This window comes from Panonychus citri, unplaced genomic scaffold, assembly GCF_014898815.1.
Source record: "Panonychus citri isolate SS breed McGregor unplaced genomic scaffold, ASM1489881v1 Contig00134, whole genome shotgun sequence".
In the NCBI taxonomy this organism is placed as follows: Eukaryota; Metazoa; Arthropoda; class Arachnida; order Trombidiformes; family Tetranychidae; genus Panonychus; species Panonychus citri.
The window spans coordinates 258,775-394,185 of record NW_026515539.1 but is presented as its reverse complement, the minus strand read 5'-3'; the positions used below and the strand labels follow the sequence as shown (position 1 = coordinate 394,185).

General features: G+C 31.5%; 16 protein-coding genes and 2 long non-coding RNA genes across 26 annotated transcripts; 9 read left to right on the top strand and 9 right to left on the bottom strand.

Annotated features, from left to right (window-relative positions):
* Nucleotides 1-6,754: 6,754 nt before the first annotated feature.
* Nucleotides 6,755-15,846, top strand: LOC128391598 (microtubule-actin cross-linking factor 1, isoforms 6/7-like). The gene is given in 10 exon segments (XM_053351512.1): nt 6,755-7,290; nt 7,364-8,089; nt 8,092-8,303; nt 8,306-8,900; nt 8,903-13,599; nt 13,792-13,909; nt 14,339-14,469; nt 14,544-14,664; nt 14,748-15,600; nt 15,725-15,846. Coding segments are annotated over 8 exon segments (6,654 nt in total). The 5' UTR covers nt 6,755-7,290; nt 7,364-7,431; the 3' UTR covers nt 14,870-15,600; nt 15,725-15,846.
* An 8-nt stretch (nt 15,847-15,854) lies between these two features.
* LOC128391121 (islet cell autoantigen 1-like) lies at nt 15,855-17,792 on the top strand. The gene is made up of 3 exons (XM_053350969.1): nt 15,855-16,070; nt 16,438-17,571; nt 17,652-17,792. The coding sequence occupies exons 1-3, from the start codon at nt 15,855-15,857 to the stop codon at nt 17,790-17,792; spliced, it is 1,491 nt and encodes a 496-aa protein (XP_053206944.1).
* A 488-nt stretch (nt 17,793-18,280) lies between these two features.
* Nucleotides 18,281-19,796, bottom strand: LOC128391600 (ferritin heavy chain-like). 2 transcript variants are annotated; one of them, XM_053351514.1, is made up of 5 exons: nt 19,515-19,796; nt 19,142-19,254; nt 18,930-19,076; nt 18,706-18,834; nt 18,281-18,594 (listed from the first exon to the last, which is right to left on the bottom strand). In XM_053351514.1, exons 1-5 carry the CDS (start codon nt 19,573-19,575, stop codon nt 18,433-18,435), a joined length of 612 nt encoding a protein of 203 aa, XP_053207489.1. In that variant the 5' UTR covers nt 19,576-19,796; the 3' UTR covers nt 18,281-18,432. The 2 variants fall into 2 exon arrangements, with proteins under 2 accessions (XP_053207489.1, XP_053207490.1); XM_053351515.1 differs by having other exon boundaries at nt 19,142-19,251; nt 19,515-19,792.
* Nucleotides 19,797-20,035: 239 nt separating this feature from the next.
* LOC128391599 (uncharacterized) lies at nt 20,036-34,663 on the bottom strand. Its single transcript, XM_053351513.1, has 4 exons — nt 34,143-34,663; nt 33,098-33,340; nt 26,858-27,220; nt 20,036-21,071 (listed from the first exon to the last, which is right to left on the bottom strand). Exons 1-4 carry the CDS (start codon nt 34,191-34,193, stop codon nt 20,823-20,825), a joined length of 906 nt encoding a protein of 301 aa, XP_053207488.1. The 5' UTR covers nt 34,194-34,663; the 3' UTR covers nt 20,036-20,822.
* An 11,835-nt stretch (nt 34,664-46,498) lies between these two features.
* Nucleotides 46,499-50,014, top strand: LOC128391041 (probable phospholipase A1 magnifin). 2 transcript variants are annotated; one of them, XM_053350869.1, is made up of 5 exons: nt 46,511-47,118; nt 48,542-48,679; nt 48,902-48,973; nt 49,109-49,279; nt 49,438-50,014. In XM_053350869.1, exons 1-5 carry the CDS (start codon nt 46,677-46,679, stop codon nt 49,473-49,475), a joined length of 861 nt encoding a protein of 286 aa, XP_053206844.1. In that variant the 5' UTR covers nt 46,511-46,676; the 3' UTR covers nt 49,476-50,014. The 2 variants fall into 2 exon arrangements, with proteins under 2 accessions (XP_053206845.1, XP_053206844.1); XM_053350870.1 differs by having other exon boundaries at nt 46,499-47,118; nt 49,220-50,014.
* A 708-nt stretch (nt 50,015-50,722) lies between these two features.
* On the top strand, nt 50,723-55,000 carry LOC128391231 (uncharacterized). 3 transcript variants are annotated; one of them, XM_053351083.1, is made up of 4 exons: nt 50,723-51,052; nt 51,911-52,429; nt 52,576-52,665; nt 53,233-55,000. In XM_053351083.1, the coding sequence occupies exon 4, from the start codon at nt 53,347-53,349 to the stop codon at nt 54,796-54,798; it is 1,452 nt and encodes a 483-aa protein (XP_053207058.1). In that variant the 5' UTR covers nt 50,723-51,052; nt 51,911-52,429; nt 52,576-52,665; nt 53,233-53,346; the 3' UTR covers nt 54,799-55,000. The 3 variants fall into 3 exon arrangements, with proteins under 3 accessions (XP_053207058.1, XP_053207057.1, XP_053207059.1); XM_053351082.1 differs by having other exon boundaries at nt 50,723-51,664; XM_053351084.1 differs by having other exon boundaries at nt 50,723-51,664; nt 51,911-52,665.
* Nucleotides 55,001-55,827: 827 nt separating this feature from the next.
* Nucleotides 55,828-58,192, bottom strand: LOC128391045 (uncharacterized). Its single transcript, XM_053350875.1, has one exon. The coding sequence runs from the start codon at nt 57,925-57,927 to the stop codon at nt 56,986-56,988; it is 942 nt and encodes a 313-aa protein (XP_053206850.1). The 5' UTR covers nt 57,928-58,192; the 3' UTR covers nt 55,828-56,985.
* A 107-nt stretch (nt 58,193-58,299) lies between these two features.
* LOC128391044 (frizzled-8-like) lies at nt 58,300-70,069 on the top strand. Its single transcript, XM_053350873.1, has 3 exons — nt 58,300-59,189; nt 62,334-63,555; nt 68,067-70,069. The coding sequence occupies exons 1-3, from the start codon at nt 58,451-58,453 to the stop codon at nt 68,134-68,136; spliced, it is 2,031 nt and encodes a 676-aa protein (XP_053206848.1). The 5' UTR covers nt 58,300-58,450; the 3' UTR covers nt 68,137-70,069.
* Nucleotides 70,070-71,438: 1,369 nt separating this feature from the next.
* Nucleotides 71,439-88,190, bottom strand: LOC128391452 (muscle-specific protein 300 kDa-like). The gene is given in 7 exon segments (XM_053351342.1): nt 71,439-74,590; nt 74,593-74,952; nt 76,634-77,914; nt 77,974-82,954; nt 83,694-83,777; nt 83,981-84,132; nt 87,177-88,190. Coding segments are annotated over 7 exon segments (9,921 nt in total). The 5' UTR covers nt 87,286-88,190; the 3' UTR covers nt 71,439-71,636.
* A 148-nt stretch (nt 88,191-88,338) lies between these two features.
* Nucleotides 88,339-90,225, bottom strand: LOC128391455 (uncharacterized). Its single transcript, XM_053351348.1, has 3 exons — nt 89,888-90,225; nt 89,714-89,771; nt 88,339-89,615 (listed from the first exon to the last, which is right to left on the bottom strand). The coding sequence occupies exons 1-3, from the start codon at nt 90,044-90,046 to the stop codon at nt 88,621-88,623; spliced, it is 1,212 nt and encodes a 403-aa protein (XP_053207323.1). The 5' UTR covers nt 90,047-90,225; the 3' UTR covers nt 88,339-88,620.
* A 458-nt stretch (nt 90,226-90,683) lies between these two features.
* LOC128391457 (uncharacterized) lies at nt 90,684-93,599 on the top strand. Its single transcript, XR_008325806.1, has 3 exons — nt 90,684-91,484; nt 91,696-92,526; nt 92,651-93,599. It is a non-coding gene; the product is annotated as an uncharacterized LOC128391457 (long non-coding RNA).
* A 15-nt stretch (nt 93,600-93,614) lies between these two features.
* LOC128391454 (Bardet-Biedl syndrome 7 protein-like) lies at nt 93,615-98,859 on the bottom strand. Of its 2 annotated transcripts, XM_053351346.1 has the most exons (6): nt 97,238-98,859; nt 96,493-97,143; nt 95,907-96,268; nt 95,461-95,830; nt 95,183-95,386; nt 93,615-95,108 (listed from the first exon to the last, which is right to left on the bottom strand). In XM_053351346.1, the coding sequence occupies exons 2-6, from the start codon at nt 97,046-97,048 to the stop codon at nt 94,294-94,296; spliced, it is 2,307 nt and encodes a 768-aa protein (XP_053207321.1). In that variant the 5' UTR covers nt 97,049-97,143; nt 97,238-98,859; the 3' UTR covers nt 93,615-94,293. The 2 variants fall into 2 exon arrangements, with proteins under 2 accessions (XP_053207321.1, XP_053207322.1); XM_053351347.1 differs by lacking the exon at nt 97,238-98,859 and having other exon boundaries at nt 96,493-97,203.
* A 173-nt stretch (nt 98,860-99,032) lies between these two features.
* Nucleotides 99,033-99,587, top strand: LOC128391456 (uncharacterized). Its single transcript, XR_008325805.1, has 2 exons — nt 99,033-99,171; nt 99,247-99,587. It is a non-coding gene; the product is annotated as an uncharacterized LOC128391456 (long non-coding RNA).
* A 247-nt stretch (nt 99,588-99,834) lies between these two features.
* Nucleotides 99,835-103,554, top strand: LOC128391453 (GATOR complex protein WDR24-like). 2 transcript variants are annotated; one of them, XM_053351344.1, is made up of 4 exons: nt 99,835-101,106; nt 101,176-102,546; nt 102,634-102,829; nt 102,912-103,554. In XM_053351344.1, exons 1-4 carry the CDS (start codon nt 99,921-99,923, stop codon nt 103,045-103,047), a joined length of 2,889 nt encoding a protein of 962 aa, XP_053207319.1. In that variant the 5' UTR covers nt 99,835-99,920; the 3' UTR covers nt 103,048-103,554. The 2 variants fall into 2 exon arrangements, with proteins under 2 accessions (XP_053207319.1, XP_053207318.1); XM_053351343.1 differs by having other exon boundaries at nt 99,835-102,546.
* A 1,217-nt stretch (nt 103,555-104,771) lies between these two features.
* LOC128391048 (mitochondrial sodium/calcium exchanger protein-like) lies at nt 104,772-112,010 on the top strand. 3 transcript variants are annotated; one of them, XM_053350879.1, is made up of 14 exons: nt 104,772-104,927; nt 107,046-107,181; nt 107,319-107,474; nt 107,667-107,719; nt 108,580-108,740; nt 108,842-109,012; nt 109,100-109,189; nt 109,547-109,843; nt 110,085-110,299; nt 110,371-110,500; nt 110,568-110,770; nt 110,856-111,012; nt 111,156-111,223; nt 111,297-112,010. In XM_053350879.1, the coding sequence occupies exons 2-14, from the start codon at nt 107,110-107,112 to the stop codon at nt 111,492-111,494; spliced, it is 1,971 nt and encodes a 656-aa protein (XP_053206854.1). In that variant the 5' UTR covers nt 104,772-104,927; nt 107,046-107,109; the 3' UTR covers nt 111,495-112,010. The 3 variants fall into 3 exon arrangements, with proteins under 3 accessions (XP_053206854.1, XP_053206855.1, XP_053206853.1); XM_053350880.1 differs by lacking the exon at nt 104,772-104,927 and adding an exon at nt 106,439-106,457; XM_053350878.1 differs by lacking the exon at nt 104,772-104,927 and having other exon boundaries at nt 106,621-107,181.
* Nucleotides 112,011-112,222: 212 nt separating this feature from the next.
* Nucleotides 112,223-113,149, bottom strand: LOC128391120 (vitamin K-dependent protein C-like; the record flags this gene model as incomplete). The annotated part of the gene is made up of 1 exon (XM_053350968.1): nt 112,223-113,149. A coding segment is annotated over exon 1 (861 nt), but the record flags the coding sequence as incomplete, so codon positions are not given.
* A 148-nt stretch (nt 113,150-113,297) lies between these two features.
* On the bottom strand, nt 113,298-114,908 carry LOC128391049 (RNA-binding protein 28-like). Its single transcript, XM_053350881.1, has 3 exons — nt 114,274-114,908; nt 114,042-114,197; nt 113,298-113,964 (listed from the first exon to the last, which is right to left on the bottom strand). Exons 1-3 carry the CDS (start codon nt 114,745-114,747, stop codon nt 113,434-113,436), a joined length of 1,161 nt encoding a protein of 386 aa, XP_053206856.1. The 5' UTR covers nt 114,748-114,908; the 3' UTR covers nt 113,298-113,433.
* A 145-nt stretch (nt 114,909-115,053) lies between these two features.
* Nucleotides 115,054-116,588, bottom strand: LOC128391050 (uncharacterized). Its single transcript, XM_053350882.1, has 3 exons — nt 115,697-116,588; nt 115,354-115,586; nt 115,054-115,241 (listed from the first exon to the last, which is right to left on the bottom strand). Exons 1-3 carry the CDS (start codon nt 115,982-115,984, stop codon nt 115,112-115,114), a joined length of 651 nt encoding a protein of 216 aa, XP_053206857.1. The 5' UTR covers nt 115,985-116,588; the 3' UTR covers nt 115,054-115,111.
* Between the last annotated feature and the right edge of the window lie 18,823 nt (nt 116,589-135,411).

Here is a 135,411-nt window from a genome sequence, read left to right as displayed (position 1 = left end):
TAATTGGGCTTAATTGTGGTTAATTGTGACTTATCAGCACTTAATTGTAGTTAATTGTAGTTAATTGGGCTTAATTGTGACTTATCAGCACTTAATTGTAGTTAGTTGGGCTTAATTGTGGTTAATTGGGCTTGATTGTGGTTAATTGTGACTTATCAGCACTTAATTGTAGTTAATTGGGCTTGATTGTGGTTAATTGTGACTTATCAGCACTTTATTGTAGTTAATTGTGGTTAATTGTGACTTATCAGCACTTAATTGTAGTTAATTGGGCTTGATTGTGGTTAATTGTGACTTATCAGCACTTAATTGTAGTTAATTGGGCTTAATTGTGGTTAATTGTGACTTAATTGTGACTTAATTGTGGTTAATTGTGACTTATCAGCACTTAATTGTAGTTAATTGTGACTTATCAGCACTTAATTGTAGTTAATTGTAAGTCTAATAGACATATCTAACGTTAAGAACCTTTACCTTATTCAAATATACCGCATCCAGTATATTAGTCTATTCAGTATTACATAGATGGCGACACATTTGTGTTGTCAAATTGTTCTACAGAGAACATTTGTTTCATCATTACATTGTTTACGTTAACTAGTAATTTGTTTAATCGTTAATTATTACATAATTTGTTTTAATACAATATTATATATTTCCAATTATGATTTCTGGTGATTCTCCTCCTCCACCTCCACCACCACCTTCTCCATCCGCTGCCCTGAACCTATTTATGAAGGAGATTTTGGTGAAATGTTAAGGTAGGTTATATTACAAGAAATACTTAGAATCTCAGTTAATATTTACTAATGCTTTTCGTTATTATGTTAGACGTTTTTTGAGCCAACGCGGACCGATGGCTTATAAGGTTGATTTAATTTTCATGGCTATGGCCGAATACCATTTTTACATGGAATAAATCAAGACGAGGCTAAGGTGATAATTAAAGAACAGTTGGCTGATCTGACATCAGCCAAGGCTATTCTAATTGCCAAAAACAGCAATAAAACAATTAGTGATTTAGTGCAACAAATATCAGCAATGGACAAACTGTTCAATGAAGAAGCTCACAAAAATGAAGCCCTCCACAGGGAAAACATGGAGATGAGAGAAATGCTAAAAATAAAAGAAGGCCAGGAAGGACAAGAAGAAATTTCATTCCTTACCTGGGTTATGAAAAAAATGAAAAAGGAATTCTCTATGAATACTGAAAAATTCAAAGAAAACCTACGAGGGTTGTAACCTCTATGTAATCAAAATTCCATTCATTAATTGTCAGAAAAGCTCATTAAATTTCGTCCTTATCCATTTATTAAACTTTCTCTTTTTTTAAATTTCGCGCCAAAAATTGATTCAGAAACCCTGATTCAGAAACCCCCTGGTTCAGAAACCCCCTGATCCAAAACCCTCAACATGATCCAAAACCCTCAACATGATCCAGAGTCATCTTTTTATTAACTACTTACTGGGTGGCGCAGCGGGTACTGACGGTTTTTGAATTTACCGCGTTTCTTAGTGTTTCCTAGCAACTTGACGGAAATGGATGTATATACTTACTATATCCTTAAGTTTTGTTTAGTGAAGTTTGAATTTATAAACAACGAGTTTTAGCCATGTTGAAATACCCAATTAAAGAGAGAATTTTCATTTATGATTCTTATGTTAAATCAAACTTTAGTGTTACCCAAACTCAACGTGACTATCGTACCCACTTTGGGAAAGCCGAAGCACCTGCTCCTAACACCATAAAAAGGTAAGTTTTATAATCGAATTTTGAGCTTTTTTTGGGGATTGTTTTAAAGCGGTTTTCAAATGTTTTTTTCACTCTTTTTCAGCCTTTATGCTAAGGTACAGAGCAGTGGAACATTTCATGATGACAAAGAAGCCATGAAAACTGCTGTGAAAACCGTGAGAACTCCTGATGCTGTCAAGATAGTGGAAGTGCATTTTGAGGTTAACCCAACTGAATCTGTTCGTCGAGCTGCACAAAAGCTAGGAATAGATAGAAGAAGTCTTCAAAGAATTTTGAAGGAGCTCAAGCTATTCCCTTACAAGTTTCAGATAACACAGCCTGTCAATGATGACCATAAAGAAAGACGAATGGAATTCGCTGTTGAAATCTTAGAAAGGATCAGCAATAACACTTTTGATTCTAATAAATGTTGGTTTAGTGATGAAGCCTACTTTAGCTTGGACGGTCACCTCAATAAGCAAAATGTTAGACATTGGGGTAGGAGCAAGCCGGAAGTGACTGTGACCCGATCACTACATCCACAGAAGGTTCTTGTTTGGGCTGCTATAAGTGCTGATGGTGTTTTTGGGCCAGTGTTCATTGATGGAACACAAACTGCTGCAAGTTATAACGAGTTATTGCAAAATGAGTTTTTCCCATTTTTACAACAAAGAGGGTTGGATGGTTCAGAATGGTTCATGCAGGATGGAGCACGTCCACACCGAACAGCCGAGGTCTTTTCTACACTTGAAACCATTTTTGGTGCGCATGTCATTGGTTTAGACTTCCCAGCGCATGCGCAAGGAGGAATAGAATGGCCACCCTATTCACCAGATCTCAACCCTTGTGATTACTTTTTGTGGGGTTTTCTTAAAGACCAAGTCTGGAAAAACTCAATCACAACATTACCTGAGCTCAAAAACGCCATAATCTCAGCTTTTAATTCTGTCAAAAAAGAGACTTGTAATTCAGTAATTCAAAACTTTGAAAAACGGCTTACTGCAGTTATCGGTCGCGATGGAGATATTTTCGAACCATGGTTAAAATAACTTAAGCATACTAGCAAAATGCTCAATTAAAAATTTTTGAAATATATCTATTGTTTCTAAAGTTATTAAGCAACAAAAACCGTCAGTACCCGCTGCGCCACCCAGTATCACCAATAAACTAGGAAATCACAAAACCGAAAGTAAGTTGAAAGAAAATCTCAATCATTCCGCTCATATGATGGGTATTGAAGATGATTTTGTCTTCCAGCAAGATAACGATGCTAAGCATACATGTAAATTCGCAACTAATTATTTCGAATCAAATAAGATTCTTGTTCTTCCTTAGCCTCTACAATCACCCGATCTCAACCCTATTGAGCATCTATGGGATCATTTAGATCGTAAAGTTCCAATCTCAATGAGAAAAAACAAGCAAATGTTCAAATCGGCGCTCGAAGCCGAATGGATGAAAATTCCCTCAAGTGTCCTTCAAAGGCTAGTCGAAAGTATTCCTAAGCGTTTAAACCAAGTAATCAAAGCTCGTGGTGGTCATACATCATATTAATTAATTGCCCTGTCATCTCAAATTGCAATCTCAACAATTAACCAAAAATTCAACTTACTTTCGGTTTCAACAAATTACCAAAAAATTGTGCTAATCAAAAATATCAAAGTCAACTAAATTCAATCTTGTTAAATTTAAATATCCAAGAATGTAGATTCTCATTCCTTTCAAGAAAATATTGTAAGGAAAATCGGGTTTTATATTGGAAACAGCAATAGTTTGTCTTTACTGTGAATTTATCTCCATGAACCACTGTAAGATTGAGTAACAAACTAAGTATCTGACCAGGACTCGTACCGGGGTCAGATACTTTAAAAGATATTTTCGACTTACCCTGTCCTTTGATTGTATGGCAAATGTGAATCAGTGATGATCATCAGTAAAGTTGATAATTAATGTAGATATATAAACTTTGTTAACTAGTTTATTTGTTATTTAATTCACGACACCAATACAGATAAAATTAAGGTAACACATTATAATTCTTATATGATAGATACACTAATGTTATCAGGAGTAAGCATTAGATTATACAGCGTTTGATGTTCATTCTATCTCGATACTCTTCATACTAACCCTCAGCCCCTATCACTCCCTTCCTATTTTAGTTATCGTATCCTTTTTATACCCCTTTCTCCCTGAAGTTTAATACAGAATTATTTTAATCGGAAGTATTTCGATTAACACTTCCGAAGCCTTAAATGAATTTAATTAACTTGTAGCAAATTGATTAGAAATTGACACTCAAGAAGTCTTATGAATTCTGATTATAATTAATTGTGAACTTTTGAGTTTTTGATTAACTAATCGGTTGATGCTTCCCTGTTGCGTTGCTTGATTGCCCTTACAATATTAATCAAAATTAACAATGTGATCATCTTCTTATTAATTAATTATTAATTGTTCCAAATTCTAATTTCAACTTACTTACGGTGCTGAAACCATTAGCTTCTGAGTGTAGCAATGAGTTGATTGCGAGAAAACCAATGGGCTATAATTAACAATCAAATCAATATTAATAGTTTCCTGAGTGTTAATCTTATTATTTTTATTAATATTAAGGTTAAATGAAACAATCAGTTGGAATTGAGATTCATTAATTGAACTTACATGTATCGGGTGGGCAGAAAAGGATGTAAACTCAGTATAAATCATAGGGCTATAACATGAAAGTAACTTTTTTAGAAAGAGAAAGGTTGAAAATGGTAGAATCCCAATTTTTATGTTATAATTGCTTAAATTGTCGCCGCAATTTAGTTAATTGTTAATTTGTCTATGGGATTTTAACATGGGGATTTTTTGGTTCACCTTTTTTAGCATCCAAAACGACTATGGCAAATTTTGAAAAAAATGGCATAACTTTTAGGTCTTTTAATTTATTTGAACCAAACCAAGTCTATCCTAATGCTTTTTACTCAAGCTTTGGATTGACATTTTTTTCATCTCTGTAAAGTGACCAGAAGCCGATTTATAGGAGGAAAAGGCCAATTTTCGACGGAAAATTAACCTTAATTTTGGATTATAATATCCCAGAGGTCAGAACTTTTTAAATCGTAAGAATTTGGTCAACATCATTTTCAACCTTCTACTTTCTGAAAAAGTTACTTTCATGATAATCGTGCTAAGTTTTATACTGAGTTTACATCCTTTTCTGCCCACCCGATATTATGTGAATTTAATTAACACTGATTTTTTAGTTTGGTTTGCTTTTTTTATGAAAATTAATTGTTGCCATTGATTCATTTACTGTATTCAATTGCTGAGTTAATTGTTAACAAGGTTAATCTAAGCTGTATTTAAACAAAGGTAAATCATTCAATGTATTATTATGATGATTAACTATTTTGTTTGCTAATTAGCAGCAAAATCAATTACGATAATGTAATTTTGTAATTAATGTAATATTGTGATGAATTGAATACACGAATGGCATCACAACTAAGGAAGTTAACTAATTAATGAATTTCAGTGTTACCAATTAAAAATACATTTTCTTGTGTTTCCTTGATTGTTGTAGTTAACTAATTGTCGTCTAAATTTTTTACACTCAAGGTAAGACAATAATATTAATAAACTAATCAAAGGTCAAGTAGCTAACCAAATATTAGCAACAATTAACAAACAGAAACAACAACAACTAACTAATCAAAATATACGATAGCCCAAAAAAGTAATCATAAATTAAGATGTAGGTGTAAATTGTACAATTTGTTTAATCATTTTAATTTCTAGTGATTTCTGGTTAATTGATAACCTTGTTAATCAAAAATATGAATTAACAATTAAATAAACTTTGACAGTGAACAATTTGTGACATAAATAACAATTTAAATCAATAAATTGGTTATGATGATGAGCTAAAATTATTGAAGGTCTTGAATAAAATCAATACAACCATTTATGGATTAAACTTAATCATCACAATCAATTGTACAACAATTAAGGTTTTGACATGCATATGATTGTTTCAATTTAAACTAAATTAAATTAAAAAACAAGGTAATCAAAATCTTTCCGGTTTGTTTTGATTCATCATCTTAATCACTATTTCTGTTTATATATGAAAACAAACGGAGACATTGAGTGATTAACTTAATTGTCTTTGTACAATTTAAATCACTGACTTATTATTAACTTAACCTACGCTCTAAATTGTTAAATTACCTTGAACAATCAAGGTAGATTGATCAAGATCAAGACGAAAGCTTGATAATCAAAATAGATTGAATTTAGAATCGGTAATCTTCAAATATGAATTAACTTAAATTAACAACAATCAAATAAATAACAATTAACGAACCAAATAAACAGCACAATTTAACCTTGATTTTAATTTTCCGTCCGTTAAATTAGTGAGTGAGTGTTTTTAATCATCGGTATTAAAAAAAATAGTAAAATACTGATCATCTAAATGCGTAGGAATTAAGAAGTTAGTTAGTTAATTGTTGACAATCAATTCCCTTAATCTTATAAACTTAAATCCAAAGGAAGTGACGAAAACAAAAAGTTCAAAAGTTACATTGACTTTCTCAATGATGGTTAACAATTTACAATTAGAAGTTACAATTAACTACGCTTCTATGTTAAATTGTTCACTTGTGTGTTAGTTAATCATGATTAGTCATGATTAGCCTGCTAACAATTTAAGTAATCATCTTAGACACATAACAAGTTGAATAAAATGTTTACCCACTTTAATTGTTGGATTTTTTTTTCTTGTTTTCTTCCGTTGGGAAAATCAAAGTTCCGATGATTAGTATTATACATTTAACTGTGATTCAGGGGAACTGAATTAACTAATCAACCCACACTAGAATTGGTTAATCATATAGAGAATTAAGAAGAAAAAAATCTCGAACCTTGGTTAAGTGTTTAATCAACATCCACTCATTTTATTTTCTCGAGGTTTGTATTATTATTTGTTTCGCTTTTTTTTGTTGCTTGTTGTTGACATGTAAACGATAATGAAGATGAAGATAAGGAGATGAGGATGAGGATGATGAGAGAGGGAGGGAAATCCATGGTGGAAGAGAGTTAAGGTGAGAATTATCATCATTCGGCTTCCTTGGATTCGTGGGCTTCCCATTGATGCCTTTGGTTTTCTCACGAATTCATCCCAACCCATATTCGAGCCTTTTTTAGAAATTTGTTGTTTATCCTACGAATTTTTTTTCTTCTCAATTATCTTCGTCTTCTTCTTGTTTATTGTTATTAATCATTAATTATAATTAGAAGTTTATAGAAGTTTCAAGTTTCTTCGAATTTCAAATTTCATTCATACAAAATCAAAGTTTTCTAACAAAAGTTTTCCTCTTCCTTTCAGTTTCATCCCAGTTCATCTCGGTAATACATCAGATCTTAATTATTGTGCGATTGTTTAATTATCTCATCATTAATTGTTTCATTCGGTTGTTTAAATTATTTGGGAACAATTTGATTGTGTTCAACTATTTGTTTATCCACAAGGATTTACTTTATTTTATTTTCTGCCTCGGATTTGAAAGGTGAGAGATTAACTTTTCTTGTGTTTAAATTTGATTAATTGTTGTTTAAGTTGTGATTTAATTTCACTTGTAGGGAATAATTTGATTTATTTGGTAAATTGTTCAAGTTAATTGTAATTGATTAACTTCCTCTTGTAGAGAATGGCACCTTCACCAGCTCGTATTACCACTACCCAAGGGCCGAGTCGCAACTCATTTGAAGCGACCCTTAGGTCAAGTGATCCACCGAAACGGACTGGTAACAATCGAGATAAATCTCCGGCCAAATCACCGACTCGATCTATAAATCGAGATGATTATCGACCAGGATCATGGAGACAATCTCGCCCTGAGTCGCAAAGTAGTAACGCTTCATCTAAAATAAGTGCCGCTCGATCAACGCCAATCGAATCGTTAGCATCTTCATCAAAGATAAGCCCAACAACACCCGAACCCAAATATGAAGCAAAAATTTGGGAAAAATGCGGTGAACGGGAATCATCTTGGCCTAAAATGATAAATGAATCAATTGTTTCATCGGAAGCTCCCATTACATCAGCCACAGCACCTTCTCTCTCTTCATCAATGACCAGTAGTCGATCACAACATCGATCACCAAGTCGAGAAAGCGAGAAAAAAGTTCGAATAAATTTAGAACCATTAGGCCAACAATCATCTTATTCTCGTTCATATCAAACCGAGACAAAAACCTCTTCATCAACCAGCAAATACGATGACAAGTCATCACCTTCATCGGGTGAGGTGAACCAGATAACAACCACATCAACCTCTTCAAAAGAGGTCATCGAATGTTCAGTTGAAGTCCCGAAGACGGTTGGTCACTTAAAGACGCGATCAAGAAGAAGCTTCTCAACCCTCGATCGGGTATGTTCAACCTTCCAACTTCACGTGAAATTGAAATCACTTTTCGAGAAGCATTGAAATGTAAAATAATCAATCCCATTTCAGCGGATGTAGTTGACCCTGCTCGTCTTTCACCTCCCCCAACAACGACTTCCGGTTCAAATTCATCTTCCCGCTCAACACTCGACCAGTTTCATTGTATCGAGCACTTGAGAAAGGTTTACTTGATGAACATGGAGGTTATTCAGTTGATGCCGCTCGAAGTAAAATCTCATTGGAGGAAGCCATTGATCGTAGATTTGTGACCTTTGATGATCGTGTTAAAACAAGTGACTCATTGGTAACCCGAGTGATTAAAATTGTACGAACTGAAGGATTGTCACCAAGAGATGAAGTAACTTTGGAACCAAGTTCAATTTCCTCACGATCATCTCCAGTGCGATCATCAATCAGACAAAATCGATCCGTTAGTCCAACTACACGAGCATCGTCATCAGCATCAACATCATCTTCAACTACCGAATCCAAACGGTACCAATCAACATCTTCGACCTCGAAAACAAGAACATCTTCATCTTCCCCACATCTTCAAGCCGCATCTTCATCTACTGGTACCACAACTGCGGATTCATCGATGACCAAATATGAAGAATTTGTTGAAATAGGAACCAACATTTTCTACTGTCCCTCAAGCGACACTGTTTTTGACGAGGTCACCGGCAAACGAACAACTTTGGCTGACTCATTGGCATCTCGACAAATTGATTGGGCAAATTTTCCGTTATCGATACACTGACTGGAAAACCAATAGGCTTGAGTGAGGCCATTTCACGGAAAATTTTAGATCCAGTTAAATACTTTGTTTTTGACGCTAAACGCGGTAAAACTTATTCCTTATCAGAGGCCGTTAAACGGGGACTTTTCATCTTAACATCATCACCATTACTTTTGATGGAATCAGCATCAGCCACATCACATGTAACACTTAATCCAGGTCCACACGAGGAATCAGGTCGATCGGGATCTGGAAGATTAGTACGAGAAACTGTCCAGGTTCTTAAATCTCGAGAGATTTTCATCAAAGATCCTTCAACAGGTCAAGAGGTTCCGTTAGAAGAAGCCGTAAGAAAAGGTCTAGTTGATAGGGAAACTGCTGATCGTTTAAAAGCCCAAGAATCTGCGACAAGTGGATTTTCAGTTAAACGATCGGTTGACCTTACTGTTCATGATCCTCGAACCGGTCAAGAAATTCCCATTGACTTAGCTGTTCGAAAAGGTATCATCGACATGGCCACAGCTGATCGGATTCGACGAGGTGAAGTAATCGAAAACGTCATCTCAACAAACGTTACACTTGTCGACGATGAACAAGAAAACTGGGCTGACATTGTATCGGAAATCAACGAACGACTTGACCTAATAACTGAATTTAAAGCCTTCCAACAGAGTTACACTGCGGCCAAAAAATGGCTCGATGGTATTGACCGACGTTTAAGATCACTGGCAGCCGATTATGATGATGAAAATGATCTGGTTAACATTGAATCTAAACGGACAAAAGTGACCTCATTGAAGCATGAGCTAACATCTCAAGTGAACATTTTGTCAACCGTTGATGAAGCCGCTGAATCATGTAAGGCCAGAATGGAACGGGGTTCAATTGAATACAGTCGGATAGAGCGATTAACCCGATCACTTCATGATCAATATAAATCGTGTTTATCAACAGCAAATGATTTAACCAAACGACTAAATGATTTAGACCAAGCCCGATCTAAATATTACCAAAAATTGACCACAATTGACCAAGAGTTGGAAACAATTTCTCAAGATTTGGATAAATTAATTTCGTCAACAATCAACGTTAATGAGAAAGAGTTTAAATTGAATACATTGGAATCGAAATTGACCTCACATCGATCGACAATCAGTGAATGTGAGGTTATCTGTGATAATCTTTGTCGCCTTTTAACTTCATCAAATGAACAATTAAAGGCTCGAAATGGACTCAATGAAATTGAACGTAAATATCGTGAACTTCATAACGATATTAAAGAGATAACAGTTAATTACAAAGATTTCCAATCATTTGTCACTTTAACCAATGAATTTACCAAATGGCAATCGACAATTGAAACATCATTATCATCAAAATCATCGACAACAATTAACACCAGTCAACAATTGAACATTTTACAAGACGAATTTGAAAGGATTGAAGAGATAATCAAGACTATTCAATCTCGAGAAGTTGATTATGAAGATCTAATTGAATCAGGAAATGATTTAATCTGTCGACTTGAATCACATGCACCCGAGTCCAATATAATCCGATCCAAATTGGCGACAATCAATTCTACCTGGGAATCAATAAGATCATCAGCTGATAAACAAATTAATCAATTGGAAACATGTTTAAGAGAATCAACTAAAGCAAAGGAAACATTGAGAAAATTTAATTCCTTCTTGGATATTGTTGAAACTGATTATTCCAATTTACCTGATGTCACAAGTAATCAATTAACTAACGAGAAAACTTTGTCCTTTGTTGAGAAATTAAAATCATCATTGGATTCTCATCATTCGGATTATTTAATTGTTTCCAAATTACGAGTTACTGGAATCGATTCTTCAGTTAATTTGATTGAGAAGGAGGTTAAAGAGAGTTGCTCTCGATATGAGAAGATCCATCAATCAACAGTCAAGAAAAGTGAACAATTAAGGGAAATGGTTGCTAAATTGTCTTCAATTGGTTCAACTATTAAGCAAATTGCTTCGGATGTTGAAAAATTTGAAAGTAAAATTCATTCAAGTAAAGTAATGACATCGACTACATTTGATTCCCGATTGATTGAGATTACGAAAAGTTTGATTAATCAATCTCATAATTTAATGGATAAAATTGATTCATCAAAGGTTAAGGTCAATGAGATGTCAACGGGTTCAACTGGATTCACCTCATTTACCAATGAGATTAACCATTACAGTGAGCGAGTTAAATCACTTTCATCACAATTAACTTCTCGCTTGGAATCAATTCAATCAGCATCAACCATTGTTGATAAAATTCAGCGTAAATTGGATAAAGTTGAAAGTCAATTAAAACAAGAAGAGATTCATATTAATCGATTATCATCATCGATCTCAACTGATTCAGTTGTCACCCTTGAGAAGCAGAAACAAGAGGTTAAAGAGATTTGCATGGAAAGTGAACAATTAACCAACAATTTAAGTGAATTGTCTCGAATTTTGTCCCAAGAAGAAATGGTCAGTTTAGGTCGAGAATGGGAAACGACTCATCGACATTTCGTTCATCTTATTCGCTCAATGGAATCACGACATTCAACCAATTTGGCGACTTTGGACAAGCGACAGGCGGCGATTGAATTAGCGCTTAACGAAGCTCGATCATTTGAGAAAAAATTGACCGAATTTGAATCCTGGTTGAACGAGACGGAATCTACTCTTGAAAAGATGGAGGAAGCGTCTTATTTAACAGAAACATTGGAAACTCAAATGACCGAGAATCAAAGGTTAGAGGAATCGATTCGTTCCAAGTGTCAACTATTAGATGATCTTGAGAAACGCGGAACCAGCTCAAAACAACGGGAACTTCTTGTCGCCATACGACATCGAGTTAATCGTTTAACTTCAAGGTGCATTGATCGAGGTCAAACTCTTGACAGAAATTTAAAATTAGCCCGAGAATTTGTTGACAAATGGACTTCATTGATTGATTGGTTGACCGAAACTGAAGTTGCTCTTGAAAATCGATCTGTATCATCAGCTAAATCACTTTCTTCTCGATTGGTTGAGACACGAAACAATTACAAGAATTTACTCCGTTCATTTGAGGCCAAACAATCGGTTTATGAATCTACAATGCGTTTGGGTTCATCTTTGAAAGATAAAAGTCCCAAAGGCGATTCTCCAGTTTTCCAACGAATGCTGAATGAATTATCATCTAAATGGGAATCAACTTTATCCACAATTAGTGAAACTTTATCTTCTCTTGAAACTGATCTTAATTGCTCGGATAAATATTCATCTCTTGTTAAAGAACTGGCATCATGGTTACAATCAAATCAAATTACAATTGATAATCTTCATGGTGATGTTTCAATTGTTACCAAATTGATCAAAGAGCATTCATCTTGGTCCAAATCATTATCTTCTCAGGAAGAGAAACTGGTAACAATTAAACGACTTGGTGAACAATTGATCAACAATATCGTTGGATCGGATGAAACGATGAGCATTAAACATCAAATCAGTGATTTAACCCGAACAATGAATGAATTAAAGGAAAGGTCGATTCTAAAGGAGAAAAGGTTGAAAGAATCATTAAGAAAAGCGGAACAATTAGAGGCTGATATCAATAAATTAGTTAACTGGTTAACTGGAATTGAAACTTCTGTCACTAAAATGGACTCGACAATTAGTTTAACTGAAGAAAAAGAATTGACTAAATATAATGAGAAAATTGAAAGTTACCTTGGTGATCTTGAAAGGGAACAAGTTAATCGCGATCGATTGATTGCCGAATGTCAAAATATTTTACTTGATTGTCACCCGGATGGTGAATACACAATTCGTCATTATATAACTGTTATTGAATCTAAATGGGAATCAGTTTCCAATCTATTGAAAACTAAATCATCCAAATGTAGATCAGCTTACAATCAATTAATGGACAAGTTGAATTGTCTTGATCAATTGTTACAATGGATTAGTAGAGCTGAACAAGAGCTTGAAGACATGGAGTCAACACCAATTCCTGATGAAACTGCGGCCATTCAACAGATTATTGAACATTTCGAATCATTCAGATCAAAAGTAATGGTCAAAGAATCGGAATTTGATCAAGTGGCCACCGATTATTATAATGGTAACAATGTCCAACAGCAAAATCAGCGGTCATCAGCTACTCGAACCTCAAGCCGATCAATTTTACGAGTAAAATCACTTGAAGTTTCTTTGTCCTCATTGACCCATTCAAAGGCTATTGAATTGATCGGACGATGGCAGAAGCTGGTCAAGTCTCTAAATGATAGGTTAATCCGGTTACGAAGTAAACACAATTACTTCAGTGAATTGGAAAGATTAAGAGATTTTGATTTTGATACTTGGAGACGTCGATTCCTTGATTGGATGAATGAAAAAAAGGCTAAGATTATGGACTTTTTCCGTAAGATGGACGATGATCATGATGGTAAAGTGAATTATGAACAGTTTATCGAAGGTTTCATCAAATCCAAATTCCCAACCAGTCGAAGTGAAATGTCCAAAGTCGCGACCATTTTTGACCGAAACTCCGATGGTTACATTGATTCAAAGGAGTGGATGGATACACTTAGAGACAAAACCGAAGCGGAGATAATCAAAGATGAAGTTTTCCGCCAAGTGGCTCAATGTTCATGCCGAGATAAATACAAAGTCTTCCAAGTAGAAGAACGCAAATATCGGGTATGTAAATGAGAGAAAGAGAGAAATAATTCCCACTCAACTTATGTTCTTTTCTCCTATTGTAATTAGTATACTTTCCCTTAATTTCTTTTTCTTATTTTGGTCAATTCGAGTTTCGAACTTGTTTGTTTGATTTTTATTCGAATTTCGGTTTTAATTAGTGTTTGTATTTTTCTCTTTTCGTGTTTACAGTTTGGCGAATCTCAAAAATTACGACTTGTACGTATCTTACGAAGTGTGGTTATGGTTCGTGTCGGTGGAGGTTGGGTTAGTCTCAATGAATTCTTGGTTAAAAATGATCCATGTAGAGGTAAGAGTGATTTTTAATTCTACAATTAAATTAGTTTATTGCTTTTAATTTGTTGGCTAATTATAGTCATGGGAAAATGACGTTCATATTATATAACTTTTAGATCAACATCTAATTCAGATAAGCTCAAGAAAATGACTTATTATTGCTGCTCAAAATACTGTTACTTGTTTACTTTGTTTCTTTGCAACGATTTCAAGTTATCTTTTATGTTATCAACATTATTCACTTGTTATTCTTGTGTTTGTTTGTTTCTTATTTTTGTTTATCTTTGATTGTTTTACCATCATGATGATGATGATGTTTGTGTCATGGTTAACCTGTTGATCTTTGTCTTTGTCTTTTCCTTTTCAAGTTTTCTATTCTCCCTCTGATTCTCTATCAAGTTTAATTCTATTGTTTTTTTTTGTTCTTTTCCATCTGAAACAGCCAAGGGTCGCACTAACGTTGAATTAAGGGAACCTTTAGCCGATGGTGTGAGTCAAAGTATGGCCGCTTTCCAATCTAAGGTTACATCAACTTCAACTGAAGGGAATGTCATTTATGGTCCGATTACCAAGGTAGATTATTTTACTTTTTGTTCCAAATTGATGGTTTACTAATTAATTGTCTTCTAATTGTTACTTGCGTTTAGATTCGAGAGAAAACCGACCGAAGTGTCCCGATGTGTACCAGTGTCGATGATAACAGTTTAGAAGATTCTGATGACATTGGTGAATTACGATCTCGTTCCCGATCACAGCCCAGAACTGGAGGTAATAACAATAACATGGGAGCAAAAAAATATTATCAATTGAATTCTAATCACAATTAAATTTATATTCTTCTCAATATTTAGCCTCAAGTCGAGCCAGTGATCAATTATCGGAAGATGTTAGTCTTGATGGATCAAACTGCCAACACTCAACCCAACAACAACAACGATTTTCAAGAATTGACAATAAACCCCGATGGCGATAATGATCAAGTTAATCAGGAAACGAAATTATCACTTTTTTCAAAACAGTATTTCCAATGACGATCACTAATCCAATTATTATTAATTTCTCATTCAAATTGATCCATTTAACTTTATTATTATTATTTTGTCACAATTTCTCATTTTTTATATCCAATATTTAACTAATTATTTTGTTGTATTTTCATTATTAACATTTTACAATCAATTGATTCTCGTTTTCACAAGAATAAAGTTTTTACATTAGTAATCAATTAAATCATCTTAATAACAATCAAAATCTTATCAAGCTAAACAAGAAGAGTCAAAGAAATTAACTAATCACCAGACAGAATTGAATTATCAACAATTGTTCAATCACCACTGAATTAAAAGTAACCATATGGTTCATCAAAATAGAATAGAAAAGTAGAAAGGGAAAGTAAATTCTCTTTCTTTTCCACTGTCGCTTTTTCTTTCTTTTTCTTTCTTTTTTTCGATTTATTTTATCTTCGCTTTTATTTTGTTTATTTCTCTCTAATTGTAACGTGTCTTGATTAAAATCTTTTTTAATTAATTACATTTTTCTTTTAATCATCATTTTCTAATCAACTAGTGCAATGATCTACAACAATCAATTTTATTACGATCATTGGAAACTAATATTTACGAGTTGATCTTGAATAAGATTTTCTCATTTGTTTTGTTTTTCTATTGCAAATCTAATCATCACCATTATTGTTATTTTCTTCTGGTAAGATTTAATTATTCTTTTATTTTTGTTCTATTCTAATTTAGAATTTCTATTTTCATCTAGAGATATTAAATTCTATTCCTAATTTCATATATTTCAACTCTCTCTCTCTCTTTCTTGACAGGTTCCCATTTGCTGGTCTCATCTTCCAGAATTCTCTGTGTGAATTGTACGTGTTACATTTTGGATCAATATTCTTTCCACTTATATTTACCATATTAACCATCAAGAGAATACATTTAACACCATTGGAAATGTCGGCCAATGTCGCCCACAGTTCTAAGCCAGGAATATCTGGTCAAGAATTTGATAAATGCGTTGAAAGAGAGGACAGAAGGGAAGATGATTCAACCTTCTTAAAGATGCAACAAAGCTATTGGGAAGCAAAACAAGCGTTTATTAGTAAATTAAGACGCAAAGAAGATGATTGTGTTGTCGCTTCTGATGCACCTTTAGATGCCAAATTAGAGGTAAGATCAACCTAATTCCAGGTAGAAACAGTTTCAGGCGTGTAGGCGATTTAGTAACAGTTCAATCAATTGGTTCTCTGGTGGATTTGATCATTTGTTTTGCTTTTTTTTGACAAAAATTAAGCTCAGTGTTTGTTCATCTTGTTTCTTACAATTAGTGACGTCTTTTGATTAATTTATTATGTTTTTGTCGTTTTATATGTTTACCTTACCTATTTTCTGAAACCAGATCTTTCTGATTTTTACTCAGTTCTCATGAAGGGGAAATGAAGATTCTTTTATTGCAGATTATTGATTGATTAATTTCAATGTGATTCTTTTTTTTTTATTTCTCTTCTCCATTTTGTATTCTTTGTCTTTCTTTCAGCTTTTCCGCTCTATCGAGGAAACATCTTGCTCTCTATTATGTATATTGGAAGGATATCAAGATCGTCTCTGTACTTTAGCTCATGATGAAAATACGACCGGAAGGTTTCTCAAAGAATGTGGTAAAATTGATAAAACTCGAGCTGGTAAAATGATGACAGCCTCAGGAAAGACTTTATGTTACACGGCTCAGCAAAGGATTCAACTGAGAAATCCTTTGGTTAGACTGTACCAAGAAGTGGAAACCTTTCAGTATCGAGCTATTGCTGACACCATGATGACCATTGAGAAAATGGAGAAGGCTCGTATTGCCTACAGAGCTGCTCTTCTCTGGATGAAAGATTTGTCCCAGCAACTTGATCCTGATACATACAAACAGTTAGAAAAATTTCGCAAAGTTCAGGGTAAAGTTAGACGAACCAAGGCTCGTTTTGATAAGCTCAAATTGGACACCATTCAAAAGATTGATATGTTAAGTGCTTCTCGGTGTAATATGTTCAGCCACGCTCTAGTCTTGTATCAGACAAATTTTTCCACTTTCTGGGAAAAAACTGCCAAAGCAATGAAAGCGATTTCGGATAATTTTAAAGGTTATCAACACTACGAGTTTAATTTTCTTAAGGATCTAACAGAGACTAGTAAAAAATTGGCCCAAGAGGACAACAGTAGCTTCACTTTGGGTAAAATACTTACCGAAGGACAAGCGGATAAAGATTCACTTATTTTCTTTGGTTCGGAGTATCATGATGAAGATGGTGCGAGCGGTGAACCTGATGGTGGTAAATCAGCTCATTCCAATCACCATAAGATAATTGATCCAATTGGAAATACCGATGACGATGATGATGTTAAGCTAATAGATATGGATCTCTTCCAATTGCCAAGTGAACCGGGTAGAAAGCAACGATTTCAAGACCTTCTCGATTCCCAACCTCGATCAGATGATGAGAATATACTGAATGATATTTTCTCAATCCAGTCTATCAAAGAACAAGCAATCCCACAACCATCTTCCTCATCATCGATTGACAGTTTTTTCCCGAGTCATCTCATGGAATTAAGTAAACAAGTATCATCCAATTTAATGGCTTCTGGATCAACCTCAGCTCCTGATAGTAGCTCATCTGAAGGAAAGGTGAGCATTTTCCTATCTTTTTACTAATTGATGATATAATTTAAACAATTTCTCTATTATTTTGTTTTCTCTTCTATCAGAACAAATCCAAAAATTCTGGGTCAAATCAAACGAAGGACAATAAGAGAGCCGATTGGTTCAATCTCTTTGCTGAACTTGACCCACTGGCCAATCCGGACGCCTTAGGTTCCAAAGGAAAGGATGACGAAAGAAACTGCTGAGAAAATATTGTTGAAAATAGGATCGAAAATTTAAGAAAAAAAGTAATTTCTATGGTAAAACTAAGTGAAAACGCATCAACCTAAATCTTAATCAAATTAAATCAAATCACATCCCAATTTGCATTCCATGGAAACGTATACATCAATCATAATCATTAGAAATTATTTTCTACCTTTTAATCCGAGTGTAACGTTTAGAAATGATAATAATAATTATTTGGACATTCTGGTGTTTACACCCAAAAGAAATAAGTTACAAAGATAATCTCTGATAATATACAATTGCTAATTAATCACCATTCGTAATTAATTGTGACAAAAATAAACGAAATGTGAATTCTGTTCATCATGAAATGAATTCCCAACTATCCTTATATTTGTGAATATATTTTCAATTCCACTGTTCTAATAGATAATCATGTTAATCTAAATTCACTTGTTAATTATATCACAAAATGCGAGTTGCAATCAAAAAGTGACACTTGGAGTAACGTTTGAATTGGTGTGTTTTTTTATTGGAAAGGATAAAGTGATTCATTATTTCATGTGGAAATATATATTAGTCTAACTATTATAATCATCATCATCTGTGACAAAATCATCATCAAGAGTAATCTCATCAATTCCGTTTCCGAGATGTTTAAAGTTCATCTTTACCAACGGAACCAGCTAAAAGTTGACGATCCAATAGATATTCACCCATCCCTGAGTCCATTTTGGAGATGATGGCAACCAAACGTTTAAGTTGGTTAATTGAATCAATTTGTTCCTCCATGAATTCAGTTTCAAGAAAATCCATCAACTAATCAATCGATGAAAATCCAAAAAAACGCAGAGAAATTGATGAAAAAAACTTTTTTCTGCAACTTTTTCTGTTCGCCTCTTGAAACAATCAATCTAACATGATACTTACATGGGGATCTTTACATTCGTGTTCAGCTTTGTAATGAACTTTATGAATTTCGTTGTTGATTCGAGTCTCGAGGATCAAAGCATCTTCAAGTGCGGTTTTACCATCAGGCCAAGTATCTTTGGTTGGCATCTAATTGAATTAGTTAATTTCCCAATCATATTAACAAATGGATCAAATTATTTTCCCTCTTGAATGGATACTTCAAATTCAATTGCGATAATTACCTGAACATCAAATGTTGATACTTTGGCTCCTCTTCTGCTCATGTAATCAATTAGCTTACGTGCATGATCATTTTCCTCCTTTGAGGATTCATGGAAAAATTTGGAAAAACCTTTTCTAGCCACAGAATTAGAACCAAAATACGATCCCTAATTGACATCGAAAACAATCAATCAACAATTAAAATTGATCAGGAAAAGATGCTGATAATTACCATGTTAAGATAGACAAGACTGGCTTGTAGCTCCTTGTTAATTTGATTTTGTAAGTAAGTGATACAATTATCAGCAATCAGATAGCGATCCAAATTAGGACGGAGCATCTCTGCTTGAAAAAAGGAAAGACAATCAATTTAATACAACAGTTAAATTGTTCCAATTAAACATTTCTGGACCCACAATCAAAGGCTTAACCACAATCATCCAAATGGAAGGAATCAATTCACTTATCAATAATTATCATGGAAACAATCATTTGATGGTTAATTTAACGCAAGGATAATCCGAAGTGGTTTAATTGTGATGATGGTTTGATCACTCAACTAATCAGTTGATTCAGTTTGTAAATGAACAAAAAAATTTACTCACCATCATTGTGAACACATTCAACAAAGATCAGAAACAAAGCCAATTTAAAAATATTGTACATTTTGTTTTATGTCACGTTGATTAATCAATTCCACAACTTAATCAAGTTAATTAACTAACTTACTGGTGTTTAAAGTAACAAGTGAATAGCGAATAGTTGATCTAATTAAAAGAGCGATGTAAAAGTTGTTGATTAGTTAACTACAGTAGAAATTGATTGTAAAGATCAATGAATCAGCACAATCAATGTTCAACAATCAAAATCCAAGAGGAATTAAGATGTTAATTGACTTCTTCAATTTAATAAACTGGATAGAGAGCAAAAAAAAGATGATTAAAATGATGAGATTATGATTAATCAATTGTGAAGTGGTTAATAAGTCAATGAAATTAACCTTCAATCACTGTAACAATCAATAATAACCAAGGATCCAACCAATGAAGACGAGAAAACTAATTGTTAACAATTTACACACACTCACACACGGACAATTAAGTGAACTATTAAATAGTTATTAAAGTTTTGATTGATACATTTAGCATTTATTAAAATCTAAATATTTAATTACCTCACAAAAAGCACTTGATTACAAGTTGACTTTTGATTACTATGATCAATTTTCCCGAGCAACTAATTGTAATCAAATCTCGGTGGATGACATGAGATTGTAATTAATACAAAGAAAGATAATCTTTGCTTAATCACTTAAACTCAAGACAATTTGTTTGTTATCCAATTTAATCATTGTCATCAGCAAGAGTACTCAGTTGTCGCAATTACTTTATTTGAAAAACAACAACCTAAATCAATTTAAGTTATTTAATTAATTGATTACACTAATTAATCACGTACTCATTTTCTTGTAATTAAAAAACACAAAACAAAGTCTTTTTTAGGATTTCAGTGAATTTATATCAATGGTAATTTAAATAAAAAAAGTTTATGATGACAATTGATGAAGACAAGATGATGATCATGATGATGGTGATGGTGATGCGGATGCTGATGGTGATGATGATGATGATGATAATTGAATGAATGATGATCCAGATGAAGTAGCAATGGCAATGGGGATGAAGATGGAGATGAAGATGAAGATGAAGATGGAGAATGAGTCATGGATGATGATGAGATTTCAATCAGTTGAATTTAATATATTGAAAGTTTGATGGATGGACGACAATTTGATTGGATACGAATTAGAATCAGATTGGTTCGTTATTTTATCAATTAAAGTTGAGGTTTTAATGGTGATGATAAATTTGATGATAATTAAACTTTGTTCTTGTTAAACTTTCATTTTCCTGTTATGTTTCATTGGATTCAGCGGCGGCCGCTATTGACGGCGCGGTCGCCGGTTTCTCGGTGAAATCGCCCTCAGAATCTGTCTCATATTTTTTACCACAATGTTTACATACACAAGCTACACAAACGATACATATAAGTAATACGATTAAACTGATTAAGGCGATAATCCCCATGATCGTTGGATCAGAAATTGCAGATAATAGATTCTTACAATCAACCAAAGCCTCCAGTGACTCGATTCGTACATCCTATTCAATGAAATAGTAAAAGAATTCAAAAAAACAACAACAATTAGTAAATGAGAAACAATTAACAAGTTAAATGATTTAGAGAGAAACAAATTGTTCATCTTTATTGATGCTCTTCCATAAAGTTTAATTATTAAGATGACCGATGGATGATTATTATTATCATTATGATTTATGATTAAGACAATTAACTGTAATCATAGTAACAGAAAATTAATAAACAATTAATGATTTCTAATTGTGATTAATAAAAAAAAGCCTTGAAATTAAATGACAGGAAATTAAATCTAATCAACATTTCATATTTTATCATAACAAACAAAATAAACATCCTCAAGCTTGTTAATTGTTGTTGATTAAACATTATCATCATTAATATTAATAATAATCAACTAAGCAATCAGTTAATTTTTCACTAATTGTTCACATTGATATAAATCTGATTGGAAAGGACTAATCAACCAGAGGTTTAACATTTGATTTATAATTAGATTTAATCATAAATATGGTAACTCAATTAACCCACAATTTGTTAAGGTAACATTTCAATTATCATTTAATATCTGATTTAATATTATAAATATTATGTATTAATAGTTATTGATTAAAGCAATTAAGAGGTGACTAGATAACCAGTTTTAAATCAAATAAACAATCAAATCAACAAAATGTTAACTTTATCAACAGGTAAAAGTGTAAGCAACAGGTAATGATAACAAACAGGTAACCTGTTTCAATAGGCATTTTATCATCTTCATCATCATAAAAAGATGATGATGAACCAGTCTTACATCATGGAAGATGATAAAAGATAAGCAAAGGATGAGAAAGAGAGAGAGAGAGAGAGAAAAGACAACTTTCCATCGTATTTATCATCCTCATCTTCCCAGTCAGGTACTGGTCTTGGTTTCTCTTCACTGACTCTCTCTCAGCATCATCATCATATTCATTAACTTTCTCTTTCACCATCAAACTTCATCATCTTCTTTTTTTATCATCATCATCCCAACCATCATATAAGAAGAAAAGAAAAAAAAAACTCAAAATCTTTTTTTCTCTTATCATCCCAATGGAAACATTTCATCTTACAGAATCTCAGCTCTTGTTCATCATCATTTTGAAGTATCAACAATCTGAAGTATCATCAGTCTCATCTTCTTTCAATCAAAATGAAGAAGAGAAGAAGAAAAAATCTAAAACCGACATCTTCCTTTTCTTCTTCATCTCCTCTTGATTTTCCATGTGTAGGCTGTATATTTACTCTTCAACTTAACCAAGTATTTCTCTCTCTTTCTCTCTCAACCTTTTCTCTCATCTTCCACCACAACAATCACCTTCTCCATCACCAACATTCCCTCATCCTCTCCTCCTCTTTTAGACCCAAAATCAGTGTGAAAATTGGCCAGGTAACAAAAAGAATAGAAAAAAAACAACAGGTAAAAGAGAGAAAGTAAAAAAAGACCAATGATAATCGTTGGAAAAATGAATGTGGTAAAGAAGCGAAAACCAATTATTCACTATAATCCGGTTTTCTTTTAAATTCTTAAAACAATGTCCAGAAATGCGAAGAAGAAAGGAAAAGATGATCATCTTCATCATCATCTTGATCCATTTCACCAACAACAACAACAACCAAACCGGTTTAATGTTTCGCCACACTAATCCTAAATACTCATCACCAGTGTTAAAAAGCCTTAAGGACATTCAATCGGACTTGAGACTATTTTTTCATCATCTTTGTCTTTCACTTTATCTTTAAGGTGAATTTCCAATGAAAAATATATATCATGAAGATTCATTGAACCAAAGCACAAGAACAAAACAAGAAACAATCATCTAAGATCAACAGGAGATTCTCAATAAAAAATTCAATCAACCTGAATACAAAACCGATCAGAACTTTTCTCCCTCATGATTGTCCAAACACTTACTCTTCTTCATGATAATAATGATGCAAGAATATTATTATTTTCATCATCATCATCATGCTGAGTATCTTTATTATCATTATTGTGTAGGAGGTTTTTTTCATTCATTTGGGTGGGAATAGGATCATATTTAGAACCGGGAAGAGAAACAATTAAACCAACAATTAATATCAATATACAAATGATATTGTTAACAATCAACAGGTAAATATGTATACGATTTTTTGGTAATTTTCATGTATGTTAGTATATAATTGTAACCTTAACAATTAGTAAATTGTTTGGGAAAACTCATCCACTATTTTCTGTTGTTGGGTGTGATCATTACACCCAATAGATTCATAGTGTGTTAACATTGCCCAGAGAGGTTATCACTTCATTGATGATTACATGATGATGATGATGATTGTTAACAGGTATGTTAACTAATTGTCATGTTTAAATGCTTTCAACCTGATCAATTGAGCACTTTTAATCACCAGTAAACGGATATTCAACAATTAAGCAAAGTTTTTGCTGATTGTTGTTAGGTAACAAACATTAGGGAAAAAAAATCAAAGTTAATCAAATTGAATATTGGACTGATTAAAGTATTGTAACAATTGATTGTTACTGTAAATGAGTGGACAAAAAATGGTTTCAATTGTAAATCAAGTGTAAATTTTTTTTCCATTTATTGTTAGTAACTAACAACAATTAACAATCAACCCATCAGTTAATCACCAAACATTAACCAGATTCAATTGAAATTAAAAATAAACTGTTAATTGTCAAGTAGCGTTTTTTTTTTACTTATATGTATTAATATATTGTACTCAACAATTAATTTAAACTTCCTTAATTGTTGTTAAACTGATGATCATTCATGATAATTGGATAATATGAAAAATTAAATTGCTGCAGTTAACTTGATTAGGACAATTTCTAGTGTAACAATCAACAAACTTTGACACAACGAGTTTGCTAACTGTCAAAAGTTAAATAAGTAACAATTTAAGTACAACAATCAAAATGATTATTTTATATAATTGTAATTGTTGACCATTCGTTGGACTTTATAATATTAAATTAAAGTTAATCAACTTGCAACAATCAAGTGAAAGTTAAATTCAATTTAAAAGAGCGAGACTAAGATTAACTTTAAATCAAGAGACAACGGGGTAACACATACAGAGAATTGAATCAACAATTAAATTAACTATTTAATTTGTCAACAGAATTACATTAATCATAATTATAATTCTCGTTACAATTAACTAATCATTATGAACAATTTAAACAACAAGAAACAAAGGGAAAACAAAAAGTCATCTAAATGAAAGGTAAAAGAAAAACAAATCTCCAATCAACTAATCACAATTATAACTGAATTAACTTTTAATCGAATACAATGAAACAATTGGTTAGTTAATTAGTGGTCATTTGAACGTCAACTTATCACATTAAGTAATCAATTTTCAATAGAAAAAAAAGATAAAAGAGTAAAATTGTAAAATCGGATTAGTGATTTTCTATCAAGGAGGATAATCTAGAAGCGAGATAATCACAAATTTCGTTATGAAGTTAATCCATCATCAGGTAGATCAGAATATAAGGGAGTTAACTGTTTAGAATACAAGTTGAAAATGAAGATAAAGTTCTGATAATCATGATAATAATTTTCTTCTTCAAAAAATCAGTGAAGAAAAAAAATTTTTATTCGCATGACCAAAGATGCGTAAACTTTTTTTTTCTGTCACAAGAAATGATAACTTACCTGTTGACCTGTATTCTAAATGCATATATATGAATACCCGTTTTCTGGGTAAAAAATTATGTTGACTGACGTTCAGAAATGATGATGATGATGATGATTACATGATGATGACAATAATCATCCAACAAGGAAGCGATGCTTCTGTAAACATGGTCGACTTTACCTGTTGATTATTACTACCTTATGGTTTTACAGGTAAGTAGAAAACGTGAAAAGTTAATAGTTAATCAGAGTAACCTGAAAGTTTTTAATCATCATAATTATAATCATCTTAATGTGTGTTCATTATCATCATGACCTTAAATCAATGATGATGGTGATGGTGATAATCAATGTTTTAACAATAATATTGACCAATTTGATAAATCAATTATTTTTTGCTTTCTACCAAACTCCTTTTTTTTTACTATCAATCAAAGTTACTACTCATTACAATTAAGTTAATTTCTTTAAGCTCTAATAAACTTGATAATTATCAGAGAGAAAAATATTATCGACAAAATCATTTAGTTGGTTGGTTAATTCAATTTCTTAACCATCAAAGGTAATGAGTTTGTCGCTCTCACATGGTGATCATTATCATGACATTGAATCATATGAATTAATTAACTCTTCATTCAAGTTTATCATCATTATTATCAAGAATACATTATATTAACTATGATAATGATGTAAGTTCAGTTTTAACGTTGTTTGAATATTTAGATACAAAGAGAGAGAGAGAGTCAAGGTGGGGTGGAAGGTAGTTGAATGGTGGTAGTGATGGTGGAAGGCCTGAAAAAAGGTATAACCTGGTTGATTAAAGGCAAGAAATTAAATTGCTCTTAAAGTAATGGGATTTTTTAGAGAAAGAAACACCATTCACATACAGAGAAGAGGTTACAATGAGCTTTCACTGGCTACAGAGTGGTCAGTGAAATATAAAGAGAAAGAGAGAGAGAACATAAATTACTATGAAAATGACTTGTAACCGGTTTCGGGGGTTGGTTAGAACTTTTTTTGTTCTCTAACATTTTCTTTACTTTCAATTTCCACCAACTAATGTACTTCATGTAAAACAAAGGTAAGACCTACAGAGAGAGAGAGAGAGAGAGAGAGAGAGAGAGCTAAAGGTAATTCCACAATAAGCATAATGTTATTTCTTACACTGTAATTGTAATTACTTCACTACTACTTCATCATCATTAACATCATTGCACTTTCAGTTAAATGATGTAGACTTAGAAAGGATCCAAAGGTTGATTGGTCGGCATTCCAATGGTCAGTATATTTGAGAAAAGATTAACTGAAAATCTATTTATCTGTCTGAGCTTCTGTAGTTCGCAACGGTTGGGTCATTTTTCTTGTTGATATATTAGTGTTTTGTGAAGATCTGACCATGAAATTTACCTGAGAAAAGGCATCTACATGGGGAATTTTTTTCTTTTCCTATCTGATTGATCAATTTTACAAAAATTCCAAAATTCATTTTACGTGTTTGTAGTTGATATCAAGTCTAAACATTTCTCTCTCTCTCTCTTCTCTCTCTCTCTCTCTTGGACGATGATAAAGATGAGAGAGCACACAAAATGGAGGGAATTAACAGATAAGTAGATTAACTGTACTTTCTCATGTCATTGGATAAACTGGAAGCTTGTCAATTGATTCAGTTGTTATTGATGATGATTCTGTTTTCATCAAGCATCACTTTTCAAAAAACAGTTACAATTATCATCAGATTAATGGTTATACACACAACAAAAAAGGACATTGAATAAGATGAAGATGAAGAAGAGGCAAAAAAAAGCAGACAGATGAAATTCAGAGCATAACCAAACTTCATCCTGATTAGTGGATTAGTTAAAATTTAGATTAATAGGGACACAAATTATTACAAGATAAACAATGTTACTTGACAGAGAATCCATTCTAACCCATGAGCATCTTCATCATCTTCAATTTAAATGAAAACGATGAATTAATGGTAAATTATCTGAGTAAAAAAAAACCACCGATTCTTATTGATATTAGAGAAGCATCAATAAAGTGAACCATCATTTTTTATTAACTTGAATTTCATGAGATCCTGAGAGGATTAATTGTAAGAGATTAAGAGTAATTACCATTTTCATGCCAATTGCGACTTTTTCACTTCCAAAATAAATGTAATCCCGACCCGTTGGGTTGAAATTTGTGGCCAAAGCCTTACAATAACCGGCCTTCTTGTAGGCTACCTTGAAATTGTCATCGGTACCTTCGGTTTTGAATGTACATTCGCGTTCAACGAAACGAGTACCATCAAATGAAGCTTTACACGCTCTAGAACCAAGGGAATTACGTCCAATAGTCGTAAATCCAATAAAATCATTATCTAAAACATCACAAGTAAAACAATCGGGCTCCCTTGGAACGGCCTCACTGAATAATTTAAGAAGTGTATCAGTTGATCTTAGTTCGTAATTCCTGTATAACCAATAGTGATCACCCTGTAAGATAGAAAGACAATTAGTTAATCAATATTTAAAACGATTTGAAAACACACCAATGGAAACATCACCATCCGAACGATAAACTAAACTTATTGATTGTTATTAACTTTTCACCGTTGGAATCACAATCAACTGAGCTAATCCTTTTTCTCAGTTAATTGTTTCTCGTCCCAAACTTTCACCTTGTTTTTCTGATTCTAATTTAATTCTAATTCCTTTTGATTATCGTTTAATATATATGAAAATTCTGATTGTTAGTTACTGTTTTCTATTGTTTTCTCCATTCAGATAATATATACACTCGATTGTTATTCATTGTGATTTGGACTATTCATTTTTTTTTCTTTTCTTTTTGATTTTTTCTTATTCTTTTCAAAGTTTCAAGGACAATTTAACATTAGTAATTAACGATGATCAAAAAGAGACAGAAATTCATTATCATTGAGAAGATGAACTATTCAGTTATCACCCATGTACCTGATTTAAATTGTCCTCTTTTCTTTATGATTAGTTGAACAGATAATCAATGATTAATTACTTTGATTGTCATTATAACAAATCGGGTATCACATTGATTATCTAATACTATTAAAGATTATCTTGATCAATCTTAGGCCAAGGTTGATTAGTTGTCCTTCTTGCTTTTGGCTCTATTCATTTGATATTATTATGAATACTAAATCATCCTCATCATCTTAATCACTTAATCACAATTTATCAATTGTATCATTTAAGCCTCTTGATTAACTTTTACTTGACCGTTAACATTGAAAACAAAACAAAAGTATGAACTAAATTAACCTTGATTAAGGTAATCAGATGTTAACGATTGTTGTTGTTGTTGTTGCTTTTTTTTGATTAATTTGATTTCACTTTTCAATTTAAAGTTAATTGAATAATTTTCAATTAACTTTAGTGCTCATTTAGCAACGATATTCAATATTCCTGTTTAACTAATCACCACAATTTAATTAATTCAGTAGCATAAGAGTTGAATTAGTTTTAAGGGATAACAAAAAAAAAGGTCAATAAGTAATTCAATATGAAAGCGGAAAACTTTTAATTTAAAGTTTATTTAACTTCGAGAAAAAGTTTTGATAACAATTAACTCTTAGATTATTGATTACTGAAATTGATTACTGGATTATTGACAATTATGGAAACAACAATCAACTGATTGTTGCTGTTGATTTGTTTACTTTTTTTCTGTCAAAATTGGTGATTACTTTTGTGTTGATTAATTTCTTAAGGTCTATTTGTTACTAAATTAACTTGAACAATCAGTTAATTATCTTGATAATACTAAAATGATGGTAATGATTGTTAATTGTTAATAGAATCACGTAAAAATTAAATCAGTAATTAAATGTCATCAGAATATTTAAAGAAACCAAATCTAAATCATTTAATCATCTTCATATTATCAAATCAATTAAGGTGTGTGAATGATTATGTTGATTGATTAACACCCGAAATCAATCAACAATCAAATTTAATTCTCAATATCTTTATAATCAAATGTACCAGTAAATTTATTCAATTGTTTTTACCATCTGATTGTAAACGATTATCATTTACAATTAACCAACAACAGCAACAATTAACTAACTAAACCTGTTCCCTTTTAATTTCACCTTCAAATCAGAATCTTCAATGTCCATTTAATATCATTAATCATTAGCAATTAACTTTCGCGATTATGATCAACATTTTTGATTAGGAAAAAAACAAAATTTTCTGGTTAAGTGAAAACCTAAATTCTGGTTTTCTGGTTTTCTTTTGGTTATTATCAAAAACTATAATCAATGTTGATTTTATTTCCCAGAACAATTAAATCATTGATTCTGTTAATTGTTAACCAAATCAAATTAACTTCATGCTCAATAATAATTGTAGGTAATTAAAGCGAATCAAATTAAATTATATATCTCTTAATAATTTTTAATTGATTGCATGTTAACGACAATTAAACAATAATAACAATTCAATCAACTTATTTTTTTTCGTGTTAACAATTAAAACAAAATTTTAAGAAAATCAATTAAATTGTCATCATGGAAATGGAAATTAATTTTAATTACAATCAATGTTAGACACTCACACAATTACCACTAACTAGTTAATTGTCAACAGTAACAATTGGGTAACATTGATTAATAAATTGTAATCAAAACTGAAAAAAAAACTGACAGTTAATTTAAATTGTTGTTGTTGTAAGTTAATTGTTAACAGTTAATCACTGTCGTGTCGTTTTTTTTAACCATATAACTTTCAATTATAATCTAATGATTGCCTGATTGTATCAATTCATTGATTATAATAATCACAATCAAGACAATTACCAACTATCAACGTAACACTATTAACTATTAATATATTAATTGTAAAATAAAAATTAACACACAACAATTTAGCAAAAGTTTTCAATTAGGATTTGAGGTCATATTTGTTTATTAATCATAATGATTAAATTCATAAACAATACAATATGATGATTGATAAATTGCTTATTATTATCATTATTGTTTAGCATGTAAATCAATATATTGATTGTTTAAATCAAAGACAATTAAACTTAATGATAAATGAAAAAAAAAACCAAAACAATAAAGTAATTAAGTTTCATCAATTACAATTAAAAGATCACATCGGAAATGATCAACTAATTATTAGCTTTTCTAAGTACATAATTTATAGTTAGTAAACTTCATAGTTAATCAAGATCAAATTTAATTAATCATAAATCATTAATTTCTTATAAATTCACATTAATATGAAGAAAAAAAATTCCAACAATTAAAGTTAATCATGATAATCATATTACTGTGGCGGGTTAAACTAACTCCGGAAGGATTTTTGATTAACCATTAATGAGCTCAATTGTTAATTGCGTTGATTTGATTCGGTCTAGTTAATCATATCTCAACACAAGGATTTTAAAATTTAAATCTTAATCTAAATTACCTTTTTTTTGTAAATTGTAACCTTGTTGAGTTAACCATGTTGATTATAATGATTAATAAAATTAGTTAATTTTGAGCTACAATTTGATTGTCATTGAAAACTAACAACAAACAAACAAAAGTTTGTTTTTTTTGGATCCATTTAAACCCAATGGTAAATATTAATACCAGACTCACATAGAGATAAATAACATAAATTCAAGGCTAACAACAATTAAGCCCAAATGATATTTTATATGTAACAATTAAGCTGATTGTTAATGATTAGAAATACACTTATTATTGATTCATGTTAACCACAAATGTAAATGTCATCAAGCAACAGGTTTTCATGATAAAACAACAACAACCTGAGTGACAAACAAAAAAAAACACCAACAAGAATCATCATCAACAATCAACATCATCAATAATTAGTTGATAGTTTTACACGGAGGGAAAATTTATCAACATCATCACTTGAAGGAAAAAGTTTTTTTTTTAATTGTTGATTAAATCAAAAGAATCAAAATGATGACCTGTTTCTATTAAATATTGATTGAAAACTATTATCTACCTGAATCACGGCCTGAATCAAGTCTTTCGCTATCATCATCAACATCATCATCTTCATCATCATCATCACAACAACAACAACAACAACAGGTTCTTAATCATCCTCATCACTTTTTAAATACTCGGGTGGCCTTGAAACCCGATCTCCAGTATATACAGAAAATGAATACTGTTTGATTGCTAAAAATACACATAAAAAATACGATCCCTTGATTATCATCAATTTACCAATTTACCAATAAATTTATTAATTGGAAAAAAATATAAGACGATGATGATGATGATGAGAAAAAGATTTAAGCTTAGATTAAGATGAAATCTTTTATTTTTTACTACTTTTCGTCGATCGATTTGAGTCCATTTATTATCATTATTGTTCATTTGTTTGTATTTCCAATGAAAATCTGATATCAGGTCAATTGTTTCTGCGGATATAATCAGATAGAAATCAATTTCCATCACAATTAAATAACATTATTAATAGAAAACGCGAAAATGTTGATGAGATTTTTGCATGATTCAATAATCATTATTATCCTCACAATCTTAATCCTCTCATCCTGATAATCTTCATGAATCAATTATTATCATCTAACTTTAACATTGTAAACAATAAAGTTACAGTTGATGATGATACAAGATTAACAATCGCTTTAATCAATAGCTAATCATTTGTCCGAATCAATTATGCAACTACAATATTACAATTAAATGTCTGGGATAAGTTAATTGAATCAAAAATTTAACCCAACAATTAACAGTAACAACAAGAACCAGCTAAGGTTGGATAGAAATCACTTTGTAATTGTAACTTTTTTTTTCTCGCTGGATGTTAGTCAATTACAATTAACATTGTTTCCAAGTGACTTATTATTTAACAACAACATGAAAATCTTGAACAATTTACCAACTAAAATTGAGATGTTACCGTTGATGATTATCCCCTTAATCTCATCAATGAGAATCCATTTTGATGATACACTTATGTGAATATGATTTGGTACGTTGATTAAATTGAAAAGCCTCTTTACTTCAATTGAGATAACATGTAAAGAGATCATTTCTTCAGGTAACATTGGGTGTTACCTTGAAAATCAACACAACAACAACAACAACAAAAGGTAACAAAAGTTATCACAATTATCTTGTACTCGTAATGATATTTATATGTTGATGATACATTTTGTTGTTGTTTATAATCTGGTTGATGCTTTTTTCATCATTGAATCACATTCGGATAATATTAACAAACTTGCTCATTTGTAGCAGTTTTTTTTTCAAATATCTGTTATTTTATCATCCAAATGATAAAATATCATCTTAAATCATGTTTAAAATTATAATATGATTACATGATATGAACAGATTAAGATTAGCTAAATAGTTTTATCCTTCAAGGTAAAAAAAAGTCATAAATATCAAGGTTTTAAAACTCATAGGGATGAGGATGAAGATGAAGATGAAGATGATGATGAGGATGATAAAGGTAAGGTTTGTATATGTGTGGGTCTGGGTTGAGACACAGGAATTGCAGTTGCAAGTTTTAATTGCTGTTGCAAATGAAATTGATTATATGGTCAAAGGTGATTTACAATTAACTGTGTTCTGGCTAATTGCAAATGGTTGCAATTGGATAGACAAGGTAATCAATTTGATAAATCAAACCTTTTGCACACTTAAATTGGTAAGTTTTTCTGTCTCATATTCCTGATTAAATCAATGATATTCTGATTGCAATTAAAGCTTTACACCAAATTGATTAGATATGATGATGATAATAATATAATAATTATCAACTGATTCTCCTCTATTCATTCAATAATATAACAAGGAAGGTAAAATTATATTTACAGTTATATGATTGTGATCAAGTAAAGATGAGATATAATAATCAATTTACAATAATAGTTTGACAACAATTAGTATTAGCTATCAATCTGCTATTTAAATTTACCAGATAAACACAACAGACAAACAATTAAGCAACAATTTGGTGGCTAAAATTAACATAACAGTTTTGTTACTCGTCATGAATTTCAAATCACTTTGATAATCAAACAAATATCAACAATAACGTTCACCAACACCAACACCAACACACACATACACACATACACAATAACAATTAACTAATTATCTGAATGAAGAAGACAAGAAAAAAATTAAAACAGTAATCAAACAATCACAATCAATAGGGGCTCTGGTAAAGCAAAAGGAAAACCAAAAAAGGTAAACATGAGCATCCTCATTACATGGGAAATGCTCATGATTAACACGATGAAATATCATATGTATGTTATATCCAATGGATGGTGATGTTTGAAAGGTGTAATCAGACAGGTAAATGGTGACTTACCTTGAGGAAAATGTGAAACAATGAGCTATGAAAGTAAAATGAACAAGCGGCATCAACGTTTGCAGGTAAATTGGTCCATGTCTCGTTGGTGGGATGCTTGGACTCTATGGTATTGTTTGATATATTCCAAACGTAGAAATTGGGTCCACTGAAAACGTTGACCATATTTGGTTTATTTAAATCGTGGGCCCAAAAAGCAGCGTCAATTGAGTTACCACATTCAATTTTAATCGACAAAGTTACCTGGTGAAATTTACGAGAAAAATTAATTTCATTCATTTAATGATCGTCTCAATTGTGATACGCTAATTGTTTTACTACTTTTTGTTGTTTTTTTCATCATCATTTCATTATACACTAATTAAACTAAATTAAGATGATAAATATTAATTGTTACTTAATTTCTGTTTTACTCTTAATCATATAATTGCTCTTTTTGTATATATAATATGTAATTAATATCTAAATGATGTTAATTAATGTCATTAGTTTGTATTAATAAATATTTTCTTGTTTGATATTGAAAATCCCGGAAGTTTAATTGCAGCTAATTTGATTAACTATTAATATATTTTTCTCTGGTTTAATTGTTGGTCATTTATTGTTTACAATTAAAAATCAATTACATTTACTATGAGTTGTTATTTTAATTGCTTAATGTTTGAATCTATGGTAAGTTAATCATCTGATTACTGTTAGCTAATTGAGTTGATTAAAAAAACAGGAAGTGTTGATTAGAGTCTAGTAATAATTAATTAACTGAACACTCCATGAGCATTATTATAAGAAAATGATTAATAATCCTAATTGTTTGTAATTAAATCAAATTAGTGATTTATTTTGCTCATATTTAGCCAATTTAAACTCATGTTAATCAAATTGAGACACTAATCATATCTAATCAATTAATTAATGAGGCAAACAAATAGATTACTTTTTGTTGATTTTCAAAGGTCTCAAACAATCAACTAATCATCAAAATAACATTAATCCATCAAAAGTTAATTTATTGATTGTCCAAAGGAAACAATTAACTGATACTCACAGTTGTCCCAATTGTCAGGACCATTAACAATGATATGATTAGTTGAGACATTGTGACAATTTATATTATATAAATTACTATATATAAATTTAATTGTAGTAAATTAAACAAAACTTTTTTTTTTGGTTCCACTTAATTGTTTGCTGAACCAATAACGTATATATATAAAGTTAATTGTCCAAGTTAAATTGTTGATAAGAATTTAAATTAAAACTAATAATCAAATTCATGGATTTAGTCCAATGGTTGACACTTGAAACACAAACACACCAATAAGTTGATTGTAACACATGAGCACATGGAGATGAAAACAATTAACTAATTACTCTAAAGTGATGATGATGATGATGATCAATAAAACGACAAAATTAACGATTGTGGTTAAAGGTAGTGATTAGATGATGACAATTAAAGAGAAACACAGAAAACAACACAATTAGTAAATTCGAGTAACAAAATTAGAGGAACAACAAACTAACTTGAAACACTAACACCCGAAGTTACATTAGAACTGGATACCAATAATATCTCTCTCTTTCTCTCTCATTTTTCTCCCTCTCTTTATCTTCTCTTCCTTTCTTTTTCTCTCTCTCTCTTTCTTACCCTCTGTCTATCATCATCATCTTCTCTTTCTTTTTTTTATCTTCTCTCAGACTAAGGAAACAAGTGGGAGGTGCGAGCACTTCATGTATGCGGGGTAGGGAAAAAAAAGAAAACGTTACCAAAAAGTTTCTCCTTCATGATTACCCACCACTTATACCAACGCCATCGAGTGTACATTCAATACCGGTTTTTTGGGTTCCCCTCAAATGAGCAAATACCAGGCCACACCTTTACCTGTTGAGCTGGTTTCTCATACTACTTGTGTGTTGAGTTACCTGTGTGTGTATGTGTTGATGGTGTGCTCACCTCCTCTCTCTATGTACTTGCCAATCTCCAGGTAAAGTCCGAAATCTACTAAACAAAACTTTTCTTTTCTCTTTGAAAACTTTTTCTCTCTCTCTCTCTCTCTCTCTCTCTCTCTCTCTCTCTCTCTCTCTCTCTCTCTCTCTCTGTTTCTTTCTTTCTCTGTGGACTTAATTACCTGTAGCAATTATTAACACACAGTTACTTAGTCTATGTAATAGTCTTCCCACCCCACCCTTAGTCTCCTTCTTTTATTACCTATGGAACAGGTTGATTGCAATTGAAATTTTCAAGTGAAAATTATAATTGTCTAATTATGTGTCTGTTGTATTATGTAAATTTGTTGCTCTGTTGTTGCAATTGTGAGATATTGTATTTGCTTATTTCTTTATTATTATCCTGTTCATCCAATTAACTACAATTAACTTTCAATCTTTTTCAATTATTGCATTTGGTTGACATTCACTGTTAGTTAATTGTTTTCTATGGTTTTTACTTATTACACCCAATCATCGTCGTCATTAACAAACACACACATACAACCGGATACACCCATTTACTTATAATAATAACAATTGATTTTGATCAACAGTTAATTTTGATTTTCATATCCTATCAGTTGTTAGCTGTTAATCTTAATCAAAATCTTAATCATCTTCTAATTGTGACCAAATAATTTGACTAATCAATCGATTCTCTTAACATTATCATCCATACACTCATAGAGAAAAATAAACCGGAAAAAGAAACTTTTTCATCCTCATCCTCATCTCTCTCATCATAGATTGAAATGGATGATAAACTTCAATTGTATTAACAAAAGTCAACAATTAACTTAGAAATCAAATCTTTAGCAAAGGAAATTGAATATTATTGTGATAACTTTACGAGAAGATTAAATTAGTTTATTCAAGAGGTTATCAACATTATTACCGTTATTATGATTACTATTTGTATAAATAGTGAGTTGATTATGATGATTAACGATAATCATAATAATAGTAGTGAATGGTGAACGTTTTGATAACAATCAACAAATTGTTAACTGTAACAAAAATTGTTTAAAGTTAAAAATCAACAATAAATTAGAAACAGTTAAATGATTTAAACATCAACAACAATCAACAAGTTTAGTTGAGTAATTAGTTTTCATTTAACATTTTTTAAGTGTATAAAACTGATTGGAACCGTTAATTGTAAACTGATAATCAATGATTATCATTGGTATTACAACAATATAATAATAATCTTAAATTTTTCTTCTGTTACTATTAATATTTATCTGGAATAATAATAACAAGAAAGTGTCAATTGAAGGTGATGGTTATGATTCAATCAGCTGATTGTAATTTATGGTAAATCATCACAATTAGTAAATCATTACAATTAGTAAATCATCTTGTTCTGAGTGTTTACTGTTGATTGAATTTCGAGGGAAAAAAATTCTTATCGTTTTCTCTCTCTCTCTGTATCACTATTTTCCTCTCATCATTTTCATCCAATCATCTTCCGGTTTTGTTTGATTGACGGATAAGGAAATAGGTCAATACATAAGTCACACCAAGATGATGATGAGGATGAGGATGATAAACAAAAGTACGAACAAAAAATGTCCCAAAGCAAACATTTCAAATCGTAAACAACAATAAACAAGTAACATAAAAAAAGACCAAGAATCAAATCTCAGGATTTTTGCCAACAAACCACAAAATTTTTTCTTAATTGTTTACTTTTTGATCAGTTTTGTTGACGATTAAGATGATTAATTATCTTCCTCTTTCTTATCATCATCACAATTAAGTGTCACTGAACAATCAATAAGAGGTGTCAAGTTATCATCTGATTGATACTTTTACCTTTAATCCTAATGGTGGACAATTTGATCAAACTTGTTGCTATTCAACCTTTCAGCTAATTGTTACCTTAATTGTTGTATAGTTTATCAATTAATACCAACAATTTATTTTCAGAATTAAATTTATATTCAATCCTGCTAATTGTGATACCATCTTTTTTATATATTAAATTACATATTTGGTAATTAGCTAATTACTTGAACACTTGAAGAGCAATTTTGAATTTCTAATTAACTTTTTTCTCAACCACTTTGATTAAAGTAATTAACTTGATTAAAAGTTTTTGATTAACCTCAATCGTTGTTTATTATTATGATCATGATGATCAGCTGATTGTTGTTTTACATTGATTGTATGTTATTTTGATTGTTACTTACCAGGTAATTAGAGTTAATTGTTATTAAGTTTGCGATTAATATTCAAAAGAGAAAGTTAATTGTGATTAGAAACAATTTATCCTTTGATTGTTATTATTATTACATCACCATCAACATTGTTATTAGTATTTAATGATTATCAATGATGTTGATTAAAGTTTTGTTAGTTAAATTATTAAGGAAAAACAATTTATGATGATAATGTTAATTGTGATTAAAAATACTGATGCTACTGGTTAATCATGATAAATTTACCTCAAGGGTATTAATTGTTATTGTCAAATACAAGATTTAATATTAGCAATTAGTAAATTATTAGGTGTGGTTGATGATCAAGATGATGATGATTATTAACAATTAACAATCAACCATAAATAATAATCATTCTGATAATGATTAAATCTCAATTCAATTGACTAATCAAAATGTTTGACTTGCAAATAATTAACCTTGAGATGATGAGATTGTTAAACTGAATTAGAATTAATCAGTGTCAATCTAATCATATGGACTTTGGTGTAAATCCTAAATGATTAGTTGATTAGTGACAAAGATAGTTAACTAACCATTTATTTCACCCACGAACTCAAAAAATTAGGCCCAACAATTAAAACTAATCTGCTTTTTAAATTGTTATATTTATTCAACAATTAACCTTGACCTTGTACTAATTGATTGAGATTTAAATTGTAACTCTCATCAGAGATTTAATTTAATCACAAGTTTAATGTTTGCAAAGCAAAATCTTTGAATTGTTTCAATGAATTTCAATTGATTTCAATTGATTACAATTCAATTCAATCACATGTATTGTCATTAATTGTTGTTACCTTTTAATTGTAACGATTTTCCTTAACTTTGGATAAACATAATTAACTTATCGGATTAATAAATGAATGACAATTAATTGAATCTTAAATTGTAAAGAGAAAACAAAACAAATTATTTAATTGTTGCTCTTACTATTAGAAAACAATTAATATTATTAACTGATTATCGTCTGTTAATTGTTACAATTGTGAATATAAACTTTTCATTCATCTAATTTATTCATGATAATTAACATTTAAATTGTTACTATTATTGTTTTTTTTTCTTGTATTTGATTGAGATAATTTAAAAAGTATGAACTAAATTAACTGAAGCAAATTATTATCATATTTAAGGTTTGATTGTTGATTGTTAGTGTGTATATTAGTTGGGAAATATTATTAATTGTTTTATATTATTATCAATTGCATCCTCATCATAATCAATTGTGACCTGATTTGCCTTGGTAACCTTTCAACAATTAAAAAAAACTATTTAATTCATCAATAAGTTTCTGTTGATTATGATTGGGAAAAACTTTTTCATCGTGATAATAATTAAACTTGACTCGATTTTCTTGGCTCCATCAACAATTAACCGTTAATTGTTGATCATCGTAAATGATTGATTGATTTTTTAAATGTTACTTTTGTTGTTTGCTACAATTAAATGAAAGTTTACAATTAATAAATTACAAATTTAAATCAATAGCTTTTAATATGATCTGTTTTTGAAAAGGTTTTAATACTTTATTTGATTGTGGTTTACCAGTGATTTATTGATTGCTATTAATAAATTGTTGATTCTTCACCTGATTTTTTGTTTATCAATTGATAATCATTGTTTTCTGTTTTCTTAATTGTTTTTAATTGTTTTCATGTTCATCAATGAGGCTATTTCACTATTATCGTATACAATTTTCAAGTGTAAGGAATTTAATTGTTACAATTAAATTTCCATGAGAAATTAAAAGTTTGATCAACTCTTCAGTATCGATAAAAAGTTTTTCATATTATTTTGATCTAATTATTTGATTATAATGAAACTTAATTGTTCTGAGATGATACAAAATCAGTTAATTGTTTCGATTGTTTCGATTTGGAGTCTAAATTGTTGAAAGATCTTTTCAACAACAATTAAACGCAAGTTGTTACAGGAATACAAAACAATAATTAGTACCGATTATACAATCAGAATGATTAGTTAACAATAATTAACGAAATGAAAAAAAAAACTTTAAACAGTAGCAATTAGCTGATTGTTTAAAATTGGATTTAACTTGATTAGATTCAATTGGACTTTTTTTTCAAACTTTTTTTCACCCAAAAAGTTATTCAATTGATCATTTGTAAGTGATTAGATTAACAATCAAGAGAACCAGGAAAACTTTGATAAAATGATTAAGAAGCTGATTAACTAATTGTATATGAAAAAAACCAAATGACCAATTGAATATAAAGAAATCAGATTAACTAATTAACTATTATCACAAATTGTTGATCATAAAAAAAGCTAATAAATTGATTGTAAGTGTTGGTTTCAAGTCTCAATTTTTTTGTTCTGTTTTTTTTGCCCTCAGGCTCTTGAAGTTTCATGATGAACAAGATGATGTTATGATCAGAATGATAATTCAGATGATTGGATATTCAAATGATTAAGTTAATTGTTATTACATTTCGATGATCATTGTTATTGATTTGAAGTTTTGTTTTCATTTGTAATGTTAATTGTTTTGATTGTTGATTGTTGTTTTTGTTGGAAGCTGATTTGTTTCATCATCATTAATGATGGGAATGATTAAATCTCAATTGGATTGACCTTAAATTGTTGTTTAATTGATTGAGTGTATTAATATAAACTTAGAGTGTGATTAAGGTTTGGTTTTTAATTCTTGTGTCCGATCAAATTAGTTTTTTTTTCATGATTTTGATTTTCAACTGATCTTTTTGATTGTTGATTGTTAATTTGCTAATTTGATTCGTCTTCATAACTGGATTAAGGTGATATAACCCAATTTATTTTAATAATTTTACTATTCTTAAATTATTATTTGTTTACTTTAATAATTAACTTAATCACGCAACTTGATTTTGAAGAAACAAAAATCAAACCAGACAATTAAAGTTGATATTTATTAGTTTTGATAGTTTTACCTTAATTGTTTCACTCATCAAACAATTAGCTAATTGTTGTTGCCTTTTTGTTTTATGATTAGCTTTAATTAGTAACTTATTTAATCATTTTTCATCATCTTTGATTGTTGGTGTTAATCTCGAGACAATCAATCGACTAATTTGATTCACTAATTGTCACTAAATTGTCACTAAATAGTTGGAGAAACTATTATTTAGTGAGAAAATCAACTGATACAAATTAGTTAATTACTACAATCAAGTTAATAGTTTTACATTTCTTCCTCAAATCAAATCAACTTATAGATAAATAAATTGATTTAGCAAAAAGTTTCAATTTACTGATCATTTAACAATTTAAATTACATTCGAATCCTTGATTTGGTTTTATTAATGATAAAAAAGTCAATCATCATTAAGAACTGATATTTAAATCATTTTAATTGTAAGATGATCACAATGAAAATGATATTTAAATGATAATCTAAATCATAAGTTTAAATCATGATCAAGGTTGATGATAATAGTGATTTAAATCCTGGTTTTAGTTAATCACAATTAAGTAAGTGAGCGATTGAGGATCGATAGATTAACGTTTATCAGAAATCACGATTAAATTACAATTGATAATTTCAATCATGTTGATCATCAGAATCATCAACAGCAATCAAGTAATAATATCAACAATTAGCTCTCGAGTCTAGATGAGCATAGACTTGAAAGTTTAGTGATCAACATGATGATTAAAACATTTCATCATTGGATACGAGGTTAATTGTTACCAATTTGCTTATTGTGAGACAATTAAAAACAAAGGATTAAGTGTTAATTGTCTAATGAATTAAATGTAGATTAAATTTCATTCCAAAAAATCATTGGTGCAAAATGATCACAGTTAAAACATGAGATTAGTTGATTGTTTTGATGATAACAATCACGACAACAATCAACAACAATGAGAGGAATAGGTAACAATCAAAAACGTTGGAAGTCAATTGACAAAAAAATTAACGTTTTAAGGATCAGTAATTAACGTGTAACCAATTTTTGGACCGTTTTTTACCTCTTGTAATCAGTTGATTGTTACTCTGATTAAAACAACACTTTGTGTCTATCTCAGTGTGTGTATTGTTTTATATGAAATTGTCATGATCTTGATGTTGATCATCACAACAATTAAGCTGATCAACAATCAATCAGACAAATAGTGGATCAGTAGCAACACTGAGGAAAAAAAAATTCACCAAATCAACAAAGTGTTAATTTTGGTTGACTAAACTTTTTGATTGAATCAAATCAAGAAACAATCAAGAGAAGGTTAAAAAAATACAAGAATTAATTGTAACAATCAACAGATTGCTTCTTCTTCTTCCTCACTGATTCGTCAGGAAATTAACGTTTTGTTAATTGTAACAATTAACCAATACAAACCAAAGAAATGATTTCCCAATTTGTGACTGATTAAACTTTTGTTTCTTCAATCAAAGATAATCAACAATCAACAAAAGTTAATCAATGAATAGTAATTCTTGATCAATCAATGACTAATCAATGGCTAATCATTATTTTGATTAATCTCAAGTTGTGTAATTAACGTGAGAGACAATTAAACACAATACCATAGCAATTAACAATCTCACTCATTTATATTAACCTGATTGTCACAATTGATAATTGTTGGCCATTCATTATCATTAATACAAATATGAGACAAAGACAATTAGTTAATTGTGTTACTTTTGTACATTTGTCTCGTTTTCCTACAATCAGATGTTTAATTGTTTCCCAATATCAACAACAATTAAAAGTTTGACAGTTTCAAAGTATTAATAACTAGTAGGTTTAATCATCATTAGTTTTAATTGAATGTACAATCAAGCAAATGATTAACTTGTTTACCTCGAGCAATCAAATTAAAGGCTTAATTTAAAAAGCTACTATTTTATTACACCAACGACCATCACTAACTGTTAATCATAAACACTAAATAATGAAAACAATTTAATGATAACGTTAATTATATTATCATTATCGCAATAGTTTAGTTCAAATATCAGTATAATTTATAAATTGTTGGAGAAATGAAAAAAGTTTATCCTTGATATTAAATGATTAACCTTCAAAGGTAAGAAATAGTTTTCATTTGATTAAGTTAATTGTTGTGAAAAAATAAATGGAAAGTTAAACATTGGGAATTAATTTGAATTTTACAATTTACAAATTGTCGGTGTAACAATTAAGGAGAGAGAGAAAAATTGTTGCAATTAGATGATGTAAATAGCGGAAGTGATGATTAACTGATGATGATGATGATGATTAAGGTGAGTAATCAAATAAATTGTCGACCACAATTAACTGGTTAATCATTGGACTGTAAAACCAATTGAAACAAAAAACTTTGCCAAAAGTTTGGATTAGTTTTCAAACTAAAGGATTTTTGTAAATTAATTAACAATCAACTTTAATTGTTAATTGTTGATACTAGGCCAAGTTAATTAAACTGCGTCTCCTTTAATTGTTACTATTTGCCAGTTAAATTGTAACTTTTTACCTGGTTAATGATAAGCAGTTTAATTTAATCATGAAAATCCTTTGATTGTTTATTTTCATATTGTACCAACAATTAATTGTCTCAATTAAAATAATAATTTAATCTTAACAATTAACTTTCTCTTTCAACGATTTACTTTAATAGCCTCACCTTTATTATTAATATTGTTGTCTAAATGAATTAATTAACTGAATCAACTAATTATGATTAAGACAAAAACAAATGGACAAGGACAAGTTCAAACAGTTAGTTGATTGTTTTGTTAATTGTTAACCATCAGATCAATTTGATTGTGTTAATCGTAGTCCTTAATTGTAACTGGGATTGGTTTTTAACTCTTGTAAGTTTAGCTGTTAATTAGTTTGATTTAATTGTGATTAACTTTTGACAGGAGTGTTCATATTATCAAAATCTTTAAATCTTAATCTCAAACAATTTAATTATTTGATAATTTTTATCTATTAACATGCAAATTAATTGTTTGTTTATCTTAATTGTTACTCATTAAACCTCAATGTTGATGAAAATTATTACCATGATTGATTAAAGTAATTAACATAACTATAACTAATCAACTGTCAATCTCAATGATCACCTGTCATTAATTGTTTGCCTAATTGTTGTCTACCTTTAATTACATCAATTGATTATTGTAACGGTTAAATTTATATAACTGGATTAATATAATTATCTCATGTTTCCTTTTAATTGTCTAATAATAACAAAACAAAATTAAGGATCAACAACAAGTAAATCAACTTATCAATTACCATTGAAAATTAATATCAATGAATAAACAAAAATGAATCAATTGTCATCTAAAAGTTAATTGTAAAACTACAAGATTGATGATGTAGATTAAACCAGAAACTTAATTGTTGTTATTTTCAAAATTATAGGCAAATTTATTGATATGGTTAGTTAATTGTTAGGGTGTAGAAAATTATTTCTACATGTATGATATTTATATTGTGTTAATTGTAATTTGATCAATTGTTGGTTGTTGTTATTGGCACAATCAGTTTGATATTTGATCCACTGGAAATGATATTTAATACACTTTGGGAATATAATTGAATGGATAGTTAATCGTACGAAATGAAAAAGTAAAATTAAATCACCTCGAAAATGAAAATTAAATTAAATCTCAAGGAGATTTCTGTTTAAATTGCTCGAAAAGGGAATCAGAGAAAAAGGTTCAATTGGTTAATTCAGTTGGAATCATATATATAAATTGTATCCATGGTAGTGGTTAATTTGAAGGTGAACATGATGATGAGGATGACGAGGATGAAAAGGACGAAGTGTGATGACAATTTGACAAATTGTTACAATTGGGTTGTAAGCAGAGCTTGAAAAGTTTTCCTTTAATCATCGTAATCAACAAATCATCACTCAACAGCCACATTAGGATCATTATGATTACACTAATTTCTATCCTCATCATATTGCAATTATATCATCATCATCATCATCATCATCATCATCATCAGTGTGTCATCATTAACAATTAATTGTAACCATTATGAGGCAACGTCCCATGCAAACTTGAAACTAATCAATAATAAATTACTAAATAACGATTTATGAATCCATGGTAAACAGGAATCAGTCTGATTTCTGGATAGATTGAGATTTAGTTGGTTAACTATTTCGTGATTGTAACGATTCAAATCATTTCGTTAAATGATTGAGAGAAATTAACTTTTCATCTCCAAGATGATTAATCATTGAAACTTTTGAAAAAGTATTAGTTACGTGCTACCATCTCTTGATCGATAATCAAACTAAACTTTTCTAAATTTCTGTCAACAATTAGTAATTGTAGAATCTTAATGTTGTTGTAATTAGAAATTAATTATCCGAAAATTATGGATATTAAAAGGATTATAATCTCAATTTTGAAGCATAAATTGTTCTGTGATTGGGTTTAATTAGATTTCAACTACTTATATTGACTTATTGGTGCTAATTTGAAATTCTGATCATGAACCTATTGATTACAAGTTGGATGATTATATTACTAAATTACTGTTCAACATACAAATTATCCTGTGATAATCAACAGCAATTAACTCAACAGTTAAATTTGTCATCACCATTGGAAATTGTTGATGGTAATCAGCAAATGGAATCAACTAAACAGGTAACAATCAATCAAGGACAAAATCCTGATCGTACATTTAAAGTGATTGGATCAACACTTGAATCAATCAAACAATTACAACGGATCACAGCCTCGAGTAGTATAATTAAAATTGAATTCAATGAAACCAGTGGTGAGGGATCATTAATTGCTCCAGACTGGTGGCATAGATTAATGGAAAATGATTTCATAATTTACGATTGATTATGATTAAAATTCATTTCTCTTAACTGTAACAATTTCAATGGTTTAATATGAGAAAATAAACAATAAATTTAAAAAAGATTCAGATAAATCACCGATCCTGTAAATTATTCGAATTTAATCATCATGAACATCATGAAATAATGAACAATTATAATTTAAATTTTTAGCAATCAAAAAATAGGTAAAAGCAATTGAGATGAAGATGAGGATGAAAAAGTGAGTGAAATGATTAATCCTGGAATCGACCTTGTATTTATTTACTTAATAAACCTCATTAAACGTAGTAAGGTGCAGTCAGGTTAATCACATCCTCACAATCAGCTATATCAATGTTGGTTAAGTCAAACATTTGCTATTAACTGCTCTTTCAATGGTAAATTTTACGTATTTGCTGAGAGGATGAATTTCGAATTGAATATTTCAGATTTTTCATCATGAAGCCTCAACATCTTCTTTATTTGTTGATAATCAACTGATTATTGTTGTTTAGATTTAGTTTAAAAAACAATCAAAATCTCTTGCCAATTAACTAATTGTTCAACCAAAGATCTTGACATTATTTTCACCAATTCTCATTGTTAATAAATCGTATTTGTCTTGGTTTAATTGTTTAACAATTACCTTTAGCAGTATTAATCACTGCACTTTCATCGATTTCATTGTGGTAACTTAATTTGACTTAATTTTCTTGGTTCCATTCGTTGACCTCAATGTCCATATCAATGTTCTGAACACACACATCAATCGACTTGAAAATCGAAAGAGTTTACTTTTGGATTAACAGATTTCGATTTTCAACTAATTGGTTACGAATAAGTAAACGATTACGGGGCCGAAAAATGTCAATTGTCATTAATAAATCACTGAAAATTGAATTTGCTTTGAAAAGATCAACAATTAACAATCATTGTTGATTAAATTAATCTCTTGATGATGAGGCAGAGAGTAAAACCTCTAATCTTTGGTGAGGGTAAATATAAATAATCTAAGCAAATTGATGATAAATGTTTATTCAATTGTCGATTTTACGTATCCATTATGCAGATGAGTTTCCAAGTGATATAAATATAATATTAGATTGTCGACACCTTCACCATGTGCATTGGAAATTGAGTCAGAATTTCTTAATTTGAACATTCATTTGTTACTATCGATGGTAAAAAAGAAAACTTTACGAATCTTGGATTGTACTAGAAATCAGATAAATAACATGCCCAAGAAAATTTAGAAGCTAAATTGATCAATCGTATTATTTAATCACAATTTGATTGGCTTTTAAATGGACCCAGGATTGTTAGAATGATCAGTCATTGTTGATTGAATGAGCGATTGAAGATAGAAAATCTTTATTTGACTTTAAGATAATAAGACAATATTTGTTCAATTGTCTATTCTACCCTCTAGAATGCTAAAGATTGGAAGATATAAAAAGGATAAGTTATCAACTGAATTTACATCAGTTTCATTCAACTTAAGTTACTTCTGTAACAATCATCAAAGTTTCATTTCTTTTTAGGTGAGCAGAAAAAAATCAATTATCTTAATCATCATGAATTTCAACCATGTGAAAGTACTCTTGCTTCTAGTTACTCTCTCTGGAACTATTACTTTAGCTGTTAACTACGAATCACATCAACATTCAAAACGAGATACCACTGGACAAGCGCCTATTATCAGTGATAAGGATGATGATAACGGTGACAAATTGACAATGAAAGGTACCAACAATATACTTCCATCATTTTTATCAAAACTGTTGCCAATAGCAGAAACTTCTCTCGGGGATTCTTATGAGAGTTTGTTGAAGAAAAACTCTACAGCTGATTTCAATCCAAATTCTGCTCTCTTTTCACTTGCAAGAATCATTGGTTTTTATCCCAATTATCGCAGTTATTATCAGAATGAAACAAAATTAGAGGCAAAGTTCGATCCAGATCTTGCTCCTATTGTTGGCGTTATTCACAGTGATGACCCAAACAATACTTTAGCTGGTAAGTCGAAATAAAACTTCGTCTTTAATCAAAACTCAAAAAATTTAATTTTTTATGACGAAAAAAGAGTATCTTGAGTGTTTCCATTTTGAGCTAACTGTTTCACTGTAATAATTACCGTTTATTATTGAATGAATATTTCATTTTATTGACTGTCATTCTTTTTAATAGCCTAACTTGATTTATTGTCTCTCTCTGACTAGACTTAGATTTAGAGCGTCCAGTTGATCTTGCGGACTCACTTCCGTATGGAGACTTCTTACAATCAGCCGAAAATTTGATCCAAATAGAGGATTTAAACAACTAATTTCTGATGAAAAACAACAATGATCCAACATTCTTAGCCAATTGGTTAAAGACAATTGATTGATTACGATTTCTTTTTTGCTATTTTTGATATCTAATCTATTGTCGATCAATTTTACTGTATAATATTAATGAAAAACACATCAAAGAATAAACCAAAATGAATCAATTTTCATCTGAAAGTTAATTGTAAAACTACAAGATTGATGATGACGATTAAACCAGAAACTTGATTGTTAGGTTAGTTATTATTTTCAAAATTATAGGCAAAAGTTTAGAGAAAACAATCAATTAATTGTAACTTGCGTTCTAATTGAAATAAATTAATAATTTTTTCTATCGATCAGAACTTATTTCAAGGTAGATGCTCAAAATTTGATTTAGTTCAACTTAAATCATTGTCCTTAAACTTTTGCCGAGGACTGTATATTCACCGGATTTTAACTTTACGCTTTGTCCTTAATGTCACGGAATCGATTTCTCCTTCCACCCTTCATGCCAAATGAGGAAACGATTTATTGATAGTTTAAAAAACAATCAAAATCTCTTGACAATTAACTAATTATTCAACCAAAGAGCTTAACATCATTTTCACCAATTCTCACTGTTAATTAATTATATTTGTCTCGGTTTAATTGTTTAACAATTACCTTTATTAGCTTTAATCACTATCCTTCCATTAATTTGCTTTTTCGCTTTTTGCTTTTTTTGCTTAATTTATTTAATTAGTTGATTTAAATAGTTTTACTTAATTTGTTTTAAATGTGGTTACTTAAATTGCTACAAGATGGCAATATCATATTTAAATTGTTTAATTAAAACGTTTCTTAATTCAAACAATAAACTTTTTCAATCAAGTTCAATGAACTTAAATTACACTACAATTAACAAATTGATCATTGCATTAATAGACAAATTGGTTAATTGTTATTACATATAAATGGTTGATTAATCTAATAATTGACCTTGATCTAACAATTAACAACCAAATTAAATGAACCGTTGAAATGATTAAAAATCATTAATAATAATAGTAATTCAAAAGTTTTTATTAATTAATTAATGATCGTGACTCTTTTTAACTGTGTAACTCAATTTATTGTTTCTCGTTTATTAGGAATAAGACTAAAGTATCCGGATATTGATCCCGCTGGTCAGAGTTTCGATATAAATGACAATAGAAATCGTCTAGATCCAACTGATGCTCTCTTCGTTGACGTAATTCACTCTGACGGTGGAGAATCTGTTATAGACGGTGAGTTGAAATAAAACCTAGTCTGAAACTCACAGAATTTAAAATTAACTTTTTATGACAAAAAAAGAGTATCCGGAATCACACAATAGTGTTTCCATTTTGAACTAACTTTTTCCTTGTAAAAATTACCTTATTTACTATTGAATGAAGATTTTATTTTATTGGTTGTGAGTCTTTGTATTAATAATTGTGTAATTGGATTCGTTGTTTCTCGTTTATTAGGATTAGGATTAGAGGAGCAGGTTGGTCGTATGGATTTCTACCCAAATGGAGGAGAGCGACAAGCAGAATCTGGTAAAACACAGAAATTATTCAATTTTCTTAACCATTAGATTAAAGGTAATCACTTAATTGATAGGCATTTCTTTTTTGTTGTTTTCATATCTAACGATAACGATGATTATAACGGTGGAAAATTGTCAACGAAAGGTGACAACAATGTACTTCCACCAAGACCATTATTACTCGGAAAAATACCTGGTATTGATCCCGTTGGTACGAGATTCTATATACGAATAAATGGCACTAAAGTTCGTCTAGATCTAAATGATACTCACTTCGTTGACGTAATTCACTCTAATGGAGACTTTATTAAAGACAGTAAGTTGAAATAAAACCTAGTCTATGGTCAAAATTCACAGAATTCGAGTTATTTTTACCACAAAGAAAAAAAAGAATCACCTTAGTCACCTTACTGTGTTTCCATTTTACACTAACTGTTTTTCTGTGAAAATTAACTTGTTTACTATTGAACGTAGCTATTAATACGTCCAATAGGACATTTGAACAATCATAATCTGATGATCCAAAGACATTTATCACTGGTAATTTTCACTGATATTTCTTAACCATTTGATTAGAGGCAATCAATCAATTGATTGATTATAATTTCTTTCTTGTTGTTTCTAATATCTATTGTCAGTCAGCATTCACTTGTATTACTGAATTAAAGTTACTTTTTATTAAGAGGAGAACTTTATTGGCACCAAGTTGTGATCATTTCACTTTTGTTCACCGCAGTTAACAGAAAATAATTAATAGCAATTAAAATGATGATAATAGGATGAGGATGAAAAAAAGATTTGAAATGTTTACAGAAAAAGTGAGTTTGTCCTGATGCTTTTTCGACATTCACTGGCCGTTCAACTTTCGCTTTGGCCTTAATGTCACGGAATCGATTTCTCCTTCCACCCTTCATGCCAAATGAGGAAACGATTCATTCATAGTTTAAAAAACAATCAAAATCTCTTGACAATTAACTAATTGTTCATCCAAAGAGCTTAACATCATTTTCACCAATTCTCACTGTTAATTAAACATATTTTCTCGGTTTAATTGTTTAACAATTACCTTTATTAGCTTTAATCACTATCCTTCCATTAATTTGCTTTTTCAGTTATTTTTATTTAATTAGTTAATTTAAATAGTTTTACTTAATTTGTTTTAAATGTGGTTACTTAAATTGCTACAAGATGGCAATGTCATATTTAAATTGTTCAATTAAAACGTTTCTTAATTCAAACAATAAACTTTTTCAATCAAGTTGAATGAACTTAAATTACACTACAATTAACAAATTGATCATTGCATTAATAGAAATACACAAATTGGTTAATTGTTATTACATATAAATGGTTGATTAATCTAATAATTGACCTTGATCTAACAATTAACAACCAAATTAAATGAACCGTTGAAATGATTAAAAATCATTAATAATAATAATAATTCAAAAGTTTTTATTACAATTAACTATCAATTATTAATAGTTAACCAATAAACATCGACAAACTAATTTATATATAAATAACAATTGAAATTGTAATTAAATTTGATAGTTAGCTGATTGCTAATTAAAACTAAATTTTACAATTAAAGGTAAAAATAAAATAATCAAAGATAAAGGTAAATCAACAATATGATAAAATTAAGTTAACCAAATCAAATTAACTTTTGTTTTCTGTTGGTAATTTAAAACCAATAATCAACAACCAAATCAACACAATTAAACATTAATCAACAACAACAAGTGAAAATGATTATTAAAATTGCAACGAAAAAAAAATCAACCACAATTATAAAGTAAAAGGAGAAATCTAATCACAATTAACAAAATTAACCTCTGGTTGATTATGGTGTTTACATAATAAGGGAAAAGACATTCAACCTTTATTATCAACAATTAAATTTAATTTCTACCCAACAACATCCTGATTAACCTCCACCTCCACCCCAACAGCAACCTGGAAACACACCCCATCACCAGTAACAACAAGACCAACAACAGGTAATCATAATTAATGTTAATCATCAACAATTTAATTTAAAACTCTTCAAACAATTAACTTGAAACTTCCCATTGACTTTTACACGGTAAGTAGACACACTCACAAGAAACACTCACGTTATAATCATTTAATAAACTATCGTGTTGAAGTGACTAGAGATACACGAAGATGAATCAGTTAATCACAGAACAGTTAATTCAACAATTTACTAATTACAATTCAGGACAATTAAAAAGATTGTGACCTTAACCTAAACCCAAACCCAAACCCGAAAAAAAAGTTAACCAAAAATCATTGTCTTTCTAATCCTCACCAAGTTAACATCAAATTTCATCATTAATTTTTTGTATTTCATTTATCAATTACAATCAATTTTCTTAATTGTCCATCAACTATTAACGAAACTCCCATTAACCATGTTACCTGAATCTATTCAGTCAACAATTTGGAATAATAATTTAAATTGTGATTACCTTTTGTGTCCATCAACAACAATAATCCCATAGATTTACATGTGTCCCTATTATGTGTTATGGTTGTAAATTGTTATCATTTTGTATCCTGTTTAGAGTTGATTGTTGATTACAACAATTTAACTGTTCACCATGAAGTGAAAGTATCACAACCCTGAATCGTAATAATCCTTAATTGTTATAATTTGTTAATTTCTATTCATAATAATTTTTAGTAAATACAAGTAAGTTCATCTCTTTCACTATTCCTCTAACTAAACTTTTCCAACGCGATTCTGGTTAATCATTTTCTCTCCCTAATTGTGATCTCAATGTTTCTCAACAATTCCAATTGTTACCATGATTAAAAGCGATCATCAGAAAAGTTTATTAATTGTGATAATAGTTAATAAACAATAACAATAACGATAATTGACCTTATTCTCAATAGAATGTGATTATTTATGCTTTTTATTTTCTTCTTTCTTTAGGTTGGGTTACATTTCTCTCTCTCTCTCTCTCTCTCTCTCTCGAATTCGTCATCATGTTGATGATTTTTTCATTCACAATTTCGTCTTAATTTTCATTTCTCTTCATCTAAAATTTTCTCCATCACCGGAAACCGAATTAATCTAATTTAATCATCCATGTAAATTCTGCATCTTCATCTTACTCATCATCATCATCATCTATTTCGTGTATTCTCTCCCTCTTATCATCTTCTTATTTTCTCTTCTCTCTTTTTATACTTTTTCTCATTTTCCATTTGCTACTCTACTTGTTGCTCATTCGTTTCATTCATATAAATAATATTTTCCTTTTCTACCTTAAGTTTTTTTTTTGCTTCTTCTCAATGAAAAATGAACTTCATCTTTAATTTTATCACCATTCATCTAATCATCAAGAGTATTAATCATCACAATCAACATTTCCATCTACAAGGTTTACCTGTGTAATTTTTTTTCCAGTTAATTGTTTTTCTCTGTTTACTCCCAACCATATATTCAAAGGTAAATAGTGATTGGCCTTAACTCTTGGCCCGAAGAGTTCAAGGAAATTTGTCTTTTCTCTCTGTGCTTTTTAAACAATTGATTAATTGTTTGTCTACAATTTAAATTGACAATTGTATCTCTTTCCCTCACTCTCTCTCTCCCAGTGCAATTATCATCATCATTATCATCATAATTGTCATCATATCTTGTCATCAACTTGATCGTCTCTGCATTTCCCTTGTTACTTGGTCAATGTAAGTTGATTTCTTGATTTGATTATTACAATTACTATATTGTTACAATTGTTTTCTTATGATTAATTAACATTGACATGATTTAGTGATTCTAATTGTGATTGATTTTCTTTATACTTTGTTTTCAAACATTTTAAATTGTTCAGTATTTTTGGTGATTAACTAATAACTTCTTAACCTGATAACTTGATTCTATTAGTGTAACAATCAAATTTTGATTTTTTTTTCTTACAACTAAATTTAAATTCAAATCAGTAGTTTGATTATTTCACCCACTTAATTGTGAATTGAAAATTTTCCGTTAAAATTAAATATTGATCATAACAATTAACGAAAGTGTTGTAACAACATTGAAACTTTTTTTTCACATTAACACACAAATCAATCAACTAAACATTCAACAATCAAATTGAATCGATTGATTATTATTAAATTAATACAAAATCTAAACATAATTAACCTACAATTTAACTGATTTTTTATGTCTCTTATATTACAATTAACTTAATTGTGTTCTCTATTAATTCCTCTATTAAATGAATAACATTACCAAATGGATATGAAAAGTGTTGGATAACCAAATCAACGGGAACAAATGAATTGAATGATAATTTGAATAATCATCTTCATCTGACCAACAATTAACCCAAAGAAATAAAAACAATCAACTAAATCATCACAATGGTTGCACCATCTCTATGGTTGTTAACCTCCGTTCTTATAATGACCTTTGGTCATTTCGGTCACAAATCTTGCCACCGATCGTGTTCACAGGTAACCTTTTACCTTCCAAAGTCAATTAATTCTCAGTGTTCATCAAGTAAATCAAATTGTCTAATGGAAGCAACAATTACCGTTGATCCAACCGAAGACTCATTCGAAAGGGTTAATATTACATTGACACAATTAATGGCCGGTGATTATTTACGAGATCACACCATGTATTTAACGTTAACATTTCCTGGTCATCATCGATTACCAACAACAACATCAACTAATTACAATTCAATTGGTACCACCAACGAGATAAACAACAACAACAACAACAACAACCCACTCAGTGCCAATGGTTACCCGAATAACGGTAACCCTTTAGTTTCCAATGGTTTCCCTCCATATGTAAGGGAAAACAACCGTTTCTACAATGGAGATTTATCTTCATCTTCATCCTCATCCTCTTCTAATTCATATTTAAATGGATTCTCATCTAATAGTAATAATAATAATAATAATCGATACCTTTATCCTGGTAGCTCATCTTCAACCTCTGGTCATCATGCTCACCTTGAAACAACCACCATAATCAGTTACTCTTGCCGTATACTGGCCTCAGGTAATGCGATCGCTGAGATTATCCAAGGCCATGGATTAAAGTACAGTTATGTTTCAAATTCATCGCGATCATGTTCATTCATCTTTAACAGGTACGATTACCTTTGGCCTACTCTTACCACCCACCAGAAAGTTGACCTTATAAACAATGGTGATTTTACCGTTACCCTGGGTTACGATGATGTGACCAAAGATTTGCGACCGGAATCAATTCCGTTACATAAAATGGCCTTTCTAAGATGCTGCCATAGGCATCATGGAGGGTCAAAGTATTTGGTCATCATTGAACCTTCAACAACACCGGTCAATCCTTATTTATCATCCTCATCTTATTATCCAAGCTCGACTCTATCAAATGGACTTCGTCGTCGACCATCACTTGACTTTTATCTTCAGGCCTATTCACCGATACCGAAAACTGTTGTCCTCGAGTTAACTGGACCTTCGGAACAATCGCTTCGAGTTAACGTTTCCAATTCTTATTTCAATGTTTCCATACTGACCGATGGTGAATGGATATCGGTTCTTAATAACTTGACCCTTCCAAAAATACCAAGACGATCTGATCCCTTTGACGATTTCCGTTTAAATTGGACACTTCCGGTTCTACTTGAAACTCCTCGAGGGTCAATAGTCATTGAGGAAGGTCAATATACACTGGACATTGAATCCGATGTATCTTATAGCCATCGGGAAAAAGTTTACATAACCGGAAAATCAAATCTAATTAACTCGCCATCAATTATTACTTCATTATTGTTGCCAATCATTTTTTGTACAATTTTTAATCAACACAATTAACTAATCATCAATGAGAATAATTTTCTTCCCATTCAATCAAATATCATTGTATTTGTGACAATTCATATAACTAATTGTGTAATTAACTCTAATTTTATTATTATTCTCATCATCTTAATCATCTAATCATCATCATCATCATCATTTTGTTTAATATTATTAAACACAATTAATTATTTGAATAAACAAAATTCAAGATTCAATTAAATTGTGATTAAGTGAATTACTCTTGATTATTTTTTCCTAGTGTGTGTAATAGGAAATGAGTCATCTAATTGTAATTAGATTACCAAGATATCATTTATTAGATTGTGATGTTTAATTGATTATTACATTTGATGAATTAAGTTTTTATCTTTCTCATCTAATGTGTAACAATTTGTATTAACAACAATTTATTGTTAATTTTTGCAATTGATTGATATAAGAAATCAAACAATTTAACTAATCATTCAGTTGCTGATTTAATTACAAGGTGAAAATTGAACAGCCAAGGTTATTGATTAATTCAAATCTTCAATTAATTGTTTACCTTGACACGCAAATTTAATTGTTCAATTTTGATTTTTTCTTAATCAATCATCATGATTAACTATTAATTGTTAATATTTATGGACTCATGACCAATCAATAATAATAATTAAACAATAGTTTCTAATTGTTAACCATCAGGAGTGGTTAGTTAATTGTAATTTTGATGGTCAAGTGTGTTGATCAAAATTGATTTGATTTATTTTTCTTTCTCTCTCCTTAAATAGGAAGTGATTAAATCGTAATTAACGGTAATGATTAAGGAAATTGCGGTTTTCGATTTATCTATTTTTAAATCTTATCACTAATTAGACAAATCGTTACTAACAATTAAGGTTAGAATTTTCAACAATCAGCTAATCAGCACCATGAAAATATATTTCAGATTATGAATTTTACCTGAAAATTTAAAAATGATTACTTAATGGTCAGTTGATTTGACCTAATTATTATTATTTAACAATAGTTAGTTAATTGTTGGTGGTTGATATAATAGTGTCAATAATGATAATTGTTAATTACAATTGTACAAATGATACAAACCAAATATTAAAAAATATTTGTGACATGATAACAAGTTTATTATAAATTGTTTTTTTTGTCAACTGATTGTTTGTTTATTATCACTTGATTACTGGTATTAAATTGTTTATCTCCTGCTGATTGTTTGTATCCAGTGATTTGTATTCCAACCATTAAGAAAACTTTTTAGTTGGACAATCAATTGGTTATGTAATATTTGTTAATTGTTTGTGAATATTGAAGTAATAGTGAGTAGGAAAAAAAATTATAAGTTGATTGTAACTTGGTCTTGGTGATATTAATTAATTAACCATCTTTGAGCATCAATGGTACATTTGATTTGATTTGTGTTGCTTAATTAATTTCCTGGTTTAATTTGTTCGATTTCAAATTGTTAGTGTGTATTAGTCTGCTACTAATTACAATTTAAACGGGCTGAAGATCACAATGTAAAGTTAATTGTAATTAACTTTTTCTTCATCTTCGTCGACATGGTTGGCATCTAATCGGGTTTACAACATTTGCTACGGTTTTATGGTCTCCCTTTTGATGTGACACTTTTTTTTGTCTTATATTAAGATGTAATTTGGTAAAGATATTAAATGGTATTAAATTAACTTGATAAAGTTATCTAACCATTAACCATTTTTCTTTTATCCTTTTGATTGAAAACGGATGATTTTCAATTCACTTTCCAACAATTGACTTGATTGATTCAATTGGAGAGGTTGAAAAGTTTTTTGTTGTTGCTTTTGAGTTGGTGAAACAGAATATGAATTATTATATTGTGACGATAATCAGATGTTCAGTTGATTTCAAATCGTTTTGAAGTAATTAAGGTAGGTTGAGGTAGAAATTTACCAATAGTAGAGACTTAATTGTTGTTGATTAGAGTATTAACCAGATTTGCCACAAGAAGGAAGTTGAGTGGGTGGAAATTTGTACATGGTCCATGGTAAATTGTTTAGGTGTATTTGGTTACACTCTGCGGTTAATTTGTTTGACTGAGTTGATATTTTTGAGCTATAAATCATGTTGAGTATGTCGTTTAAATTTAGTGTTTGTTTGTATTAGCCACTTGTTGTATTGCAATTGACCAAAATGGTTGTACGCTTACTGTATGTGAGTTTTATGTCATTTAGAGGACAGAGTAAATACTTCATAATCTTTAACACAGAAATGATAATCGCCCATGAGTATATAATTATTTGCATGTTCACCATCAAAAGAATGGGGTAAATTTGAGTAACTTTCCATATTGGAATTACATTTATCAGATATTGCAAGATCAGCTCCACCTCCGAATATTGGTCCGTATCTTTGATGATGAACGATTGCAAAACGTTTTTTAATCACATCAAATTTAATTGGATCCGTTGATTCTCTATTAATCAAACTGAATAGAAAAGATTTCTCTGAGGTAATGTAACGGCCTTTTGGATCGGCAGGTATTGACCAAGGGACATCAGTAAATCCGCCACAAATGTCACCATTATGACCCAGGATCAAGGTAAAAGTGGGAGAAATGTTATCACAGTGATGATGGAAAGAGTCAGCTGAAAATCCGTGGGTATGAGCACGATAAATACACCTCCAGGTTTGCTTAGATACTCCATACCATGAGTTTAATACCTTCTGGAAATGACTATTGGAACCAGTGAGAAGGTGAGACCCATGAAATAATTTACCATGATGATGGTGAGATGAATTGGAAGAAGTAATTTCAACAAGAGAAGGTGATAAATAATTATCATTAAGAAAACCATCAAGTGAATTAATTCCACCTCCACCAACAGTTAAATTATCACCTCCTGAAGTACCACCAGGACCAGGTTTATTTTCAATCTTTTTCTCTATCTCATCCAAACGTTTAAGAATCATATCTTCAGTCTCATGTTTACGTTGACCTTTTTCAATCAGGTTGACCAACCTATCAAAGTCAACCCTTAACTTCTCGTTGTACTTTTTCCTACCCGCTTGTGTAAGATTATTAAAAACAATTTCTTTTATCTCATTAACCAGTCCAACATAATCAGTATCACTTTCATTGTTGTTGTTGTTATTATGTTCACTCATAATACTAAAAAACAAACAAAAAACCCAAAAACAAATAACCAAAAAAAAAACACTGATCACCAAACCAACAATAGAAGAAGAAAACAAAGCGCAAAGAAACCAAATCCAGAGAATATTTTCCAATGAAATCCAATCCAATCCAAGTCCAGTCACAGGAACATTAAAATGGAAAATAAAACAATTAAATTCCAGTAGAAACAATTAGAATTAAACTAAAAGTTACCTTTTAATTACAAAGGAAAATTTTGTAAGAGAAGAAAAAAATTCTACAAAAAGAACAAATGTGAAAATAGATTAGAATTTATTCGAGAGATGGCGCAAGTGGGCGTCGAATTTCGGTTGAGGCGCAATCGCTTTTTCCATAGAGAGAGAATCAGTTGATTTTGTTTCGTCTTTGTTGATTGTGGATTTTAACTCAATTTTGATTGTGTTAATTTGTTTCTTTCTCTTCTCATCTTGTAGTTGAGAAAATTGTTTGTAATTTGGTGTTCACATGAGACTCAACGGATTAGATTAAAACCCCATGGATTTTATTTCTCATGGTTGTTTATCTATAATCTCATTGGTAACCAATATGAGTTCATCTTGTTCATCGGTTTTTTATTCTTACCTTATGTTTACCTTTATTTTTACAAGTTTACCTTGGTTTCGAATATCTAATTATAACCTGATTGTTTCAGCTGAATTATATTCAGAATCACGGCCAAAATGTGAAGAGATTAATGTTCCCATGTGTCGAGGGATTGGTTATAATATGACCTCAATGCCAAACCAATTTCACCATGAGAAGCAAGATGAAGCGGGATTAGAGGCTCATCAATTTTGGCCACTGGTTGAGATTAATTGTTCAGATGATTTAAGATTTTTCCTTTGTTCAATGTATACACCAATTTGTATGGAAGATTATCATGAAAGGTTACCCGCTTGTCGATCAGTTTGTGAACGAGCTCAGTCTGGATGTGCATCTATCATGTCACAATATGGTTTCCCTTGGCCCGAGTCAATGGATTGTAATAATTTCCCTCCTTATGGATCACCGAATCATCTTTGTATGGACCAAAAGGAAGGTGCATCACCTCCATCACCTCCACCACCACCACCACCACCTCCTCAACTAGTATCATCATCTTCATCACCACCTCAAACATTTTTCTCTTCATCACCTTCTCCTCCACCTTCATCATCAATCTACTCAACAACATCAACTTCATCTCCCAAACCTCCATCAATTATCACCTCTGGTTCCAATGTTTCTCATATTAGTAAGTACATTAACTAATTCTGGTTACTCTTTCAATCTTGATCTACCAACACACCTCGAAAATCTAATTTCCTTCTAAATCTTCACAATCAATATAATATTAATTTATCTTCGTCAACATCTTCCTAGTTACTTAACTTATCTTTATTTTCTCTCCCGCTTCATCTTCCAATCTTCAATCTCCATGATTTGATAGCAATTTAATTTAATTGACACAACAATTTCCATTTACTTTCATCTCTCTCCAAATAATATTAATATGTTTCTCTCCTTAAATAGATGAATAAGATTTTTTTTTTCTCCGCTTTTCTCTCTCCTTCTTATTTATTTTTATATTAGAGAAAAATCTATGAGATTTTCTTTCTCTAACAAGAGAATACTTTGTGATCAAATCTCAGAATATCTCTGAATTCAATTCACCTTTGAATTTCAATTGAAAAGAATTGAAACTTAATCCATTCGAATGAAAGATTTTATCTCTATGAGAGAGAAAGGGAAACTATAAACGACCTTAACACCTTAAAACCTTTGGATTAATGAGTAGAAAAATAATATCAAACTCTAGGTAAAAACTCACATATCCATTTATCCGATTTCCCAAGATATTTGTTTCCATAGAGGAAGAAAAACTCTTCTACTAGAAGAGATGAGCAAAAAAAAAATTCTCTTCCGAATTTTCAAACTTTTCTTCTATCGATTTTCTATTCTGTTTACATTATTTTCAATTCAGTAGTTTAATTGTTTTCTCTTGTTTACCTTTGTCTTTTTCTCTGTAATATATAAACAGTGAGAGCGAGTGAGATGATGAGATGGAAGCTTAATTTTGTTTAATCTGCCATTATATCAACAGAGGAAAACAAGAAGAAAAAAATATCAATATATTCTTAATATTATCATTTCCATAGTAATCTCATCTTCACCTGAGATAATTTTCTCTGTCATTTTCTTATATATATTTATATCCACAAACAAAATAGTATTAATATATTCCCTTGGAAGGTTATGAACATTTTGTTTATCTTGAAATAATTTTGATACAAATACGAAAATAGAGTAACAATTATTTTCTTTTATTCTTTTTGCGTGATTCAATCCCATAGATCTCCATTTCTCTCTCAATATTTACTTAGAATTGATGGACAAGAAAAATTCTGAATTAAATTGTGATAATTTTCCCTGACAATCATTGATTATATCATCGACTTCTCCTAGTTAATTATTATACAGTTGATAATGACTATCAACAATTAGATGATTTTTTTTCTTATCATCATCTTTGTGCCCCTGATAATTACTCAAGCATATATTTAATCCTAATCCTCCATAGTGATTATTATTTACTTTCATCCAATCAAATCCAATTATCATAATAATAACAAGGATAATATAATTATCCATGTTGATTCAATAAATGAAGGATCTTCTCTCTTCCGTATCAATTGTATTTAATGGAAAGGATAAACAATTGCAATTGCTTTTCAATAGTTAATCAGTATAAATCACTGACAAATCACACAATCATAATTTGCAATTATAAACCATCAATCATCATCAAATTGTTTCATTTCTCAATCAAATACTGCAACAATTAAATTGTATCCACAATGAAATTGTTATCAAGTCAATTATTTTCGTTTCCTTGCTTTTTCCTACTGTTTTTTAATTAAAACAATTGTATTTCTCTTAATTGTTACATTTTCAATAGCAGAGAATTAAATTTCCACACTCTTTCCAGATTTAATTAACAATATATTTTAATTAAATTGTATTTTAATCTACTCTGTCAGAACCCTTGATCCTTTGTTACCTAATTAAGATTATATTGAACAGTAATAGCTACTTAATAATAATTAATCAGCTCTCACAATCCCACTAATGAGTATTGATGTTGAATGAAAGACTTTTTTTATCACTTCCTTATCATCATCATCATCATCTGATGCTTTTGTAATTGAAACCTTTCATTATCTATCAAGTTCAGAAATTGAATGTCCATTTGATACCAAAACATAACAATAAGTGACATGTTGACTGACCATATATAGAATCTAATAATACTTAAGTCTTCTTCTTTTCTCTTGACCATCACTTAACATTGTTGTTTTTTTTCCACTGAATGTCCAGTAGTTTTTATTATTATTTTGATCCTCTTTTCTTTTATCTTTCTCCATCTTCTCTTTGGTATCTTTATACAAGATTTGATATTGGAAAAACACATTAAGGCTCATCCCTTTTTTCACCTTATCTTCATCTTCTTATACTCTTACCAAAGGTAAGGAAGGAGGAGATGAGGATGTGTAGGTGGAAGATAAAAAGAGAATAAATGTAAGAAGAGAAGGAGAAGAAAAAAAAATCCATTCGCTTTTTCTCCAATTGATAATACTAACTCTTTGCTAATATCGAAAATCTTTGGTTACATTCATTATAATCTTTACCTTTAATCTTATAAACCTTTAGTCTTTTTCCAATCAAATTAAACTAGCCTTTTCCTTTACACATCTTGACCATTTTCATTTCCCAATTGTCCTTTCCTTATCTTCATCAGTAATGACCTTTTCTTACCTTGATTATTTCTTTAATACTTGAACATATTACTTTATATCCACTCCTCCCACCCAACCTCTGCTAGTATCTCACCACCCTAACCAATACACTATTAGTACACTATAAGTAATCATCATCATCATCATCATTTCTTGAATAACCTTAAATTACCTAAAATCAGACAATCCATATGAAAAGGAAAAAGACAAATTTACTTTCTCTCTCTGTCTCTCTCTCTAATTTAGATTAACTGTATTTCATAGTCACGATAATCATCTAATATAATGTTGATCCAAAATTGTTACCGGAACAGGAAACAATAATGAATTACTTAGGCCAACATCTTAAAGATAGTGGATATATAATAACATATAAAACTATATCATGACAATTTTTATATCTTATCTTTAAATCAATAATCTTGTTTGTCTTTACCAGACTTATATCTATGGTGATCATGATAACATTTGACAGTTTTATTAATATATTAGTCCACAGAAATGAATTATGATGAAGATAATTATGATTAATTGTTATTAATTCTAATTGTTGATTTGCTCTTTTTTTCCTTCTCTTTTTTAATAATAAAATCACTTTTTAGGTACAACTAAATATCCTGATTTAATTCATGGTAAAACTCATGGTCACCCTCGAGCTGGATGCCACTGCCACTGTCGTCCTCCACTGGTCACTATTCATGAACCAAGTGATCATTACAGTAGGATTATTACTGGTGGAATTACTAATTGTGCTCAAGCTTGTCACTTGAATCCATTTTATACCAAACAAGAACAATCGAAGTCCCTTCTATTGGTCACTATAACAGCGTTTGCTTGTTTAATTTGCTCCCTTTTGGTTGTTTGTACCTATCTAACCGATCGAAGTAGATTCTGTTATCCTGAGCGGGCAATCATTTTCCTCTCTGGGTGTTACGTTATGGTTTCCATTGGATTTCTACTTCGCTATCAACTTGGTCACTCGTCTATAGCCTGTGAGGGAAGTCGACTACGATACTCTGGCATAGGAATTCAATCATTTAATTGTACTACAGTTTTTATATTCATCTACTTTTTTGGTATGGCTGCATCTCTTTGGTGGGTCAACTTGACCCTTGCCTGGTTTTTATCTGCAAGCCTTAAATGGTCAACAGAAGCCATTGACAATCATTCTTGGTATTTTCATGCTCTCGCTTGGGGGGTACCGGCAATAAAATCTTATTTAGCCGTTTCAACCTGGGCTGTAGATGCAGAACCATTGGCAGGTATCTGTTTAGTGGGTAATCTTAATCCTCACCACCTGATGCATTTCATCATTGCACCTTTATGTGCCTACTTAATTGTAGGGATTTTCCTCCTACTCTCAGGTCTTATTTCATTAATGCGTATACGCCGAGCTATACGTAAACATGCACGCCAAGTAACCGATAAAATTGGCCTGGTTAAATTGATGATAAGGATAATAATCTTTTCTGTTTTATATATTGTACCCACTCTTGTTGTCATCATTTGTAACCTTTACCAATACTCATATGGACCCATTTGGGAGGTCAATCATAACTGTCACTGTAGCACCAATCGTCTGGAAACTCCTTATGTTACCATTCATTTATTCAAATATGTAATGACCCTTGTGGTTGGTATTACCACTTGTTTCTGGATAATCTCTGGAAAAACGCTCGAATCATGGTGGCATTGTACAGCGGAAAGACTATGTTGCTGTTGGGGTATTAAAGCGCCCAATCCAAGAGGTCAGTTGATTGGGTCAACGGGAGGAGGAAGTAGCCAATATATTGTAAATAGTCAACGAAGTTACAAACAAATCAAGTGAGTAGCCCAAATCTCAATAATATTTGAACATTGGAATATGAAAAAAAAAGATATAAATTAAGCTGATGTTGTGCTGATTTCTTGCCTAAGAATCGAGAGAATTCAAGTAGAAAGAAATCAATCGATTGAATGTGAATAATTAATAAATTGCTTAGCTTTTCAATCCGCATTATTTAGTAGGTTAGTTCAGTTATTTGAGTGATTCTTATATAAATTAACTAATGACTAGTGAATATTAATCATCCTATAGATTCTTAAACTTTGCTTTTTTCCCCTCTGATGAATAAGCAATGATATTACAAGAAGATGTTTCCGAGAGAGAAATGAAATGTAATAAACTAATAGTAACATTGATTATCTGGTCAGTTCTCTGCGTGAAGACATTCAGAGATGATTTCCTATTGATTATCATTACAAAAAATCCCTCGGGCAATTTTTTTCCGATCATCAATTTTCACTTGCCTACCTGAAACAATTTAGTTACAACATTGAGTTCGATAATCTATATATACAATAATAATATCAAGTTGAATTGAAGCAACATGATAAACATAAAGAGTGAGTAATATTAAGTCAAAAATATTGAGAATGATAAAATAATAGCTTGGAGCAAAATCCTCAATAGGTGAGGATAGCACTTTAACCGTTATTTTTACTTTATAACACTCAAAATCTCATTACTTTTTCCCTCTCCCTTTTATTTGATCTTTTTTTCATCATCTCTCTCGCCTCTCCTCATCTTCATCTTTATCATCATCTCTTGAGCCTTTCATACTCTATGGAGTTTATTTATCATTTTCCAACAACAACAGTAATAATAATAATGACGATGATAACATTTCTTGACCACCAAGACTTAACCTAAACTGTCAATCAAAAGTAATTGTTATTATATTCAGTCCACTTTTTGTAAGCTGACAAAATTGTGAGCATTTACATAGAAACAGAGAGAGAGAGAGAGAGTTGAAGGGAGCTTGAAAGAAGCCTCTATGCTGTCCATTGTATTGATACTGTCAAAAACATGATGGCGATGAAGATGGAGATGATGAGGATGACAAATAGAATAAAATGATAAAAAGTAATAATTCGATAATAGAAGTGAATCAAAGAGATGATGAATTTTTCCCATGGATTATTTTCTATGGTTGCATTTTTCTCATATGCATTGAGAATACACTCCTATCAATTTGTTCTGATTCCATCTTAATTCATCCAAGTAAAATGATTAATTTAATTTACTCTAGATAAATATTATCATTAACTTTATTCTAGCTTCATGATTTCAATTATGATTCTTCATGAAACCAAAGTAAAATGAATCAATCCAAGAGTTTTTTTCTTTGTATGATTTAATTTACTATTGATTCTAACTTTCTAGCTTTCAATTGATTAACTAATTCATTTTATATTTATCATGTTATCTCTTTGGATTATGATTAGATTGATATGGAAATCAAACTCATAATCATCCATAACTAAAATTGTTCTTAAACCTCCTACTTTAATTGCTTGAATCGAAATTCAAATGCAATTTAAAACAGAAAACCTGGAAAGAAAAAATTACTATTCTAATTTATTCCAATCATCATCTATCATAATAACATGGATCTTTCATCTTCATCTCTATCATCATCAATATCATCACTCTTTCAATATGTATTATGAAAAAAAAACAACATGATGATGATGAGACATTGATGACTGATGTTATAATACACACACATAAGTTTATCCAACCCCAACAGCAAAAAGCAATTTCCCTTATAACTAAATCTCTCTATGTGTAATATTATTACTTGAGAATTGCTATCAACTGTGAAACTAAATTGCTCTCGAAGTGTTTTCCATGTTTACTCTCAATTTTACACCAGTTTCATCTCTAAGGATGAAAGAGGCAAAAGATGAGGATAAAAGTGAAGATACAAAATATGAGGATAGAAAAAGAAAGATGGAGAAGATTTGAGTTTGATGTAATACAGTCGCAGAGGAAGATGAAGCTGTGAAATGAAGAGAAAGAGAAAGAGAGAGAGATGGATGATAAGAGATAGAAAAGCACAAAAAAGCATATCAAACTTGCGAACGCATGTTTTTACACCCTGTAAGTTTCCCACCCACATTTTCACCTCATTTGCCTGTTGATTATATTGGTTTTTTCTCTGTGCAATATTTGCAAAAATAATCTTCATCAAATGTTTTCTGCTTATATTTCAATTCCTATGATAACTTTTTGTTCAGGTCAACACTTTTACTGACCAATTTAAATCTCCCTTTTTCTTGCAACATTACCCTAGAAAATAATAACATCTCTTTCCAGTCTATTATCTTGAAAATTTTTCCAAAACAAGATTCATTTCATGGTTACATTGATATTTCATCGTGCTTATCATCATCATCACCTTTATGATGAAAATTTTGGGTTAACTTTAATCATCAAACTTAGACTATATATCTTGAGTAGTACTGGTTAGATTTTTATTATTGTTAACCCAAATTGATGATGATGCTTTCAAGTTAACTGTTATATCATGGTGATGGTCTGATAATGATAATAGTACATATAAATGTACTAGATATTTATTACTATTACAACGTTAATTATAATAAATTGTTCATTCCTAGAAAAGGTCCCATTGAAAGCAAGAAAACAAATTTACAGAGAGAACGTTGTTTCCACAGGAATCGGATGTTAACTCTGTTTTGATTTACCATCAATCATAGAAATGATTTGATATGAAATCTGAGGAGATTTTTTCTTAATAATTATCTTATATTTCTCTATTTCTGTTGATAACATTATTACCAACGTTTCAGATGATCAATTATATTACTCCCAGTTACATTCATCCAATTTGATTGGAAAAGTAACAACATTTATATCTCTCAATTCCTAGTTGCTAGATCTAGTTACTCTCTGATTTTATTAATACGATTATTATATTAACTTTAAACGTTGATCTTGTTTCTCTCAACGATCAGAACTATTTTGAAAGATTAATTCAGATTCAGGATCGAATAGAATTCAAGAGATTGTTTCTGTTATCCCATGAGTTTCTTTTCTCCAATTGTATCCTGTAAACAGATCGACTGTCAGAACTTTGGATATATATACTTTTCTCCCTGTGTACTCTGATTATCCCATGAAAATTTCATTCAATAGACTGAATATATTAATATATAGTTGAAAAAATCCAAGGAAAAAAATCTATATTCACTTGGTAATCATTCTGTCACCATGATGGATGATGAACTGAACCAAAACTTGATTGTGTTTATCATCTTTGGAAACATTTTCATGCTCATATCAGATTGCACCATAATAAACAAGTTGTATTATTTTGTATTGTCATGATAATGATCATGATAATGGTGCTCAGAAAACTCAACTGAAATCATGTCACCAGAAACCTTTTTCAACGCATCTTCTTGTTGCCTTGATTATAATCAACTTTGATTATATATTATCATGATTATCATCATCATGTTCAATTGTTACCATAAAGTGTCACTTATTTTTTTTCCTTCTTAGTTCATTTAAATTGTAAATTGTGTTCATGGTTAATTGTCTCGTTAAATTGTCGTTATTATTGTTGTCTAGTTAGATCAAGTTTCCTGAATATTTTAAATTTTCATAATAATCTATTTTGATTATCATTGACATGATTATCTTAACCAATCAAATAGTTATATTGATTGATTATTTACAATTAAAATTGATTTTCTCTGTCAATTTATATTGTATATGCTTTTTTCATCTCAATCATTGACAGTTTAACATTACAATTCAATTAACAGGCCACTTTTATTAGCTGACGAAATGATTATCATCATTTAAATTGTTTCCAATCTAATTCATGAATACAATATTAATAATCAACATTAAATAGCAATAACTATTACCTTTTTTATTGTTATTAGCTGTTACTATCATTATCACTTGATGATTATCATCTCTATGTGTTTTTTTTATCATCATTATGAATATTATTATTGCTGTTTCCTTTCATAGAGATGATATTAACTCACCTAATATAAATAATAGGTGAATAAAGTTAACAATTGATAATATAAATGATGATGATTATGATAAAATTGTAAATGATAAAAATTACATATGATATGTTTGTATTATTGTAATTACAATTTTGTTGTATATGTTTTTATATAATTGATGAAATTTTGTTTTGTTTACCATGTAAAATGTTGAGGATAATGATGATTTAGATAATGATTGAGATGAATATTTAATAGCTAAAGCTTTATAATCAGGTTGAATCTCATTTCCAATTGCAGGTTAATCTGGATGAATTTATCTTGAACAAAATTCTGACTTGATTCATTAATCTATATAAATGAAACACCATGAACTTTAATATTGATTACCTACTTAAGCTTGAGAAATGATGACTGAATAATTTAAAGTTTGTACAATAAATGGATACATTGGAAAAAATTTACCATGAAAATGATTCAAATTTACTGAATTTCTGTTTCTCTTTTTTTTCTTACAGTCATATTGCTCATCTATCGGGAGGAGGTGGAGGACAACCTCATCGGAAGATTTCACTCTCTCATGTTTAATTAATGTCTATCTGGTCTCATCATCTTCATCTTCATTCTCACTGCCATCTCAGGATCTCATGGTGTATAAAAAAAAGCATTGAAACATTTTCTGTTCCAATGTGATTATATTACATTCTGAAAGAAATCAAATCTTGATGCTTCTCCATTGGATCGATTTATCTTCATTCGTCTTCATGATGTTTCTCAGTTCTATTACCATGAAAGATATAATAATATATAGACACACCAATATTTTCTGGAATACTCAGAGACAAGAATAATAATCTCATGTCAATCACTTTGGAATCACAAGATTTATAATATACCTTTTTGTTTGAAATAGACTTTGACTGTTCATCATCACAATTAATTCTGAACAATCTGATCAAATTATATTCATCGCCATCATGGAAGAACCTTTCATCTTATATCAAGTTGACAACTAATTTAAAGATAAATTAAGAATCGTTGCTTTATTTAGTAGATGATTGTTCATGATCATCATTACAATTCTGAACACATGGGACCAGTTTCTTCATCTTAATTGTTTACGATTTAATTTACGTCGATTATCAGTATCATCATCATTATTATACATTCCAGTTGAATTTAATCCGATTCCTTAATCCAAGATCATCATTGATTTTTAAGAAAAGTTTCGTTTCAAATTATTTCTGCCCAACAATTAATTAGTTTCTGTTGGACGATTTATCTTATTTTACAAATCTAATCATCATTTAATCATCTTCGCCATCATAATCAACTGATTCATTGAAGATTATTGATCATAGTCTCGAAACAATTAACGATAGAAGATCAAATTTCTACCAATCTCGATTAAATACTGGCCTATGGACAATTTGGTCACATCGATTATCATTTGATTACTTTATCTTAGTTTTAATTCATTTATCATCTTCGTCACTTATTAACTTAATTACAAGAGCAATTTGAATAATCATATAAATCCTCTGCAACTATTGTTGCATAATTATTATTATACCAGCCAATTAATTGGACAATCTCATTCAACATCAATGTAAGAGGAGCTTAAGACAAAATCAATCAATCGGATGAATGGACAACAATCAGAGGACCTCTCAAAAAGCCGAATTACAATTAATTATCAACAATTTATAATTAATTCAACATCTTTTGTGCCATCAATGTTTTTTTCCCTTTCGACAATTTGTAAAACTTCAAGTCAATTCAATGATCTGAATGTTATTCAACTTTTCACATCTCAGTATTATTAACTAATTACCTCTCAATTGTAATTAACAATTTACCTTTGCACAACATATACATTCCTATCAACAATCAACAATTAACTTGTTTATATGTAGTGATCAAAGGATAACAACAAACAATTTTATACAGACAAACAGGGTATCCCGATAATGGATAATATTAATTGTCCATTTGATTGTAATAACTTTTTAATCAATATTTCAATTGAAAATCATATAAATTTAACCCTCTAATTTCCCGCCAATGGTTAGTTGATTAATCTAAATTATGGTTAATCATCAATGGAAAACTGTTAATATAAAAACAAACCTTTTTATTGTTTTCAGTGATAATCAGGATAATGTTAATCATTTGTAATTATTACTAATCAAATCAATTGGAGAAAATCGATCAACAATTTCACTAACAATCAATTGATTGTATTAACCATTTTTATCAGTCATCTTTTGTTTACAATATTTTTAATCCAATTAACTTTCCCATATTTAAGTCAATTACTGTCATCAAATCACAATTAACAATTAACATTCAATCGTCCAATACCTTTTAATCACTACAATGGAAGCCAAAAACAGGGTATTTTTAGTTAATTTTCATTTGATTAATTGTTTTAATTGTGTTTCCCTCATAACAATTATCATTTTCCCAATGACCCTTTTAATTTAGTCTCATCAATGTGGTAAATTGTTTTGTAAAATTATCTAATTGTATCGATGTATTATTATTACTATTAATTAATTGGAAGCAAATAAAATTGCAAATATTGAAATTATCGCTCTCTGGTCAATCAATAATTACAACCGACACAACGATTACAGGAATGATTGATTTGATTGTGAAAGTTAATCGGTTGGTTTTATAATTTTCTTTCTTTTTCAAATTAAATCATTATTAGTAATTGATTATTAGTAATTAAATTTAATTTTCGAAAGGTAAAAAAACATCGATGCAGTTTATAGTCGTTTCTTTCGATTTGGGCGAAGATTCGAAGAGTCTCCATGAGAAATTTTTTAGTAGATGATCTATTAGACTTAGTTGCAGCGAAAAGTCAAGTTTCAGAAAAACTTTTCGATACGATGAACCGTCCATTAGTAAATTGCTGTAACCTGGTGAGACTCTCAATGAAGCTCGATTAGACTCGTTTATGGGGAACTTTACTTTATTATTTAGAATGCTGGAAACTTGGAAAATTGAAACAATTTAAGAGATTTAATCACTAGAACTTGAATTTAACTAATAAATGATTAGTTCGAAGACTAAAATGAAAGTGAGACAAAAATTAAATTCTATTAAAGATTATCTTATTATAAGATATCTGCGTAACTAATATCATACTGGTTGTTTTTTATCCCATATAAATATCTCAAAAATTTAATGTCATATGAATGTCAAACTCGAGGACTAAGCAGAATTGAAGTGCTTGACACTACGAGTTTCAAGGTCATTGAGGTCATTTCTCGAAGGATTCGTTCAAAGGACATTTAAAGGCCACCATGTAAAAGAGTGTAAATAATCTATCAAATACCTTACAAACTGTCTATCGTTTATAGAGTGAAGCAAGTGAAGGTCATCTTAAAATCCTTTCAACACAGTCACTGCAAAATAAGATATGGAGGAGTTTGTTGGGCTCTTGCACACGGTGACCTTTAAAATCGTAAGGTCAAGAACTTCAATTCTGCTCAATGCTGCAATTCTTCTGATCAAGTTTGAAATTCTATTAAATTAACCGTTGAGGATAAAATACTCCCTGTATTATTATTACTATTAATTAATTGGAAGCAAATAAAATTGCAAATAATGAAATTATCGCTCTCTGGTCAATCAATTGAACCATTTGAATCGACACAACGATTAGATTAACGATCGATTTGATTGTGAAAGTTAATTGGTTGATTTAATAATTTTCTTTATTTTTCAAATTAAATTGTTGTACAGATTAAATGATTTGCTGATTATTTTGTGTGTAATTGTTTTAGTTTGTTGATTGCCCCAAATTGTCATAACGATTTCAATTGTTTATATGATGTTTTATTACAATTTAAACGGTTTTATATTTAATTGTTATTTGATTTCAATTTTATTGCCAACAAGATGATAAATTGGATTGTATTTATTTTAATTCAGTTTAAATCAAGTTGATTATTTAAGATGAGATTGATTTTTTTTGTCGTTTCTTTTGCTTATGATTATCGTTTTTTTTTAATTTTTTGTCTGGATTTGTGATGTGATTAGTTTTAATTGTGAAGGTTATTTGATTGTTTTGCTTTTCAAGATGGTCGATGCATCCGCCGGAAGAGACGGACAATGTCCACGATAAAATAGTGACTCATCTTATGTTCACTGTCCTTCCACTGGTCAATTAGCTCTTGAATCGATGTGATCTGTTGTTTAACATGGTCAAGTGAATCTTCGAGTCGACATTTAATTTCAACCTCACGTTCGGGAATCATGAGACCTTGATTAATGGGTATTTCTGGTGACGGAGGCCTTGAAACGGCGGCTGTTGCCTCTGAACAACCAGCGATTGCCGCTTGTAGTTCCGATTTTGCCTCGAACAATTTATCATGGACACTTTTTGCTCTCTCTAATTCCTCGACTGCCTCTTGTAAAGGTGGAAACTCCATTCGAATGTCTTTACCCATCATCTCATTTAAAATTCCTTCGCATCTTTCTAACGTTTGATCATAGATTTCGAATTTCTCCAAAGCATAGGCCAATTGAGCTTCGATTCTTTTACCTTGACCAACCAGTGCTTCGAATGTTTCTTTAATATTATTGTACTGGGAGGTCATTTTTTCTCTTTCGTAGCCACAAGATGTGACAACTTCTTCTCCCAATGTTTTCAACTCTTCCAGGCCACTATAAGTTTCGATTTCGTGCAATATTTTCCGATGTTTGGCTAATTCAACACGACACTGGGCTAAAGTACCGATGGAAAGGGAAAGATGAGCCATCAGAGTGTATGATTGTTGAAGTAACCATTTCTCGATCGACTGTAACAATTGATGATAAGCTTGAAGTCGACTCGTATCATGGTCAATAATGGACGATAATGAGGTCACATTGGCGGATGCAGTTGAATATTTATCCAATAAACCATTAATTCGTGGACCTAATCTTGTATCGGCACCAATCTCATCATTCAATTTGGTTAAATTTGTATGATTTCGGTCAATTGTACCCGTAAGTGTTTTCAATTTATCACCCAATGCTTTTAATTCAAACAGATCGCCCTTACATGAGTGACCTTTTTCAAATACTTCCGGATTATCAGTCAGCCATTGTTCATAACTGTCCAATAAAACATTATACTCCTCGTAACGATCAAGTTGAGCGGTTAATTTTTTCACCTCTCCATTCAATTGGTTAGTCAATGAATCAAATTGTGACTTTAGCTCTTCAAGATTGGCCTTTGATTGTGATCCAAGTTGATCATCTTCCGATGAGAGTCTAGCGGCCAATTCAGTGGCCATTGAGATTAAACTCGAGCCATTAGCAATGGCCGTTTCCTGGGTTTCTTTTAAATGATCAAGCCGATCAACCGGGTTTTCAAAAGGTCGATCAATTGTTAATCGAGTTTCATTCATCCAATCATCTAATTGTGCTTTAATCGAATCAAATTTATTCCTAGTTTCTTGGACACTTCGGAGTTTGTCCACTTTTTTACGAACCAATGAGACCAGTGAACTGTACATTGAGGTCAAATTGATAAAATCTTCCTTTAAATTTGATGTATTCGCTGAGGGTGTTAGTAAGTCCATTAGACAATTAAGTTGATCAAAGTCTGACTTTTTGTCCAGAATTTCATTTAAAAGACTTTCAGTTGATTCGAGAGAGGAGTCGGAAGTAGATGTAGAAGCGGAAGTGGAAATTTGCTCATTTTTCATTTTACACCAAAGAGTTAGAGCGGTGAAAAGTTTCTCATAGTTGATCCAATTCTCTAGACACTGAGAACATTTATCTCTCCATTCATCGATTGTGTTGGTTATCCAATCTACTTCCATTTCAAATTCTTTCTCATCTTCAACCTTACCAAGTTCACCAGCCCAAGTTATTAGCTTTCGAACCTTTTCAAGGTTTGGGTCAGCGGCAGTGGTCTCGATTTCGGCCAGTCGAGAGGAAACACTCTCCTTGTCGCTCGGTTTTATGGTGTAACTTTCAAATAAACTGTGGACACTTTTAATCCAATCGGTTGCCTCTTTGGTTCCGATTTTGAACTTATCATCTGTTTTAATCTCTTCGATTAGACGATTAATGGTCTCCGATAGAACTTGAACTCGAGGCGTATATCTATTGGTTAGGAATTCGTTTGCCTCTGGAAATTTATCTTTATACTCGGTGAGGGTTGTGATTAATTCCTGGTGGGTATTTACATCCTTCTCAATGAGTCGAAGTAAATTCAAAAGGATCCGTTTATCTCCATCTTTCTCGAGTTTCCCCATTGCGGCCTCAATCTCATTCTCGAACCATTCGATAACCTGATTCCAAATTTTCTCAAATGAATTGATCTCGTCAATTTTGGTTTCAAATGAACTTCGAGTTGATTGAGTTTCCAACAAAAGGGAATCAAAGTCGCCCTTTAATTGGACAATGTCCTCCTTCACATCGGCCACTCCATCAACATGAGTATGTTCAATAACTTTCGTGGTTAAATCTTGTAGATAAGACATTTTGGTTTCTCCTTGGCCTTTGAGGGAATCGAGGAGAGTTCGAGTCTTGGTTAGATTGGTATTCAATTCTTCCAGGCTGGACGATGATAAATGTTTACGAACATCTTCAAGTTTCTCACGAGTTCGATCAACAAACTCGATACATTCGGTTAATATACTTTGCTGTTGTTGGTGCTCTTGGAATCGTTGTTGTAAAGCATGGAGTACATCTTTCGCCGAGGCCACCAGGTCATTATAACGAGCGGATAACTGGGTGAAAGCGGCAGATATACTTGAGTCGGCATGAGTTTCGAGTAACAATTGAGCTTTTACATTGAGAATATGAAACTCTGTTTGCCAATCAAAGACTGACTGTAAATGCGACGATTGAAAATCCTCGAGTTTTGACCTTTTCGATAGTAAATTTTTCTGAGGTTCGGTAAACTCTTTTAAAATTGGCTCAATAACAGCCAACCAATTTGAACATTTTGTAAACTGTGAATCGTATTCAACCCATTTCGCTAAACCAACATCTAGACTTGATTTTACCGAACCAATTGTTGACCTGTGAACTCTAGGTCACTATTCATTGCCGCTATTTCCTCGTCCAATTGTCCACATCTCTCACTGTTTAAATTTTTCTTACAAAGATCAGCACATCGAATCGCAGCTCGTAATTTCTCTGGTCCCTCTTCATCGTCCGTTAATCGTTTCAATAAGGTCACTTTTTCGTTGATCGACTCACGATTCTCGATACTTGATGAACATCGGGCCAAGTCCTCTTTCGATCGCGCTAACCAATCCTTAAATTCTTGACAATAACTATTAAAATCTTCAATTTGATCAAGTTTCGTTTGGAACTGGTTGATATTTTCTCGAACCTCTGTAACCAATTGATCGTACATTGATTGTAATTCAGGTGAACTTTTGGTAACTGTAATTGAAGACAAACATTGGGACAATTAGTTTAATTGTAGAGAAAAAAATTAATCACTCATATCATCCGAAGAGCGAAAATTTCAACTCAATTTATCCAAACTTTAATTACGAGTTTTAATTTGATTCAATTGTTGTTAAATCCTCTCTTTTTTGATTCAATCAATTGAATTCATTTTGATTGACTCTTTTTGCCGTTGAAATAATTAGCAAAACTAATTAAGCAATTTTAATCAATTTATTGTCATTATTAAGTGACTAAAAATAAAGCAATTAATATAATCTATTAGTTGATATTAACTATACAAAAATTAAACAGGAAAAATCAATAATCAGAAGCAATTAAAGGTTAGGATTTAAGAGTGAGAAAATAGTTGATCAGTTTAATTGTGATTAGGATAATTTGGGTTTACAGTTAATCAAGACGATTATATTAATTTTCTGCTAATTGTAATCAACAGACAATTAACATTGTGATTAAGTTAAACTGTTAGCTGATCTAGATTTAGTTTTTTGGATTCAACCCAAACATAAACTTAATTGTTGACAACTAATGTGAATCAATCAAAGGAATTAAATTTAATCATTAAGACAAAAAAATAAATATTATGTTCATTGAGAAAGTTAATCAATCAAAGAGCCTAAATTGTTTAAACTGAGTTTACAATTAGTAAATTGTAACCAAATAAATTGAGAAAACCATAAACAATCAACTAGAAAATAATTAATCCACTCTCCGAATTAGCTAATCATCATCATGTAATTTATAAATCAATTAGATTTCAATTCATCCTTAGATTAGTTTAATTTCCTATGAAACTGTTTACTTAATTATCGATAAACAATTAGAGTTAATTGTAATTGTTAAACTTTCAATGGTCTTTGATGGTAAGGAAAAAACTAGTTACTCTTATGATGATCATTTGCCAAAATCCATTGAGTCCAAATGAGATGAAGATTAAGATTAACATGACAAAGATTAGAGGTGGGGAGTGGAAGAGATTAAGAGAGAATATAAAAAAGGGAGAGATCAGAGGATAATCTGAGAGTGAGCTAATAATCCACAAGGAACTTTAAAAATTCCCACCTCTTAAAATTTTCCACTCCCACCGGTGAAAATTTCATCTTCTTCTCAAGAGAAAAGTTTAATTACATTGAGTTATAATTACTTCGAGCATTAATTGTTGGTAGATAATCTAATTTTTCAATCTGATTATTGCCTCTTCCTCCTTGTAAGAATGTTACTCTTTATCATCCTCATCTTCATCTTTGGCATCAACATCATTTGATGAGTTGATACTTTTTCTCTCTCAAATATAACTCATATTGTCTTAGCATCTTCATCAATGTCATTAATCATGAAGGTAACAAAAATGATGATTAACATGATTGTTGATGTTTTTTTGTTCATGACAATTTACATGATGATGAATTGAAATGAAGAAAAGAGCAAGAAAAAAAGTTGAAATATCAACAGACTAACAAATTGATCAAACTGATTATCTAATTGTTATTTGGTTATGGTGGTAATTGTGGTTGGCATTGGTGGTGTTCGTAGTTGTGAGTGTTGTACATGCATGATGAGCAAACATGAGGATCAATTGAGTGTGGGAAAAGGTTATACATAAAATAGATGACCGGTAAGAAGATGAGGAGAGTAAATAAAATGATGATCGTACCAGAATGAATGTCCGGATGTGATTCGAGATCCTGAAGGAGGGAATTTAATTTCCTCATCTTGGATTTTAAACTTTCCTTCAATGAACCATAATCGTCCGTTGTGTTGCCCTCTTTAAGTGTACCCGCTCTTGCCTCTTGCTCCTTTAACCATTGTTTCATTTTATTACGAGCTAATTGTTGCTCTTGACATTGAATTAAGGCCATTTCAAGATCGGACTTTGTCTCACTCACTTTATTCAAATATCTGTCCCATTTTGATTGAATTTCATGAATCTCTAATGAGATGACATCTCGACCCTGACTTGGTGCTGATCTTAAAGCCTTTTCTCCTGCACTTAATGCCTGATGAACGGAAACTTGACCTTCCTCTTGATTTCGTTTAATCAGTTCACTTAACGATTTAAGTGAACCTTCAATTGATTCCCGTTTAGTCTCATAGGTACCAATGGATTCCAATTTATCGGAGGCCGTTTTAATCCACCCTGTTGCTTGGACACACTTATTATGGAATAGCTCATGATTCTCAGCGATCTCGTTCACCTTTGAGGCCACATCTTTAAATAGATTCGTCAGTACTTGATATCGAGATTCTAAAAGTTTCAATTGATTTCGAATATAATTTTCAAGATGAGAATTCAATAGAACATCTTTTTTCCACAATTTACCGATCGTCTCTTCTCGACCTTTTTCCAATTGCTCCATGAGCTTATTGCAGATCGCAACATTGGCCTGTTTCTCTTGTAAGGTCGCTCCTCGACAAATGGTTCGTTCTTGTTTAATTTCACTTTCCATCGATTGCAACCATTCATTGGTATCTTCGTATTCCTCTTTGAACTTTTTCAATTCGATCATGAGAATTTGAAGATGTTCAATTGTTTTCTCGATTTCACCAATCAACGAGTCATAATCTTTTTCCAGGTTATCGGTGTTTCGATTGATTAACTTTTTACCATCGGTTGAACTTGTTTCCAATGCAATAGATCCCAATTCTTTCATGTTGGCTAGTTTCTCATCGCCCGCTGGTCGACGGCTTAAGAGATCAGTCAAAGTGGAAATTGTGGTCTCCAAGGAGAGACGATCGGAAAGACAACCAGCCGATAAAGAGGGAACCCGATCTTTGAGATTCTTCATCCATTGGGTTACATCGTCACACGATTCTTTGAACGCTTGATGATCTTTGTAGGCCTTTTCGTTACTTTCAACAAGGTCTTGGAGTTTACCCAAAGCGGCCTCATGTCGTTCAACAAGAGCACCATATTCCTTGGCAATATCGGGCTTTTCTGTAAAAGAGAAAATTAATCAATAACAAAATTAACTCAACAATTTAAAAGATACAAACCAGATAATGAGCTGATATCGATTAGTTTACAATCTCGAAGTAGTTGTTTCGCTTTGTCCCATTGAGACTTTTTCTCCGACAATGAACAGGTAAAAAGAGAGGCCTCGACGATGGCATATTCAATTTCGTCAAGAGCTTTGGTCGCTTGTTTTAAGGCCATTTGTGATTGTTGAAGAATCGCAAGTTTCTCATTTGTTATCGCTCGAAGACTTTTCAATTTGTTCAGAGTTTCATTTCGCTCTCTGATTGTATCACGAATTGGATTTGAAATGCTGGTTCGAGCGGGATTACTAGTCTGGTACAGAACTCGTTGTAGTTGTTCATCGAGTTTTTCAAAGGCCACTTTAGCTTCTTTACTGTTGATTAGATCATTTAGTTCGGACTGTTTATCTTCAAGATCTTCCATTTCTTCACTTTCCTTTAATCGTAGTGAAGTTTTCTCGTTCATCTCTCGGCAAACTTGATGTAAATCGTCAAGGACACTATGATCATTGACGAACTTAGCCCATTTAGTTATCGATTCCTCGAGTGATCCGTTGAGTGTTTCATGTCTCTCATGAATACTGGTCACTTCATCGTCAAGAAGTCCATTTAACTGTTCAACTTGAGACTTGAGAGTTTTCAATTCATCAACCTTTGAATCAAGTGATTTCTTATCCTGTTCCAATGATTCCAATTTCTCCCGTTTCTCCAACAGGTCAGATTTCAGTTCGTTACCTGCTACATGTCGATCAACTTCATCCATCCAACAATTTAATTGTTCCAATTTATCAACCATTTGTCGATGTTGATTAGTTATGTCTTCAAGTTTACTCTTCAACTGATCCCCTTTAACATTAAGCTCGTTCAGTTTTTCCTCAATTTCCTCGAGGTCAGATTGCGCTTTCACCTTTAAATCGTCTTGTTGATTAGTATCATCAGAACTTTTCGTTGAATATTGTTGAATATTCGCAATTAGTTCAATACCCTGCTTCAATTTGGTTGCTCGTTCTTCCCTCATTGTCTCTATTTGGTTTATACACTCGCCGATCGCTTCGATATTGGTGAAGGGCTTTTCCGCCAACGAATCAAGAATATCATCATTGGTACGTAGCCAAGTTGCCAATTGATTGTAATACTGTTTCCAATCATTAGAAGTTGTTCCAATCGGTTCTTCCTCAACAACTTCATCTGATTCTTTGATTGTTGATTCACAATCTTCCACTTTCTCTGGCATCTCTTCAGCGGCTTCTTCAAATTGATCCTCATCCTCATCTTCAAGCTCTTTTACAAGCTCATCTTCATTTGGTCCACTCTCTTCAGGCATATTTGATTCATTTCCCGTCTCCTGTTGATCACCTTGATTCAATTTCTCCTCCACTGGAATGGTTGATTCCTGATTAACATCATGATTATCGATTTTAATCTCGTCTTCTTTGGGTATCTCATTGATATCGGCCACTTTATCGACCTGAACAGAGGCAATCGCCGCTTCTTTGGCTGCCAATTCAGCGGCTTCTTTGGCAATTTTTTCGGCAACTTCTCTGGCCGCTGTTTCTTTAAGAGCTTTAGCCTCAGCTTCCGCTGCTGCAATTTCCGCTTCGGCTTCTAATTTGGCCTTAGCAAGTACCTTTTCTTTGAGAAGATCCAAATTGCTGGTTAATTTGGTAAGAATAATTTTCTCCTCTTCAACTTGATCCATAATCTTGACATACTTTTCAATTGAAGGTAAATCAATGGTTCCAATTAAATCCATTAGTTTATCAAGATCATTTCTCATTGTCTCCAATATGGTGACACTTTTTTCCGTTGATTTAATTATCGTCTCTTCAATTTTCTCAACTGACAATTTACACTGATTTAACCAATCACGGAAATTTAATGCTTCCTTAAGCACTTTATTAGCACCATCAAAATCAAAGTAGCATCGATTGTCCATTAATTGTGACGAAATCATCTCAACCAATTTATTTACATTATTTAAACACTTTGACCAATCACCATCATTATCAACGTCTTTGTATTTAGCTGAAATCTCCGTTAATTCATTTTTAATCTTAGTTAATTGTTCAACTTGATTAGTCCATGATTCTTTAAGTGCTGATAGTTTACTAAAACTGTTACTATCACAATTAAGTAGCTCATTTTGTAGCAATCGAGTTAAATTGTTAATCTTACACCAATCGCCAATACGGTTTAAAGATTCAACTATTGATTCAATTTTAATCTTATCTTCAGCTGATATTTGTTTCTTGTTAATTGTTGTGGTTGTTGTTGTTGTTGTTACCTTTGATTCTTGGCTTAATTTAGTTGTATTGTCATTATTGTTTTCGTTTGATTGTTGTCCACTAATTAGCTTTATTTGATCATCAAGTTTACCACCATCTTTAACTTCAATCACGTCTCGAGTTGAATCAACATGAAGAGTAACATCACTCGAAGCCGAACCGACAATATCACCGCCGATAATTTCTTCCCGTTTCTCTCGTCGGGTTATCTCATATTTTTCCGTCTTCTCGTACCTTTGGACAGTCTCTTCAATAATACTTTTAACTTGTCGACTGGTTCCCGTTTCCGGTACCGATTGGATCGTTGTGTTTGTTATAGTTGTTGACACTTTACTCGATGATCCTGGTCCATCGGAAGGGTTAACATTTTCTGAGTTAATTGTCGGTAAATTGTTTACATCTTGTTCCATCGCTCGCCAAAATTGATCATAATCACAGATCATATCGGATAAATCTTTTTGTAATGTTCGAAGTGCTGAATCTGAGGCTAATTTCTCAATTATCGGTCGATTCTTGTCAAACCTTTCCAACAATTTGTCACATTCGTCTTTCTTTTCTTTCAGTTCATTTCTGTTGAACTCTTTTCTCCCCGATAACCAGGATTTAAGGTCATTTTTAATCGATTCAACGGCTTCCCATTCAACCAGAACGACCTCTTCAAGAAACTTAAGATACTTTTCCAATTGTGGGGATAAGTTTCTCAACGATTGATAAGATCGAACTCTTTGTTTGGCCTCACCTATTGAAGCGACTTTACACTTTTCCATATCGATCAATGACAATTGAATGTCGATCGATTGGACCCGATCACTTAGTTCCTTTTCCTCCAAGATGATCGATCGATATTTGTTAATCTCGTCTTTAAGGGAATGGTCACTTCCAGATCGGAATAACTCTAATTTAGCGGGTGCTTCGTTTTCCAGCCAGTTGATTATTTTCTCCTTCTTTTTGGCTCTTAACTGTTCGGCTAAACGTTCAAGTTGATCTTCGAAATTTTTCAATTCTTTCTCCAGGTCAACATTTGCTTCGTTGGTTAAACACCTTAGGACATTTAACTGTTCTCGAATCTTGGATAAGGTGTATTCGTTGTGTCGTAAGACTTCAACCTGACTGTCCAGAGTAATCGATTTAAGCTGAGATTCGGCAACTGCTATGAGGTCAACTGTCTCTTGACGGATGAAAGCGATATCTTGACGGAGTTTCTTTTTCCTTTTGATAAATTCTCGACGGTTGAACATTGCTCGATCGAGAATCGATTTATCATTAAATCTCTTCCAATAAACGGTACCAAGATTTTCCATTGAGTTTAATTGCTCTAAAATAGGTTCCTCGTTTTCAGGGTCATTAGTTAATCGTGATAGAAAATCGGCCTCCGTCAGATCAAATTCAAATCGTATCAAATGTTGCGGAGCTTTGAAATTGGTTATCTCATGGAAACGACTTTCCAAACCTCGAAGTGTGTCTTTAAGCCCAGATTGGTGAAATTCGGGTAAAGTGGCCAGAACATCGTTACATGAGGCCACAAAGTTGTACAAAATTTTCTCGTTTTCGGCTCGAGAGGAGAAAAATTTTTTCAAGTCATTCAGATAGTCGGTTTGTTGTTGCTGATTGAGATTCGGCTGGTGTGAGTTAGCCAGTTTTGTTTCTGCGGTTGTCAACCAGCCTTTCAATTCATCGGCTGCAATATGATACTGTTCCCACCGCCGGGAGGCTTCTAACATGGCTTGTAACCATTCATCAGCTAACCTGATTGTCTGTTTAAAATGAGCTGCTATCGAATCCCAAAGGTTAGAATTGGCTTCCAGTTTTGGTAAACAAGAAAAGAAAAGCTTATGGCATCTAAGCTGCTCTTCTACTTGTTCACCTGAGGTTGGAACTGAATAAGAGGCCAACATATTCTCGGCGATTCCAATCCAATCAACTATCGACTTGGCGATTGCTAATTCGTTTTCAATGAGATGCCAATTTTGTCGAGTTTCAGAATCGAGAGTTGATTGAAGACGCTCAAATTCACTTGATAATTCAGCCTGTTCCCTCTGTAATGAGGCCAAATTGGACTGATTAATACCCGTTTTAACCAGATTTGCGATCCATTTCCTTATCGGGTTACCCTCATCGGCTCGTATTTTAGTCGGATGTACCATAACTGATGACATGAGTACCTCTGGTTGGGTGACGGGAACTTGTTGTCTCTGAAGGAATTGGGAAACATAGGTCATTATAGATCGTTCATCCGGACTATCGACATCAATATCTTCAGCGTCCAATAGTTTAATTATACCCAGATGACGTTCAGCCAGATCAAAGGCCAATTGTAGTCTGGCTCGATTGGTTAAAACGGCTCTTCCCTTTTCACGGGCTCTCATTTGTGGCAGTATTGAATCTATGATGGTTAAAATGGCTTCACCATCTCTCCAAGATCGACCGAAATCACTTAAATTAAGGCCAAATCGTCGGTTAATATTATCCAATAAGGTACTTCTAAGGCTACTTCGAGCAGAATCAAGGGATGTAACGGTATTCGGTGGTGCTGGTGAAGATGAAATGTGTCGCTGAGATGAATGATGGTTACTCGAATCTCTCTGATGTTCTAAAGCGTTCAAACGAACATACTCTTCGATATGAAAATGTAATATCATCGTCCAAATTAATCCAAGGATAATACAAGGATTACCATCGACGATGTCGGTTGCGTGTATGTTTACAAGTTTCACCTTAATAGATAATCAAGAAGAATAACAATCAGAAGAAACAGAGAAAAAAAAGTTATAACAATTAGATAAATGCTGAAAATCAACGATAATCTTCCCTCTATCTTTTCAACAATTAACACAATCTAATTGTGAATCTTAATCATCCAACACTCCAACAGTTAATATGTTGCCAATTTTTGCTTTTTCATTATTTTCGAGAAGCAAAAATTGTTACTTTTTTTACTCCATTCAAATTGTGGTTTTTTAATTGTTGTGGATAACTCAACGCCTTAAATTTAATCATTCCAAGTGATTAACCATCAACAAGATTTCAGATAATCTAATCTACATCATGTCAGATTTAAAATCCATCTCCACCCTCCTTGTCACCTCTACAATAATAGTAATCATCATCTTCTTCAGTGTTTTAAATAATTTCCGCATCACTTGTAGTCTACTTCCTGATTATCTTTGTAATCTCGATTGTTAGATTGGTAGATTAACAATTAACGGAGATTAAATTGTTAGGAATTAATCCTTAAATCGTCCGTTGAAATGAATGGGAGTTTTGTTCTGAAAGTGATGAAAAATTGAACGTCAACCTGTTTGGTTTTGGTTACTAATTACTGATCATTGCCAAAGCCTAAATTAATTAATTACTTGGTTGTGAAAATCCATGAACTTGATTCTGTTGGCAGTTGATTGATTTCAACTAATCATAATCTCAAAAGTTAATCAACAACAATCAATTTAAACTTACCCTTCGTCTCTCCAGTAATTGTAATACAATATTAACATTGCTGATAAAATGGGGTCTTCTTAATCGTTTACCTCTTTCTCCAGGCTTTAATTGTTGACAATTAATTGTCATTAGAATGAGAAGAGAAAAAAATATCAAATATTCCAATCGATTATGACAATTTAACCAACGAAATTGTGATATGAAAGAGTAAAAACAAAAGTATTATTATCAATTCCAATGGAAAAGTTATCAAGATGAGTTAATAGTTATGATGAATGTCAGCTAATTGTTGACAATTAACTCACCAATTTTTCACCTGTAAGCGCTTCTAAAAGTGCTAACAATTTGGTTCCATCTCTTAATTCCTCAATTAGATTACTTTTTATACAATTAGGTACATGGTAGTTAATCCAGTTCATGAAAACTTTACGTTGAACCCGCTCTGTTTCATCTGGTTCTAGATTGATTAACAAAATTAAGACAATTAAGACAATTTTTTTGTGAATATATTAGCATTTTGATCAATTTCCAATCAGTCAATTGTGAGCAATCAACTAATTGCTTCATGTTTGGCTTGTAATTTTGGCCCAAATTGTGGTGAAGATGATTAATTTAAAAGGCAATTCAAAATTACGGAATGGTTTTTATTATTACGATTAACTTGAGCAAGAATTAATTTTTGCAGCTAATTTTAAATTAGTACAAAGTTTATATAAAATCTAATTATATTATGAATAAGTTATTAATTATTAGTATAGTTGAAACAGTTAACTGATTAACTCCAGATCTTAATCATGTTAACCTGTTAAACTGACAAAATAATTGAAAGTGATAAATGTTAATATGTATTTAGTGTGTGTGTTAGTTTAATGGTGAAGGTTAATTTAGTTTAATTAAGTAATGATCAAAACGATGAAAGACATTTTCAAGAATAATTAAGACTAATTTAATTGTTGATTGTTAATTTTGTTCTAATTTAATTTGATTTGTTTTTCCTTCTTCATTAAGATTCAATTTGCATGAACAAATTTTTCGCTCTTCTCAAAATTCATGGTCTTTGAATTTATCCCCTTGATTAGGATTTGGAATCAATTGAGAGAAACAAATTAAGATCAATTAGAACTTTTTAGAACATTTCTCTTCATATCGAACTAGTTTGAAATTTAACACCAGAATAATAAAGAGAGAGAGAGAGAGTAAAAGTCTGGGGGGGTGAAGAAAGTAAATTTTTTTCGAAACTTAAATTAGTCCAATCTCGAATTCGCAAAGTGTTTAACACTTTTAGCAACTAGTTCAGGGCTGTTTCTCATCATCATCTTGCTCTCTGTTTAATAAACACGATTATCTCTCTCTCTCTCTCTCTTACTTGTCTTCTTCGTCTTCGTTTTTCTTTCTCGAAAATGTTTCTAAACATGTTCTGATGGCCCGGAAGAAAAGGAATCGCATCCAAATCTAACTTTCTTTCGTCTTCTCTTTCAGTCCTTTCTTTTTTTCCTCTGATTATTTTGGCAAGTTTAATGTCAACCAACTAATGATTCCCCTTTAATTCTAATGAGAATAATTTAGCTTTATCTCCCTCTGTCTCTCTCTCTTCTTTGTCATCCTCATCTTCATCTTCTATTTCTTTCCATAGGAATCATCATAAAGAAACACCAAAATGAAATCAGAATCAAAAAGAAACCAGATTAACTTGTAATACAAAATTGTTGGAGAAAATAAAACCAACTAATGTCAATCTAAATCACTGAAAGAGTGAGAGACTGAAATATAAAGAGATAGAGAGAGATGAATCAACATGGAGTTTAAAAAGATGACTAAGATGATGGCAACATCAGAGCATCATCATTATCATCCTCATCCTCATCCTCATCAACATTATTTCAAATTAACTGGCAGCCTCAATATATTTAAATTGTGTACATAAAGAAACATTTTGTTGGCTTCAACGAAACACCAATTAATATGACGATTGAACAAATTGTACTAAACTTTTACGTTTTCTGGGTCAACCAGTTTTCTAACCAGACATAAGACATCCTCATCCTCATCCTCATCATCATCTTACTCTTCATCATCATTATCATCGATAATATTTCATCAATTGACATTGAAAGACAAACGCTCAATGATAATCACGTCCAAGGTAAAAATGTTAACCTGTTAACATTGGACTACAAAAGGACAACCAAGGAGATGATTAATTAATTAATGCAAGTTAAAAGCATTAAGAGAGTCTAAAGAAAATTGGAATTAATTATTTCCAATTAACCTGATTAAGTAAAATGATGATTATGATGATTTTCAGGGAGACACTTCACTTAACCATATCTTCATTGACATCATCCTAAAATCATCATCGTCATTATGACTATTATTATCACTTCGTTGATGATTATTATTATTTTAACGATCGTAATGTTAACTGTTGAATTATGATGATGATCATTATTATCATTTAGCTGCTTTAAGCAAAATGTTTAGCCAACCAAAGTTGAAAGAACCAAATGAAAAAGTAGATAAACATAACGGTAAAATCGGAGCAATGAACAGAATCATTATGATGAAATAGTCGAATTAAGGGAATTTCATTTTCTAGAAAAGTTCTAAACTCGATATTCGAATATTTTTAAAATTCTTTATCATCATCATTCTCATTTATTTGATATTCATCTGAAAGAATCGAGAAAAATAGTTGGTTGGAATATTTTTTTTTTCTCTTCCATCAAAATAATCAGAACTTTTTTTTCTGCTGTAAAAGCTTTTTAGTGAAAACTGATTGAAAGATGATGAGGATGAATAACATGGTGATGATGAAGATGATTATGATGATGATAATCTAAATTTGGTTCTCATTAAACCATGAAAGTTAACATAAAGTCTCTATGATCAACATTTCCAATTGAACATCGTAAGTCCACTTGGGTGAAAGATGAAGAGGAAGAAGATGATTAGGAAGATAGATTATTGTACCTTTTTCCTCATCTTCCTCCCACAAGTTACACAACAACAACAACAACATAACTGTATTATTTGTTTATCATTACAGATTTAAATCATCACCATGAATCAACAACGATAACAACAAACTAGGGAAACAAAAGTCACATTAAGATGAAGCTTCTTATTGCTAAAATTACCTAAGACTTAAGGAGAGAGAGAGAGAGGAAACAAGAAGATGATGAAGATGATGATGGAGAGAGAAAAAAGAAAACCACAGAAAAAGATGATGAAGATGATGGTGATGAGGAAGAGCAACAAAAGGAAACACAAGAAGATGAAGATGAAGATGAAGATGGAGATGGAGATGGAAGAGGGAAAAAGAGATTCGGATGAATAAAGTTGTAGCTTTTTAAATCCAGAAGGAAAGAGAATCCCAACCACGAGGAGAAGTGAATTAAATTAACCATATTCACACATTTGGATTACAATTATGCCGATTAATCAAAATGAACGTGGAAATTAATTGTTTATAATGTCTACTGGATTAATTAATTGTCTCACCTTGATCATGGTCAATATTATCCGAGTAACCGGCAGCTTCAAATTGTGATTCCAGAGATGATGAGTCAATCTCAATACACGAATATCGTTTCGGATTTAATCGTAACATTATAAATATTGATTGATTTTCGATAACAATTTATAATAACAATAATTGTAATAACACTTTTCGTTAATTGTTACTCGTAAAATTAATTCGTTGGCTTTGATTATCACAAAATTAACACACAATTAAAAGATAAACACAAATGTTTCCTTCTCATAATCATAATTATCGTCGTCGTTATCGTTGTCACATTTTGATTGTTTCGCAATTAAATTAAAATTAAAATTAAAAATGTTTCGTTCGTACAACAATTTAAATCAAACTTTTTATTAGGTAAAAACTACTGATTAAAAATCAATTGATTGGTAACAATTTAAAGAATATAATTAACTATGGAAAACAAATCTCTCTCTCTCTCTTTTCATCATTAAAACTTGGAGTTGATTAATATTACGTTCTGATTGTTGTAACAAATTAAAAGTAATTGTTTGATATTTTTATCGGATTTAAGTTGAAATTCAGTTTAATTGCTGGTGATTTGTTAATTGTTGTTTCAAGAGAGTAAACAGAAAATGGGAAAACAATTATTTCGTTGGAAAAGTAATAATTATATTCACTATCGAACTCACGTTTTTCATTCTCATGTAAAAACAGAGATGATGATCATCTTCATCTTTAACCAGAGAAAAGAACCAGAAAAGAAAAATAAAATAGAGATGAAGATGAAGATGATGAGGATGAGAAAGAAAGAGAAAATTGAAGATAAATAGACAGAGAAATGATGATGATGAAGATGATAAACTAAACTTAGATTTCGTTGTACACTGACATCTAACGGTTCTTTCAATGATAAACTTTTGTGCCAATTATCTTGTTATTTACACTTTTCTGAGGTAGACTAATTAACCAATCAGCTTGGGAATGATGATGAAGATGATGAGGATGAGCATCATGATGATGCTGGTGAAAGTAAGGTTATTACTCATCTTCTTGGAACCACAATCAGTTAATTAATGTTAACTGTTTTAATTTGTTTTCTCATCTTCTTTTTCACTTTCATTTGCGTTTCATTTTACATCTTGATTGTGATTGATTGATTGATTGTCAGAGATGAAATTGATTTTATATCAAATTTATTTTATTGATTGAATTTTTGGATATAAATTTTTTTTGTTCATTTTTGTTTTGCTTATTTATATTAATTGTAATTAATTAATTTCCTAAATTGTTTGTTTGTTGGTTTTTGAGTATTTGGATGTGGATGAAAAGTTTTGAGGATCTTTGATTTTAGTTTTTATGTGATGGTGGCTGTTGATTTGTGGTTTGTAGGGGTGAAGGAGCATTTTAATTGTTTGATTGTTGTAATTTAGTTTTGATTGTGTTGATAGTTGATATTTTTTACCATTCAGTAGTTTGTACTGTTTCAGCTGATTGTTTTTCTTGGCTGATAACTGAGGGTTGTACTTGTTGAACGGAACCAAAACCTGATGAGATTTTGTTATCGGTGGAGAGCTTGTTAACGAAAGTTGGAGCGACTTGGTTGGGGAAAGCGGGGACTGGAAGGCCAGAGGTGGAGACGGATGGAACGGTGAATCCGTTTGAGAGAGTGGTGACAGGTTGGACTGGGGCGAATCCAGCGGGGAATGATTGGAAGGCTGGGAAGCTTTGGACTGGAGCGGGTTGGGGAACAACGTTTGGGGCTACGAATTGTTTGCCAACTTTACCAACGACGGCTGGTCCGAAGGTAGCGGGAGCGAAGGCATTTGGGCCGAAGGCGCTTGAGGCGAAACCGTTTGAAGCGAAAGCTGGAACAGCTGAGAATTGGGGTTGAGGTGCAAAGTGAACAATGTTTTGGGCAAAGTTTGGGAATGATGGGTTTACTGGAGCAGCACCGAATTGGAATTGGGCGGGTTGTCGGTTGTCAAAGAAAAATCCATTTGGTTGGAAAGCTTTAGCTGATGGGAATGATTGGATAGCGGGTTGAGCGACTTGGGCAACTTGAACTTGACCAACAGCGGGAGCGGGAAGAACTGGTTGGAAGGCGAATGAAGATTGGACTGGTTGGACTGTTTGGACAAGTTGACTTTGTGGTCCGACTGAGGTTGAGACTTGACCAACAGCGGGAAGAGAGGAAACGGAACCAGAAGCAGGGACTAGGATGCTTTGTGTTGGTCGCTCTTGGACAAAGGTGACAACATTTTCAGGTTGACCAGCGGGTTGAACAAAACCAGCACCATTGGAACCAGTTGAACCACCGACGGTGGAAGGTCCACCAACCTCGTCAACATTAGCTAATTGATCTTTTTTCTCTTGGATTGAACCAGGGAATGGTCGTGAAACGAATGGACTACCACGGACTCCGACAGAGCCAACAGAGGAACCACCCTTAACTCCTACATAAACAACGAAAGAGAATATAAAATTAATCGAAAAGGAATCAGAAAGAAAATTTCGCCCAACAAAATTATCAACATGAACGAAGTTTTCTTACCGAATTGAGCTGAGGCACATGCGAAGACACAGGCAAAGATCAAAGCTGATACGAAATTCTAAAGAAAAAAAGAGAGAAAATAATAGAAAAATCAGTGATTAGATAATGAATAAAGTTAATTACTAATGAAAATGAGCCGAGAATCAGCTGTAAAGTGTATCGACATCAACTTACCATGTTTGCTATTTGAAAATCAAGAGATTCAATTAACTTTGTTGTTGGAGGTTTTAAGATGGAATTGGTTCTGATTAACTTACACCGAGAATCGGGACTATTTATATAATCATTTGTCTCACAATTATCCTTTTCCAAGACTCTCTTCTTCTCTCTCATTCTCACTCACATTTACCTTAGTAACTCATTTTAATTTATTCTTATCATCATCATGAAGATGATCAGTTTATCGTTTTCTGGTTAAAATTTTTGGGGAAGAACGATAATCACGTACAACGAAAGGAAAGTTTCAAAATCAAAGGTAGAAATCAATTCCCATCCCCAAAGTCATCAGAATTCATCTTAACCTGTATAGATAATCATCTCTATCCATGAAAACCTTACGATACTTTCCCTTTTTCTCTCTCATCTTCATCTCCTCCTCTTGATTCTAATGATGACCATCTCTCTCTCTCTCACACACACGCACTCAATTTCATCTCAATGCAATAATTGAACCATTAATAAAAAAGAGTGAAAGTGATTTATAGAAAAGCGATTTTCTCTTCACAAAGACCCAATCAAGGACAAAGAGAAAAAGACTCGTTGATTACTTAAACGTTCCCACTGACTTTCTAACCGAATCTCCCTGGGTTAATGAGGCTACACGCTGACAGAGATTAATTTAATTAATCAGTTAAACGATTAATTAAAATTTATAACCCTTTCCAATTAAAAGAAACATTTACAATTACACAGAATGAAGAGAGAGAGAGAGAGAAAAAATAAACAAAATATTCTGACAAATGTACTTACCTTAAACTCACAAAAATTGAAAATTAAAAACAACCGATGACCTTAAATGTCCATTAGAGTCTTAATTGAGGTGACAAATTGTATTTAAAATATTTTACAATTTAGAATAAACCAAAAAAAAAGAGAAGAACTAATTAAATGTATAATTAATCATAAACAAAGGAAAACAAATTGTGAATTCAAAGTTCACATTGAAATGGAACAAAATTGTAGGCGGATTTTTATTATTACCTTTTCCCTTTTTCGATCCCTTTTGTCTAAACGTGTTTGTGGTTTTAAGAATTAAATTGTCACAAAATTGATTGTTTACTATTTTTTTTTAATTGTCAATTTAATACCAACGTGTGTGTTTTGAACTGATCATCTGATTGATATAAAATAATAATGAATAGGATAAGAATTTTTGATGAAAAAATCAATTGAAATCTCCTTGGAGGTTTGAAAACAAATGAATCAATGATCACATTTTGTTGACTGAATTGCTTTTCTAATTATTGTTTTAATTTTCTTATTCATTTCTAATACGACATTTGGTCACTAATTAAATTGTTTACCAAAGAGTCGCCAATGTTTTGTTTGATTTGTTCTTTTGTGAAACTTTTAAATTGTAACGTTTTTATCCTCTAATTGTGATTAATTAACTTTACTTTTCTAATTAGATTTTATCGATTACGTGATCGAATATCAGTGTGGGTTGGAATCCTTGGCTTACCTGATTTTCTTTTTTCGAAATCCTTGATAAATCTTCTTTTCTCTTTGGTCTGATTAATAATCTTCATAAAGGATCATCAAATTGGACAAAGTATCTTTTTAATCTCTCTCTCTCTCTCTCTCTCTCTCTCTCTCTCTCTATCCTTTACTACTTTTTAAATGATTTAATTATCTTGTTCACTTTCCAAGGTCAATTGGTTTACTTATTATCCTAAATCAATCTAGATAATGGATTAGTTTTCATTGGATTATGTGATTTTTGTTTTTATTTTTGGCTCTTCTTTTTTTTATCTGATAAACAGGTTGGAGAATTGGTTTTGCTTGTAAACAAAAATTATCTTGATTGTCTAGTATCAAGTTTCCACATTGGAATATTTTATTATTTCTACTTCGTTAATTGAACCCTCGTTTAAGGTTTAATATCATTTGGATGGGTGAACCTGAATTACGATTTAATCTTTAAATCTACTAACTATTGCAAAGATGAATCGTGAATATTTGTTATTATATTACATGAATCTCTTTGATTTTAGATGATCATCAGTTGGCTTGTGAATCTTGTACATGATTGATTTAGAGGGAGAGAGAACTTGAATTGGTTTGATTTGAGATAAATTCATTCATGGTGAGTTAATCTTTTCAAATCTTATGGAATTGGGTTTGGATTCAACGAATTTCAATTTTTGGAATAATTTTGTTTACAACCGGAATAACATTACGGGATTACAAGACAACAAAGATGCATCATTATCACAGCCACAAAGAGTAAACACCGATTACAATTATGTAATTTATTCACATTTAAAAGACAACGTTGGTTAATTATTCTCTCGACAATCTAATTTAATGGGATGATTGATCATTCAGAGGGATTCAGAGAGTGAAACAATTTAAAGAAGGAAAGTTTAATGACGATGATTGATCAATAATGATGATAAATTGTGGAAAATGAAACAGCAAAATGTTGAATATTATGGAAACAATAACGTGTTAACAACATTGTATCAACATTTTCCACATCAATGCTCCTTTTTTAATTGTCATAATCCAAGACAATGAATTGAATTCAAATCGATGCCAAATAATCAACAACAACGACAATCATAAAATTCATTATTTTTCATCTCTTAAAGGTAAATATAATTGTTTACAAAACTCTTATATTAGAAACATTAAATTTCTATCCATTAATACAGTTTCTCTCTCTCTCTCTCTCTCTCTCTCTCTCTCTCTCTCTCTCTCTAATTCACTTAACAGATTAACACGAGATTATCTCGGGACATAGGATTATAATGGAGAGAGTCAAGGAGCAAAAAATGGATAAAAATAAAGAGGCGACTAATGTACTAATGAATCGACAAAAAAATTACATAGATATAAATGCAAACCTAAGCGATCAACCATGTTGCCAAGAAAATTAATCAAACACTTTGATTGCAATGGAATCTGAACCTGATTCTGTCACCAAAGAGAAAAATATTCATTTTCAGAATTTACATGTTATCATGTAAATATCATCATTAAAAAAGGGAAGACATTTTAAGTTCTCCTTTCTAATATCCCAACATATTTATCATCATCATGGATAACATTTCGTTGGATTTAATAATCTGAGCATCATCTTCCTTTAGGGAATTTGATTTTTTTCTGTTCCTACAATCTCATCAACTTTTCCGAATATTTGTCTCAAAGAGATAACTATTATCACGAGCATCATCATCTTGATCATCATTATTATTACAACCTCCGGGAGGAACGAACTTGGCATTGTGTTATCTTTTCCCTTTCTTTTTCCCTCTCATCTGTGTAATTTTGTTCGATTTTTTATTCTTTTCTCTCATAAGTGTTCGTTCGTCTGGTGTTCGTTGTGTTCCTTTTACTTCCGTAACATTAGCTGTCTCGAGGGCGAACAATTCGCTCTCTCTCTCTCTCTCTCTCTCTCTCTCTCTCTCTCTCTCTCTTCTTTCTTTCTTTCTTTCTTTCTTTCTCTTTCTCTGCCAAAGGCTTACATTTGCTTCATCAGCTTGGCTCATGATGAACAATCAGTCTGATGAATTTGCTTTTCTCTCTCGTTTTCTCCTTCTAATTTCAATCAATTTTTTTTCTCTCTCGAAGAAATTAATTTTCTCTGATAGCTGATTACCTTTCACTCTCACTTTCTCTCTCAAAGATGATGAGATGACAATTCTTGGATTGAGACTGATACGTCAATCAGATGATTATCATGTTGATAATCATTTTCTTTTCAAAACAAGGATTTAAATCACTTTCTGTGTGCTTTATTGGAGGAAAGATGTAAGTTAATTTATTGTCTTATTTTAATTCTTGTTTTTTTTTCATGTTAATTTAGTTACAGTGAATCTGAAGGATTTCAACCAATGCTTTAAATTTGTGCTCTCATGTGTAAAGTAATAATTAAACTAACATTGATTACTTTACTTCCTGGATCATCTTAACCCACTATGGATTAGATTTAACCATGAAATACATAATTTTGGTTACGATTTATAAATAATCAACCAAAATGATTAAATATATCAACTCATTTTTTCTGGATCGTTGTTTAATTTAGATTCACACTTGATATTTGTGGTAAAAATTTAATATCAATTTGCAGTAATCACTTTTCATGGCAATTCATGTGATTTGATTGATCTACTTATGTTTTAATATTTCTCAATGATTAACAAATATTGACTATTCAGATAATCAATCAATACATTTCATGTTTATATAAAACAATTTGGTTAATCAAAAATTATTATTGAGCAAATTAACTGTATTTTCTTGGTAATATTACAAAAATTCAATCAACAGTTTCAGTGATGAGAATTGTAATTCTGATGAATTAGTTTGATTTTTGGTTGGAAATTGATTTGAATTATTGTTTGCAATTTAAACTAATTTAAAGTTCTAAGACCCCAGAAGTGATTTAATTTATCAATTAAAGTTTCTAATTGTGATTCATCTGAACCTGATTCTTCAATTAAACTAACCAAATCATTTAATTTGGTCTTCATATTGTTTACATTAACACTGGAACTAGTCCCTTCCAATTTAATATAATCAAGGTAAAGATCAGTAATTAAACCATAAAGACGATCAAGATTAAATTGTATCTTAATTGTTGGTGATTGAGAATCAAGTTCGGTTAACATTGAGCTCGCAATTTCGGGATCATTGATACGTAAATCTTTAATCGCCTCGAGGAGTAAATTTTTCCTCTTCTCGCCCAACAATTGTCTCAATTTAGGGAACAATTTACTAATTGTCGAACCAAGACTTGAACCATTAACCTTTAAATTCATTTCAATTGGTATTGACTTTTTGGTCGCTTCTCTTGTAAGAAAATCTTTCAATATGGAAATAGTTGATATATTATCCGATTGGAAAGTTAATGATCCTTTGGAACAATCAACAATTAAAAAAGTATCCATAAGAGTGGAAACAAATGTATACTTGATTGTTAACGAAGACGAATTGTTAACACGATCAGGAATCTCAGGTAAACATAATTGTAACCAATTAAGTGATTCGTTTAACCCAAAGGAACCAAATATGTGAAGTAAATTAACTTGAGTTGAATCAATTGTTGAACTTAAATTGTTGTGACTCCGTTTATGTAACGATAAAGCTTTAATTGTGTAATGTTTAACTTGACAACTTTTTGGACTCATTCTCGTCATGATGTAAACCCGTATTGTCCCATATTGACCTGCGATAATTTAACAGAAACTGTTGATTAGTTGATTGTCTTGAGGAAAATTGTCCAATATAATAAGTAATTACCTTCAATTGAACGTATTTTAATTTCTATCCTTGTTGTATTGGCTTGACATCTAAAAGTCGCTAATATTTGTGATGACCAATTGTCGTTGAATGTTACGACCGCTGAGTTACGTTCACAATCAATTAAATCGATTGGTATATCACTCTGAACAATTACAGAATCAACAGCAACTTCAGATTCCAATGTTAATAAATAGGAAGCATCTGAGTGGATAAAAATAGTGGTTAGAATGAGTAATTGGCGACAATTAAAGTTGTCCATTGGAATTGCGATTTACCTTCTTGAAGAATCATCGAATCGTTGATTGCAAAGTATGGAAGTGCTGAGTAGCCCTGAGAAGATCGCAAACCTTTCACAGGGAATCCGGAAGTTAAATCTTGATAATATTCTCGTTCTCGAGTAATTTTCTTCTCCAGATCAGTTATCTCATTCTTAAGTGTTTCGATTCGAGCCTCAGAATCACGAGACATCATCAAAGATGCTTGATCATTAGTTAAATTGACTAGTTGATTGCGTGTTAATCCAAATATAAATCCAGTGAATGTACAACAAAGGAGTAAAGTCCCATCACGACAAATACAAATTGAGGTTAAACTTTCACCGCAATTGAATTCAGTCCTAAAAATGGGACTAAGATCAACATTAATCTAGAGAATTGAAAGAAAAAAAGAAAGAAATTAGTAAATTATATTGGGAAAATGATTAAATTTAAAAGTTTATTACCGATTGAGATCCATCGGCTTCTAATGTTTCCACGAAAATCCAAACTTCGATCGATCCGTCTGACCTTCCAATATATAATTCTCCAGTTGATTCTATCATGGCGATACAATTGACCTGAGCTTTGGCTCCTTTTTCAGGTATCTCCCATTTATGGATCGCTTGTAATGGATTTTTACTGAAATCAAGTGAAATCAGGGCCACTTTCCCGTCCAAAGTACCATAAGTGAAAAAACTTTCCGATGCACGATTAAGTTTATTCAACGGGAAAAGTACATTTGGAATACCACAGGTTTCGATTTCATATTGGCACACAGAATCTTTGAGAATTCGTATCAATCGATCTTCACATGAAATAATTGGCACTGAGAACGAAAATATTAAAATTAAATTTCAAATTTATCGATAATATCATTTTAAACTCTATGGGAAACCGATTATCGAGTTCGTTCAATGTTTGATTACAAGGCACATTCAAAGAGATTAGTTAATTTCTCATTAACTCAAAGTAATTATTGATTAGTAATTAGTGTTGGATTGGAGAGAAAACTATTATTAGTGAATGGAAATTAAATTTAAAGGTAATTACCTGTTTTCTTAGTTAAATTGTTTTCTATCAAAATGAGACCAGTGATTTTACCTGGAGAGACGTAAAAATTTTTCGATTGAATAATTGACGATTTACTTGAATCATTTTCACCCGAATCAGAGGTGAGAACATAATGATTATAAATGAAATGACCGCAAATAAAAACGTCCGCAGGCCATTTAATTTGTAAGTGTTTGATGGGCTCCGTTAGGTTATTCAATTCGAGGCCGAAAAATTGTTTTCCCTTTGCGGTGTAACCACGAATCACTGATGAACCAAAAGAGACCAGAATTTTGGGCGAAGATGAGGTTGACAGGCCACGAACAACTTGGACACTGGTTATCTTAGCATTTGGACCTGGAAGAGTTTTGAAAATGGTTGACACGGTCGTTGAGTCGTGTCGAAGTGAAAAACAACAAAGTGACCCTGAATGGTCACCAACAACTGCGACAATGGTCATATGATTATCGGATGAACCAGAATTTAACACTTTCAATGTATTGGGTGAGGTTAAACCAACTTGTAGATAATCAACTCGATTCAGTTTAAGGTCCATTTTGATTGTAGATCGAGTAACAAATTGAACACTTTGCAATTTCACCGATGTACCTAAAGGTCACAATTTCCTCTCTCTCTCTCTCTCCTTTAGGTCTGAAAATTTGCAAAAGAATGAAACAAAATCGAAAAAGTAAATTTACTGATTTACAATTAGTTGAGAAGAGAATATAAATTTCTTTGTTCTTACCATGGAAAACAATTGATTCCAATGTCGATTACCATAGTTACCGGTTAGAATTTTGGAGAAAACAAAGAAAAAATTTTCTTTTCTAATCGATTCCAATGTCCCAGTCTCTTTCTCTCTCATGTTTGTTGTTCCATCACAATGAATAGATTGAAATCTTTGCTTCTATTAATTGAGTTTTCTATTTATTACCTGACATTCATTAATTATTAACCATTGTTTACATTCACTATTAATTGATTAGGTTACAATGAGAAAAACAAAATCTTTGGTATATTCAGTATCTTCATATGTGTATTCATCTTCAGTATATTTAAATTACGGATGAAAATATTGAATGGACATCGAGAGACTAATTGAAAGTTAATTGTAACCAGAATGAGCTCAATGATGACCATACTGACCGGTAAATTGGCTTCATGGACCCATAGATAGTTGAATTAGAAGCTATTGAATCATTCGTAAGTTTAATGATCAAGCGAATGAGATTTGGAAAAGAAATGATTTTCAACACTTCGTTCACAGTTAATTACATCCAATTAACACAAACTGTTAACCATTGATACATTGTAGTAATCATTTAGTTAAAACTTACGAAAGTTGATCAACAATTAAAGGGTGTTAATTGTGGACAGTTAAACGAGAATTCAGACTAAAAGATGAGAAATTTGCTGACGAACATCGAACCGGTAACATTTGGGTTACCATGGGAGACGAAAAACAATTAGTTGATCATTTCTTTGATTTCTGATTGATTTTTAGGTAATTAGTCATCAATTAGATTCATTTGATAGTGAATTAAATACTGTTAATGGGAATCAACTGGGAAAGAGTTTGATTCTTTATGGATTAGGAAAGTTATCATTGTGGTTCGTAAAGGACGAAATGTCCAAATTTTTGTACGATCGGAAAGAAGAGGAAAAAGTTAATTGTTATTTTATGAAAAGAATAAATTTCAGGCTAATTGTTAAATCTTAATTTTGACTTGATTACAATCGTCAGCAATTTAAATCACAATCAAGCTTCATAAACAAATCGAGTTATTTTCACAATGATTTAGCTAATATTTGGTTAATTAGCTAATTAAATTGTCAACATTTGATTTTGATTCCTTACCTAATTTGATTTCTCTCTCTTTCTTTTATATCATTTAAATGATTAACTTTAATTGTCAAGGTTGCTCCAATTTCATTTCATGCCAAAAGGTGATCAAGACATTTTATGATTAGACAAAGTTAATTAGGTAATTAACTTTGATGATTTTAACTTAATCATTTACATTGGAAATTGGAAACAATGTTATTAGAGTTAATTGTGTATTGATTATTTAAAATTGAGCAATTAAAATTAGTGATTATCAAGTTTAAAGAAAACCCGGAAAAAAATTATTGACGAAATAATTAAAAGTAAATCAATTGGAGTTGAATTTATACTAACAATTAAAAATGAATTATGATTAAAGATGAAATCTATTGTGTGTCAATAACTTAATCTTAGTTATAATTAATTATTTCATCACCTTTAATCAATGAGTTGATCAATTGGTTTCTTTTTGCGAAACTGAATTCATCATAAAATTAATGAAACAATTGAAGTGAAACAATTAATTTACAATTTAAATGATCAAAAGGTGTAAATTTTGATATAGAGGGAGAGGAACAAGAATTAACCTCTTTTTTTGTGATATTAGATGATAATTAGTTAAATGGTTGACCAGTTAATTGGGTATCTCCAGCAATCAGAATTTTGGTATATAAATCGGTGTAACTTGTTGATCAAATATCAGTTCACTTTCAACAATCAATCAACAAACAATCAAATCAAAAACCTTTAAATTGTTCGATTTTCGTTCAAAATTCAATTCAATCTAAAAATGTTCACCAAATTTTCATCACTTTTCTTCGGTCTTGTCCTTATTGCTTTCGTTGCTCTTTTCGGTAAGTTAACAATTTAACAACCAGCTAATTACTGATGATCTTAAACATTTACTAATCGATTCATTTGCATTCCAGACTCAGCCAATGCTCGATATGGTGACAAAGGCGGTGGATCAATTGTTATCCTCGGTGGTCATGGTCAACCCTTCATGCCTTACCCAATGATGATGGGCGGTGGTGGATTTGGCGGTTTCGGTGGTTTCGGTGGTTTCGGAAGATAAATTCATCCAACCAAACATCATGTTACCTATACAGTAAAGAAAGAAAGAGAGAAAGTAAAAAAGAATCATCAGAATAATCCTCAAATTAAAACCAATCGCTTTTAATTGTAACAAGAGAACAGAAAAAAAAGAATAGAATTGACCAAAACATGTAACCAATATTGTTGACCAATAAAAGAATTTAAACCAAGTAAACTTACCATTATTCTTTCTTCTTGATCAACTTATTCTCAGATGCACAGAATAACATAAAAAAAACACAACAATCAAATGGTAGAAAATAACAATTAAACTAAAAGAGAATCAAATTGATTCAATCAATTGAAAAAATTTAATTTCTCTCATCGGGTCAACTTGTATTCTTTTAATTAACAGTCGCCAGATGGCGATAGTGTAAACGAAAACAATGGTTGCCATTGGTAACCGAGATTCGGATCAGCTGAAAGCAAATTTGTTTATAAATAAATTGTGATGATATTTATATTTATTTAATTTGACTATTTTATTATTATTATTTTGGCAGGAATTATGGTTCGTAAAAGTTTTCATACGGTTGTTGAAGGTTCAGTTAATTCACTGGCCACCAATAAGGATGCGAATCATGTTGTGGTTGCGGGACGAAATGTACTCAAAATGTTTGAGATTCGTGATGATCTTAATATGTTTGTTGAAAAGATTAACCTGAGAGTTGGTAAAAATCAGTTTAATTATAATACAAATGATATTTCCTGGTCTTGGTTAGACGAGAATCTATTGGCAACAGCGGCGACTAATGGAATGATTTATATTTGGAATGTCGAACGTAATACAAGAGGTAAAGTGGAGACTATTTTCACTGATCATCGGAGGACAGTTAATAAAATTTGTTTCCATCCGAGTGAAGTGACATTACTTTTATCTGGTTCGCAAGATGGAACAATGAAATTATTTGATTTACGTAAAAAAGAAGTGGTAACAACTTTTCATTCAATGTCGGAAAGTGTTCGTGATGTACAATTTTCCACTTTCCGTGAATCAGTTTTTTCTGCTGTTCAAGAAAATGGTAATGTACAAATTTGGGATTTAAGGAAAAATGATAAACCTGAAAGACAGTTTACTGCTCACAATGGACCAATTTATGCCTGTGATTGGCATCCAGAGGATAGGAAATGGTTTGCCACCGCTGGTCGGGATAATACAATTAAAGTTTGGGATCTGTCAAAGAAGCCAAATTGTTGTTATTGTATTCAAACAATGGCCTCTGTTGCTCGAGTTGTTTGGAGGCCAAATCGACGTAATAATATTGCCAGTTCATCTTTAAATGTTGACTTTTCGGTTTACGTTTGGGATATTGATCGTCCTTTTGTACCATTTGCCGCTTTTACCGAACATTCTGATATAACCACTGCCATACTTTGGAGAAATGATCCACATACATTAATTTCCGCCGGTAAAGATGCGATTCTTTATCAGCATTCATTCAAAGAAGCTCAAAGACCCGCTAGTCATGCAAACAATATCGGCCTTGATCTCAATATTCAGGGTGACGTTGCCTTGGCCATTTCTGATTACATCGTCTCCAAATCAAGTAAAGATACAAACTCATCCACCGGGAGTGGCGGAAGCGGTGGCGGTGGTAACAATGGCGGTGACTCGAAAAGTGAAACAAGCTCAACGAAACATGTACCAAAAGAACCGGCGATTATTCAAATGGGGAATTCAACCTTCTTTCCAAGTATGGCCTCGTATGCTCTTAACGCGGTTAACTCTAATACGAATATAAATTTTTCCACTTTTACTCCAGATAAAATGAATCCATTCAAGAAGAATTCTGATCTTACCGAAAAGTTTAAATGTTCATCTTCCTCTCTACGAATCTTTGGTAATACCAATGTAGAAAAATGTCTATCCATGGAATGGTTTGTTTCGACCGCTTTAAGGTACAAACTATTCGGTAAACCCTTTACCGAACTATGTGACCATAATGCTGAAGTTTCTAAAGAATTGAATCGATCTCAGGTTTCCCAGACTTGGAAGATTTTAAGGTTACTTTATTCATCGACAAAAATGGCTCAGAATAGTGGGTCAAGTGAAGTTCGACCTTTCGATTTATCCTCATCATCAGTTCTCGATCGACCTTTGGGAGAATCTAAATCTCGTCATGTTTCAAAGGGGACCAACAGCGGCGGTGGTGAGACTCGATCTGGAAGTGGAACTGAAAATCGTGTACCTTCAACTTCATCGATAAACTCATTACTATTAAATCCAATTGGAGGTTCTCGTTTATTCAACACCGGTGATTCAACATCATCTTCAACCACAATCTTAACACCAACAACCACCACAACTACTGCAACAACAATTAACCCAATCGATTTGTCAACAGAAAATATTATCAAAACTCCAGTTAATTGTGATACAAGTGATCATATAAACATTAACCTTAAACCATCAACAATAACCACAACAATTGATTCATCACCATCAGGAATTATTGATGATCAAAGTGGATTTTATTTTGAAAGTGAAGATCTTAGTAACTCAGTGACCAATTTTACCACCGATTTTGAGTTAACACCAACAACATCAACACTATTTGGTGGTCTTGATGGTAATCATTTGTTTACTGAATCATTCCGAACAATTAACGATAGTTACCTTCTTCCAGATTCATTTCTAAACAGTTCACATCATTCAGCTCACTCATTTCACAATCAACATCATTCCTCTAATCACCAACAAAGTAATAATAATCATCTACTTCACCACCAACCCTTTCATACTCAATTAGCTTCACACCTTCACCCTCATTCTCATCCCTCACATCTTCTTCATCCACATCAGCAACATTATCTTCATGAACCCGGTGGTATTGGTCTTGGTGGTTTATCAGATTACGATGATAATGATTCCCTTGACGGGATTTCCAAAGAAACTCACCATCGATTATCACTTGAAGATGATCCAATCGATGATCCTACCAAATATCTTCTAACCTCTAATTTACCACCTTTACCCACATGGAAATTCACTGACCTGGTCATTGAGATGTTACAAGATTATGCTAACAAAGGAGACATTCAAACAACCGTTTCCATGATGATAGTTCTCGGTGAGAGAGTCAAAAATTCACTGGATGAATCAATTCAAGAATTTTGGGTTCACTCATATATTGGTCAGTCTTTTTTTTCTGTTCAATTTTCTCTCAATTAAACAATTTGATTAATCTTTGTTTTCCTCAATTTTCTTTCAATTTCAACAGAACTATTAAGTCGATTCCAACTTTGGAACGTTGTTAATCAAATTATTCGAGCCTGTAATGTACCAAATATCAACAGTATTAATCAAACATCGACAACAATTTACACGAGTTGTGGTAAATGTCAAAAAGGTTCAGCATCCAAAGTTGGTTGGCTTTGTGATAAATGTAAATCTTTACCTTCCCAATGCTCAATATGGTAAGTTAATTGTAATTAGAAATTGATTCCAATTAGTATATTAATATATTGATGATGTTTATTAATTTTGTTCCCATTTTAGCCATGAAATTGTCAAAGGATTGTATATATGGTGTCAAGGTTGTTCTCATGGTGGTCATTTACAACATATCACTGAATGGTTGAAAATAAGTCGACACTGTCCATCAGGATGTGGTCATCAATGTGAATATACCTGAAGAAAACATATCAACATTTTCAATGGCGAAAGTTTTGTCAATAATTCACTTATTGCTTCATCCACATACAAATACATAATTATATTCATAATTATTATCACAATCAATTTATTATAATAATTATTATGGTTACTACTACAAGGAAACCCCTATTTTCATGAAGACAACATCCAACAATCGGAACTGAATTTGTTTACGTTAATTTTTTTTTCTCTCTCTCTCAAAGGAATCAAAGTACCGAGCAATTAACTAATTGTCTCGTCATTTTGTGTAATTTTTTTGTATCCAATTGTTTACACTACGTTTCCTAATTGATCATCAATCGTCTCTCATAAACGTCATCATCATCTTCATCAATTTCATCCTATCTTCTTGGGTTTTTCCTTGATAAAACTCTGCTAATTTACTATTATGTAATTAAGATGATGATGATGATTATATGATGATTATTTCTATTATTATGTAATAATAAACATAAACTCTCTCTCTCTCTCTTTCTCATGTTAATTGTTATTAATTGTTTCTAATTTCTTATTTGTTTAAATTTGCCTCTTTCTCTCTCTCTCTTTCAAATTCAATCCACAATTAAATCGAAATGAGCAAAAGTTTTCTTTCGGACACTAACAATCAACCATTCGAAACAATTACATATAAGATTCTCTTTCAATGATTAGTTAATTGAGTGATAATTTGCCGGAATCAACTACCAACTAATCAATATTTACATTGAGAAAACTCTTGAATGATTGAAGAGGTAGGAAGAAGCTTGAGATTAGATTTGAAAGGGAATATTGTTAATTACTCTACAATTAGATTCACTTTAATTACAATTAACTTGATTCCATGAATTAAGACTTGATAGTAATTGTATCAATTAATATATTTAATCAAAAGAGAAGAAAATTAAAAAAAAATTGTAATCTTTTAATCCATCATCGTGATTATATTAACTTTTTTTTTGTTTCTTCTTCTTCTAAATTGTGATTAGCTTAATTGCCTATTAATTTGTTAATTGCTAGTAATTTTTTTCATCATCTGATTAAACAAAAGGGTTAACTTTGTGAATCTCTCACTGTTTTAATTGTTGTTATGATTACCTGTTAATTGTTACTGTTTGATTTTAGGACTAATGGTTAATTGTATTTCCTATTATGGTTGTAATTATGATTATATTGTTGTTGTTGTTGTTGTCTTTGATGATGATGATTAACAATTAAGCTTAGGTGAATAAATTATTATCTCAACTGATCAGATTAGACTCTTTTTTTTCAACTTATTTCTTAATTATAAGCCGTAATTAGAAACACAATTAACTATTGCCAAGTAAATTACTCTGACTATTAATAGATTAAGGTAATAAATATTTTTCCATTGGTCATATAATCAAATATTAAATCAGTGATTATCCAATAATCCTAATCATCCTAATCAACTTATTTCTACCTGATAATTAGTTATCAGGTAAATGATAATTAAGAAAATCCCAAAGAGTTGAGTATTTCTCAATAGCAAGTGATCAATTTAACCTTCCCTTTTTTTAATTGTGATGCAAATCATCAACAATTAACAACTTCCTTTCATGATTATTGTTTCAAGTTGACTGAATTTCTTAGGAATTGTAACTTTGCTATTAATAAATGGTAAAAAACATTGACAACAATTAGAAATTCAATTTGATTACTTATAACAATTAACTCACAAGTGAACATAAAAATCTTGATTCCTTTTGTATAATAACATCAATTGATTTTCATTTTACAATCAAAATCTTATCAACTTGATAAATAATCATCACAATTAAGTTTTTCTTTGTTTCTATTTTAAATTGTGATAAAAAGTCTGACAATCAACTAATCATAATTGTTAATCATCTACAAATGGTAAGTAAATCAAATTCGTGGTCATTACTTTCCTTCCAATGGTCAATAGTGATTCTAATCAATTCAATTTGTTTTAATTGTTGATAAATATAAATAGTTTTAAGATCTAATCATTTATACATAAAAGTATATTAATATAATAATAAAACAATTAACTTAATCATACATTGATTAAGCTAATCACTAATTCACAAAGTGACATTTTCAATTTAATTTTTACATCAAATTATTCAATCTAATTACTAACGTTAATCAAGGTTAAGATTAATAGTTAATCAACAATTTATAATTATGTATGAAAAAAAATGTTAATCTACATCTTAATTATCCAAATATATAATAATATTCATTAATTAATCTTATCGTAATTAAGAGTATTTAATTGTGATTTAGTTTCTTCAGAATTTTTTACTTCTCGTCAACATTGATTAACTTTTTTTGCTGGTTAATTGTTGAAAAATTTACCTTGATAATGATAATGATGATGATTGTAAAGATTGTATATTAAATAAACATAAATACATAAGTGATTAACGTGACAATGAGACAAACAATTAGTTAATTCAATTTAATGATTGAAAACAAAGTCAATATCATCAAACACCAACCTGATATATATTTGATTTTGTATATGACAAAAAAAAACAGAATAATCAATAAATTGTTTCATCCAAATTGTTATATTGATTCAGCAGTTAAAACAGTAGTCGTTGGTTAAAATAGTTCATTTAGTCTCATCATCATCATCATCAATTAAAACATAAACAATCAATAAATTTACCTTTAATTTACCTCATTTAGTGACGACAATTTCCTTCGGGTGGTTAACTTTAACTTGTCGATTTTACCAGAAATTAAAACAATCAAAGTCTCTAAAAGTTTTCTTAAACTTTTTCTTTTAATTGTATCAAGTTAACAGTAACAATTAGAAAAAAAATACTTCCAATAATAAGAATCGTAAGTGATTAACAATCGGATTAAGATACTTTCAAGATAGATTAATCATCATTAGAAGCAATTAATCAACAATCAGGTTCTAATGATGAAAAAAAATATGAAACAATTGAACAAATCAAATCAATGAATTATATTTGCATCATCATCATGATTATTATTATATTATAACTTTGATTATAATCAATTTACCGGAAACATGGTTATAATCAGACAGAGAGATAAATTGTAATAATCATAAAAATTTTCTGTTGGTTAATAATATTGTAAAGATTAAAATTAGATTAACTAACAATTAAGAGTTTGATTAAGATTAAAGATCAACGAAAGGTTAACCTGTTTGAATATAAAGACAAACAAATTGTGAACATTTGATGGCAACGATTTTCGGTATTATGCTAATTGTTGTTAGTTAATTTAATTAGTGGTAATTTTTTGCATCATTTATGATCTGTAGACATAGTGAAGGGTGGGATTCCTACGGTGGTACTCATGGTGGTGGGAAGGGGAAGGAGTGGAAAGAGCCGAGGTTTTCTCTCTCTCTCTCTCTCCTCATCTTCCACCACAATGTCAATGGTAAATAATGATCATTGTTAACTCGATGTAATTAGTAAACTATCAACAATCAGGTTAACTTAATTTTCTGATTAACTTTTTTTTCTAAATACAATTTCATCTCTTTCTCTCTCTCTCTTGCTCCCTTGTCTTATCTTCCAATTTTTATTTCTCATCTTCTTCTTCTTAATCATCTTGATTAATTTAGTTGCATCTCTTTGACTTGTATCACTTTCGTTTACAATTGATGATAAATTTTCTGTCTTATTATTATGATTTCCAATGTGTATAAATTAACGACGTTAATTGTTATCATAATATAATCATAATTAATTAATTGTGACATTTTCTCTCTCTCTCTCTCTTTTCTCTGTGAATTATTAATTGTTTTCAATTACGAACATTAAATCAAATCAGCAAACTGGTATTCGAAGTCTTTGTCTACCTCATCCTTTTGTTTTCTAAAAAAAATCTTATTTTTTTTCTTCTTCTTTAATATTTTCTAATCTCTCTCTCTCTCCCTCTGTGTATTTGTGTCTTTCTTACCTGTTCATCTCTATGGATCAATAATCACCTTCACAATCAACACAATCACTTAATCACAATTAGTATACATGCTAACCAATAATAGTAAAAATTTAATTGTCACCACACTAGAAGGATTATCATCACCATGTGGATTACAACACCATCAACCTTTTTAACATTTCATAGTCCAATTGTCCGTAATAAAACAATAGAAGAGGTAAAATGATTTATAAATTGTTATTCCATCACAATTAACTAAACTAATTGTTCAATTTTCTCTCTCTTCGTATACATTTTTCCCCACTAATTAACACCAATAAATGGATCCAATCATCAATATTAATGATCCATCAGTGTCTTGCTGTTCGTGATTACCTAACCTATGAGGCGAGATGTGACTTTGTTCAAAACAATCACGATTGTAATACAACTTTATCGTTAATTGATTACAATCAATTCCTATTTTGTGGATTTGAACCTGAAAAAATTGCCTATGGAGTAATTATCTGTGTAAGTATTAAATCACTTTAATTATCCTTTAATTGTTTCACAGAGATACGATTAACTTAAACCTTGAGGTTTTCTTTTCCCAATATTTACCAAGTTAATTTGGTTCAATCTCTCTGATTACATATAACCTTTAATTGTTTTAATTGTTAACCCAAATTTAAATTAATCTACTGTTTTCATCCTAATCAACAGATTACCTGGGCTTTAGTACTATTTCTGGCCTTAGCTGTAACTGCCACCGATTTGTAAGTAATTAATTAAATGATCAGTTGATCAATTGATTAACTTTCTCATTTTATCCTCTTGAAAGACTGAAAATTAATTTCAATTAGTTAATTAATCTTACCCGAGAAAATTAATCTTGAGGTAGATTTAAAAATCTTCAACGTCTTGATAATATTACATATTCATCTTATTGATTAACCAAAACAATTAACTCTCATTTTATATTAGCACTGATTAAATTATATGTGTTCCTATCTAACAATTAAAATATCTCTTAATTAGGTTTACAATTAACACCTTAACAGTTATAATTACTATTCAACCCAATCATATATCCGATTAACTATTGAAAGTAATAAAAAAAAGTATATAAGATGAGAAGATAGATAATTAATTGTGTATATCAACAATTAGTGAAATAAAATGAAATCAAGCTAAAAGTAATAGAAATAGTGACAATCATAATTGTTGTCATTAAATTAAGATGTCATTACATAGTAACAATTAACTTACAATTGTCAACATTAATCAATTGAATGAATCAATGAATGAATGAAGGTAAAAAAAAGTAAGAGAGAGAAAAATTAATTCCCAATTAAATTGATCCATCAAGATAGTGATTAATGAAATTAATTACTGTTAATCGTAACCATAAATTAAGAGCAATTAGTTAATCAAAAAGCTCAATGTACTTTTCCATGATTGAAATAATCCACACATTTAATCCTAATCAACAATCAATACAACAACCAAAGTATTTCAATAATAGTAAATAATTCAAGTTCATTGATCAAATTGCGACAAAAAAAAAACACAATTGAAATTAAATTGTCTGAAAAGGAGGACTAATCAACTTAATTGCTTCTTAATTGCTCTTTAGCCTCTGTCCAGCTCTGTTTTTAATATCAAAAATTTTGGGTCTATCTCAAGACGTTGCCGGTGTAACATTAGTCGCTTTCGGCAATGGGTCAGTCGATATATTTGCCGCTATAACGGGAATGAGACAAGGAAGACCTGACCTGGTTATCGGTGACCTTCTAGGTGAGTAAATTTGACTCTAATTAGAGTAAATAAACAATGAATTGATTGTTAATTGTTATCGTTACCTTCTTCTATTATTACTGTTATGTTTTACTAATTAGGTGGTGGCATGTTTGTATTACTTTTTGTCATTGGAACTTTATTTTCAATCAAACCATTTAAATTGTTGCCAATTCCATTTATAAGAGATTTAATTTTTTACTTCATTGGTGTTACATGGATATTTTATTTATTCATAGTAATTAAATGTGTCCGAATCTATGATGCTGTAGGTAAGTTGAGTTGACCAAGATTCGAGTTGATTTCAATTTCTCTAATCATCAACAATTAACTGTCAACAATTATATCTCTTATATTAGGACTTTTAATCCTCTATGTTGTTTACGTTGCAACGGTAATAATTATCGGCAGATTTGATAAAACTCCCGGCGGAGGATTTGGTCATGGACGTGAGTATATAAACTAATCAATCTTAATTGTCAACTTGCAAACAATTTGATTGATTGCAAAATATTTCATTGAATAGTTAACATATTGATATAAATATTGTTCAATCACAATGTTTACATTTGTAGGTTTGATTACAATCAAGTTAATTATTACAAACAAACTGAATATCTATTTGATTTCAATAATAACTTTTTCCCTTATGAGAAAATGTTTTTTTTAATTCATTTTTTTCCCTCTTCTATTTACCCTTTTACAACACCATGTAAACATAATCACCATCATCGTTGATTCAATTGATTGTTTTCAATTTAATGCTGTTGATTTTGTACAATTTGTCTGAATATTTGAACAATTAGATGGCCATGGCCGTGATTCCGAGGATGAAGGGATTACATTTGAAGGGATTACTCCTGACATTGATCCAAATGAAAACATGGTTGTCATGAAGGGTTTTGTCATGATTAGTGATAAACCGGCACCACCACCACCCCCTCGGAATACAGATTATCCAACGATATTGAAACCGTCAAATTTACCCGCCATCATACCGATAATCAAGATAAATAATGAAGATTCAAAGAGCGAGCTCTCAATCGGCGGTGGTGAATCTCAGATGAGGAAAAAATCACCGAGTAGAGTTTCAATCTTCGAAGGTAATTAACTAATCAATATTAAACCTTTTTCTCTATTTTCATGGGGAAAATTATTAATATAATTTCGATGATTAAGACGATGCAGATAAATCTTGTATTCCAAATAATCGATGATGATATTTCGATTATCCTTTTATTTCATTTTGATCTTTAGACTGTCATTTATATTCTTCGATTGTAATTGAATATTGATTCATAATAACTTGATGATTTTGGAATTTTCTTTTCTTATATTTGATAGATAATTCGGTTTACAGTACGGTGACTAGTGTGAACGATGTTTATGCGACTCGAAGTTCACGTCGATCACGAGCATCGAGTATCTTTTCAATTAGTCAAACTCAAATTCTTCAAATAAGACGAGCATCTCGAGAATTTTTGGAAAGAATTACTCCAATCGATGTGATGACATGGAAAAGGCAAAATTGGGGATTTCGAACTCTCGAAATAATCAAGGTAAATCGAACGATAAAAAAAGATCAGATCAATCAACTAACTTGATTCTTTTCAATAAACCAACAATTAAGTCACCAATTCGATTGTTCTTGTTATTAACAACTCCAATGGCCGATGTCGAGGATAAAGGCGAATGGAACAAAATTTTAAGTGCCTTGCATTGTGTCACTGGTCCTTTATTTGTCGTCTTCGCTCTAGGATGTAAGTGTTTTTTTTTCTCGAAATTTTCTCTCGAAATGTTTGATTTAATTTATTTTCTAATCTTAAGATGGAGGAACTTGGATTGGGCATTATATTCCCGTCGCGTTGATTGTTTTCGTAGCCGCTGCTCTATTAGCGGTCTTGTTAATTTGTAAATCACATTTCGAAACAGCTCCTCGTTATTATAAAAACTATTCCGCTTGTTTAGCGTTTATTGTTGGTGTTACCTGGATTTATACGATTGCCAACGAATGTGTATCAATAATCAGGGTTGGTATTAGCAGGGAAATCGACAGCATCGACATTGAACTAAACTCTTTGATAATATCATTTGTTTCCTCTCGATCTCGATTAGACTTTGGGTGTTGCTTTCGGTATTTCAGAAATCGCCGTTGGAATGACCATTCTTGCCGTTGGTAATTGTTTCCTTGATTTTGTCGCAAACGTTGCAATAACCAAACGAGGCTACCCAAGGATGGCTGTTGGTGCTTGTATTGGTGCTCCTCTTTTATGTAAGTGATTAAATAGTTATTACCAATTCTGAATTGTTTATCTCAATGTGGGTAAACTTTTCCGACAAACAAAAAACGATAATACATTTCCTTGTTTACTCACAATTGTGAATAATTAACTCATCTAAATTTAATTTAATCAGCTCTTCTAATTGGTGTTGGAATCCCGACAACATTAAAAATAGCTCCAGATCCATCATCCGTAATTCCGGTAAGATTTAACCATCGACAATTAATAAGATCAACAACAATTAATCACTTCTATTTCTCTATCTAATTTTCAGCTCGAACCTTCCGTCCTAATTGTTGTCATTTATGTTGCTCTTAGTGCGACAATTTGGTTAACCATAATCGTGACAATTATTTTAAAATTTCGAGCTACTCGGCCCTATGGAATATTCTTGGTCACTCTTTACGTCCTTTTACTCATTCTCGTATTTCTTGTTGAAAAGAAAGTAATTGTGATTCCACTTTTCGATTAACAACAATTTAGAATAATCATCAGAAATTTAATTTACTTGATTTGATCAAGACCAATCCAATGTCCATCCAATTGGTCAACACTTGATTTCGTCCAATTTACAATGTATCAAAATCGATAACCAAACAACTTTATTATTATTATTTCGTTATTGATTGGGAAGGGGAAAATAATAATATTCTTGTATTATAATTGTCAAAATTTCCCATTGATTAGAATAAGCCTGATGAATGACAATTTGGTTGGATCGCAATCAAATTTGGACTCACTTAAATTCCTATCGATTTCCTTTTCCGCAATTTCTTTATCATCTTACTTTATATTATCTCTCTCTCTCTCTCTCTCATCATATTTTTACAATTTAATGACTAATTAACATTGTTAAATCATCTTTTTTGTTTTTCTCTGTAAATTGTTAGCATCATCAATGCAAAATCTCATATTGTTTTTATTAATTTCTTTTGAAACAAATGCTATTTAATTACAATTATATTTCATCCTCTTAATTGTATCTATATATATTTGTATACAATTAAGGAATGGATTATTTTGAAATTTTACCTTGAGGGTAAATTGTTGGTAAAATGGTTTATCAAATGGTTAACAATTTAAACGTGAAACATTTTTTGATCAAGTTTAATTGTGGAAAAGTTTTCCTAATGTATTTTTGTTTTAACTGGTCAAGAGAAATTCAATTCAATTGTTTCAATAATAATCTAAATTATCAATTGATTTATAATATTTGATCATCTGATAGATCCAACCAATGAAATGATCAGTTTGAATGTAAATACCAGGTTGTTGTGGTCTTGCACATCCATGTCCAGATGAGATGACACCAATTAGATTCCAACGTCCATCTACCTGGATGACCAGTGGTCCACCTGAATCACCTTGACAAGCATCTTTACCACCCTGATAGTAACCAGCACACAACCACGAAGGGTGCAAACCTCTGGTCCTTAACCAGTAAGTACACTGAGTTCGTGTTAATATCGGTAAGTTGACATGGTTCAGACTTTTGGGTCGAAAAGTTGATTTCTCACCCAATGCGCCCCATCCGATTGCAATGGCCATTTGTCCAGCGTAAGATGAGTCACTTTGATCATTATAATCACGATATGAGGGTAAACAAATGGGAGAAATGTCATCATCATAAGTGACCGGATCTTCAAATTGGATAAGTGCAATATCATCAGTGAACTTTGGGTGGACATAATATGGATGCCAGATAAACATCGAAGGACGGATAACTTTTTTACCATAAGGATAAAGATCATTTGGTCCAATGTGAAGTCGAAAATTTTGAGGATTTTGTCCATAAACACAATGAGCCGCAGTTATCGCCCAAGAGGGTTCGATTAATGTACCACCACAGTGGTGACGGTGTTGACCTGTTGTAAAGTTTAATCGTTGAATTGAAATCATCCAAGGCCAAGATCGAGGTTGAGAAATTGATCCACCCACAATGCGACCTTCTAAAAAAGGTTCAGAGGTCAAATTTTCATAACTAAGCCCACAAGATGAGACATTTGAAGTAATTATTACAATTAAAAACACCAAGAGAAACACATAACTAACAATAGACATGATTGACCGTCTCAACCATTGGGAGAGAAAAAAAATCTAAATCAACATTGAGAATTGATCATCTTTCACATTTTAAATGGTTTCTAAGTATCGAACTTTTTTTCCACCATCAATTTATTTTAATCCGATTATCAGCTGATCTTTGGATACCTAGGAGGCTATTTGAGAAGATCGTTAGAGGTCAAATGCAAAAGAAGGGAAAAAGTCGATAGAATTTAGATTTTGATAAATTCCCAAGTAAAGGTTAATATTATTGCAAGAGAGTTTTTCTTGAACATTTATGATTATGATTTCTTATCTACAAATAATAGAATAATCAGTTGATTTTAATTACAAAACAGATTTAAGAATTAATCATCATCGTGGTGGCGTTTATCCTTAATTCTTTTCGATTTTGATTTCGCTTTGTCCATGGTCATTTTTCTTTCCAAATTCATTCGTCGATTAGCTTTAGCTTCTTTTATCTGTTTGTTGACTTTCATTTTTCGCTTCTCTTTTTTCAGAGCTTTTCCTCGTTCTTTCAATTTTTTAACATTTTCATGCATTTTACGATTAATTTTGGGTAGTACGATCGGCTCATCTTCTCTGAATGGTTTGGCCTTAACACCCATGTAGGTTAAATCTTCATCAGGAATATCGGTAGCATCGGTGTGATCTTCTTCATCGTACTTGAAATCCCCATTGTTACGCTTCTTTCTTACAGCAGATAAATTTTCAATGGAAAATTCAACAATTGGTCTTCTATGAGTGGTGAAAATTTCAGGATTATTGTTTAATCGTCGTAAACATTGAAGTGCATCGCAATGTCGTTTGAATGTAACAAAACCAAATCCAGTTCCTTTTGTTAGTTTATCCTTTTTAACATTTCGTATAACTTTCGACTAGTGAAGTAAATAGATGAAAATTTTAGAATTAGAAAAATTAAGTCAAAATATTCAGTTGATTTAGATATAAATACCTCGGTAATCACGGCATTCTCATTATCGATAACACCAAGACATAGTTTTCTAAGCTTTAAGTCACCAAGATTTTCGGGAATATTATGGAAACAAAGACGATTACGAGAGACAAAATTACCAAGTTTCTGTAGTTTAGCTCGTTTAACCATCTCACACTGTAAGAAATTAGAAAAACAAAAAGGTCAAGTTAATAATTTATGATGAGCGAGTGAAAATCTGATATTATCTTACCTGTAGTCTTCTTGCCAAATCATTTTGACTGACCTCTTCAGCGGCTGGAGAATCGGGATAAATGAGACCTTCCTTGGCCAGGTAAAGGTTCCTCTTATCACGGAATTTGGTTATTTTCCTCTTTGAAATTTCAGCGGCTCGACTTTTGGTAAGGGCGAGAAAAACTTCAATTTTTCTTCCTTGAATTCTAAATTTACCAGGATTGAGTTTAAATGTTTCTAAACATTTCTCGGCATCTTCTTTGTTAACAAATTTAGCGAAAGCGGTACCTCTGGGATGACCGAATTCATCTTTACAGAGAACACAATATTCTGTAGTACCAAATCCGTTGAAAAATTCGGTTAAATCTTCCTTATTACAATCGAATGGAAGATTTTTAATGAAGACAGTTTTACCTTCGCGACAATCACGTGTACCTTTTCTTGGTTTTTTCACTTTCTTTGGAGAATCATCAATTTCTTCATCTGAAGACATCGTTTTACTACGTATTTGTTAACCGAATGTAATGGAGACACAAATACAGAATATAGTAATTAAAAAAAGGAATACACTAATCAATTGTAACAAGAAAATTAATCACAATTAAGCTTAAAACGAAAATCAAAAAATCAAAACAAGAAAAATCAACCACATGCTGAAAGAACACGAATAAAGTTTGGTTCTAATAGATGGCGGCACTTGTATTCTTTTGCATTTTAAATTTGTCACTTTGGTTTGATTGAGAGGATTAAAGTGACTTTTGAATTGTTTTGGTCAATATTGATAAATGATACGAACTGATTTGTTTTGTAACAACAGAATAAATAATATTTAATAAGTTAATAAGTTAATAAGATAATCATTCAGCTTCATTACAATTGGAATAAACTTTGGCACAATCTTCATTGTTGCGACCTTTTCGAACAGCCTCATAACTTGATGTCGATGGAATTGACTTTTGTTGTTGTAACAAATAACTGGAAGCATAACTAATATTGAAAGAGAGAAGAGAAAATAAATAATCATGAGAATTTAGAAGAAAAATAAAAACAAAAAGTAAAAGAAAAGAAAAGAAAAGTAAATGTAATAATCGACCCTTACCCTCCGACCTGAGAAACAATATAACCGAGTTCACGTCCTTCTCTTATCGCTTCTTTTGACGATTCACATAAATGTCGTTGAGCACATTGATCATCATCACTCGAAAGAACCGACTTGACGTATCCCCGTAACATGGTAACTCCAGCAATCGACGCATCATCAACGGCTTCTTTGAATCCTCTGGATGAACTTCGTGATCTTTGACTGAATGAGTTGCGAATCAAATCAAGAGCCTTTGGAGTAGTTGGGAAAAGAAGAAGATTATTAGAAGAGGAAGAAGAGGAAGAAGAGGAAGAAGAGAAAGGAAAAGACGAAGAAAGAAATTAACCAATGATCAACTTACTTGTACGAGAACATTTAGAACTTGTCTTGATGTCGCTGCACTTTCTTCACTTGATCCGAATAATAATTTAATTACAGTTTTGAATAGATTTCGAGTTGAAATGAACGATTGAATATCTTTTTTACTTTGTTCGAATCGACCAAGTTTGGTTGTGGAAACAGATGAAGATGGAGATTGAGATTGAGATGATTGAAGTGATGAAGATGATGGAGATGATGATGAATTATCACCAACTACAAAACCAATGAAAAAAACTGAACAAATTAAGACAATACCGGTGACTTTCATTTTCTCTTGAATTTTATTCCAAATCAAATCTCAAATATAAATTGTCAACTAACTAACTAAATAAATAAGTAAATCAAGTATTTGTAAAGAGACACTAAATTAAACTGAATCTCAATGAATGAGACAAAATAAGAAACAAGAAATTTGTCAGAATGTTAATTTATCCGGTCACTAGGAAGTACTGTTACTCTAACTACTTGATGATGGGGCTCCTTATCCTCATCCTCATCATCTTCTTCTTCTTCTTCATCATTATCATTATAATCAACAGGTAACATAAGATGAAGATAAGATGATGATTAAAACCCAAGGAGGTTCCTGAACCAGTTTCCTTATTGAAGAATCACAAAAAAAAGATAAATGAAAAGCGAGAAAAGTCAAGTTACCGTGAACTTGAAGATCCATCATCATGTTTAAAGTCGTAGCCCGTTTATCGGTTTGGGTTCAGGATAAATGAATTTGAAGAAAAAACTATTCCACATGAAAAACAGAAATTAACAAAACAAGAAAATTCTGAAGAACAACAAATAAGAATATAAAAAGAAAAAAAGATAAATAATCAAAAGAGGAAGAAGAACTAAATCTAAGCATTCAAAGATACATGATCAACTGGTAGAATCATTTAGTTATAATTGAAAAGACTTAAGAAGAACATTAAGAAAATAGTAAGCAAATCAGATCTTTCAGCTTTTAATTGATCGAGACGAGACATCGCCAGGTATGTCAATGATTCTCATTTCCAAAGTAACTTAAAATACGAAAAATATAGAACCATCTAAGATTCGAAATTCTAGAAATTTTCTTCAAATAGAAAAAAATCCTAGAAAATGATCATCGTGTTTAACATTAATCATAACAATTAACTCAACCTATTCGGAAAAAAAGGTTAGACTGAAATTTAATTTCAATTTATCTCAAAAACGGCTCGATCAATTTTAACGGCCTTTTGTCTACGGAAGGAACAGTCCCATCAATTTCTAGATGAAATTTCAAAGGATTAGTTAGTTTATTAGTGAACATGGATAAGAAAATTTTGCGAACATGCGAAGGAGAATGTACATTAAATTTCAGTTAAGGGTTAACGACAAACGATCAATCAATCGATTCATATCATCATGATCCTTGTAATAAAATTATTTCTTTTCGCCGTTTATCAAAAACATGGAACAGATCTAATATGGATAATACAGTCGTGATTTCAGTAGCTAAGTTGCGCGAATGATTAAAAACCATTTGAAACTCATTTTTCATGACTGTATAAACATCTCGTCTCTTTGGAAAGAACGATATGGAGATAAAAATAGAGATGAAGATAAAGATGAAGATGGAGATAAAGGTGAAATAAAGGCCTGCCAAAACCCGATGGTTGCCGAGAAAACTGGCCTGAAAGATTGCGATCAATCAAGGTCGTGGATCATAGTAGTGTAAAAAAGAAAGTGTTATTTGTAAATATGCAATCAACTTCTACGAGTTGTCGATAAATGATTTGTGTAAGCTGCCCGTGACATTGGATATTGTGAGAGTAGGAGAATTGCAAGAAATATTTTTGACTACTAACAAAGCAGAAATCGTGTTCTAGAGACCGCGAGATTCTGTTATGCACAAGGATATCAATCGAACGTGAAGAGAAACCCTTTGATTGACTATTGACAAAGCAGAAATCTTATGCTAGAGACCGTTCCGAAACCGTCTTACATCTGAATCTGACACATATATAGTTCTGACAGATAACATTCGTCGTTCTGATTAAATGGAATGATGTCAAAAGTAATCTCATTGGAAATTCATTTATTTAATCAAAAAAACATTCAATCTTAATGTTTTCCGCATAATGCCGGATAAAATTACTGGCAATAGTCTTTGCTCTTCTTTGGTAACGACTCCGCTTCGTAACTTTATGGTGCGAGACCCCTGGCAGTGAACAACAGTCATTGGATTTCTCTGGACATTCACCTGTTGGCTTGCTGAAACAATCGTGTATCCCAGGGTAAGGATGGTGGAACCGAGGTTTATTAGCACAAGGCAACGTCGGAAAAACTCTAATACAGCTCGTGTGTGCTTTGAATTTTTCTCTCAATTTTTGTTTGACTTCAGTCAAACTCGTTGATTGAATCATGTCCTTTTATGTTGATGACAAAATGTTTCTCTACCAAACCACCAGCATATACATATTTTACAACCCTCACAAATGGGTTCTTTCGGACAACAACTCTCATTTGTGGATCTTCCAATGGATAACTCATGTTAATGTAAGAAAAAAGAACAAGACAAGACAAAACAAAATAAGTAGCAAAAATATGTATAAAGAACTAGACACCAAAAAATGAACGAATAAAGTTTCAGAGTGAATATAACTGCCTAACAAGAAAACTATTCAGTTTTATAGTTAATTTATCTATTTTACAGGGCGTTTTTTTATCCACTATGGCTATTACACTGAATATCTCCAGAACTAAAAGTCATATGAATGTGAGACTTGACCAGAGGACTAGGTCGTCGTGTGAAAGAGCACAAAAAGTTACACTCAAACCTAAGGTTTGATGATATTCCGTCAAAAGGCAGCTGAGATACAGGCTTTTCTTATAAACTTAACTCTTGAAGTGTTTTTAGATTGAAACATGCCTATCTTCTAATCCGTTCATCACAGACAGTTCAAAGTAAAATCTGAGGTGTGATTTGATTTGCTCTTTCACACGACGACCTTAAAATGACCTTTAAATGCTACCTTCGTTAAATGACCTCAATGACCTTGAAAATCGTAGGGTCGAGCGCTTCAATTCTGTTTAGTCCTCTGGTCAAGTCTCACATTCATATGACTTTTAGTTCTGGAGATATTCAGTGTAATAGCCGTAGTGGATAAAAAACGCCCTGTACTTCAAACCCTGATCATGAGGGGATAACAATTTACTCTCTTTCGATAATTTCGCATGTGACAATCATTGATAATGATTAGATGCCGGATTAAAATACTTCAGGGTTTAATCTGTGATATCTCATAATCTTAAAAATAAAAACTGTGACAGACAGGTGATCTTTATTGATTGGCCAGTTTCAAGTAGAGCATATACAATCATATCCTCAATGACGAAAGAGCAAAAAACGATAAGAAAGTTATGTTCAGAAAAAAAGTTGCTGAGCATTTTTTGATATTTTCGTGCCAAAGTCGCGATTAGTTACTTGATAATCAATCATTTGGCTTATGAGGCAAACACGATTAGTTCATCATCAGTTACTACCCGAATACCACGACCGACAGAACCGTTGGTATGTCCATCAAAGACTCTTTGACTCTTTGGATCATTTTCCATTGCTTCTAGCGTATGATCTTAACTCCTTATACAACAGTCAAGTACAAATCAAGTCAAATTCTTGAAAAAATCGTGTACAGATCTTGTACAATTTGTTGATATGTTATAAAGATAAAAACGATCTGGGAAAATGATCAAGTACAAATCAACCTGGATTTTGGATTTAGAAAATTTCATTTTTCACAGGGTAGAAGTTGCATAGGAAAAACTGATGAACCATTATACATTGTACATTGAATTTGTTAATTTTTGGAACTGAACCCGTGTTTCAATGACCCTCAGCTTAGAAACAAGAAGACATATTTAGGGATACAAAAGTTGGTAGAGAAATTGCAACTCTGAAAATTAAAACAAAAGTTTGAAATTACAAAGGCAAAAATAAAAATACTATTCCATATTCGACATTGTGTTTTCGAATAGTTGTTTTTGCGATGTAGATATGTATTTGCGTTTTGATGATGAATACAATACAAATGATTACCAGTGACAATTTCGAGCCACTAATTTACCTTGATTAAATAGAATGAAACTGAAGGCAAGAATTTAACTTCGTTATAGACTTGCATTGCTTTTCCTCAGTGCATGTGATTAATTTTTTTCTCATAATAGTTCAATGTAAATGACTACCATAGAACTGTCCATGCAACTTGTCAGGGTAAAAAGTATCTATTCACCTGTATAGATACTTATTGATAGATTTTTAATATGAGTTTTAGTAATAACTTGAATGTAAATGATTACCATAGAACATCCTAAAGCGAAAAAAGGAACTCAAAAGAATAGAATAATACTAACCATGAGAATCTAACTTGGTTCTAGCCTCTGCTTTCTTTTTCTGCTCTCTCATCATCTCAACATACAGATTTACCATAGAGAATTTTTTGAACTGCAAAAATTAACCATTTTCGAAGAGATGGATTTGACTATTAGCTTCTACATACGCTCTGGTTATAATTTACGAGTAAACTCATCCAAATTATTAACATTGAAATGAAAATTTCATTATTTCGTTAGACAGTTAATGCATTAGTTCAAACTAAGCTGACACGAAAATTGTAAAAAAAGAAATATGGCTTAATTGCAGTTAGATTATTCAATATTGAATCTTAAATTTTATTTGTCATTGTGAAGTTACAGGCAGTTAATCAAAAGCGCAGACATGCAATCAGTACTTAACTAATTAAAACAAAAATTAGTTTTTTACACAAAAATGTCTATTGGTTCGCTTTCGGCATTCCATCCATTGTAATATATGTTTGTTTCTCTTTGGATTTTTTCCTGCATGTAAACATATAGATCCTCTGCAAGTAAACATAATAGCATCCTATGTTTGACCACACAGTCCCGAGCTTCATTCGTTGTCATGAATACAGCTCCACACATCGAGCACGGAAATCGAACCTGAGGTGTAAATGATTGTATAATGAGCCTGTTTCTTCGAAGAAATTCACAGTCACAATTTCTGGTTGGAGCACAAGAAACACATCTAGATCCATGAATGGCAGAATGAACCATGTTGATAGTTAAAGTAAATTATATTTTGTCTTTGAGATTTTCTCACTTATATATACAATTTCATCGATAAGAATAGTCTGTGAGCACATCCCTCTATCTAGTATCTTATCCAGATAACAAACAAAGATTCACGATCAATTATTAATAACATCTATCTTTAATTACAATCTGCATTCATGCAAGAAATAGTTTGAGTTTCATTCTTGAATCACTTTTTATTTTCCCACCATATCAAAATAAGCAATAAAAATTGACTATCTTTCATTACAATGATTTATGTCTTTTCGTTGCATCGAACTCCATCTATAATTGATATTGGAATTATAATTATATATCCCTTCTTTTCTCTCATCACCACAACATGAGTAAATATCATTTATTGTTTTGATTGTTAAAGCATCATTCACACATTTGATCTGAAATGATTAATTTTTCCTCGTTCAATTGAACATCGATGATGGATTAGATTTCATTCTCGCATGGCTGTGTCTTGTATCATTATCTTAATACGCGCAAATAGTTTGACTATTTTTAATTTCAAATATTTTAATCCATTGCATTAAATTGTGCATTCATGATAATCCCTGGAGATCCATCCCTGAATCTCTTTTTGCAATAGCTTAATACGAGCAAGTACATCGAATATTTGCTGAAAATCTTCTTTGCAATAAATTTATCATAACGTACATTGCAAAGCTCATAGAAACCTCAAAACTTGTCAGTAGTATCTCTAAATATTCTTCTTCGTAGAATCACCTTCAGATGACCTTGAAACGTGTTATTTTACCGATGACCTGAATGACCTTGATCTTTTGATATGACAAACAAGTATCGCTCAAACTCATACCACTCAAGTCTCGTGTCTCTACGACTTTTAGTTGCTGAGAAAATCGTAAAAAACATCGGTAAAAATAGCTGAGTTGCCCTGTAGTTTGACGAGGTTTAATTAAAGATTTTTACCTCTTTTGCGTTAAGTTGAACATCAATGATGATGGATTAGGTTGCATTCTCGCATCTTTTTTATTATTATTTGCTTCTCCTTTGCGATGAAACCAAAGCATTGACAAGAAACAGAAACTGTTTCCATGCCTAATAAGCATCAGAGACAAATTCGATTACAATAATGGTGTTACCTGATCACTCACACATTGATTACTTTTATATTACATATGATTACTCACATTCAAAGTTAAGTAAATTTAACTATTATTTATGCTAATTGATGATGAAAATGAGAAAATTACAATTAACTAACTGATTTTGGTCTCAACAACTTTACTAAATTGATTCTAAAACGCACTCGATTGCTGATAAAGGGACAATAGGGAAATTTACCTGATTATTTTCTTATAACAATTAAAAAACTGAATCTTTCTAAAAATTTTCAGTCATCAGAGGCAGTTGCTTATGAATTTTCTGGTAGCTCTTTAAATTTTTATTTGCTGTTAATAGAATTGTTATCAATATTTTGGTTTTACCTAATTATTTCAGTTGAGATGAAGATTCAGTAAATAGTCATAAACAAATGATAATAGTATCCAATTCCCTTGAGTAAATTGTTAGATATGGAACTTATATTGAAAGAATGAATTGAGCACTTCTTTCTTATTAATAAGATTTTTTCTCCTAATATAATAACACGTTTGATTATTCATGTGCATCCAAAGGCTATTATTATTACAACTATTATAATGTATCATAATCAAGTTAGTCTAAATGATAAACGATGATGAATAAATTACAATTTCAATTGATGATGAGGATGCAAAAATATTTGATTAAATTCTAATACCACTTTTCCATCCTCATCATCCTCATCTTCTCATTGATAATCATGAGCAACTATCAAGAGAGAGAGAGAGGTGGTAAAGGTACTGCCAGGGGTGAAGATGGGATTTCATGTGAGTTGAAGCTTCCAGAGTTTGTCTAACTTTGTGATCTCTGTAAACGTTAAGAGGACAAAATAATGATATTTAATTGTCGATTGTCAATTGATTACCATCACCAAAAGTGATTAACATTCAAGGTAAGAGAAAGATAATAAGGTGATTGTTTAATTCAGGCGGAATTGTAAATCATTTACTTGCGATTAATCGGTATTTATGGCTCATGTTTATTGATTAATTGAATGGATAAACTTTTATGTTGCAATATTCCAATATGAGCCATTAGTTTGACTAAAATTAATTAAAAATATTGAGCCCATTCGTATGAGATTAGAACGTAATGATAATTTTGCATTATAGTAATAAGATTCATAATGAATTTCAGCTTTGTTTGAAATGATGAACTAAAATTGAAGTCGAAGGTAACAATATGCTATACTTTTAATGATATACAATGTATATATATAAGTTAGTCAATTTTGAATTTAATCAATTCACCTTTAACAAATTTAGCATAATCTCGAATGAATGCAAGAGCTGCATTCTTAGTTTTTCTCTGATAATGACTTCTTTTTTTATATAACCGCTTGAATTGGCTAACGATGTAAACCCTTTGTTTGGTTTTCTGCGACATTCAATCTCGTTTACGTTCGAACAATCATGGATCCCTGGGTATGGATGATGCAAACGAGGTTCGGCAGCAAAATCTCGCGTAGTAAAAACTCCAATGCAACTAGAATGCCAACAAGTGTAAACTGAGCCAATTTCACTAATTTTTTCTTTTACCTTATCTAACCTCGTTGATTAAAAATTGTAACCCTGGACATTTACGGCAAATGTTTCAATTATCATACCATCGTTTGGACGAACATATTTAATGACTTTGATAAATGATTCTTTCTTACGACGAAGCCCTTCATATTCGGATATTTTGTTTCCAAGTTCATTTTTGTTATATTCTCGAATGTCTGTAAAATTAAAAAAAATCAATGAATCAAATATTATCTTAACATTTTGCTAAAAATCAGTTTAATCGAGTGAGAAGTTGTTGAGAGTTTATAAAAAAGAAATTTTAAACTTTTAACATTGCAATTGAATGATTAAGATTCTCAATTCATAATTGCATGTCGTATATTAAAATTGTATTATATAGTTTTTATTTCAGACTCTCGACATAAATGATATAAAATGTAGATGCTTAAATTTATATTTTCTGATGATTGACGAAAAAATGTTATTTTGCTTCCTGCCTTTGATCTTGGATATTTTCTTCCGCGTTTTGGCACCACATCCATTGTAAATTTTGAAACATTCTTCCATGCGGAAATCGAAGTTATTGCCTATGGATGCTGAGTGCTGCAATTCACACATTACATTCAATTTTTTCTTTTTTGTATCACGGGTGTGATACATTCAATTTTTTCTATTTTGTATTGCTTTTCTTTCGATTAATCTTTGCAAACACCAAACACCTACTTTGGAATCAACCTCACGGTCTCTAACTGACAATTTACTTTATGGTAGTAGTCATACTATTCCATTTTCTCCGTACCCATCCATGGTTCTTATCCTCACGCTTTCTAACAGACAATTTACTCTATGGTAGTAGTCATACTATTTCATTTTCTCCGCACCCATCCATGGTTCTTATCCTCACGGTCTTTAGCACACACGAACTAATAACAGTTAGGTCGAGTATTTTTGCATATTTCAACCAAACATTGGACACAATTCATGTCCACGGCTTCCGATCTTTCAGGCCAGTTTTCTCGGCAACTATCGGGTTGTGGCAGGCCAGAACAAAAATGGCCCAAATAATTTCTCACGCCGTTTCTAAAAAACGGTTAATGGTTTAAATCTAAATGTCTAAATTTTTTTCCGGTCATTATCGATTTGACACTTCATGAAGTTCCCTTGTAAGTGAATAAAGTGTTAACTGAAATAAAAAGTGATAATTAAATTGAATTATATTGTGAGGAGATAAATTTGATTAAGATGATTTCCTTTGCTCTTCGTTCGGTGTAGAAAGATTTAAAACGATAGCTCGACTTGTGGAAGGTGTATTGTCATGTACAGGGCTATTCAGCTATTTTTACCGATGTTTTTTGCAAATTTCTCAACAACTAAGAGTCAGAGAGACACGAGACTTGAGTGGTATGAGTTTGAGCGATACTCAATTGTCATATCAAAAGATCAAGGTCATTCAGGTCATCGGTAAAATAACACGTTTCAAGGTCATCTGAAGGAGTTACAGTTATCCTTCACATTTTTAACCCTGAAAATGAGTTCATAGATCCTTGTTGTCACAGATTCTGAGATATTACAGTTTAATTGAATAAATGTTGAATATCTTCTATGCAATAAATTTATCCTAACGTGCATTTCAAAGCTCATAGAAGCCTCAAAACTTGTCAGTAGTGTCTCTGAAAATTCTTCTTTGTTAGATTACCTTCAGATGACCTTGAAACGTGTTATTTTACCGATGACCTGAATGACCTTGATCTTTTGATATGACAATTGAGTATCGCTCAAACTCATACCACTCAAGTCTCGTGTCTCTCTGACTCTTAGTTGCTGAGAAATTCGCAAAAAACATCGGTAAAAATAGCTGAATAGCCCTGTAGAATAGGGTTTTCTCCTGTATCTAAACGCTCATGGGTGATGATGTATAAATTTATCAATTCGTTGAAAGTCAAACCTGAAAATATAAGTTGTTGCATAAACTCTATTTGTTGATTACTAAACCTCATCACTAAGTTCCAGATCAGCTAATTCGTCGTCCAGTATTAGTTCCAGAAACCAGTCTTCTGGTCCAGTTAATGATAAGTGATGCAAAATCAGTAGATCAATTATTTCCTGTATGGCTCCTTGAATCTGGACTACTACCGCTGTTAACTCTCTTAGGTGTTTGCCTATGGACATTCGAGTTTTGAAAATTAGATCAATTCGATACAGTTTATTTCGCCTTGAACCTAAAGCTGTCTATAGTTGTGATGGTACTTACGTTGACCTTAGCAAAAGATTTCGATAATTCTAGTAGCGATAATGATTCGTGTAACTCTTGACCTTCGATGAAAAGCTTTATTATGTCTAGTATAGTGATTGGTCAATACAGTGTTATAATCGGTGCAATAAATTGGCGAGTAATAATAGTTAAAAGGATGGTAAAGTACCGTGAAAAGAAAATACTCTCAAGATAAATGTTGTCTCGATGAAACTGTTATCCTTGAGGCAGAAGTTTAGCGTAATAGAGGTTACGACTGGTGATGAGGAGTAAAATATTTAAGTCCAAAAGCGATTTCTTATGGCGAAGGATCGTAGGTTAAGGTTACCGGTTATGATGAGATATGATTATGAATAAAAGGTAAAAGGTATACTAATATGGTTAAGGACCCAATAGATTTCCAATGAAGGTGTCGCTAATGGTAAAGGTTCGGATGGTAATAGATAAGGAGTTGATAAACGGTTATGGTCAAGATAAGGGATCGAAGGTGAAAGTCTGAAACTAAGTTGACCAGGTTGACTTAAGGTAATGGATCAATAATACAAATACATAGCATGCAAAGGTTATGGATAAGGTGAAGGATCAATTGGTACAAAAGAAAATAAAATAAAATACTCAAAGCCTTAGGCTTACCTTGTTGATGTTTCCCGCTGCGGGTCAGTCTGAGAGGGAGTCGAGAGGGCTCAAACGGCGTAGGAGGTTCTGGTGAACACAGTGGTGGTGGTAACAGCGAAACTGGGGAAACACAGTGTTTGTGGTAACGGCGAAACTGGGGAACTGGGGAAACACAACGGTGGTGGTAATGGCGGGATTGGGGGAAACAGGGGAAACACAACGGTGATGATGGTGGTAAACACAAAATATTTAAATAAAACTTCTTAAAAATAAAACTTCTTACAAGAAGATTAGCACAGAGAGAGAGAAAAAGAAAAACAACAAAGTGTTGATGTTGCTGGTGAAAATGTTGAGCTATTACTGACTTCTCTGCCCTCTTACTTTCTCTCTTTCTCTTTTATAGCCAACTCGGCCCGTTTCGAAAGAGAAAAGACAGAGGAAAAGAGAGAGGATTGACCCTCCGACAAAGAGAAAGAAAGAGTCTCTTTCTTTTGGCCCCAAAGTTAATTGGATGCGATCTTAAACTTTTCCTGCTTTTCCCTAGAGAGATGGTCATTTAATATATCCACCTTTCTTAGTGCTTTATCTCCCTTCCAAAAGTAATTTAGATTTCTGCTTAATGCAGGAGGAGAAAAAGTCATAAAGATACTAATTTCCCCGGAGAGAGGAGGAGTAAAGATACATACATTTACTTCTCCTCTCTTGTCAGTGTAAATCAAAATTAATAGGTTTTGGGAGGAAAAACTCCCAGTAAAGTAAAGGTAATAAAAATGATAGCATTGGGGTGAGGAGGAAGGTTATGCTACCTTTGACCATGTTGATATCTTTTCATCCCCTCACAATATTTAAGAAATAGTTCAGCAATCAGAAATCTTTGCTCTCTTGTGATGAAGGATATTTTTATCTCTCTCTTTTTTTTGTTTCTCTTTCGCACATTCTTTTTCCTCTTTCTCTCTCTACCTGTTTCCTTTTCCTTTTTATTGTCCCTCCCTTTTTCTTTGTTCTCTTTCTTCTCTCTCTCCTCACATTCCTTTCTCTCTTTCGCTTTCTCTTTCTCACTCTCTCTTTCGTCTTCGTCTGTCTTCTTTGTCTGTCTTTTTTTGTCTCTCTTTCTCTACGCACATTTTACCAACAAAAACCAATGTGTTAACTACAAATTTAACTTTTTAGTTAATTTCTTTTCTTTGTTATTCGTAATTAATCGTGATTAATATATATTATCAATTATTGATAAATTCTGGGACAATTTAAAGGTAACAATTTAAATTTATGTGCTTACTTGTTTTTCCTTCATTCCCCTAACCCAATCTTCTAACCATAACGGGTGCCCGCTATGGTGAAGTCCCTTCCTCCCCTTTCTTTTTTTATCTTCTCTCTCATATAATGTTATCCAGGGTAGCCCTAGATAACATTATGATTCCCTAAATAATCAGAAAACTGTCATTAAGTAAAAGATAATCAATTAAATCTCAAACAACCTGTTGAATCTCACTCATCAAGCAAATATCAGGCATCTATTGAATCTCAGTTATTCATTGAACCTTAGACTTTTTATTCAAACCGTCTCTTGGAATTTTGCTATCAAATTGGATCTCAATCAATTAACTCATCACCAGAATATTAACATCAGAATCTCATCACCAGAATCTCATCACCAGAAAATTAACATCAGAATCTCATCATCAAAACTGTATGACTAGAATCCTTATGAACTCATCGAATTAACCGGATAGCCCGATTAGTCATCCTTATATCTTTATCTTATAATTTTTGTAAAAGGTTATTTAATTAATAAGGTTACAATTCGCAGGTTAGAGAAAGATCAATTATAATCAGACAAAGATTAATTAAGACCATTAGCTAAATAATCGAAACAATAACAATTAAAGTTAGACCATTAATTATCGGAAATCAGCAACAGTTTACTCAGTGAATTACAGGAAATCAAATTAATTAACCAATCTAATAGTAATCAATTAGTTAAGATTTACAAGGTAATAAATCAATTAGCGTAAAGTTCCCATGAGAATTAATTTCGTAAATTAGATCAAGAAAATTCGATGTCAGTATAAAATCAAGAGTAAAACAATCAGAATCACCAGAGTTAAATTTTCATTTGACTACTCAAGTTCACCTTATTGATTAATTAATCTTCTTTTCTTTTAATTTGTGTTCAATTGATTTTCATCAATCCTTTTCTTTTAATTTGTGTTCAATTGATTTTCATCAATTTCCTTCTATTAATCCTTATTCTTATATTTTCTTCTTCTTTATTATATCTTAATCTCTTTATTGTTCACCCTCAATCATAAATCAATTCTTAACTTGTGTACTTTAAACATTTTATAAAATCACTTACATTCAACTTTAATTTTGCCATATTAAAAACCGTCACAAAAACAAACGTGACTTCTATTGAATAAATTTTAAACAGGTAATCACCCCAATCATCAAACCAAACCAAGGTCATTGAGGTCATTCAACGAAGGTAGCGTTCAGAGGTCCTTGAAAATCGTAGGTTCAAGCGCTTCAATTCTGTTCAGTCCTCTGGTCAAGTCTCACATTCATATGACTTTTAGTTCTGGAGATATTCAGTGTAATAGCCGTATGATAAGAAAACGCCCTGTACATAAGAATCATTTAAGATTTCAGAAGTTCTTGAAAAGTCATCAATAAATCAGTGACGATTTATCAGGAGCAGTTTAAATAAAAGTTAACCGAGTTCTCAGTGTCAGACTACATTACCCCCTTACATTACGGCGGGTTGAAACTCATGTAAGGCAAAAAAATACATACTCACCAAACCAGGAAAAACCAAGTAGATTCAAATTCCCTTTCAAGGTCTTTGGAGATCGCCACCATGAAACATACATGGCAATTCAACTAATTTGTTGGTTTTCTTTTCACGATTTCTCAAAAACTACTTGACCGATAGGGTCCATATTTCGTCTATGGAAGTTTGGGTGATACACAATTAGCATATTTCAAGGTCAAGGTCATAAAGGTTATTCGTGAAAGAACGCACTTGAAGATCATTTGAAGAACTTTTTGAAAATTAGAAATTTTTTAAGCTTGGTCATGAAGTCAAAAAATAATAATATCACAAAGCAACGTTGGTATTGCGCTGGAACAAAGTCGATTACTTCAGATAACTTTTTACAGAAAGCAAATTGCATCAGACCCTGTAAGTACAGGAATGATAAAACACAGATCACAGGTAGGCTTAAAAAAATTTCTAGTTTTCAAAAAGTTCTTCAAATGACCTTCAAGTGCGTTCTTTCACGAATAACCTTTATGACCATTATATTTAGTAGTTTTTGAGAAATCGTGAAAAGAAAACCAACAAAGTAGCTGAATTGTCCTGTATAACTGAACCTGTTGTATACAGAAAGACTGATGTGCAGATGGTTCCGTTAGTTAATTAGTGAATTTGTTTCTAATAGCTCTCTTTATCAGCTCCCTAAAAACTTAGCAAATTTTTAGCTCTATCTCTAAGCTTGACTCTGGTGACCTTCAATGTGCGAAGAAGCATGCAAAGCTGAAGATTGAGGCTAAATACTTTAATATTCTGGATTATCTGATTCCGGGTATCGTCTTGCTTAATGAGTTTGTTAAAGATCCTCTTGGAAAATATCCGGCTTCCTTGTTACAACAAGCGTGTTTATTCTCTAAATTTATTGATGGACAGGATAAAAATCTTATGATGAAATGGGATGAAGAAGAGTTTCTTTAACCCGGGAAACTAACAGATGAACAAAAGGTCACCATGATTTGGAAAAAAATGAACTTTTTGATTTTTACCCTGCTTCCGGAGGAACGACGGAGGTTAGAGGTTACGACTGGTGATGAGGAGTAAAATATTTAAGTCCAAAAGCGATTTCTTATGGCGAAGGATCGTAGGTTAAGGTTACCGGTTATGATGAGATATGATTATGAATAAAAGGTAAAAGGTATACTAATATGGTTAAGGACCCAATAGATTTCCAATGAAGGTGTCGCTAATGGTAAAGGTTCGGATGGTAATAGATAAGGAGTTGATAAACGGTTATGGTCAAGATAAGGGATCGAAGGTGAAAGTCTGAAACTAAGTTGACCAGGTTGACTTAAGGTAATGGATCAATAATACAAATACATAGCATGCAAAGGTTATGGATAAGGTGAAGGATCAATTGGTACAAAAGAAAATAAAATAAAATACTCAAAGCCTTAGGCTTACCTTGTTGATGTTTCCCGCTGCGGGTCAGTCTGAGAGGGAGTCGAGAGGGCTCAAACGGCGTAGGAGGTTCTGGTGAACACAGTGGTGGTGGTAACAGCGAAACTGGGGAAACACAGTGTTTGTGGTAACGGCAAAACTGGGGAACACAATGACTGTGGTAACGGCGAAACTGGGGAACTGGGGAAACACAACGGTGGTGGTAATGGCGGGATTGGGGGAAACAGGGGAAACACAACGGTGATGATGGTGGTAAACACAAAATATTTAAATAAAACTTCTTAAAAATAAAACTTCTTACAAGAAGATTAGCACAGAGAGAGAGAAAAAGAAAAACAACAAAGTGTTGATGTTGCTGGTGAAAATGTTGAGCTATTACTGACTTCTCTGCCCTCTTACTTTCTCTCTTTCTCTTTTATAGCCAACTCGGCCCGTTTCGAAAGAGAAAAGACAGAGGAAAAGAGAGAGGATTGACCCTCCGACAAAGAGAAAGAAAGAGTCTCTTTCTTTTGGCCCCAAAGTTAATTGGATGCGATCTTAAACTTTTCCTGCTTTTCCCTAGAGAGATGGTCATTTAATATATCCACCTTTCTTAGTGCTTTATCTCCCTTCCAAAAGTAATTTAGATTTCTGCTTAATGCAGGAGGAGAAAAAGTCATAAAGATACTAATTTCCCCGGAGAGAGGAGGAGTAAAGATACATACATTTACTTCTCCTCTCTTGTCAGTGTAAATCAAAATTAATAGGTTTTGGGAGGAAAAACTCCCAGTAAAGTAAAGGTAATAAAAATGATAGCATTGGGGTGAGGAGGAAGGTTATGCTACCTTTGACCATGTTGATATCTTTTCATCCCCTCACAATATTTAAGAAATAGTTCAGCAATCAGAAATCTTTGCTCTCTTGTGATGAAGGATATTTTTATCTCTCTCTTTTTTTTGTTTCTCTTTCGCACATTCTTTTTCCTCTTTCTCTCTCTACCTGTTTCCTTTTCCTTTTTATTGTCCCTCCCTTTTTCTTTGTTCTCTTTCTTCTCTCTCTCCTCACATTCCTTTCTCTCTTTCGCTTTCTCTTTCTCACTCTCTCTTTCGTCTTCGTCTGTCTTCTTTGTCTGTCTTTTTTTGTCTCTCTCTCTCTACGCACATTTTACGAACAAAAACTAATGTCTTAACTACAAATTTAACTTTTTAGTTAATTTCGTTTCTTTACTGTTCGTAATCAATTGTGATTAATATATATTATCAATTATTGATAAATTCTGGGACAATCTAAACGTAACAATTGAAATTTATGTGCTTACTTGTATTTCCTTCATTTCCTTAACCAATCTTCCGACCATAACGGGTGCCCGCTATGGTGAAGTCCCTTCTTCCTCTTTCTTTTTTCATCTTCGTTTTCATATAAAATTATCCAGGGTAGCCCTAGATAACATTATGATTATAAATAACCAGAAAATTGTCATTAAATAAAAGATAATCAATTGAATCTCAGACAACCTATTGAATCTCACTCATCAATCAAATATCAGCCATCTATTGAATCTCAGTCATTACTTAAACCTTAGACTTTTTATTCAAACCGTCTCTTGGAACTTTGCTGTCAAATTGGATCTCAATCAATTAACTCATCACCAGAATATTAACATCAGAATCTCATCACCAGAATCTCATCACCAGAAAATTAACATCAGAATCTCATCATCAAAACTGTATGACTAGAATCCTTATGAACTCATCGAATTAACCGGATAGCCCGATTAGTCATCCTTATATCTTTATCTTATAATTTTTGTAAAAGGTTATTTAATTAATAAGGTTACAATTCGCAGGTTAGAGAAAGATCAATTATAATCAGACAAAGATTAATTAAGACCATTAGCTAAATAATCGAAACAATAACAATTAAAGTTAGACCATTAATTATCGGAAATCAGCAACAGTTTACTCAGTGAATTACAGGAAATCAAATTAATTAACCAATCTAATAGTAATCAATTAGTTAAGATTTACAAGGTAATAAATCAATTAGCGTAAAGTTCCCATGAGAATTAATTTCGTAAATTAGATCAAGAAAATTCGATGTCAGTATAAAATCAAGAGTAAAACAATCAGAATCACCAGAGTTAAATTTTCATTTGACTACTCAAGTTCACCTTATTGATTAATTAATCTTCTTTTCTTTTAATTTGTGTTCAATTGATTTTCATCAATCCTTTTCTTTTAATTTGTGTTCAATTGATTTTCATCAATTTCCTTCTATTAATCCTTATTCTTATATTTTCTTCTTCTTTATTATATCTTAATCTCTTTATTGTTCACCCTCAATCATAAATCAATTCTTAACTTGTGTACTCTTTAAACATTTTATAAAATCACTTACATTCAACTTTAATTTTGCCATATTAAAAACCGTCACAAAAACAAACGTGACTTCTATTGAATAAATTTTAAACAGGTAATCACCCCAATCATCAAACCAAACCAAGGTCATTGAGGTCATTCAACGAAGGTAGCGTTCAGAGGTCCTTGAAAATCGTAGGTTCAAGCGCTTCAATTCTGTTCAGTCCTCTGGTCAAGTCTCACATTCATATGACTTTTAGTTCTGGAGATATTCAGTGTAATAGCCGTATGATAAGAAAACGCCCTGTACATAAGAATCATTTAAGATTTCAGAAGTTCTTGAAAAGTCATCAATAAATCAGTGACGATTTATCAGGAGCAGTTTAAATAAAAGTTAACCGAGTTCTCAGTGTCAGACTACATTACCCCCTTACATTACGGCGGGTTGAAACTCATAAGGCAAAAAAATACATACTCACCAAACCAGGAAAAACCAAGTAGATTCAAATTCCCTTTCAAGGTCTTTGGAGATCGCCACCATGAAACATACATGGCAATTCAACTAATTTGTTGGTTTTCTTTTCACGATTTCTCAAAAACTACTTGACCGATAGGGTCCATATTTCGTCTATGGAAGTTTGGGTGATACACAATTAGCATATTTCAAGGTCAAGGTCATAAAGGTTATTCGAAAGAACTTGAAGATCATTTGAAGAACTTTTTGAAAATTAGAAATTTTTTAAGCTTGGTCATGAAGTCAAAAAATAATAATATCACAAAGCAACGTTGGTATTGCGCTGGAACAAAGTCGATTACTTCAGATAACTTTTTACAGAAAGCAAATTGCATCAGACCCTGTAAGTACAGGAATGATAAAACACAGATCACAGGTAGGCTTAAAAAAATTTCTAGTTTTCAAAAAGTTCTTCAAATGACCTTCAAGTGCGTTCTTTCACGAATAACCTTTATGACCATTATATTTAGTAGTTTTTGAGAAATCGTGAAAGGAAAACCAACAAAGTAGCTGAATTGTCCTGTATAACTGAACCTGTTGTATACAGAAAGACTGATGTGCAGATGGTTCCGTTAGTTAATTAGTGAATTTGTTTCTAATAGCTCTCTTTATCAGCTCCTTAAAAACTTAGCAAATTTTTAGCTCTATCTCTAAGCTTGACTCTGGTGACCTTCAATGTGCGAAGAAGCATGCAAAGCTGAAGATTGAGGCTAAATACTTTAATATTCTGGATTATCTGATTCCGGGTATCGTCTTGCTTAATGAGTTTGTTAAAGATCCTCTTGGAAAATATCCGGCTTCCTTGTTACAACAAGCGTGTTTATTCTCTAAATTTATTGATGGACAGGATAAAAATCTTATGATGAAATGGGATGAAGAAGAGTTTCTTTAACCCGGGAAACTAACAGATGAACAAAAGGTCACCATGATTTGGAAAAAAATGAACTTTTTGATTTTTACCCTGCTTCCTCTGGAAAGATTGACGGTTTGTCAAAAGATTTAACTTCATTTGAGGAGGTTATTTCCTCTGGATTTGCAGGAAATCTCGCAGATTTTACGAAAGAGAATAAGATGACGTTTCGCTCTCTAACTATTGTTCTGACAATGATTTGTGATTGATTGTATTCATTTAACTTTTTGAATCGCTTTAATAAGCTTGATTTCATTTATATTTTTTGATTGTGTTTGTGTTTACTATTTTCCCTTTAAAATGAATTCATATATATGTGCTTTTTTCGATGTGCAAGGTTTTCACAACAATTGTCTTTTCATTCCACGTGAACTTGCTTTGCTGAGTGACCTTGCAACTGTACATTTTGCTATTGATCATCGTCAAAAATTTTCTGACATATCTCTGGAAAGTTTATGGTCGATAGCCACGGAAACATCGATGATTCATGGATTACTAATCGACTGTAACGGGCATGGGCTTCGTTTCAACCAGGCAAATCAGGCTTCTTCTTTCAACTTTGAACAGATCTAGTACCACGCAGGGTGAATTTCTCATGGCTTACGTCTCTTCTGATGCTGGAGGTGTTCTCCGTCGAATGGGAATTCCAAGGATTAAGATTACTTTGGCCACAAACCCATGAGGGAAACCATGCCAACTTCCCAACAACAATGTCTTTCGGACGCTAAGTATCAATACGCATTAAAAACTGTTGTACAAATGTGGCATGAAAACCGTAACAAGTGAATAAGTTTTCATTAATAAATAAGAATTGATAAACAAAATTAAAGAAAGATTTTACATTCTGAACAGTATATACAAAATTGAAGTAAAAAACAGAAACAACAAAAAAAATTGCATCCTTGTTTTACTTGATTTTCATATACAGTGTGTTTCTTGATAACCTTCTGGACTTTGGTCGATAATACCTTTTCACTGAGTAATTGTTTTGTTATCAAACTAACAGGAAATGATCACTATTGATCAATTGCTGTTTTCAATCAAAATTTTTCCCAAAATGTAAACAGATCTTAAATTACAATTATTCAAATGAAAAATGAGCATAATTATCTTCCCAGAGGATGAT

Excerpts from the sequence above, each read along its gene's own strand:
- LOC128391121 (XM_053350969.1), top strand. The coding sequence starts at position 15,855 with ATGTCGGCCAATGTCGCCCACAGTTCTAAGCCAGGAATATCTGGTCAA. Across the intron at positions 16,071-16,437 it reads CTTTAGATGCCAAATTAGAG|CTTTTCCGCTCTATCGAGGA; the intron begins GTAAGATCAACC and ends TCTTTCTTTCAG. Across the intron at positions 17,572-17,651 it reads GTAGCTCATCTGAAGGAAAG|AACAAATCCAAAAATTCTGG; the intron begins GTGAGCATTTTC and ends CTCTTCTATCAG.
- LOC128391600 (XM_053351514.1), bottom strand. The coding sequence starts at position 19,575 with ATGTACAATATTTTTAAATTGGCTTTGTTTCTGATCTTTGTTGAATGT. Across the intron at positions 18,835-18,929 it reads TATCAACATTTGATGTTCAG|ATGCCAACCAAAGATACTTG; the intron begins GTAATTATCGCA and ends TAATTCAATTAG. Across the intron at positions 18,595-18,705 it reads ACGAATGTAAAGATCCCCAT|TTGATGGATTTTCTTGAAAC; the intron begins GTAAGTATCATG and ends TCGATTGATTAG.
- LOC128391599 (XM_053351513.1), bottom strand. The coding sequence starts at position 34,193 with ATGTCTCAACTAATCATATCATTGTTAATGGTCCTGACAATTGGGACA. Across the intron at positions 33,341-34,142 it reads TCCTGACAATTGGGACAACT|GTAACTTTGTCGATTAAAAT; the intron begins GTGAGTATCAGT and ends AAATTTCACCAG. Across the intron at positions 21,072-26,857 it reads TCGCAATTGGCATGAAAATG|GATGTACGAATCGAGTCACT; the intron begins GTAATTACTCTT and ends TTCATTGAATAG.
- LOC128391041 (XM_053350869.1), top strand. The coding sequence starts at position 46,677 with ATGAATTTCAACCATGTGAAAGTACTCTTGCTTCTAGTTACTCTCTCT. Across the intron at positions 47,119-48,541 it reads CCCAAACAATACTTTAGCTG|GAATAAGACTAAAGTATCCG; the intron begins GTAAGTCGAAAT and ends CTCGTTTATTAG. Across the intron at positions 48,974-49,108 it reads AGAGCGACAAGCAGAATCTG|GTGACAACAATGTACTTCCA; the intron begins GTAAAACACAGA and ends TGTCAACGAAAG.
- LOC128391231 (XM_053351083.1), top strand. The coding sequence starts at position 53,347 with ATGGTTGCACCATCTCTATGGTTGTTAACCTCCGTTCTTATAATGACC.
- LOC128391045 (XM_053350875.1), bottom strand. The coding sequence starts at position 57,927 with ATGAGTGAACATAATAACAACAACAACAATGAAAGTGATACTGATTAT.
- LOC128391044 (XM_053350873.1), top strand. The coding sequence starts at position 58,451 with ATGGATTTTATTTCTCATGGTTGTTTATCTATAATCTCATTGGTAACC. Across the intron at positions 59,190-62,333 it reads TTCCAATGTTTCTCATATTA|GTACAACTAAATATCCTGAT; the intron begins GTAAGTACATTA and ends ATCACTTTTTAG. Across the intron at positions 63,556-68,066 it reads CGAAGTTACAAACAAATCAA|TCATATTGCTCATCTATCGG; the intron begins GTGAGTAGCCCA and ends TTTTTCTTACAG.
- LOC128391455 (XM_053351348.1), bottom strand. The coding sequence starts at position 90,046 with ATGAGAGAGAAGAAGAGAGTCTTGGAAAAGGATAATTGTGAGACAAAT. Across the intron at positions 89,772-89,887 it reads ATTTTCAAATAGCAAACATG|AATTTCGTATCAGCTTTGAT; the intron begins GTAAGTTGATGT and ends TTTTTTCTTTAG. Across the intron at positions 89,616-89,713 it reads ATGTGCCTCAGCTCAATTCG|GAGTTAAGGGTGGTTCCTCT; the intron begins GTAAGAAAACTT and ends TTGTTTATGTAG.
- LOC128391454 (XM_053351346.1), bottom strand. The coding sequence starts at position 97,048 with ATGGACCTTAAACTGAATCGAGTTGATTATCTACAAGTTGGTTTAACC. Across the intron at positions 95,831-95,906 it reads AAGCCGATGGATCTCAATCG|ATTAATGTTGATCTTAGTCC; the intron begins GTAATAAACTTT and ends TCAATTCTCTAG. Across the intron at positions 95,387-95,460 it reads TTCGATGATTCTTCAAGAAG|ATGCTTCCTATTTATTAACA; the intron begins GTAAATCGCAAT and ends TTATCCACTCAG.
- LOC128391453 (XM_053351343.1), top strand. The coding sequence starts at position 99,921 with ATGGTTCGTAAAAGTTTTCATACGGTTGTTGAAGGTTCAGTTAATTCA. Across the intron at positions 102,547-102,633 it reads TTGGGTTCACTCATATATTG|AACTATTAAGTCGATTCCAA; the intron begins GTCAGTCTTTTT and ends CAATTTCAACAG. Across the intron at positions 102,830-102,911 it reads CCTTCCCAATGCTCAATATG|CCATGAAATTGTCAAAGGAT; the intron begins GTAAGTTAATTG and ends TTCCCATTTTAG.
- LOC128391048 (XM_053350879.1), top strand. The coding sequence starts at position 107,110 with ATGTGGATTACAACACCATCAACCTTTTTAACATTTCATAGTCCAATT. Across the intron at positions 107,475-107,666 it reads CCTATGGAGTAATTATCTGT|ATTACCTGGGCTTTAGTACT; the intron begins GTAAGTATTAAA and ends CCTAATCAACAG. Across the intron at positions 111,013-111,155 it reads TATTGGTGCTCCTCTTTTAT|CTCTTCTAATTGGTGTTGGA; the intron begins GTAAGTGATTAA and ends TAATTTAATCAG.
- LOC128391049 (XM_053350881.1), bottom strand. The coding sequence starts at position 114,747 with ATGTCTTCAGATGAAGAAATTGATGATTCTCCAAAGAAAGTGAAAAAA. Across the intron at positions 114,198-114,273 it reads ATTTGGCAAGAAGACTACAG|TGTGAGATGGTTAAACGAGC; the intron begins GTAAGATAATAT and ends AATTTCTTACAG. Across the intron at positions 113,965-114,041 it reads AGAATGCCGTGATTACCGAG|TCGAAAGTTATACGAAATGT; the intron begins GTATTTATATCT and ends TTACTTCACTAG.
- LOC128391050 (XM_053350882.1), bottom strand. The coding sequence starts at position 115,984 with ATGAAAGTCACCGGTATTGTCTTAATTTGTTCAGTTTTTTTCATTGGT. Across the intron at positions 115,587-115,696 it reads TTCTAAATGTTCTCGTACAA|GCTCTTGATTTGATTCGCAA; the intron begins GTAAGTTGATCA and ends ACTACTCCAAAG. Across the intron at positions 115,242-115,353 it reads ATTGTTTCTCAGGTCGGAGG|TTATGCTTCCAGTTATTTGT; the intron begins GTAAGGGTCGAT and ends TTTCAATATTAG.